The 144,179-nt window shown below is 39.0% G+C and overlaps 3 protein-coding genes across 8 annotated transcripts in view; 1 reads left to right on the top strand and 2 right to left on the bottom strand.

Moving 5' to 3' along the window:
* GLS (glutaminase) overlaps positions 1-58,819 on the top strand; it is a 65,596-nt gene extending 6,777 nt beyond the window's left edge. The window contains 17 exon segments of the mRNA XM_069860755.1: positions 1,002-1,098; positions 1,581-1,702; positions 7,339-7,468; positions 8,186-8,265; positions 10,085-10,248; positions 16,742-16,800; positions 24,189-24,221; positions 24,488-24,546; positions 25,658-25,724; positions 26,265-26,315; positions 28,753-28,929; positions 30,029-30,160; positions 31,846-31,938; positions 54,006-54,067; positions 54,942-55,018; positions 55,185-55,248; positions 55,562-58,819. Of these exon segments, the coding sequence (XP_069716856.1) occupies positions 1,002-1,098; positions 1,581-1,702; positions 7,339-7,468; positions 8,186-8,265; positions 10,085-10,248; positions 16,742-16,800; positions 24,189-24,221; positions 24,488-24,546; positions 25,658-25,724; positions 26,265-26,315; positions 28,753-28,929; positions 30,029-30,160; positions 31,846-31,938; positions 54,006-54,067; positions 54,942-55,018; positions 55,185-55,248; positions 55,562-55,718 (1,624 nt within the window). The 3' untranslated portion in view covers positions 55,719-58,819.
* A 1,740-nt stretch (positions 58,820-60,559) lies between these two features.
* Positions 60,560-86,605, bottom strand: STAT1 (signal transducer and activator of transcription 1). Of its 2 annotated transcripts, XM_069860749.1 has the most exons (24): positions 86,529-86,605; positions 84,598-84,726; positions 83,926-84,070; positions 82,597-82,695; positions 80,352-80,447; positions 79,570-79,648; positions 78,339-78,430; positions 77,579-77,730; positions 77,146-77,304; positions 75,704-75,796; positions 75,147-75,206; positions 74,275-74,304; positions 74,097-74,190; positions 73,167-73,208; positions 72,668-72,751; positions 72,028-72,126; positions 71,324-71,459; positions 69,396-69,451; positions 68,177-68,271; positions 65,652-65,791; positions 64,171-64,356; positions 63,473-63,548; positions 62,937-63,039; positions 60,560-62,370 (listed from the first exon to the last, which is right to left on the bottom strand). In XM_069860749.1, the coding sequence occupies exons 2-24, from the start codon at positions 84,723-84,725 to the stop codon at positions 62,347-62,349; spliced, it is 2,268 nt and encodes a 755-aa protein (XP_069716850.1). In that variant the 5' UTR covers position 84,726; positions 86,529-86,605; the 3' UTR covers positions 60,560-62,346. The 2 variants fall into 2 exon arrangements, with proteins under 2 accessions (XP_069716850.1, XP_069716851.1); XM_069860750.1 differs by lacking the exons at positions 75,704-75,796; positions 86,529-86,605 and having other exon boundaries at positions 84,598-84,751.
* Positions 86,606-89,219: 2,614 nt separating this feature from the next.
* STAT4 (signal transducer and activator of transcription 4) lies at positions 89,220-133,523 on the bottom strand. Of its 5 annotated transcripts, none has more exons than XM_069860726.1 (24): positions 133,502-133,523; positions 130,973-131,101; positions 129,330-129,474; positions 114,590-114,688; positions 113,715-113,807; positions 111,732-111,810; positions 110,218-110,303; positions 109,207-109,358; positions 107,852-108,010; positions 106,972-107,064; positions 106,071-106,130; positions 104,775-104,792; positions 104,602-104,695; positions 103,751-103,795; positions 100,590-100,673; positions 99,728-99,826; positions 98,397-98,532; positions 97,261-97,313; positions 96,388-96,482; positions 95,828-95,964; positions 95,237-95,428; positions 93,916-93,982; positions 92,962-93,070; positions 89,220-90,778 (listed from the first exon to the last, which is right to left on the bottom strand). In XM_069860726.1, the coding sequence occupies exons 2-24, from the start codon at positions 131,098-131,100 to the stop codon at positions 90,752-90,754; spliced, it is 2,250 nt and encodes a 749-aa protein (XP_069716827.1). In that variant the 5' UTR covers position 131,101; positions 133,502-133,523; the 3' UTR covers positions 89,220-90,751. The 5 variants fall into 5 exon arrangements, with proteins under 5 accessions (XP_069716827.1, XP_069716829.1, XP_069716831.1 ...); XM_069860728.1 differs by lacking the exon at positions 133,502-133,523 and adding an exon at positions 132,972-132,992; XM_069860730.1 differs by lacking the exon at positions 95,237-95,428.
* Between the last annotated feature and the right edge of the window lie 10,656 nt (positions 133,524-144,179).

Raw genomic sequence — 144,179 nt, 5'->3', positions numbered from 1 at the left:
GAAGCATGAAAAATTAAGGGCAGATCTTCACTCCTGCCTGCTGCAGAGTGCTTTGAAATATCAAGGATGGGTGAAACACTGAGGTTACACCTGTAGAGAACTTCCAGAAGCATTGAGAGAAGGTTGTCAGTATTACAGCTTTCTCTCTTGGAAGAACTCTTGATGCTTTATCTGATAGATTTCCTTCATGTTTCACTTAAAACAGAGGTGTAAGTTAAAAAAAATGCAGGCATGCAGGAAGCATATCTCAGAGTAAAATAGTTAACACATAGCATACTGGGAGAGGCAGTGTATCCAGACTGATAAATCTAATGACCATTAAAGATGTACTTAGACTGCACATTAGCTTACTCTGCAATCTATGCATGATGAGAGTCACTGCTTCTACTGCCTGAGCAGGTTGCTGTATTAGGCTGCAGATTACTTTTCTTGCTTTCACTGTGAGTGCTGTGGCTTACATAAGCTTTTAGAAGGAGAAGGGCTTTAGGACTGCTTCTAGCAGTTCCTAAAACGAGGACTGTTTTGAACAAAATAATACACATTCATCATCCCTACTTTCTCTTGCCTGTGGAACCACTGGGTCCATCTGCTCTTATAGCTTCCTGATGAGGCGTGTAGGTCTGAGTCTCATAAATGCTTTATCCTCTGTCAAGTAACACGTTTGTTCTCTAACATCAGGAAGAGGGAAGCATGGTGAATCTGCTCCAAAATAACTCTAAATATAATCTCAGCAATATATGTGCATCAGTAAAGACATGACCACGTTGCAGTTGTTTGCTGTGTAAAGTATATGCATGCTAATTTTAATATTACTGTTTTTTTTTCTACTCTAAGCAGAACTAAGCTTTGTGTTCACTGATAAAAATGTTCTTTAAAATTAATTATAGCAGTTAGGTTGGTAGTGAATATGTGTTCTCTTGTGACTAATGCAGAACTGTATAAATAAAAATATGTGCTGAACTAAACTAATATATGCATTTATTTTCTTTTTTTTTTTCCAGTAAAGTGAAACAAGGTCTTCTTCCCAGCTTAGAAGATCTACTTTTCTATACTATTGCAGAAGGACAAGAAAAAATACCTGTTCATAAGTTCATAACTGTAAGTTTACCATTCCAGAGTGCTATATGAAGGCTAACTACTACAAGCTTTACATCACATTCTAAATGCAAGAATACAGATCAAAGAGTTTCTGTTATATGTGGTCAGTTGCAGCAAGGAGTGTAACCATATTTTGAATACCATTTCTATAGTTAAGATGATAAGTGTACTAGTATTGTTATTCACTACTGTGCTGTGTAGAAGAGTATGCTTGAAAGCATCTGTGTCTGTGGCAGGGCTGGGTAGTATTTGCACTTGTCATTGGACCCCTGTGGATTTCAAATGACATTAATCCTTTGATGTCAGACGTAGCCAAAATGGCAAAAGGAAAGGCCAAAAGGGTCAATAAGGTGTCAAAACGTCTCTGTGTTGGTAACACAGTGGCAGGCATCTTTTATTGTGATACATAAGACTGAGCAGTAGAGAACTTGATTGTAATAGCATGTTTTTTCATTTTAGTAATTATTGTTTTATTGTAATAGGCACTCAAATCTACAGGATTACGTACATCTGATCCCCGATTGAAAGAGTGCATGGATATGTTAAGACTGACCCTTCAGACAACTTCAGATGGTGTTATGCTGGACAAAGACCTTTTTAAAAAGTAAACTTTCTGTCAATAACGTAACTGTATAATCCTGAATGAATGTTGTGTGTGTTACTGCTGTCTTAGGGGAGACATAAGTTATATAAATCTATATGTAATTAGAGAGAGAGTCGAGCACACTCCTACTGATGCTATTTTCATATGAGTTTATTCTCTGATTTTACGCAGCAGATGGACTGTGTAATCTCCGCAAGAGTTCAATGTATTGGTGTTTTGTGCATCTGTATCTGAACCCATACTGCAACTCTTGATCAGGTGCCAAATTAATTAATACAGCATGGAGTATTTAGTATGAGTACATAAAACTTCTCTTGCTGCATCATGAGTTCTGTTTCCAATCTGAAGTTCAGGACGCTGCTTCTGTGTTGGGAGATGCTCAGAGTGTGTAGTTAAATATGAAAGTGAGTATATGAAAAAATAAAATGAAATTAAATTTTAAGATATGGGGAGATGAGAGCAATTAGGACTGTAGACATTGCTTTGGTCTGTTTCGGAAAAGATTTGTATGCCATATTTTAGTGATGCTTTTTTTCAAGAAAAGTCTGTGGTCAGCTAGCTGAACAGTATAAGCATTGTTCAGGTTGTCTTCAGTTCATTCCAAACATGCTCCTTTGCTCCCCTACTTATAATTTTTTTGTGCCAAAATATTGGAATTCTAGAGACTCTTAAATCTTGAAATAAAATTTGTAGACTATTTTTGAGTCTATAATTTTTTTGCCATTTACAAGGTAAATGACATAATATCTAAAACTCGCTTCTTTCATGAAGAGTATATCTTTGTAAAAGTTAGTATATTTTTGTTGTTCTGTAGCATTTTTTGAATTTGTGAACTAACACTGTTTAGTGCTATTTCCCCTCATTTACAACTCAAAATTATAGATGTGTGTGTAAAAGAGTGTGTGTATTTACATATCTAATTATGTGTATATATTATATAAAAGTGATACGTAGCATACTATATGCTTATAATATTTTATATATTTGCAACATTTTTATATATATATGAAGCATATATATATTATGTGTTTTAATATATGTAAACATTTTTGAAAGTACATTGAGGAAAAATTAATGTCTGTGCATAACAAAATAATAAACCAGTCAACTCTTTAATCAAATGTGGGATACTTCTTGACGGTACCTCATGTACTAACTTTATTCCTGTGTTTCAGACCAGGTCTTCCCTGGTTATTTGTCAGCATAGTAAGAACTCTAAATTGTTACAGAATCAGAAACCTTCCTGGATGTATGGAAATACTTTTGCTATAATGCGTCGCATTTATACTAGAAGGCTTGTTTGTAACAGTAAACTGTGAATTAATTAATTAATTAATTAATTACATGGCTGAGGATTAAGCCTGTGTCCTATGCCCTGTCTCTAGGATTGGATCCTCTGTGCTAGGGGAGTGGCTGTTAGTATGATAATTTGTGAAAAGCTTGCATGGTTGCTTTCTGTGTAGGAAGTTTTGAACTTGAAGACCGTGTAGAGGATAGAGAGGTGAATCTTTTCACACAACAGGTTTTTCTTCATAGCAGTAGGTGTTAACTTTGGTTATGAACTAAACCTCCAAACTTCAGTTACCTGCTCCTCCTAGGCACACTGACTTTGCTGTGTAGAGCCTTGTGCAAGGTCCCTGTATTTTCTATCCTTCTCCAGGTGTTTAAGGTGTGAAATACAATAGTGTCAGGTGTGCTTACATTAGAACTTTGAAACTTCAGTTTCCTAAATGTAGCAGTCAGTGCTGTAATTCTCCTATTGAATTTGAATTCAAATCTCCTAGATCAAATAAAGCATCACGGATAAGTGATGTGGAGAAGGGAGGGCATAAGCTTGACTGAATCAATCAAGTCTAGCTGAAGTTACCTGGAAATATTTTAGCTCCTGCATCTGTACTGTCTGTCTTCATAACAGGATTTTCAACAGCTTTTTAGTGGCTCTAAATATTATACTCCAATTTGGCTGAAATTGCTTTATTTTGAAGATTTTTTGCTCTCCAGTGCTCTTGACTTTAATAAAAATCTGGAAAAAATTCTCCATGTAACAGGCAGAACAGATTTATTTTTTAATCTTTGATCTCCAGAGAGAGATTCTGTGGTGTTGTAGCTCATTTTTAGAAAAAAAAATCTTATAATCTTTGTAAGAAATCCTCCTACCCCTCTTGGTGCTTTCTTTAAATCACAGCTCGTTGCTAACACAGAAACAGAAGCTTTGCAGAAATTCCAGTTTCTTAACTAGCAATATTTTGGTATTGGGTGGGGGGGAAGGAAAGGCATGAGGCAATCAGAACTTACTTATTTTGAAAATTATGTAAATGTGATTGAGATGATAGATGCTGAGTAACAGTTACAAGTCTGAGGCTTAAGTCTGTGTTGGTTTTTTTTTGGAATAACTGACTTGGCATTACATAGGCAGTGTAGACCTTTGTCACACAGTGTTGTCTGTCCTGCTTCATTGTCCTAGAACTGTGGTCTTGTTAGCTAGATCTCCTTTGTTCTGTTAGTAGGAAGCAGCAATCTGGATGTGCTAAATTCTAACAATCTATTGCTGGATCTCAAACAAGGCTATTTACTTGCTCCTAAGCATCTATACTGCCCTCCCAATCTAGGTAGCAAATCTGGAGGAGAGCTTTCATTTTAGGTATGCTTAAACCAAGCATTGTTAAGTGTTTTCATCCCGTTTGAGTATTTAGAAAGCTTTTGACAGAAGATGTAGAGGATGTTGTAATATTAATACCTAATTTGTCAAAATGATGTCACTTTTTTTTCCTAAAATGTCTAAATATACTGAAAAATTTTACAGCCTTCCTAGTCTTCCTAAATAGAAATGGAATTTTGCATTCCTTGCTGTAATGCTTATGCTGTAGCTTTTGAGACAGGAAAACCAATGTCTGTTCAGGTGTGGGTAGCCAAACAGTTCTTCAGAACTGGTGGGAGTTCAGACTGTGATTTTAAAAAGTAGCTATTTCGGGTAGCAAAGCCATAATCAGCAGGCTGAGCCAGAGCTTGAAAATGAATGGATTAAGGTTACAAGTGTTATGATGAAGGGAACAAAGTGATCCTGACTTTATGCTAGAGATCAAAGATTCAATTCCCAAAAAAATGCTCAAACTTACTTTCAGGTTTTAGAAGTCACTGCAAGTTTTTTACTTGCAGCCTGATCTTCCTAACCCAAATGTATCTGGTAAATGTTATAGTTTGAAAGACATATTTTCAAAACTGGGGAAGAAACACTTGGACTGGGATTTGCGAAGACATAATTTTTTAGGTTGATATTATAAAGTTTGGAGAAATGTAAAATTATATTGTAGAAAGGTTTTTATTTATCAGTATATTAATTTATTTAAATTCCAACCTGTGATCTTTTCCTGCTTCTCCTGAGCCTCGGGCCACTCATCTCTGAAGGATTACCTGGAACACAAACCACTTAGAAATTCAGGTGGGGAGGAGATGTCAGATGCAAAACATTAGAGGCTGTCAAGGCTGTTGTCCTCTGTTAACTGAAAATATTACTGCCCTATTAATTGGAGCTTGTGAAGACCCCTGTTATTTTGTCCATGCAGTAAGTGTTCCGAATACTCATCTAAATTAATTGAACCCCTGTATTTAGTTTAGTCTGTGAATTCACTTGATTAGCCTTGGTTGAGGAGTACTGGGATAAATACTCAGGCACTGATGATGGCAGAAGTCTTGGGGACAGTAAATTCTTGCAGAAATAGTTACTATCCTTAAGCAGCATAGCTATTTCTGCCACGAATTCCAATCTTTAGCTTAAAATGATCGAATTATTGTAGTGAGCATCCTAGACTTGGTGTAAATCGCTAAGTGTTATCAATGTCCTTCCTGTGTCTGAAACATAATATGCTATCAGAGGACTGCATTTCAGTGAATACTGCCTTCTTGTTTTCCACACTTCATATCAAGTTGTTCTAATAGGCTTAGGTGAAATTTAAAATATTTTTATTCATTTTCTTCTTACAGAGTCCTTAATGCTGTCCAGGTGGTGTGGATAATGTAGGAGAGCATCTGAAGTTTAAACCTAGTGCATATTGTATTGTTATTCCTTCTGCATACATAGCTGGCATAACTGTTACTAATTGCTTTTGAAAAAGGGTTGTTGCACCTGGAGTAGGTGACTAGTTGGAGGCTGCTGGAAGGAAAAATAAACATGATTTTTTGCAAGATATGTAAAAAGGGAGTGGATAAACGTGACACGTTGCAATGAAACTGAATCAATTGCAATTTTAACACTGGCTAACAAAGAAGCATGTTACAGGCAGAGCAATTCTTAAGATGCCAGTCTGTACAATGGCAGCTCCTCTACTCTTTCTCGTTCACTCTTGGAGACTTGAGCTTTCCAGCATTTGAAGTGACTGTCAGTAGATTTTGGGATAAAGTCTGCTAAGTTCAAACTGAAGCTTTAAAGAAGGACAAGGGGATTCAAAGGGAAGATAATTCTGTCTATTTACTGATCTTCATATGTGTTCATTTTGAACTGAGAATTACTCATTATAGTAGGATCATTGGAATGTCTATTCCAAGTGAAAGTATTTCCCTCAAAATGAATTTTTTACTGTTCTGACTAAGTCTTCATTGGAAAGATACATCCTTTGTAGTAAGGGCATGGATGTCCTTAACTTTTCCATTTATCTGTGTTAACAGTGTGTTTCTGCTTTTGTCAATGCTGCCAGAAAGCATAGTGTGAAAGTGTCAACAGAATTGTTTCTGTGGTGTTAAAGCTCCCCTTGCCTCCCTTGCCTGGGATAGGGCTGTTAATGCCCTTTATCAGGTCATATTTCAACTGACTGATAATGGCTCTCAGTTCTCTCCCCTGCTCTTGCTTACCCCCTACCCACAGGCACACCACTTTCAGCAGCATGTCTCAGCCTGTGTTTCGATTATTCCCTTCTTCTGTTTCTCCTAGATAAGTCTTTTCCTTTTTACCTCATAGTTTTTTCTAATGTACCCAATGGGCTGATATTCAGAGGATGTGGGCGATTAGGTATTGTGGGTTAAAAGGCAGCAAAGATTCCCTTACTGGTATAGTTCAAAGCCAGAGACTTGCAGAACTGCTCACTGTTAACTTCTGCCTAGTTTAGAAGATGTTATCTAGTACTTCCATGGGGTTTTGTTTGTGGAACAAAAATTCCAGTTTGGTCTGTTCTTGTTCAGTTTGTGGTGAAACCAGTTGGAAGTGAGAGAAACCAACTCTGAACCTGAAAAGTCCGATCTAACTCAAAAATTAGCACTTCTTTGGACAAGGGCTGGGTTACATGCCTGCTATGTGTCTGGATCCTAAGAAATGGGTGGATTAGATCCCTTCTGTAAGTTTAAGTGATCCCAGAAGGCAAATTGATAGTACCTTGCAGTGCAGCCTTATAGTTGAAACTTAAAATATGGACTTTATTTAAAAATGCATGAAAGCAAATGCAATGAAACAATTCTAGATATTATTTTAAAAATTATTTATGACTGTAATGGAGTGGAAAATTGGAAAGTCTTTCTTATGAAGACATGTTCTTGTAGCGTATAACTGCAAGGGACTGACAGTCCCTATTTAAATAGCATGCAATAGCTGCCTAAATAGGCTTTTTGACAATACTTCTACACTAATAAATATTTTCAACTTTTTGCAGGTGTGTACAAAGTAATATCGTGTTGCTTACTCAAGCTTTCAGGAGGAAGTTTGTCATTCCAGATTTTATGTCATTTACTTCACATATTGATGAGCTCTATGAAAGTGCAAAAAAACAATCTGGAGGAAAGGTAAATTCAGCTTCAGCTGCTTGTCATACTTCCATAGGTTTCTTGATGTTCTTTGTAAAGTAGGCAGATTTTGGTGTTTTTGGCAAAATGTTAAATTGGTAACTTGATAAAAGAGTTCTGGAAGTTCAGTTCTGTCGGCAACTTGTAAAAAGTGTTAGAAATACATCTCCTTGTCTCTAACAGTCTTACAGCTTTGAGGTTAGAATGTGAGAATAGTGTTGTTCTTTATTTTACTTAAACTATGAAACTGCTGTATAATTTGTCAGACGGAGCTTGGTCTGTAGAATTATGTTGCTCTACAGAGCTGACTGGCTTATGTGACAGAAACAATTGTCAACACCACACCTGTGTTAATTAAAATTTATTCTAGTGCTTATTTTTAATAAATTAACAGACCTCCCCAAATTTGTTACAAGTTAAAATTTTTTATGTGGTTTGAAAATGCTAGAAATGCATAAAGTAGGACAGAGATTACTCTTAGACTGTGCTGAAGTTTACATTCTTGTTGAAAAAATATTTTATTTGATAATAATCTAGTGAATATAATAATTTATAAGGAAGCTTTAGATATGCTGGATGATGATTAGTAGAATATTTCGGTTGTACTTTATGTATCCTTTGCATTGGCAAAGATACATTTTAATTAATGTATCTTAACATATAGTTAAATACTATGGATGTTGTAATGTCTCTTGTTTTTTGTTTCCAATGTCATAGGTTGCTGACTATATTCCACAACTGGCCAAATTCAGCCCTGATTTGTGGGGTGTGTCACTTTGCACAGTGGATGGACAGAGGTACATTCTAACTTCCAGAGCGTAGTGTTTCAATTATGTAAATTATCTGATGTATACAGCACTTCATGATCACTCATGGTTTGATAAAGAAAACGCTTTTTTGATGTTATTCAAGAATTAAAACCCACTTGGTCATCTTTCTTGGCATTGTTTCAACTTCTATGGTTAAGCTTCATTATTTTGTTATTTTTTATAGAATATTATTTAAATAGTATTTGTAAATAATATATTTAAAACTAGATTATATTGTGCTTATGATCCAACCACAATAATGAAACTGTGGATGATTTCAGTTATTGCCAAGGACAAGATAGACACAATGTTTACCTAGTATTAATCTTTGGAAGTAGAAGAGCTTGGTCTAACATTACTCATGACTTGAGCTATATTATTTTTCTGTAGGTCATGATATACGTAAAAGTTCATTCCTTTTTTGCATTTTAATGTTATTACTGTTGCTTTAATAGATGATCACTATGTATCACTGAAAAATTTCAGATCTATATTCCTTAAAATGAAGATGAGGACATGGAAAGTTGACAGAACTTATCTTTCAGGTTTATTTAACTTTCTTTTGTAAGAGTGTCTTAGATATAGCTGGAGTGATTTTGTTTTTCGCTTAAGCAGTAACTAGTGTAGCAGAGACAGGTAGGAGCCCAAATGTAAAGGAGTATTTCACACTATCTAGCTGAGAAACAAAGTAAAATATTCTTTGTCCACCTTTGAGACTCGACAGTGCGAGGCACTCATCAGCTTGCACGTCTCTACTGTCCTGTAGTCTGATATGGTCACACTGCATATTGTGAGTACCAGAATTTTTAGTTGTTTGGTATGTGCTGGAAAAATGGGGCTTTCCTGAGAGAGCATCAGATGTACTTACAGTAACAATGGATTTGAGTTCACTTTATTATGATCTGTTATCATCTTTAGGTTTGTTTCTTACTAGCTGTATGCTCTATAATCTCTAGGGGAAAGGCTGTACAAGTTAGTTGATGTATTTTTCAAGTCCCTACTTAAATATCTGAGTTGTAATCGATTCATAGTAAACCAGCTTTAAAAGTAAAAATGTCGTCCTGCTTGACTATTTTAAATTAGCGTTTTGGTCTGTTTTGGATATTATAACATATACTAGTGAAGTGTTTTATTTTTTTTAATGTTTAGTGTTGTGTAACATTAATTTTTGTGATGCCAAAATTGTTTTGTGAGTATCTCTGAAATCTTCTCACATTTTCTGCAAAGAAGGAAGCAAATACACTTCTGATTTTGCTATCAGACAAATGGTAGCTTGGAGCTTTTTGCTGTAGATGGGACATATGCTGCTTGGATGAGTCGGTCTTCAATGCAGTCTGACTATTGCTGTAATAAAATATGTGTGCCATTATCAAAGGGAATGTAAATACAGCTATTTAATTATTGCCTTCGAATTCCAAACATGAATTGGATCTCATCTTTTTTCATATAGACGTAAATATGTATGGTGGCTATATTTGGGTCGTACCCTGTTGGTTATGTGGTTTGCAATTGAGAAGGGCAAGTGTGATACTAGAGCTCTGAGGTGACTTTTAGCTGTGGTACAAATCTATTTCTGAACTCGCTTTTGTTACATCTGCAGTAATCACCAGCAAGTTTCTTATTCTTAGCTTACGGAGGGAGTTGTTAAAACCTTTACATCTTTTTGTTCTGCTCTTTAAAATGAGGCATAATAATAATATGCTTTTGTTTTTTTGCATGCTTCCATTAATTGTCCTAGTATGCTGAAGCATTTAACAATGTTACTGGCGAGCAGGAAATTTCAAACCTTTATCTTTGTTTTTCCCAGGCATTCTGTTGGTGATACCAAAGTTCCGTTTTGTCTTCAATCCTGTGTAAAGCCTTTGAAATATGCTATTGCTGTTAATGATCTTGGCACAGAGTATGTGCACAGATACGTTGGTAAAGAGCCCAGTGGATTAAGATTCAACAAACTGTTCCTGAATGAAGATGGTAAGAGATATGTAATACTTAGTAAAGAGATAGATAATACACGATAGTATGAATACTTGATTATAGAAATTATAAAACAAGCTACACAGTTTTTTCAGTCTTTTAATTTTACTGTATCTTCTTAAATCTTATTATTAGACTATATTCCAAAGTGCTTTGCTATCAGCAGTGTAGGCTTATCCCTTGTCACTCAGTTTTCCCTAGTTTAGAGCGGTGGCAAAAGATGCTTTATTGTTCTGTTTGCTAGTATGGAGATGTAGGAAAACTAAAGAATTTTGATCATGCAGGTATTTGAAATTTGTATTTATTTAGTTGAGTTGGTAGGAAATGTTCTTTGATCATGCCTTCAGTAAAATAGCAGTCAAAGGATGAAAGGTGTTAAATTGATTTAAAGAAACGTGTATCGCTTCCCTCTCAGCACCTCTGGGAAGCAGGTGCAGGTGCCAAAGGCCAGCGCTGGCAAGTTTCCAGAGGGCAAAACAGAACACATCTTCCCAGGGTATATTCTAAACTGAATTTGGCTACTGATTCAAAACAATGTTTCTATTTTTTTTCCTGTGGCAGAAGTGCTTTAGCAAGAATTTCTTGTGCGGTACTTACCTAAAGGATTTCTTTTTCATGTTATATTAATTCTCAACTGTGAAAATGTTATTTTTAAAAACATTGTGGCAAAAATGTGGCAGGGATGACTCATGAAGCTTTAGAGGAAACACTAGATGTTATCTCTGGAACAGAATTGTTTCTTCTAGCAGATCTTTCTCACAAAGAGAACAGACAATGTTTCTGTTGCCATGGTACTGCAATTAATATTTAATTAACAGCATAAGGCTTGGATGATATTTTTGTCAAGAACACTGTTGAATTCAGACTTAAATGTCTATATTATTAGTATATGCATGATACATAATTATATTTGGTACATACCTTAAAATAATCTTTCCACAGTTACGAATAAAATAATCTTGACAATTTATTTCTTTTTTTTAATAAGTTGATAACTGGTAATGAAATAAAATCATGTCGCCAATGGGGAACTTTGTCTTTGCCAGGAGGGAATAATTTTGTCTGGCTTTGCTGTCTTGTTTTTGTTTTCCCAGTTTTTCCAATTGCAATGTCATACAGTGTAAAGAAGTCTGCCTATCATCCATAAGAAAGCTTTCATATAAAAAAAGTTTTGATGGTACTGAAAATTGTCCATTTTTTCCTTTGGATCGATATAGGTTTTCTAGGTTGTTTTTTTATTTTATTTTTTAATGAAATTACAGGAAGTGTAGTTTAATTACACTTAATTTTCTCCTTTTGATTACTACTTTTGAAATTGAACTGTGAGAGAAAGCAGATTGTTAGGCTGTAGTCTTATATTACTGTTAGACTTTAAGAATGTTTATAGGACTTATGCAATAAAAGATTTGACATTATTGAAAGTTTGACAAGTGTGCATGAACTTAATAAAGAGGACTAATTCACATAATCAAAATTCTGATTTTTAAATGTGTGCTGATATAACTGATATGAGAAAAATGTGTTAGAACTAACCTGAACAGCCTTTTAACTGTGCAGTCCTTCAACAAAAGGCTAAAACAGAAGATATAAGCCTAATAAATAGGAACGTTTCAGTCACAGGGGAAGGGAAGTTGAGTTTCTATGAGTGAAGAAGGAGGGAAGAAGGGATTATGCTTTACTTGTAGGTTTAAATTGATGTGTGGAGTATTTGGCAGTTTCAATATACTTTACTTCAAAGATGAGATTTGAAAATAAAAAAGTATGTGTATTATAGGTATTTAATGTGTTTGCTTTCTAGGTGTTCTGATGTAGTTGAATTTCATCTTTGTAATCAGGTTTTTACTAAGAGATGTGCATGTATTTTAAAAATGGTTAGATATGCATCTAAAACTATTTTTCTTCTTACCACGTTGAGTGTTCCTAAAACAGGGTGCTTTTTAATTTATTTGTTTACTATTATTTGAGATTCAAGTTGGTAAGAATGGAGAATATTACAAAACAATTTTACATCGTAACTAAAAATGACGACTTATTCTTAGTAACGTGATTTTGTTTTAGTTTGTGTTTTGAGTAAGATCTGTGCTATGCAGTGAAAATGCAGAAACTTCTGCAGCCTTGTAAATATTTAATTTTAAAACTTTTTTTATCAAAGGGAATACATGGCCCATCCAACAATTCAGATTTCTGCAGGACTAAAGCAATTCCTGTGTTAATTAAAAACAGATTATTCTAATTGATTGAAGTAGATCAGGAATGTTATGTTGTAAAGTGTGACTGAAATAAGCACCATCAGGAATAATTCTTGTGGTCACTGAGCACTTTGCAGGCTTTTTCATGCCCATTGAGTTCATGACGCAATCTGTCTGCTAATACAATATGTATGTACAGTTAGTCTTTCATACATACATGGGACCTCCTCTTGGTGATAAGTAAGTCCAGTGATATAATTATTTGTAGAACTTAGTCCAGTAATAAATGTTGCATTGTAACTGAATGAGTAACCAGGAAATGGTTTGTTATGCTGAAGGATTTTGTTAACTGAAGATGGAATTATTCTTTAAGTTTTTGTTTTGGATAGACACATTTTGATGTCACTTCAGAAAGAACTTGTCATGATGCACTGTTCTGTGTATTAAAACATCTGCACTGTGTATGTGTGGCAACCTCTGCTTTCTGTGCTTGAAGACTGCAAGCCAGTTTAAAGAAAATGGCCTAAAGCAAATGATGGATAAAAAAGGGCAGAAGAACTGGCAGAAGAAAAGCACTGTAATTTGAGCTCATTAGGGGGAAGGTCTAGTTCACATTTGGGATAATCACATAGCAGGTTGCTGGAGCAGTTATCCTAGTTGTCAAGCAGTTTTGAGGTACTAAAATAACTTTATTTTTTGCTATTCAATAGTGATGTCCAGTGGAAGGATTTTTAGGTAAATAGATAAATTGTTGGGGATTTATTTTTAACTTAGATATATCTTTTAAAAATATAGCAGTTCTCTGTGTAAAAGGCTGTTCTAGACAGATATCTCCTCCCCCCGGGAAAAACAGAGCACTGTGTTGGAGAATATATGTACTGTTGAGAGACAGGTAGGTTGTTTATGCAAGAAGCACATCATTGAGTCAGTGCTAGACTTAATCAGGGCACCCAGTTAAACTGAAAGGGTTATTATAGTTTGTGCTTTACATTAAGGATAAAACCATAGATATACTCCAAAGTATAATGCGATGATAACAGCAATAGCTGAGACTTGAAGAGAAGCTGTGTTAAAGGTTTTTTTCACTCTGAGAAGGTAATTGCCTTTATGATTTGATTACATATGTGGAGTGTGTGTATGTGTGTGTTTTCCAGTGGTGTGTGTCACTTAGCTTTTCAGTGTGCAAAAGATACTTCTTTCTGAAGATTAATAGATAATTGCGATTACCTCTTTGGCAAACTGTTACAATTATAGAATCAATCTTCATTCCTTGTTGTTGTACAGTGTGGAATCTCCTCACTGATGGCACCCACGGTGAGGTATATAAGTAGCTGCTGCTACTTCAGAGCCATATGTAAAACTTTCCTGAAATATTAAGGTAGCATTAGAACCCATACATGCCTAAGAGGTGAAAAAATAGCCACCTTTGGAAGTATTATTTATGGGAATGGAAGACTTCTCTTTTTTGACAACAGTAGGAATCTTTCAAAATGTAAGATTTTGTATAGGCATCCTGCTCTTTAAAAAAGGACAGTATATCTTAGCTGTGTGGTGAAGTTCTTCTTTGTAGGTTGGAATAGGTTAGTTCAGTTGAAAGGGACCTACAGCAACTGTCTAGTCCATCTGCCTGACCACTTTGGGCTGACCAAAAATTAAAGCATGTTAAGGGCATAGTCCAAATGTGTTTTAAACACTGACTGGCTTGGGGCATTGACCAACTCTCTAGGAAGCATGTTACTATTGTGACAGGATAGAAGGGTTATCTGTCAATTACAGATATCTATGTATGGAAAGTGTTTGATTAGCATTATCTGGTGCTATCCAGATAAAAGTGCAAATGGCTTTCCTGGGACCTGGATGCCTTGAAAGGGTTTGTCTTGCTTCAGAGCAGCACCAGTGGTTTAATGGAAAGTGTCCTATTCAGCTCTGTGATGTGCTGATGTTAGGCAGCAGTAAGAGAGACCCTTGAAGGGTTTTTTGTGCTGCTGAATTTGAAATAAATGATACATATCCTTTTTATTCAAATACACATGTGATGTAGGGTTTAAGAGGTTTTTTGTGCTTCATACTGATTGGCAGATTGAAACCAGAGAGATGTGCAGAAGAATCAAGAGCAAAGCATTTAGAAGAATACTTTTAGAATGGGTTGAGGTGTTTATGGACTGGAATGGACCTGATGTTGATGAGAGGAAGCTGGAAAAAACAAAGATGTGGCTAGCGGAAGGAATGGGTGACAATATGCTCTCATCATGCATGAGGCAGGTGTTGTGTTGGAATACGTATCTGGTGTTGGGATCAGCAGTTCAAAGAGAATATTGAAAAACTGGAAGGGGGTCCAGTGGAGGGCTCCCAAGGTGCTGTGGGGTCCAGGGCACAAAACTCCCAAGAAGCAGTTGAAAGGGGAGGTTAGAGGCTCCTCTGGGAACCATGTAAAACTCTTGAAGAGCAATTGCAAAGATGGAGATCTGTGTAACCCCTCTAGATAGCAGCAGGTGGTATAACAAGGACCAGCATCCCCACACGGTGGCTTGGGAGGTGCGAGTTGGGCTTTAGGGTAAACTCCTCTAGGAGGAACAGAATGCCTGGAGAGGTAAAGGATTTGACATATACAGAGGTTTTCAAGATGCAGCCAGATAAAGCACGGCTGGCCTGATGTAACCTTGGCGATAGCCTTGCTTTGGGTGGGAGGGTGGAGGAGATGACCTCCAGATGTCCCATCTGAGCAGCAGTCTGTGATGCTCTGAATACTCATTTGACTTGTAACTTGTAACTTGTGTTCAAGTTTTTGGTCCCTAAGGGAAGACTATAGTTTGGAGGCTATGTAAATGCTATGTTTTTGCTACTTAGAATCTGGTTTTAATTAGAAGTCAAATGTGTTTGACCAAAGTCACTGAGTTATGTACGTGAGTGAAACTGGAGGTTAGATATAGGTGAATCTTAAGAACAGTCAGATGAAATGAGAAGAATTCGCAGTCCTGTTGCAGAGAGGTAAGGAGAATGGTACTGACAGTTTTAAAGATAAAGACATTAAGTTTGTATATTAGGGGAGCTTCACTTTTTTGGGCAGAAGGTATTGGTCTTGCCTTTTCATTAACAGAAAATAACTTGATTTTTTTTAGAAGTCCCTTTTAATATTGACTTTCTGAAAAATACTGAAACAAACTTGAAATGGTTAATTTTTGGACATTATTTGATAGTCATAGGTGGCTAAGTGCTATTGACCATGACTAGTGTAATTTTTATGGGAAAATCTGTCTGTGTGTATACTATGAATATCAAACTAATCTCCAAAAAGCAATCGTTTCAAGTTCCTTTAGTGTGTGTGTGTGTATTATATATAAGAATAGTGAGCAGTTTTTGTGTTTTTTAAATTAATATATTTTAAAATTTGGAGGCAAAGTAGCAGCAAGTGAAATGAAGAATTCAAACCATTGCAATATTAATGTATGGAGAATTAGTTAAGATTTTCAGGCACCAGAACTTTCAACTTAGGAGACATGGCAATAATGTCAGGGAAAATAAAAAAGATAGCTGTAGGAGGTAGATGTTGATGAATGAAAACTTGTATTTGGGAAAAGCAGACAGCTGATAAGGAAAGTATTTTTGGAAAAAGAAGAAGAAAAAAAAGGCAATTCATTCACATGACTAGCCAGGAGTGACTAGGAATGTAAAAATACTGTTAATATGTAGATTACTGATTTAAAAGAAAAAAATAAATGTACCAGGTATATACAAGTCAAGTATAAAGTAAGGTATATTCTAGAGATGCTGAGTGAATTGTTATTCATATTTCAGGAGCTGCCAATAGAAACCTCCAATTCTTATAAAGAATCGGGGGGTTGTATTTACGTACAAAAGTAAGGAGATTCAAGAACTTGATTTTGTTATATTAAAGGACCTGTTTGAATGTCTTTAAAATCACTGAGACTTGGTGTCTTGGAGGAAAAATTGGGAAGTCCCATAGGGGTCATTCCACTTACAAGTGTTGCATTGATCAAATCTTGGAACACTGGAGAGGATTCAGAATTCTCAAGAAAAGAAATGATTCCAAACTGATTAATTTACTGGACTATTAGGTACCATTAGGCTGAGTGTGTTTTCAGCTGTAAAATACTTAGTTCAGAATTACAAAAAATTGTGTTTGATGTTGGATTACAATGTTTTTAATTTAGGATTACATTCCATAAACATAGCTTTAAGTCATACATCCTTATTTATCATTTTTCACTTAAACACATGACTGGTTTTGTTTGACTGCGCGTCTTGGGATGTATTTGTAATTGAAAACTCTTATTTTGCAGACAAGCCTCATAACCCTATGGTGAATGCTGGAGCAATTGTGGTCACGTCTTTAATCAAGGTAAAACGTTCATATTTAGTTTCTCTCAGAGTATTTTAATAGAATGTAGAGAAAGTATCTACAGCTGTACAAAAGCATCTACATATACAAGTTATGAACTGTTTTCATTCTATGTGCACAATATCTGATGACAGTTTACTCATGACCAGGTAAACAAATTCTGTTTCGGAAATAGAAACACTTCCAAGCAAGTGCAATACTAGGCTAGCAGTTTTTACAATATAACACTGCAAAAGACTCTTTTTCCTTAGTGTTTTTGCTTTGTTCCTTCTTTAACATTTGCTGTTCTCTTGAGAGAATTGCCTCATACTTTTAAAATGCTAACAGTATGTCCTCAAGAATACACAGCCCTCAGGAATGTATTTCTGAATGTCTAATGCTCCTATATAGTATTTCTAGCTGTGCAGAATACATGGAAGATACTGTAATTTGTACAGGAACAATGCAGCTACATTTGCATGTCAGTCTTGATAAGTGAATTTGTCCGTTATTAACATTCTGTATGAATAAATGACGTTTAACTCATATCTTGCATAGCTTCTGTTAGGATGTTAAATGTGCTTTCTTAAATAAGTGTGCTTGGAAACAGTTCCCTGTATTTTGCTGAGTAAACCATCACTGGGTAATGACTTAACATCTTTAGTCCATGACCTCACCACTTTTGTAAAGCTGTGTTTTGTTTTTTGATAGAATAGCTGTATGTATCTGTCGAGGTTGTAAGTGGGGTAAATTCCATATATTACTAATTTTTGTCAGATACTTTACTTGTATTTTTTGCCTTTTTTTTGATAGCCACTGGTACAAAAAACTTCTTTTGTTAAGGGTACCTGCATAGAATTGTGGAGAAGTCTACTTTCCCCTGGAGTTTTGAAGTAGAAAATTTAATGTTGTTACTTTAAATGTCTAAAAATCTTGTTTACTGCCTTTATCTTGGTTGTATTTGAAGTCTACTATCTACAGTGTTTCCTACCTCCTGTTTCCAAATTGTTGATCTTAAAATTATTTATATTATGATTTTCTATTATTTTATATTTAAAGAAGGTGTAAGAACTCCTGCTTAAAGACATTTATCTTTAATAGCTGTAGGTGAAAGAAAATGGCCTTAAGTATGACAGGTAAATTTATTCACATTTAATATTTTTTAAAGGTTTACTGAGCATTTAAATTCACTTGGATAATAGTGAATTTTAAAATCTTACTTAACACATTTGTCTGAAGTGTCAGAATGTTAGTCCTACCACAACATGCCCTGCTGGTCATAAGGAAAAATAGAAGCATATGCCTCTTGCAGAAGGCACATAGTTCTTGATAAATTGTGTACCTAAATGAGTAACATGTATTTGTTTACTGCATGTAATTGTGGTATTTGTTAGAAGATTGGGGGATTGGTTTTGCTGGGTGTTTTTTTATTTCTTTTTTTTTTCCTGTAATGTTCTTACGAAGAGTATTGTATTGCAGTGCTGGTTTTGCATGTGATAACTGCATGTCTAGTGGACGCATATCGTACTTCTCACACTCCATTACTTGTTTTCAGTGTGATTAAAATGTGGATTATTTTACGTACTGCTGCCACTAGGAAACCATTTATCATCTGAATAACTAACCAAACTAAACCCGTGTAGAAAAGCACAGTTATGAAGTTACTTCATCGTTCTTAATAGTTATATTTTACGTAAAAGAACATCTTTACAATCTGCAAATTAACAATATTCCTGCTAACTATACAATGATTTAAGTAATTCACATTTTTATTTGATCTAATTTAACACTTAAGTTTTTCTGGAAAAGATGGCTTCATTAACCCATATTTTGCCCTCAGTTCCTCTGCATTCATTGTCTATTTAAGGTGTTACTTGCATATCCTGAAGACTAGGTAGACGCCAAGAAAATAAAGGGGCTATTAAACCTGGTCGAATTTACTGTGTATGACAGGTTTATCTAGCGATAGCAGGTTGATAGCTATGGAGGGATTGTTGCTGTATTTCAGTGTTAAGAATGCTTTTACCTTCTTTTATTTTTTTACTTCCAAGGAATTGATATAAGAAGTCTTTCAAAACTTACATACATTGTACTTAATTGAACAGCTGTTAGTGTGCATGCTCCTGCACATAACTGCCTTTAGAATATGACATAAATTATGATTACTTGTGGATAAGAGACAATGCTTGGAGTGATCTTCTTGCCAGAACTTGTAATATGTTAATAGTTTTGGGGCAAAAAAAGGTTCCTAGCATCACATACCCCGTCCTGACTCCCTTAAAAATTTGGTATACGCATGTTGGAACTGAGCATAGACCTAAACCTTAATGTTATGGTTAGTTCTTGCTATTCATAATAATAAATAGTAAAGTATATGTCCATCTTAGGTAGTACTTTCGATTAGCTTACTTAGGCTTGACTGTATCATACTTTAACAGCTTAGTTGATTCTCCTGCTGTCGTGTGCTTGGAACTACTACATTTTGGTGCCTTAACTCATGGCTCTGTGCTAACTGTACTTGCATTGCACTCCACAGACTGTTCCAGCAGTTCAAAGCATGCACCTACAGTAAAAATGCTTTAGCAAAAGGACATCCTCTGGGCCAGTTTTAATGAAATAAAATTTTGGAAAAAAACCCCGAGGACCATTTCCTGTGTTTGTAATTGTACAGCCCTTTCCCTTAAGTACTAGTTATAGAAATCACACAGTTATAACAAATTTCAAGTAATTGTTATCAAAAGAAAATTGCAGTGACAATTGCTGGAAATTGTGAAAAGTGATAATAGACAAAATGGTAAATTACTCCGCATCTCCAGGGAAATAAAGGTGCTTGAAAGAAGAAGATTGAGCTCCTGTGTGGATTTAGTACAGATTCAGTGCTTTGTAGCCACACAGCTTTCTGTACGTCACAATGACTGGGATAAGTCTTCATTGATAGAATTTAATGCTTTAGTCTGTTGTTTTTTCTTAAAACTTGAATTCAGTTCTTGGTGCTCCGGGAATGTCAGTGGTTGCATAGCGATTGCCTCCTTCCATGTATCTATACTGCCAGAGAGGGAGTGCGTAGAGATGCACAGGGGGTGAAATACGTACAAGAAGGCAACTGGCTGTGGAAGGAATCACCAGAGGACAAGGGATTAATCTTAAGCCATTTTTATTGTATGCTTCAAGATTCCATCTGTAGATAAAAGCTTTCCTAGTGTAACAGCAAAGGTTTGGGCAAATGCAGTGTATATAAATCCTGTAAATGCTGACAACCACCTGCACAATCTGGTGCAGACAGTGACAATGGATTTTGAATGCTCGGTGAAGGAAGGTGTTCTATGGTAATGAATTTGTGTGGGAAGCATTGAGGGGGACGTAGCATTATTCATAGTACTTGAGAAAATTTTGATGTACAAGAAAGTGATGATCTTAGTGACCCTGGAAAAAGTTAATTCAAGGAAAGCTGGTTTGTTTTGTTTTTTTAGTACAAAACATAAGGAGATATATCTGATATATGCTGAGAAGTCATAAGATATATGAGGCAAAGAGGAGTGGAAAAACCTGTCCAGCTGTGCCAAGGGTCTGTTTGCTGTCAGAATACAGTTGTTAGGAAACCTGTACAGTTATGGTAATACTTCGGGAGGTGGAAGGGTGGGAGTGCATGGTTTATTTGGTTTATCTGGCGATATAGTTACAATAAATGGTACAGATTTAGCTTAATTGCTCTATTTGACCCACTCCATTTATCTTTCCTGGTAGACTGATGTGTAAATATACATATATAGCACTTTAAAACATGTGTTGGCATTGTGATCTTCTCTGCCAGATACTTTTCTTTATTTTGATGAAGTTTCCTCTCCTTCTGAGTTATTAATTTTCTTGTAATAACTTATTTTGAGTAGAACATGCATTCATATTATTTTGCTCTTGCTTTCTATTGTAATTCAAATGTGGTCACATATGCATATACTTCACACCTGAAGGACAGAAATATAACTCTTACATGTATTTGAAACAGTAATAGTATTGGTCCCAGTAGGTCACATACTGTCTGACAGTGTGCTCTTAAGTATTTCAGAGCTGAAAATGGCACGCTAAACATTCAAGGCACCAGCTCTCACAGAACAGGCCCAGACTGACAAATAAAATGACAAGTGTGTGTGAGAACGGAAAATAAAATAAAGACATTAATGTAAAGTGCACAAACATAAAAAGTGTTTTCTTGCGTTCTGACATAGTTTTCATCACAGTACAGGGGCAGGTGATAAATCTGGTTTACAAAAATAATTTCTAAGTAGACTTCTATTATTAGATTATGAACTTCTCACAATCCAGATGTTTTTATTAGCTTGACTTAGATTCAAAATTGGAGAACTATTTTAACAAGAGACACATGGTAAGAGCTTATTTGGTCTGATTGTATAAACACTGAATGTTGATCAATGAAAAGTGGCTAATATTAACTACTTTTCTAGTAAGTACTGCCTAATGTTGTTGCAAGGTCTGGTAAGTATCCATGGGTCTCTCCTTCCCTATGTACATGTAGGCATGCAACTGCTTATATTTTTCTAGTAGAGTTAGAAATAATAAAAGTACCTTAGTTGTTGTTTGTTTGTTTGTTTGTTTTTAAAAGGGAAGATCACTAAAACCAGACACAGTCAAAAAATTCAAATTTATGATTGACAGCCATAGTGTCCATTGTGATTTTAGTGTTTACAAAGTTGCATTGAGCTGTCTTCTGCAAGTTTGAATTTTCTGCCTGTCAAACTGCTTCAGTCTTAACATGTTCAATTTCATTTTGTATTCATTTGGAAATGTTTTTTCATATGTATATACACACAAGCATCGATACAGTAAGTGTGTATATGAACATATGTTCAAGTAAATGTACTAAGTGTTTGTGGAGTGAGTGCATGGAATGTTTCCTTTGATGTCCTAGACAGATAAATTGCATCTGGACTTAAATGTTTCTTAAGAAATATTCTTGCAGTGCCCCTAGCCTGGTAAGCTTAAACAATCAAGCTAAAAATAAGCAGCACTTGTCCAAGAATATAAGTTTTCTTGTCTCTCAGACTTGTGTAAATTATTATGGAAATGTTGCTCAGTATTCTTAATGTTAGGATTTTATATTTGAAATTGGATTTTAATTGTAGACTGTGTGTTGCCTCTGTTTCTTCAGCTTTTTAGGAGCAGCATACCTCTGTCAGCTGCTGAAAGAGGGAAACTAACGTTGGGGTTTTTAGTCAGTGTGTGTGTGGAAGCAAAGTTCTTGGGTTTAGTTGCATGTTACATTAAATCCATACTGAGGTCTTGGTCATATGATCACTTAGGCGAATATTTTAGATATGTGAGCAGTCTAATTCTTGTTTGACATAAAGTGCCTATACAAGTGTGTGGAACATCAAGGACTAAAACTGCATCATCTGAGTTAGTGTACAGAAGATTTTCTTCCCCAAATACAAGATTAGATTATTTTTTTTTATTACAACTTGGTGTGGAAAAAGTTTGAGCCTTCTGCCCACCATTTTATATGCTGTGAGTAAAGCCAGGTTCTTGTTGAAAGGTTAGGAACTTTTTTTCAGCTTGGAAAAAGTGAAGTATTATGTATTTATATTTTTGCAGAAAGCATGATCCCCTTCTCCCTCTTTCTTTTTTTTAACAAAAGAACTTGTTTCAATTTATTATACATGTCTAACCATACAATTATCAATGCAGCATCCCATAACTAATGCTGACCCACTTTCCCAGAAAAAGATGTTCATTGTGCATTTGAAAGGTTGAAAAGGTTTTTGTGGTTTAAATGTTGTTACATATTTTACAGCATTAGGATCTATGGAATATTTTGACAACTGCAACAGTTCAATGAAGTTGGTAATTTCTTCTTTTAATTATTTTTCATTGAACAGATTTGGAGTTAAATTTTTAAGACTTGTGTTCTGGTATATTATACAGGAACATTTTGATGAAATGTATCATGTGGTTTTTTTATCTTATTGCAAATTAGCCTCTAGGAGTAAGATTGTTAGCCTTTAAGCATAAGGTAACCACTGGTGCATAATTTTGATGAAACAGTGTGGTGTTCCTTTCAGCTAGTGATCGTACGTGTATAACTGCACATCCTCTTGTAGCAGAGCTGATGCATGGGCTTCAAAGATTATCTGCAACAGCCTAATCCACATGCAGATGGGGAAATGAGACTGGCTTTACGCATTTCATTAAGTAAACTACTGGTTGATATAAAGCTTCAGTTTTTTCCACTTCCTTCCTCATTCCTCTGCTAAAAACAGTGCAAGTAGTGTCTTGAATTGCTTGAGATACATTAAGCAGAGTTCTGTTATCTATATTGATAGTATTTTTAATACAAAAATTCTAAAAAGAACACGGATACATTAAATTACACCAGATATACAATAAACAACTGCAGATACATTGTTTCCACTTGTGTGTGTGGTGCCCTGGTTTCTTAAACTTCCTCAAAAAACTCTACTTGGCTACTTCAGAAAATGAAAAGCTGCCCCCAGCAAACCATGCTCTATTTTTTACCTCTCACCCTTCTGTCAACATTTTGCTATATGAATCTGTGAAAAGTTGCCTGTCAGAGACCTATAAAGAATTAATACATCTTTAACTGGCAGCTACTAAATTTGATAATGTTCTTAAACAGGGTTCAGGGGGAAGCCCCAAAATAACACCCCTCCCCGTCCCCAAAAAAGCCAATCCTAAGAATTAAGTTTTATTAGCATCCTTGTTAAGTTGAATTTAGATTTTTCCTTTCGTTGTTAGCACAATAATGTACCTTATGATGTGAAATTCTATTTTTCTAACTTTAATTTTTAATAGGTAGGGCATTAATCAGATATTAATCAAATCAGATATTATGCAGTTATTTTCATCATAAGGGGTAACAATTTATTTTATTTTCAATCTAAATTCCTAGTGTGGGCTCTAGCCATGGAAATACTTTAACTTCAGTAGCCTGAATTTTTCCTATGCTCAGCTCTCTTGGTAATTTGTAAGAATACATTTGGGTTACCAGTCTATATAACATTTCAGTGTTTTCATTATAATTATCCTTATTGTAATTACTTATGTATTTTTTGCTTTAACTGCTGCATTTACTTATGCTAAGCATGTCAAGTTGAGTAGAAAGCACTTAAAATAAAGCATACCGTTTTAGTTTAAGTTCATTTCCAACTTCAAGGTGTTTAGTAAGACTCTTATAGGATTATTTAAGTTAAATGATAATGAAAGATTTACTTATCTAACACTTTAATTTTTCATTAATATATGAAATGATTGTTGTACATTATTCTAAATTAGCCTCATAACTTAGTTATATGCATTAAAAATCCTAATACTGCTAAGTGAACTAAATTCCTTCCTATGTTAACAATTTTCGTAAATTATTTTTTCTTTTCTTGCAGCAAGGAGCAAATAATGCAGAAAAATTTGACTACGTAAGTTAATGTTACAACATTCCTTTTTAAACTAAATTTGTTTATAAAAGTCTCAAGATGGCTAGGGAATTGCAGATGAAATTTAACTAATTTCAAGTGTTTTGTCTTTTTATCTGTACTTGGCTGTCTAAACATTTAGTGATTTGGATTACATTTGTAGAATTGTGCTACAAGATTTAGGGTAAGGCTGGATTTGAAAGTTCATGAATTATAACTTTTTAATGTCTGAAAATGTTAGCATGCTTTTCTCCCCTCCACTCTAACAGGTGATGCAATTCATGAATAAAATGGCTGGTAATGAGTATGTTGGATTCAGTAATGCTACGTAAGTATTTTTTATGTATTTAATGAAGTTAGGTGGAAAGGGCCTCAACTGGTGGTTGGCATGTTGAGCTTATGGCAAAATTTAGTTATCTATCTTGAAACCGTCATTTCATCCCCAGCGTTAGGGGTTGTCTTTGGCTTGAAGTTTACAAGAACTGAAGCTGTGCATGTGGCTAAATCTCACTTAAAGGATCAAGTACCTCTTTGAAATGTCATTATTCTGCCTGCATGCTCTGTTGGTGCTATGGCAGAGAGCTGTAAGTGCAACAATTCCTTCCTGGCCTTCATATTAAAAATTAAACCCTGCATCTTAATGGCTCTGTATCAAATGTTAGAAAGCAATACTTTATGCAGGTAGGGCTCTATACTTTTTTTAGTTTGCCTACTTAAATTCTTTTCTAAAACAATTCCCCCAATTAACTCCATGTACAGCATTCCAAAAATCTTCAGAGCTTTCTAAGGCAGCACTGGGGAAATAATAAGGATTCCGCATAGCAGACTTCTTTCCAGGTTGCTAGTTGGCATGCACATGCAGAGAAGCTGGATGAGATGCGTGTTTTTCCTGAGCTTTGTTAGTGTAGAAGTGTTTATCCTGGAAGGAACCTGGTAGGAGAGAATTGCTTACCCTTGTATCTGTACAGATTCCTCCTTTAGGTTTCATCCTGAACCTAATCACCACAATAAACAGGGCAGCATCAGTCTGGTCACTGTTTGACCTGCAGCATGGTCCTCCAATTCTTCTCTGGCTTGGTCCGTGTTGCCACTGAATGATCCTTTCACTACAGCTTGCAGTGGGATGTTTTATTCCACTATGGCCTTTTTAGAAATGCTTCCGAGAGTAGGATCTTGTTCTCCTTTACGTATGCATACATAAGCTGACCTGGAGATTAGGCAACTGGTACTGTGTGTATTTGAGCGTCAAACCTAATTCACTCCAACTTCATGCACTGTGTTGAGCTTCTATGACAACTTCTGTCCCATTAGTAGAATGTTTGTGGTCTGAAGTAATATATTCTTTTCATGCAGCTTAATTGAATTGTGAAGTCCAGTGGTTTTTTTGAACATTTGATGAGTTGTTATGCTGTTTGTTTTTTTTTTAATTTTATTTTAAGGTTCCAGTCCGAAAGAGAGAGTGGCGATAGAAACTTTGCAATTGGCTATTACTTGAAAGAAAAAAAGGTGGATCTCTTCTTTTTATTGTATTTTGAAGGCTGTGTGGTGGGCTGTTTTTTATAGTCTGTGAAGATTTTGAATTTGTTATGTACATTGTGGCATAAATTATTCTAATATTGCATATGTTTTCATACTGTCACTCAAAATGCTTTCATTTAGGAGTGTGATACTTGGCGTCATTCTAATCAAACACTTGTAGTCTTTATTCTGTATAATAGGCATAATTTGTTTTATTTGTTGTAAAATGCATAATCACCTCCTTTACAGGTGACTTTATAAAACTAGATATATTTTGTAGTTTGATTTAAAGATATTGAAAGTGGTACTGGAAAAGATTTTAATACCTAAGTTATTGACCTGCACTGTTATTTTTAAATATGACATGGTTTAGAATTTCTACTTGTTAGATTTAAATAAATACTTCTTTTTAAATCTGCCTAATGCTTAATAAGCTGATAAAAATGTAACTTAATTTGTTTCTCCATAAAAGTGATATTTAAAAAATACAATAACATTACCTAAAGACTCTCTATTTTTCTTCCTCAGTGTTTTCCTGAAGGAACGGATATGGTTGCTATACTAGACTTCTATTTTCAGGTAACTGACTTTAAAATTGAGACTCTCATTATAGAATTAGAATTAGTATTATAAGCAGTAGAGTTGTTCTTACATATGAAGACTTTAATGACTTGTAGTTAAACTTGTCGGCTTCTGTTAATCTCTGTTTGGAAATGAGCAATGCACATTTGATGTCTCCAGATTTGCTTTTGTTTAGGTCATATACATAGGTTTCATTATTGCTAATGCAAACTAGGAATAGTGTTTACGACACTTGTAGTTAGAAGCTTAAAATGTCTTGTATTACTTCAGTAAGTTTGGCAGGCTATTTTTGCTTCTTTGGGTTGCAGCTCTGTGTTGTACTGTGAAGTACTTTAAACTGTGTAACTAAAATAGTATATGCATGCTCTATTGTAAGCTAAGGGGTAGTCTTATAAATGAAATAATATGAAATTCTCCTCCATTTTGTTTAATTCAGTGCTTATGAGTAAACCAAAAAATCTAGCCATAGATATTCTCCCCTCTCCCCTCATTTTGTTGTTTTTTTTTTTAATGCACTTTCAGCAAGTTGTTTGCAACTGTCACAAAATGGGAATTTGGCAAGTGTGAACTATTTCCTCAGTAAGGGTTTTCTAATGTTAAAGCATTCACAACTTGGTCAGCTCTGCAGCACGTAGTTCTCAAGAGGCAGTTTGCTTTGTGTTGCTGACTCGCTCTGTCTGGGATAGTTTAAAACAAAATTCCAGAGTTTAGTTCTCAAAATGAATATGCTTTTGATGTGTGAGACTTGTGCTTGCTTACGTAAATCATAAACAATATTTTTTTTAAATTGCAAATTTTATCTGAGTTTTTTTGTATTGGGATGCGCCTGCCTTAATTGTTCAATTGAATGGCTGTTTATGAAGTCAGGTACGTGTGATAAGTCTTAGCGGACCTCTTGTTGAGCTGGAGACTAGGTATAAGGCAATGGTCTGTTCTGAACTTCTGCTATTACAGAACAAAACTCATAATTGATTTGAATTTATTGTTAAAATAGTCTTTTAAAATGCTTCCTATCCCACTGCCTCAGGTCCTGATATGCTTCTGAGTGCAAAGCTATTCATGCCAGAATTAACATTTCTGATGTATTTTAATTTGGCCTCATTTTCATGCATTGGTCTCTAATTTCATGACTGCGTGTCATTCTTTTTTTTTTCCTTGCAAAAATCCCCTTTTCACTCCATACTCAGAAAAAGGGCAGCTCATACATGAGTGGCAATTCTGTTTTCTTCTCACTGTACACCGCTTACTTTCCAATACTCTACCCAGATTCTACTTAAAAGGCCAGTTAGTTCTTTTCTTTGGGTTTTCTGCAACACTTCTTCTTCCCTTGTGTAATTGGGAAGTTTCTGAACAGGAATAAACTTATTTTCCTATTGTCTCTGTAAAGTGAGGATGCGTTTTTCTCATTAGAGAATGGAGGTACAAAATGCAGGTGCTTAAACTGAGAACCTAGAAACACTTTTTTTTTTTTTTTAAAGTAGGTGTTATTGTGTAATACTTCATATGTTTAAAACACAGTTGCCATTTTAGATGCGTCTCTGACAATCTCTTGATTTGCAACTCCTGTTGATTGGACTAGGATGTATTGAGTTTGGCACCCGGAAAATAAGAATTCCAGGTAGTAACCACTCATGCAAACTTGGCTTAGGTAACTTCATGAAGTATCATGTAATGACTGTTTGGCAAAAGCAAGAATACAAGCACTAGTTTGTTTACTTTGCAGAGTAGCATTTCAGCTTCAGGTTGAAACCAGCTTATCTTTTGGTTTCTGCAGAAATGAGGCAGCATCAGGTGATGGCATCATATCACATTTCCTGATGTGTCACCAAAGTATGTATAGTTTGTACTGAAGCAGGGATCCTGGGAGGAACTATCGTGTGGTCGTATCATTAATGTATCAGAAAACGTATCTGAGAGAAAGGTGAAATAAGGCTGCATCAGCAGGAAGTGCTGGCATTAAGACTTGCATGTGCTAGAGTTTGCAGCTTTAAAATGTACTTTTAATAGATATGTGTGGTCTTCTAAGGCTTAAAAAAAAAAGCCACACAGAACAAACTCAAATTGGAAAAAAAGCAGTCATTCTGTGGCTTTGCCATTTAAGCAGATGCAAAATACTGAGATTGTTTACCAGGCCTCTTCCTCTCAAAGAAACATAATGGAGGGTGGGGGGAGGAAACAAGTGGAGACACTAACCCATGTAAAATACTATCCCGGAACTATTAAGAGGGCTTACAGACACTGTTGCTGGGATCTTTATAGTAGGAGGATTTGGACCATATTAATTGATGCTACTAGCGTTACCTGTAACAAATGTTATGCTACAGATTATTTTATGAAATACTATTTCTATAGAAAGATATTGTTGAGCCTGCTATAGTTGGCCTTATTGTGCTAGAAGTGTCAGTTCTTATAATCTCAATTTCTCTTTCATAAGCTTTGCTCAATAGAAGTAACGTGTGAGTCGGCAAGTGTGATGGCAGCAACTCTGGCTAATGGTGGCTTTTGCCCAATCACTGGTGAAAGAGTACTGAGTCCTGAAGCAGTCCGGAATACCTTGAGTTTAATGCATTCCTGTGGCATGTATGACTTCTCAGGGCAGTTTGCTTTCCATGTAAGTAGTTTTCAGATATTAATTATAACTGACTATGAAGATTAATCTGTGCTATTGGTTTCCATGTTTCAGGGCTGGTTTGCTTGCTTCTGGGGTAATGGAGGGGGCGTTACATGATTGTTTAGAAATTGAACAAGCTGTATTGGAAAATGTCGCACCATACCTTTTAGTAGTTATTATTTTTTGCCACTTCAGCTCACCTTTGGGAATCCTTTTAATGTTGTTACATAAATGTTGTCATTTAAGAGAGGTTGTTCATGAGAGAAGACAGGTGATTGATGCAGATGTAACTGGAGACAGCATAATTGAAGGAGTCCTGCTATATAGGAGTAAAGGATAGCAGAAAGCCGTTGCAGACAGTTACTTCTCCTTTGTTGACTTCAGCTGTTTCATGAATTGTTTGCGTGTGCTGTAAGAGTGCCTTTCCTATATAGGATATGTACTGTGCTTTTGTCTTCCAGCAGTAAGTTGGACTGCAAGATTTACTGCATGTTATTTGTATTTCCAGCAATTTGTTACAAGCATTTTTAGGTTTTCCTCATTGCATATATGTGAAATTTATTATAATGCTTTATATGACCTAAAAGTTACTGTTTACTGAGCTATGGGGTTATGACATGTGTTAGTTGCTATAGGAAAAAAGCAACTGGAAAAATACAGGTTGTAAATAAATAGGTTATTGTAAGGCTTCATGGAGAGAGTCTTCTGTTTTCTTGGAGGTTTGATGTTTGCCTTTTCCAGTCAAAGTTTTTTAATGTATATAGCTTTGTACTACTCCCTTGTTGAAAAAACTGTTCATCAAAGATACACTTGGGTACTACTGCTTAGTCATAATAATTGCTTTTTTACAGTAGATTGGAATTGTCTTTTTCACTCTAATACTGACTCTGTTACTGAGAGCAAATAACTTCCTGATGGCGGACCTTGGACTGCCGTGAACTCTGCTTCAGGTTATTGTCTATGTAAAAAGAGATAAGTAATAAAACTTTTCCAGATCTATGTTTTATAAATGTTGCATAATCTTCAGTAAAATGCTATGGCATTGTATTACAGTAGAGAAGAATTTGCAGAGGACCATAACTATGTAATTATTCTGTAGGTTGGTCTTCCTGCAAAATCTGGAGTTGCTGGTGGGATTCTTCTGGTTGTTCCTAATGTCATGGGCTTGATGTGCTGGTCACCTCCTTTGGACAAGATGGGCAACAGTGTTAAAGGAATTCACTTTTGTCATGTAAGCAGCATTGCCTTTGGTGTTTGTTTTTTTTTTGCCTTTGCAGCTGATGCTTAGTGAACTTCAGTTAGTATAGCTGAGATACGGTTGAATTAAGTAGTGATTCATTGCCCTTCCATACATAGCAAGATTTTTCTGATCCAAGGATGAAAGGCCAAGAAAGGATGTTTGCATTTTAGTAATTAGTAATACTAATTCAGTGAGCATTTAGAAAACACAATGCCAAAAACACTGGAGAAATTTCTCATGTTCTTTGAAAAGAACACTTCATGAAGTAACGAAGGAGCTGGTCTTCTCTATGCTGCATTAGAAGCTGTAGAGCTTTTGTTATAGACTTCTTTTCCTCTGCAGTCATAAAGCAAATAATTTTCAAAACATCGGAAATGCAACTCCTATTTCATTACAATAAAAGAAAAAGGTGCTTGTGAAATACTGCTTTTCTGATGTGTTTTTTTAGAACAGTTTTTTGTGACATGAAAAAGTTTTCATACATTAGACCCTGTTGTATGGCAAGCTCTTCCTAGCTTGAAGTCTTGCTTTTGAAAGGGCTGTAGACAGTCTGTCAATAGCAGCATTAGAGGCAGGAGAGATTTTGTAGAGTATTTCATAATGATTAGTAAAGTTGTTTTGAGAGAGGGGATGTTTTTGTAGAGGATAATGTTGAAAAAGAAATAGTGTCTTTCTTATTTTCTCCCTAAAACCTCCTTGTGATACTGATGAAGTAATTACAAATCGGGAAAAAAGTCTCATAAAAGAATAGTTGGCTCTCTAGAGACTTACAGGAAATGTAAGATATTTGTAATGCATTGGAAGTTGAAGGCATAACCAGTTTTTTTCTGATTGGGATTTTTGTTTTTGTTTTGGGGTTTGTTTTGTGTGTTTTAAAGTAGTGATAACAGTTAAGCTGCAGTGATAAAATTCTGGATGGACTTCAGTTACTGGGGTGAAAACTTGTGTGACTACATCTTCACTTAGTAACTGTAGCATGGGATTTACAGTATGCAAGGGTTTAGTTCATGTGGATGAGCAGCAGTTAAAAATTCTCATACTTCTATTTATCTAACATCTGTGCTGGTGCAAATTAAGAATACTAAGAAGTTATGATTTCCAGTTTAAAAGCTTTTAAAATATTTCATATGAAATAGCCTTGTATTTGGTAATTTAAATAGAAAATCATTGAGTAGGAAATAGGTGAAGGATTTACTGCATTTATTCTGTGTTATAGTACCCAGGAAGTGATAGAGGATTATGGCATACAAGTAACGCTAATGTAATCCTCACTTTTAAAATTACAACAGAGTAGCAAAGTTCTGTAATTATAAACTTTGTTACCCGTTTTCTTTTTCATCTTTTGATTGAATATTAAAGTTTTAGCCCCGGTTACTCTTCCTGTTCCTAAAGTGTTTAATAAAGCTGGAGTAGTAATGTATTAAAATAGATGTTTTGCAATTTGCCACCTGATTTATATTTCTTTAAAAAGGAGTATGAAGTTGTTTTTATAACTTGATCATATTACTGCATTATGTTCAAAGGGCATTTGTACTAATTTATTAAATAAGCTTCTCCTGTGACTGCTTTAAATTACCAGGGTATGATGTAAAGCATCAGTGGTAGTATCATTAGAATCTCATATGTGTTTGACTATCATATGTGAGTAATAATATATGTTCTCTGATTATTCACAGGATCTGGTTTCTTTGTGCAATTTCCATAACTACGATAATTTGAGACACTTTGCAAAAAAGCTTGATCCTCGCAGAGAAGGTGGTGATCAGCGGGTAAGTTAAAATGTGTGTTAGTGAGTATTGCTTGTAGAAATTAGAAGAAATATGGCATGTTCTTCTCTAAATGCAGAGCTGCTCAATGACATGTATTGCATCAAAGCTTTTGGATAAACTAGCTTATTTACATTATTGGTGGACGCTTACCTGGGTGGACCACACTGTGACAGGGTTTTGTGAAGTAGAGTTTCATATCAGATGTTTAACTCCGTTTCATGCAGTTCATCTCCCTTGCCAGAGTAAATATATGGTATCTGATAAAAGCAGCAGAGTTTTACTGTTCTGGTTGCTTTTAATAAAGACTTGACCAGCTGGCGGGCTTAGCCTTTCTATTCTGTGCTGCAGTGCAGAAGGTGTATGTTCAGCATTTTTTCGCAGTGATCTCTGTGAGACTGTGTGACTTGCTGAGAGTTGCACAGGCAGAGAATTCAGATTGTAGACAAGTGCCTGTTACTAAGGAAGTGGTATAAGCAATCTCTTGGAATTAATTGAGTCCACTCCAGCTACATGTTCAGAAGATAAAAACGTGAGGGTTCTTGAGATAAGGAAAGCCTCTTTGCTTTCATTACTGTTAATGTCTTAGCTAAGGCACAAAGATTTCAGTAGGGGAAGATACAGTAGAATGATTTTTAAAATGCTTCTATTTGCATGTGTACATCTAAGAAGTACCCAATTTGGAATTTGAATTTTTTATAACTGGAAAAGGGAAAATAACATTTTATATTGAGGTGAAAAACACGAGTCTGTTATCATTGACTGCAAGTATGGATTTTTTTCCTTCAAATACACTAATAAATAATGTATGTTGCTTGAACAACTAGCATTCCTTTGGACCAATGGACTATGAGAATCTCCAGCAAGAACTTGCTTTAAAAGAAACAATATGGAAAAAAGTGTCACCTGAATCAAACGAGGACATCTCCAGAACCGTAGTGTATAGAATGGAAGGTCGAGGAGAGCAAAACTAAACAAATGGGTTATAGTTTCATTAAATTCTTCATTTGAAAAACCCTCAAGCATCTCTAGATTTAACTTCAATTTGAATATTGTTTGCCTGGTGTTTTATTTATATATACATTTTTTGTAAATGCTGTATGCTATACCAAAAAGATTGTCAAAGTTCAAGGTTGGGGGGAAAGCACATGCAAACATCAAAAACCAAAACTGATAACTGACTTTTGTAGTTACTTTGAAACACATTTACTTAAAAAAAAAAGAAAGAAAGAAAAAAAAAGGTAAATATGAATGTCTTCAAAGATATACCACTTTGGTGTATATCTGTTTATTTTTGTTTATATCTGAGAATTTTAAGTAAATTAACTCTAGAGCTAAGCAAGAACTTAGTATGTGTCCTCTGATTAGGGTCAACATGTAAAGATAAAAGATTTTTAATTAAAATGTAAAGTAAAATAGTGTCAGAAAAATGCAGCAAATTCATGAATCTAATTTTTTTATTAAGTGGAGATAGGTTCTGAGTCATGTTATTATTTTATCCTTTTTTAGTATTATTGTATCCTCTTTTTTTAGCTTAAAAATTGTTTCAAACAGAAATTAATCCTTTTGAAATGCCATTCTAGTGAATCTTATTTTTTTTTTTAATCAGACCTTTAATGATGGTTAGTGCTATCATTTAAATAAAGAGAGCAAAAGTGGCTGGGGAGGACTGGGAGAAGGGGAGGAAGAATCTGCCTTGTTTGCAAGTTAACTAATGCAGCAAAACAAGTTCTGGCTGAACTATTCCCAATATCTTGCTCACTGCTCGTACTGCCAGCTGGTAGCTATGACTCAGGAGGCTGCCTTCTGAATACTGCTGTGCTCCACCCTAAAGAGGAATGTAAGCAATCTGGGTTTGAGAGTGGCAACCAGCTGAGCAGAGAGCAGGAAATATATTTGAGAGCAAAGCAGATAGGTAGATATTATTAAAACTGTTTAAAATTAACTTATTTTTCAAGTGCTAATACGTGTTCATGTTCAAACATACAATCAGAGGTTTCATTTACTTGCACATGAGCAACTCTTTTAAAAGTTATGGTGAATTGCTGCTTATAATAATAATTGAATGGTTGGACTCAATGATCTGGTGGGTCTCTTCCAACCTGGTTATTCTATGATTCTGTGGTTCTGTAAGAATGATAGTAAGTCTGTACCTCTGTCAGCCTGCTAAGAAGCAGGATTTGCGATCTTCTACAGGCAACCACATCTCTCATCTGCATAATTAAGTAATTTTGAGTATCTCGAGTAGCGTGTTGCTTGAAATAGTATACAGACTCAATAAGCAATGCTGGACAGAGGGCACAGGCTTGTTAAATTCTTGTACCTATTAGATTCTTGATAATGCTGAAAATCTTATAAAATTATTCTCTATAAAGTTTTCCCCTTTAGAAGTTTGCAAATAATTTGTTGTTCTCACTCCCAGTACACATCATGCCGAGGCCTGCCCTATAAAACTGCAGAAAACTTGTCCATATAACGATAAACGGTCTTAACAGCCAGAGTATCTTAAGAGACAATGACAGATAATTTGTTGGTATAATAACACCCTCACCCCTTCTCCCTGCCCTCTCCTAATATCCCTCTCCCTTTTTAGTTTATCAAAAACTCCAAAGTGCATTCATATGTGAGTTTTGCATAAGGGGAGAGTTGTTTTTTTCTTGCTTCTCTTGACCCTTTTTGATGCCTGTCAGTTCACGAAGATGTGTAAAGCAAAGGTGATGTTCTCTGGGAGAGCAAGCTGTTCTTAATTACTCTGTTTAGGTATTGTTAGTTTTACATATACATTTGGAATAAGCTCTGACTAAACCCTGAATAATCTTCATCTAGCAGTGTATTGTAAAAGGATGGGCTTCTTGTCTTTGAAGCCTAAGATTAAAAGGTTTAAGCAAAACAATACAGAACATCAATCTTCAGTGGGTTTGAAGTCCTGTTGGGGTGAAGAGGTAGATCTGTGGTGCAGATATCCTTAATAAATATCATCTATAAATTGCTGAATAATAGCAGTTTCATAAGGTTAGGTTTGTCAGTGCTTATCCTGAAAATAAAGTAAAATAAGCAAAGATGTAGTCTTTACTTATAAAAATGTCTCACCTGTTTGAGGATTATACAAGTATTCAGATCCTGCAAAACTGTGTGTCTGAAATACCCTCAGCTGCTGGGGGGAGACATAACATGTCTGTGCTGCTAATGAGAAGTATTTACAGTGATGATATGTTTCTCGTTAAATTACTGGTTTAATTAAAAAAAGAAAATGTGTGATGCAGGATTTGCTTGGTAATTCTACCGTTTTTTTCTGATTTGTAGTATGATTTGAAGCTAATTCTAAAAAACGGGTTGAAGATGGAAAATTGTTCCATCTGGGTTTCAACTTGAAAATAAAAATCTTGCCCATATTTGTGTTCATCAGTTAATACAAAACTGGGCGTAGAAGCAAGTCCTGCATGGGAAATAGAAAATTAAGGAGACTACAAGGTTTTTAATATGCATAATAACAATATTTAGGGTACAGCTTACACAATCTTTACTTTAGATCTATGTAATACAGTTCTGTAATAGATGTTTTTTGAAGCCTGTCTCAGAATTTAAGCCAGCCTCTAGTTAAGAGGGGTCAGGAGGAGACCCCTTTGGACCAATTATTATGTAACTTGCCTACGCTCACAGTTTTTTGTTCTGGCCTGCCATGCCTGCAGATGGCTCGTGTTCCTGGCAGGGTATGTAGACAGCTGGGTCCATAGTTAGGTCTGCCATGAGGACTTACCCATGCCCGTGTTGTGTTTGGTGAGCGGATCTGAATGACTGCGGTGCTAGAGGCTAGTTATTGAATGTTCTGAGTCTGCAACCGTTTTAGTGTTCACCTGTGCTACAGTAATAGCAATTCTTGATATTCAAGCATTTTAGCTCATTGTTTGTTTTTCTTTGTCAGCATCATTAACATTTCATTAGAAATGTAAATGCTTTTTAAAATTTTATTTTAGCATTTGTGTTGTACTTTTTGGCTCAGTTGTTAAGTTACCTGTCTTGTTTTCCATTTTTCATTTGCATTGTATGTTATTTATGTATCTTAATTTCTAGCATGCTTATTTTTGTATTGTTTAATAAATTTATTTTAAGCTGATTTTTATTGTATTTTTTTCTCTCGATGGAGAACAGATTTGTTCAAACACATTTTTGAGACTTAAGTGAGATAGTCAGCACTCCATTCTAAAAAAAGATAAAGTTCTGGAAAAGTAGATGGAATGAGCAGATTTAGTTAAACCGGTCATCAAAAACCTTCGTAAGGTTTCTTAAACATTTTGAACAATAATCTAATTTTTTTTTCTCTTAACTGTTATCTTAGAAAGTTGAAAGCAAAAATCAAAGCAGCAAAACTTTCTCAGTGTGACTTTTCTAATAAAAAAGTCAAGGTGCAGTAGTTTATTAATGTTGCTATGGATTCGTGTGGTTTAGAAGATACTAATGCAGTCACTTGGAAAATATGTGGTTAATTGTACCAGTGCCAGGGTAGTAACTGTAGATACTGAACATTACAAAATGAAAAATATAGCTTGTAATAAATCATGCATGGCAAGGAAGGTGTTCCAAACCCCACATCCTTGTACTGTCAACAGTGGGATCTGAACAATGGTTCGATGAATCTGGGTTCCTGGCAAAGCACTTGCCATTTGTCTTGGGCTTACTTTTTTTTTGTGTGTGAAAATTTATTCAAGATTCTAAATAGTATTTATAATGTGATGGTTCTGAGGTATGATTTTGTCCCTAGGGACATGAATATACTAAGAAGGGCTGTAATTATTAATGCAGCGTCTCTGTAGATAGGTTTATAAACTGTAGTTACTTGTACTGTGTTTTTAAAACAAGCTGTATAAAATGGCACGTATCAAAAGAGTTTAAGCATTATAAAGGAAAGGAAAGGTAGAAGAGTAAAAGATACAAAGAGAACTACAGTTGATTTATTGTAGAAATATTTTGGCTCTTACTTTGGTTTTCATTGTGCATTTTGTAGCAAAAGACCAGTGGGTCGCTAGATGAATAAAAAGGCAATGGAGTTGGAAGAGGGTGGGCAAGAGGGGGGATAGGGTATGTTGTTTGTTGTTCTTATTTCTCTTGGTCTTGATACATACATGTCATTGATGCACAGTGGTTAACTGAGCAAAGTAGTTAATTATGAGCTTAGTAATTTATATATTGTGTTTTAGTATCCTAAACTATTACTTGTCAGCTTTTACTATTTTGTTTTTTAAATTTTGTTTAAATATTTCTGTACTTTTCTGGTGGGAGTTCAGAAGCAGTTATTCTAGTGAAAGAAGAGACTTTTTTCATCGGAGTTCTTATTGGAATGACTAAATTCACCCAGTAATTTATCTTCAGTGCAGAGTCTCTTTACAGAATTTGAATGTCACAAATATCCATAGTAGTTGCAAGGATGGCAAAAGGCTTTAAATCAGGTAGCAGTCTAACTAAAACTTGCTTATTTTTTTCATCGTGCTAGTATCTTGTCTGTTCCACGCTTCTTGTCCTGTGTAGAGAACACATGAGTAAGTAGACACGCTTTTAAAGGATGGGTCATGCACAGCAGCGTATTCCTGGTTTGCTACAGTCTAAATTATTAAACAACCTACTTTGAATCAAGTGTGGTTTCTGACTTACCATTTGCTCCTTCTAGAGAATATTGTGTGCAAAATAGAAATTTCCTGTTTACTTTTGATTTTAATACAAGGAGAGGTTAATTTTATTATTGATTTCTCATACTGCTTTATGCATACTTTTGATATCAATTAAATAATTAGCATTTAAAAGCATTTGCGAGACTCAAGAGTGGCACAGCTCTGCACATGGTTCAGTCACTTTTGAAAATGCAGATGCTTCTGTGTGTAGCAGGCCTTAGGAAGTGGTTACGTCTGAAGCTGCCGTTTAACTAAAACAAGCCCTGCAGAAGAGTTTAGACTGGCAGAAGTGGAGTGGTAGCAGGTTGCTTTGTGTTTTTTTTTTTTATTTGCACCAGTTTAAGTAGTTAAAACAGATTTTAATGAAGTTGATGTGGGTGCATAAAGGTGTTCACTAGAGTTAACTGGACTGTCCTGTAAAAAGGGAAAGACATGCGTGTTCAAACGGTTACAATAAGAGAGATTTTGGCACCTCAGCACTAAGGCTGATGAGGAAATAGGGTTGAAGGAAGGACAAGGAGAAAAGGAAAGCATTTTAGGATGCTTTTCTCAAAAACTTTCCAGCCAGCTGTTCTTTCATGTATTCATTTATGCCACAGGCACGCAGGGGAGCAGATCTATTCTGAGGTAATGCTTCCTGTTTCAGTTGCTGCTCTGCTCAGATTTTTACCCAGTTGGCACATAGCCGTCGCCTTCTGTATTGTCATCCACATACTTTCCTGATACTAGTTATGCTTGCAGAGGGCAAAAGTATTCTGCATATCTTCTGGAAAATTTATCTGCTCTGCCTTTATCTGATCGGTTACAGCAGGTCTTCTCTAAGTACCACTGTTATTTTGTAAACGATGGGCAGTTAGTAGTGCTTGTCCTGTTAGAGATCAATGTATTCCATTGTTATTTGGTCAAACTTGGAATAAAGTCTGACTTTCCCCTCCCCCCAATATTTTCACTTCTGTTAGTCTGACATCATGATTTTTCAGCAAAATTGCTTCAATCTGATTGTTGAATATTCTGAAAATTTGAAATAATTGTTATAATAATACTATTGACAGATACCTGTTATTTTCTTTGGAAGCATCTTTCATAGCTAAGTGCTATTGTTAAGTAGGCTTTCCATTTCAGTTGTCAGACAGCTGGCATACACAATTCAAAGTATTTATGTGTTGTTACATTTGTATGAATTGCAGGAGATTGTAGTGACTGTAAGCAACCTAAGAATGAAACCATAAGGGCATAGAACTTGGAAGGGATGTCTGGAAATCATCTAGTCCAACCTCCTGCTCGAAGCAGGGTCTAACATCAGGTAGATCATGTTCCCCAGGGACTTTGCTGGTCAAGTGCTGAAGACCTTTAAGGAAGAGGTTTCTGTAACCTTACTGGGTAACCTGTCCCGGTGCTTTACCGATTCCGTTGTGAGAAATTTTTTCCTGATGTTTGGTGGAAATTTTCTGCAGCTTATGATCACTCTGTGTGATGAACTTTACCATCATGTGGAAATCTGTTGGCCTTTAGGGAGTCCTAGAAGTGGCATAGATAAAAACGGCCTTTGGTCAGCAATAACTAATATTTTCAGCTCCTGCTATGTTTTTCTACTGGATCCTAATTAATTTTTTATTATATCATAGAAAAGAAAATTACTTAAGGATTTGAAAACTCTATATTCCCTTAGTTTGCTATTAAAGTGTAACAGGCTAAATGCAAACGTGGAATTGTGTTATTTGCTGAGGGTCAGCATGTTACTGTTAGGACCCCTTGTGATTAGAGTGCTTATCATTAAAACAATTAACTGAGAACAAAAGAGGAGTGATAGGAAGAGATAATGTTGCCTGCTTCCTGTTGATGTTATTCATTAGCCCAGCTTTTTCCTTGAGGCAGACAACCTTATTGTTTGTTCAAGAACTAATCATTCAATACTGTTGGGGTTTTTTTGACTGGTAGACCTGGTTTGGGCTATGCGTGTAGCTTTGGCTTTCTGTTTGGTGAGTGCATTTCAGCCTTCTTTTAAAGGACTTGTCTTTAAAACTTCTCCAACCTGTAATTGTTTCAAGACAGCTAGTTAAAATGTAATCTTCCTCTGAGAATACACTGTTCTGATCAAAGGTGTTTGAAAAACCCACCTGTGCCATTGCAGAAGAGGATTAAGAGTTATGATTGAGGGCATGGGGAAGCAGGCTAAAATAGCTGAGTACATTTTGCCCCATGTGCCAAAGGCTGATGTGTAATATGACTGTTCCTAGTGGTCTGGAGATGGAACTGGAGGTGGAGGATCTGTTTAAGCTAATAAATACTTCTGATGCAAGAAAAACAGCTACTGAATAGTCTAGAAATTAGAAGAAGGTTCCTTGAAACAAGTTCCTAACAGTTTAGAAACAACCCTCTCAACAAGAACGGAGTGCAAATTTCTGACTAAACTTCTCTATTTTGCTTTCAGCCTGGAGGGTGTAGTTAGTCTCTTGCTTGTAAAATTTCATTAAATATCTTTTGTCAACATCTACTCTTAGGAATAATTCCAGCTCCCAGTCCTGCAGTTAAGAGTAAACTGCCCTCTGTAAATTGCAAAGTACCTACAGCCCAGAAAGCAGGAGCTTTATTCTATTTGGTTGTGTGAATATTGGTCATAGTGAATAGGTCCTTGTAAAGGCAGATGTTCTTTTGTCCTGTCCGCTTAATACAGCTACAGGCAGTAAAGCACCCATCAGCATTCTGCTTTATTTATGTGACTATCATTGATCCCAGTCCTTTGGTCCCAAATCTTGCAGTGTTAATAATGTCTGTGTCCACTACTTCAAAGGCTCTTGTTTTTTTTCCCCCTGCATCCAGAGTGAACTGGTCAGTGTTCGTTCTTCTTGTTAGGATTTCTCTATATATTCCTATGCTTTTTGCTGCAGAAGTGTTTCAAGGGGTTAGCCTATGAAAGGAACAGGACAGGAACTACCACTGAACAGGAACTGCCAGAGTCTTATTATGAGATGATGATGACCCTGAGATTCCTGTAATGGTTTTCTGCAAGAATTATTTTACTATTTTGGAACTCCCAGTTGTCATAGTTAATGGTCAAAATGTTATTTCGTTGCTGCTAAGAAATAGTGAAATAGTTTAACAGCAAAGTTAAAGCATTTGAGAGGGTCCTTCATTTTTTACCACTTAGCTTTGATGCTTTGGCACCAAGATTCAAGTATTATTATCAAAAATACTGATGGGATCTACATACCACCTAAAATTGAAAATTTGCCTGTCTTCGTCTTCTGACTTGAAGAGTGAAAGTGTTTATGCCTCTTTATGCCTTAAATGTTTCACTTGATATAGTAAACCTTTTGTTGAAATTATTTGTCTACACATTGTTCCTGTGTCCTACCATTCATGGCAAACCACCACACAGCAGTAACATGTTTTGTCATCAAGACAGGAGCCAGGTCAGATTTTTCTGTTACTCCCTCTTGTTAAATCATGATTCTCTGGAAATGCCTGGTTCACCATAGTTATTCTAATTTAGTTTTCCTTATTGGGACTTTAAAAAATTTGCTTGCAGACATGATGTAATAGTTTCTGAACGTCCATGAAAGTTGTTTTTAATTACCCTGTCAGTATGTGGAATCGGCTAGTCTTAAGTCTAGAGGAAGATAATTAAATTTTCTGCTTCCGTTTTGGGAGCTTTGTCAGTGATATGCTCAGCTCAGTTGTTTCCAAAACTAGAACATGTGTTGATTAATTAGTACCAGAAGAAGTCAGAAATAGGAGGTAGAACCAAGCATGACCATGCTCATTGTAATCTAGCTAAGGCAGTTTTGGTACTCATGTCTCTCTCCTCTTCCTAGTATTCTCGCCTTTTCAAATCAAAATAATCATCCCCAAAACAAAGGTCATGGGTACAAAGCAATGCATAAGACACCTGCAGGTAACTATTACTGAGTAGTGCTTGAGATAAGCTACTTTTCTACCACACTTTTGGCCAAGCACGTGTGTGCACAGAGGGGATGCTCTCTAGGCATTACATCATCATCAAAGCCCTGGCGAAGCTTCAGCATTAGTTACTACAGGTCTCCTGTTACTGTTAATAAACGAGGGTCACCTGTGAGTTGTTCAGGGGCATCTGTGTCAGAGTGATATTAGCTGCATTCAGCTTAGTACCTGGTTTTAATATTGCATACCATAGTTGTGTACAAGGGAATATTAAGGCCTTCTTGCAGAAATTATCCTCCACCTAGAGAATTCTCTGTTCCTGGGATCCTGTAATCTAATACTGATGGAGTCAATGCCTCTGACTCTTACGCTCTGACTTGCATGTTGGTTTTCCTGTCTACCCTTTGAACTAGTTCTTTAATGCTGGTTTTTATCTGCTAAAAGGGGAAAAACACCATCAGTCATGCAGTGCCCCTCCCACAACAGTTTCTGCTGTCATGCTGAGTACCTCTTGCCCCGACTGATACCACAGGACAGGAGAAACTGCCCCATCCATGCGCTCTGGGCATTTTTATGGCATTATGTTCTCTTTTCTAGACAAAACCTAGTTTGGATACCCTGGTTTCTGGGGAGAGGCTTGTATGCAGGGATTCTACTAAATTTTGGTTTATGTGACCCACACTCCACCTCTGGAGCTCAAATTCTGGATGCATTATTATTGAAGAATTGATTCTTCTGCCACCAGTGAGGGAGGCAGTGGTGGGAGTGTGGGATTTGAGAAACACAGCTGGCCAGAACAGCCTCAGCTCACCCTATGGGGCTTACGCATCTCGGGAGTGAAATAGATGGGCATGGTGTCACTGAAAGAATTGCAGTTACTGAAGGTAAGTAGACATTTCACTTGATCTAGTAAACATTTTATGTAATTACTTAACTCTTAATTTGTTTTATTTAAATAGTCTTATCTGTAATTTAAACAGAATCAGTTTGCTGATACTTTAGAATTAATCAGTAGCCAGAAGAACTGTAAATAATAAGATCTTGCAAATTCACAGTGTTTGTTGTCATGAAATAAGGTTTCTGCTTGTGTAGCTTTCCGTCTTCAAGGACAGTTCAACCAGTGCCATTATTACTGGCTTTCCAGCACTTGAGCAAAACCAAACGTAGTATTATATATACTATTACTTATGGATTCACAAAGTATGTTGGAAATATAGAGTATTTTAAATTTCATTTACAGGATGCTAAATCTCATTTATAATTTAAAAATTAGAAGAATGAAATTCAGTGATCTCTGGGCATGCAGAGGCCTAATTAGTTGTACAACTGAGCTCAATCCTATCTATGACCTTTTTTGTCCATATGTATTAAAGGTTTTTTGTTTTTAATGCTTCGAAGAACTTGCATCTCCAGCCTGGTAGTATTTAAGGTGAATTAGCCCTTTCACAGGTAGAGATATGTTTTGAGGAATACCAGTGAGACAGGCTTTCCAGGACTGTGTCCCCACTTGATGATCATTGTATAGCAAAGAGGTTGATATTGGAAGAGCTGTATTCTTGTTTGTTCCATCTTTCATAGCTCCAAATATGATCAGAAGAAAAGGTAACTCCGCTCTCAATTACTGCATCCTGTGTCCTTGTTGTGCTTTTAAAATTTTATGCAAAATAGTATGGTAACAGCAGGAGAAATGGACAAACAGTTAAGGTATTGTGCTAGGTTGTAGCAAGTATTGGTTTTAAGTGCTTTTAAATAGCTAAATTATTTTAAAGTATTCTGATGAAAAAAGGGCTTTGGGCTGAGGTGGGGAAAGAAAATCAGCTTCTTGTAAATGCAGTGTTGATACTCTCTAATTATTTGCAGTTTTGGGTAGGCATGCTCTAGAACTTTAGACTTACTGACCTGTCTCTAAGAGGTTTGAATACAAAGGAGATGTGAATGGTAGAATCAACTGGGAGAGAGAGAGGGAAACGCCATCCAGGAGGAAGGTTGCCCTTTTGCTTCTGTAACTTTAGCCTATACATTATCCAGTAAAGGAGACTGTGAATTGTTCTCAGAGTGAAGTAAGGGGCTTATGATTTTTTTTTCCTTGATGTGAAGAGAAATCTTCAATGTCTATATTTCCTGTAATTAAATGTTATATTCAGCTACACACACAGCTTCTGTGAGAGGTACTAAGATTGAGCTACCACTACAAGCTTGTTCATGTGTTAGCACTTCTGAGTCTTAATTGAACTTAGTCAAAACTCTTTGCTCTGTTTTCAGGCTTTTAGGAACATAGCATTTTTCTACCAATTTAAAAATGTAGGAATTCAGAAGAAGAAAATGACCAGCTTTGTTCTAAAAGATCAGGTTTGGATTTGAAACAATTTTTCAAGTTGAATTGCAGAAAAGACATTTACCAGCATGCTAGGATTTTCACCAGCCTGGTACATAAATTAAAAACAAACAAACAAACAATATCAGGACTGCATAATTTTTTCTGCTGGATTGATCTCTTTGTTAGCGAACAGTTAACACCTGTCTCGTAACTCCTCCCACCATCTTTCTGTCTGGGTCTGAAGTGCAGTTTGATGCTGAGGTGAGAGGCAGTAACCACAGTGTTGACCCTTGGGGGCTGTCCTTTCGATTCCCTCTCATGCAGGTGCTGGCTGCTGCCATCCTAATCTGTAGCTAGATCAGTCATTTAAAGGTCAAAAACCCCCTACATTACCTACCGAATTGTCTAGCATATTTCACCATTTTGTTATAAAGTAGGAATTAATTAATAAGCAATAATATTACAAAAAATAATTCATTCCCTGTGGTCTGTGTAATCAGCTCAACTATCCAGATGCAGCAAGCATCTTTATGTAGGTTACAGAGCACTGGAATGTGTCTTTGTTGGTGTCATAGATTAAATCATCCAAGAGACTCCAGGCTGAAAGCTGTTAGTACAGTTGCCATATGGTATGGCCAAGGGAAGATGGAGAAACTCCTTCGGGAACCTGGGTAAATAACTAGCTGCCTTGCTGGCTTGCCTGAGGTTTCTGCAGCTATAGCAGTGTGATTGGTTTAAAGTTGCTTTGGATACATATACGTGAAAATACAGCCTCTTGTGTGGCTGCAGTCTAGACATAACTCAGGGGAGAAGAAGCTTTCAGTATATACACAAATTGGCTTGGAACACAACTGCTAAAAACTGTAAGGCAGTTACTGAGGAATAAGTAAGTCTGTCTGAATAAGTAAGTAAGTCTGAAAACTTTCTACCAACAGCTATGTGAATACTTGCTGGGCAAGCAGCATATCCAGTTAATTCCACCTGAGAGACTGCAAAAACAAACTTGGTGGTAGCAGCCTTGACTTCAAAAATAAATCCACAGCTTGGAGCTGGGTATCATCCTCTGTCCTGAGCTGTAAAGAGGAGCTTGCACCATCTAGAGGAAATTAAATGATAGTTGGTGCATAAGAAAATGGACTGGAGGAAAGAAAGTGGCAAAATCCTGTTTCCTGTGTTAGCATCAAAATACAAAAGGGTAAATGTTTGCAGATTCTAGAGTTATTTTTGCACTTCATTCAAATGACACAAGGAAACAGGGATCAGTAGTGCTGAAAACAGTCTACAGAGGTGGGAGGAGAAGTCATGAAGGAATTAAAGTTTTATGGAGCAGCTAGCTTTGTTTATATTTTCAAATATTACTGTATGTCATTAATATGTGTAAGTGCATGCACTAATTTATTCACATATTCTCTATTTATAGTATAAGGGAACAAAGACTTTCCCAAGGAATTCTAACTTTATATGGCAAGCCTTGTGTTCATTTAATGTTGGGGCAAGAGGCACTGTTAGAGGCGATTTACATTGGGTTGCTGCAGAGGTAGAGGTGGTCTGTGATCATCCTTACTCAAGGAGAAAAACCTTGTTTTGCAGGCTTCAGAAAGTTAATAGAGAAATTCTTATCTAACTGTTAGCTTTCTGTGGAACAAAGTAATGTTGTGGCTTAATCCAGAGGCTGCTTAGAGTGTCTTCATGGGCTGTCTATCCCTAGAAATACACAGGGGCAGAACCTCACCAGGTGAGCTCTGAGACCACTTTGGAGCCATCCCTCACCTGAGTGGCAGCTAAACTAGTCTGGGATTTGGTGAGTAAACCACAGCACTTATGTTTGGGAGTTGTATCCTGGCAGGCTGCTTGCACTGGCGTGGGGACGCAGGTGAGTACGGAGGGTGGCATCTCGGCTCAGCTGTGCCTGGAGATGGGTGTTGGAGAGGTGCTACACTTGCACTTCTCCTGTACTGGCACTGTAGGTATCTACATACCAGTTTTAGTCCTTCAAATGCACCTGTGCTACAGAGATGTTTGCGCCAGACTGAAAACTGACACTTTTAAAAGTTATTGAACATCTTCAGTGGGAAGATAGTGTAATACTGAAATGATTTTGACAAAACTGTGTTGTTTTGTTTGGGTATTTGTTTAGGGCTCAATCTACGTTTTTACTTTTAAAAGCAAATATTTTACTTACACTGAGGTAGCAACTTTCACTTTATTTCTTGTGAAACAAAGCAGACGCTCGGTTGCAGAGATGGTGGCTTTTGATTGAGATTTCTTTCCCTGCAGAACACAGCACACCTCTATATCATAGAATCACAGAATCATAGAATAGTTTGGTTTGGAAGGGACCTCAAAGATCATCTAGTTCCAACCCCATGCTGTGGGCAGAGACATCCCACTAGATCAGGTTACCAAAGGCCCCATCCAGCCTGGCCTTGAACACCTCCAGGAATGAGGCAGCCACAACCTCCCTTGGCAACCTGTTCCGGTATCTCACTGCTCTCATGGTGAAGAAATTCTACCTAATGTCTAAGTCTAAATCTACCCCTCTTCAGTTTATACCTGTTCCCCCTTGTCCTGTCACCTCAAGCTTTTATGAATAGTCCCTCTCCAGCTTTCTTGTAGTCGCTTTCAGGTACTGGAAGGTCGCTATAAGATCTCCTTAGAGCCTTCTTTTCTCCAGGCTGAACAAGCCCAGCCCTCTTAGCCTGTCCTCATATGGGAGGTGCTCCAGCCCTCTGATCATCTTTGTAGCCTCCTCTGGACCCATTCCAACAGCTCCATATCCTTATGTAAATACAGAAATGGTCAGTTTTTAAAATAACTGATGCTGTCTAGTGTCTGAACAGCCACCTACTTTCCTCTCCAACACTCACCTCTGGATTATTTTTGTTCTCTTAGGGTCTGCTTGCATTCTAGGTTTAATTACAAAGTTGAAGCCTCAAAATTCATTTTGAGCAGGTTTTAGGGATTTTTTGTTTTGTTTTTCAATTTTATTTTGAAACTTTATGTGCAGGGAGAAAGCCATTTGTAGGTTCTTCTTCAGCACCGTTCAATTACAAGCTCAGTGTGTAAAATCTGGGGGACTAAATTGTTTAATTTGCGTTCTAGGTTTACTTATCCTGTTTTTCATAAGTCACTGCTGCTGTTTCAGAATTTATATCAGCGTCTTAAATTTCAGGACTTTTTTCCATTGACTAAAAAAGCATCTAAAAATCTGAATTTTTCCAGAGAGCAGGTAGAATGAGTGCTTTTTGCCACATACTTGGATGACCCTCAATAGGGAAGCTTTAGGAAAAGTAGAACAGTGTTACTGTGAACTTGAATTTGTGTTGATTTTGGAGCTTTTACTACTTTGTGCAGCCCCTCTGTGGCTCCTGTAAATTCTTTGCTCCTGCATTACTTGTCGGCACTTGGCCATTTGCAAAGGTCAGGAGAATGGGATGACTTTTATTAGTCGGTCTCTTCCCAGTACAAAATGTTAATCCACGCTAGTGAGAAAAGCACTCACCTAGACAGCTTAAAAACCTATTTTTTGAATTTAGGCGTTAATCCAGTGCTGAGCCGGATTAGTGAAGCTGGGTGCTGTGAACAATGGGTGCGAAAGCCCCGTGCAGGGCAGTGGCCGTGAGTGCGGGGCCATTGCTCTAGTGTCCCTGTGTCAGAGCGACTCAGCTGCCTAATGGGGGCTTTCATTGAGACCCTGTCAGAGATGTTATGGAGCTCTACACTGTCCTCTTTTTCCTGGTTATAACAATATGCTGCCAGGATCTGCAGTTAAGAATAACATCTGCCAGACCTTTTGGATAACTAGGGAAATAGTTCTGCGTCTTGGCTGTTGGCATAGGTGCCAAAGGAAGATAGCCAAGGTATTTTAACAGCAATATCGGGAGCTTTCAGTGGCGTGGGGAACTGTGCCTGAGAGACATGTCAGACAAGTTGCTCTAATTTTTCTGCTGCATTCTATGCTGGGGAAGATATGCAGAGCTTTATTTCCCTTTCAGTGTGGCTTTTCTGCAGCCAGGAGCATCCGTCAGGAGGCTGGGTGGCAGAGTGTCACACACCAGGAGCCTTGCTTTTATTTGGGACACCCAGTGCATCTGGACCCAGGCTCAGTATGTCAGTTGCTTGTCATTTGGGAAGTCCTGAGCTGCGGTTCACATCCTAATTTATCACTGTGCCCCTTGTGCAGTGCAGGGGAATGTTTAAAACCTGGTCCTTCAAGTAAGTTGTCCAGGATGACAGGGTTCCCAAAAGGAAATGTTGTGTCCCATATTAAGCACAAAATGCGAGATGCGAGAGAAGAGAGTGGTAGCTCTTTTTTCTCTGCTAGCTCTGCTATCTCTTCCCCACGCTGTGTTGTATTTGAAAGTCTCCTGTCAGCGGTCTGGGTCTGGTGCAGAGTAGAGTTCGGGTATGGCAGAGTTCTTGAGAAACGTTAGGCATTCAAACAACCTTTTTCCCCAGTATTGTGAGGGCTGACCTGTGATGTTGTCCTTAAATATCATGTAAAGAGCATTGGAAAGGTTAGTGTGGTTTGATTGTTTATCCTTGTTTCTGTTGCCTTTAGCAGCAGTATTTTGACTGTGTTCCTCAGCCACCTGGAGAAACAGTGAAGCTGGAAATAATATTGTTTTAGACTGTAAATTCTATAATGTTTTCCAAGAAACTGAGGGGAGGAGTGGGGAGCAGTTTCAGGAAGCAGGTCATAGTAGGAAATTAAAATCCAGATTCAGTGACCTTTTTAGCTAAGAGCTTCTCATGGAATTAATCTATCTCTGAGCTAAATTAATTTTTTTTCTAAAGGATTTGTTTTCTTTCCATGCACAGCTGTTTGGCTTTTCTCTCCTGACCCAAGTGAGTAATGGAGCAGAGGCTCACCCTGCTGTGCTGGAGTCACTGCAGCAAAAGCAGTGTGGGAGACATCCCTGTAGGGACAGGGACACGTGGGCAGGCATAGAGCATGGGGCTGGTACAGCCAGCTGCTTGGCTTTGGTTCCTCTTTGGGGTTTGGTTGTTTTACAATAACACTCAAGTGTAGGCAGAAAGCGTGGGACTGTAGCAGTTCACTTCCAGCTCTGGGCCTCGGTTTCCCATCTTAGTGCTGATAAAGATAGCAGCTTGCTCTCTGTGAAGTGTTTGGAAAGATCTTCTGTTGATAACATTAGAGTTAGGCAGTGATACACGTGCTGTACTTCCACATTAGGAAAACTCTAAACCAGTCTGTGTTAAAAGAGAAGTGATTCTCATCTCGGTCTTGTATGGGGATTTGCTATTAACCATCATGAGCCTACCTAAATAAGTCTTCTCGTGGGGGCTGGATTTGGGTGTGCAGCTCAACTAGAAAAGATTTTGTCACAAATACTCTGCCAAGGCTGTTCCCACATACAGGTCGAGCCTTCCAGATAAAGTAGATGTGTTCAAACTTCACTTGCAATAACAAATATTTCTTTAACAGGTTGTTTTAACAGTGAAGTTAAACTTGTTTTTTTTTTTGTTAGGTTTTTCAGGTTGGTGCACTGACAAACTGCAAAACAAAAGCAAAGCTATCCTGTCTTACCAAAGCACTCTGACAGTGTGTTAGAGAGAAACAAGGGACAGCCTGGCACAGGCTGCGTGCTGGGCACAAGCTCCTTGAAACACCAAGGCAGCCCTTGTGTTCTGCTGCACTTCCTCCAGTCATGGGCAGTTTCACATCTGAACGCTGGTGCTTGAAGGGGGTTTCTTAAAAACTTTTAGCAGGATCAAGCTTAGGAATTATTTAAAAAACAGCACCTTGGAAGTTTTAAACTAGGAGTCACTTGAATGCTCAGTTCTCCTTTGTAACTTTCAATGCTGTATCTCGATTTGGAGGTGTGGGTTGGGTTTTTTCCCCCCTTTTTTCCCTTTTGTCTCCCACCCTGTGGTTATCTGAAATGTCTGCCATGGTGGTGTGACTTCCTGCTGCTCTGAACTCGGAGTGTTTCCTTCCTTTAACTTGGCCTCAGTGTAGTTCTTCAGCAACAGTCTTGATTTTTCTTTCTTGCACTGCTCACGTTCTTACTCATAGCATCACAGGGCAATTAGTTGGAAAGGAACCTCTGGAGGTCATGGTCATTTGACCACCTCCAACGTAAAGCAGTACCATTGGCAGCAGTAGACTGAGTTAATTGTAGTTTCATCCAGCTGAGTCTAAGACCTACTGTACTAAGGTGAGAATGCAAGGTGTGGTCTGGGACTTCTGTTCTTTAGTGTTGGGTGACAGACATATTCCTAAGCAGCCGTTCCTTGCTGGTTTCACCACCTGGACAAGGATTACATTAAGCACTCAGGAAGGAGTGTTGTACCAAGAGGGTTTCATTGTAGATAAGTGAGTAGTGCTCAGTATTTCTGGCATGATGACAGGAGAGCTGTTAAACTCCTCTGGCATGGACTATGCAGGTTTTATCTCCCATTTGACAAAATGTGGAACAATTTTCACTCTAGGTTTGATACTGTATAGCTGTGTGGTAATGTTTGATCCAGCTCATGTGTGGCAAAGGGACTCCATTCCTTCTCGACAGAAAAAGGTAAATTCATAGCTGTCAGGCTAAAGGAAAACTTTCTATTCCCATTTCTGAAGGTCAGGGCGAAGTGTGTTCATCAGTGCAGTTAACAGAAGCACTGGTACTGAGCATGGCATAGAACAGGTAACCAAGCACTTGGTGAGAAACAAGAGTCTTGGAACATCAGTTAGTTGTCTTGTCCTTTGTGCCTGACTTAGTTTGAATGAATACAGCTCATCAGTTGTCTTGACTGGTTTTTTTCCTCCCCTGCAGTTAAAAACCACACAATCCCATGTTTGCTGTTCCCACTTGAGAGTTTCTTTTGCTATTGATTGTTGCACTGGGCTTATTCTTTCAGGCTAGTAGACTCTGAGTTTAGGGGTAGAGAACTTTTCCTTGCAGTTTTTGAAGCCTTGATTGTGTATGATTTTATGGCAGCCTAAGTGAGATTTTGTGCAGCAAAGTTATCCTCATATAATATCTTTTCTCAACGTGAATGATAACATCTTACATGATGGTTCAATATATATGCTACTTATATTAATATTCTCTTGAAAACTAAAGAATATTCCAGAACATGCTCATGGAAACTGTATATTCTTACTTTGAACCCAAAATGCATTTTGGATTTGCAGATTTTTAAGTTTTATTCTTGAATTCACTTTTTATGTCCATCTTTGTTGTTTATGGCTGCCATTTGATCTGTTTCATTTCATACCTTCTAAAATGGTTAATTTTTTGGCTTAGACTATTCTGATGGAGTAGGGTGCAAAGATTTTTCTCTTTTTGTCTGGACTTGGATTTCTTTTTATTTTCATCTGTCCTGAAGTTCAGTTTGTGATAATGTGAACTTGGATTTTACATTATTTATCTTGAGAAAGGAGTGGCTTTAACCTCTCCCAGATTGCAGAGAGATGGCCTGAGTTAGAAAGCCTCAGGAACCTCCAAATTAGATTTTGACACATCGTTAGAGAAAATGAAAATGGCTTCTTAGCACAATGCTTAGCTGAATCGGAAGGATTCTTGGCCCAGCTGCTATCAGAGAGCTTTTTCTTCTAAGGAAGGAATGTGTGGGGTTTTTATTTTATTATTTTAATATACATTTGCATTTCCCAGAAACCTAAAGAAGCCTGGCCAGAGTGATCTGAAATGCTTTTTTATTGAAGACAATGCCCTTTGCTCATGCTAGATCCTGGGAAAGGGGGAGTGCTTGGCACCTGCTGGACCTGAAGTGTCTGCTGGCAGGCTACCTGCAGGAGAGCAATGCTTAACCTCTCCCTCAGCGAGGAGAGCTCCTGAATCATCCTGATGAATAAATTCGCCTTGCATACCTGCTTCTAGGTACTCTGCAGCCCGGTGTCTATGAAAGATGCACATTCTTTTAGGAGGTTTTAATATTTTCCTGTGGCTGTGGTGTTTTCTACTGAAAGCCAGATGAGAGGTGCTCTTGGGTGATGGCTACACTTAGCAGGTCTTGGTGATGAGATTCTCTTAATCTGCGAAAGCTGCGAGTTCACCACAGCAACAATGGGATGCAGCATCCTTGCAGGGTGCTGGCGAGGGCCAGTTCCCCTGCCTTGTAGCTGCAGGGACTGGAGAGGCAGCCGACCCCACTGCGGGGTGCAGGGGCTGCCCCAGGGCTGCGGGGAAGGGGCTGTAGGAGTGGGTGGGTTCAGGCAGTGCTGGCTGTGCTGCATCTGCAGCAAAGCCCACAATGATGTGCCATAGAGTTCTCGGTTGCTGGGTTTATTGTTTTTTTTTTCAGAAGCTTTAAACAAGTCTTATAGGAGGAACAGAAAAACTTCACGCCTGTCCTGTCTAATGGTTGTGAGGAGGCTCTGGGAAATGGTCTTGGGTTTGCCAGTGTTAAAGGTGAGCTGGGTGTTTCAGGGGTCAGTGCTGTGAGAGCCCCAGGGAAAATGGCATTTCGCTTTGGAGCCAGTCAGGTTTAGAAGCGGCCCAGGGGACACGGAAGGATGGAGACATGCAGATGTGGCAAGTGGGTCTCACACGTGTGCAGGGCTCCCGCTGGTGCCAGCTGAAACATAGCCACAAGAGTCTGAGGATGCTGGAGTAAGGAGCGGGGCTCTGTTTCTCCCCTGGCTCTGTCTCCTTTTACTTCAGACTCTCTGCGTCAGTGCATACTTGAGGTGTATAAAATAACAAGCAATTCCACCACCTCAGTTTCTAAGATGCAGAGATGTTGGCTCATCTGTGGTTTTGCAGGAATCTGTGGGAGGATTGCCTGTGGGCAGTGATGCTTTTTTTTCCCTGTTTTTCCTACTCGATGCAGCATCAGTTTTCTCCTTTATCTCTGTTACTTGGCTGGTAGTGGCAACAGAACTTTGTAGACCCAACTCAAAAAGCAACACAGGATTTAGAAAGTTTACTGGAAACAGTGTCTAGAAGTGCCCATAGCTGTTCATGGAAGAAGCTGAAGTGGGATGCTTAAAGCCATCTGCCTTGTTGGTTTGGGTACTCATTAAAACTTCAGGGTTCTTATACCCTAGGATGTGTAAAAAATGTGCATGGGACAAAGTTGATAGCCTGTGTGGTTTGTTACTCATTAATACAGCCAAGAAAAGCGCTACTTGCCTGAGATATTACCTATGCTATTTGATCTAAAAAGATCCTGCTTTTGTCTGCCTTGAAACCTTGCTTTTCTTGTAAGTCATTAGTTATGTGCTTAAAATGATTATTTGAAGAATCATAGAATCATAGAATAACCAGGTTGGAAGAGACCCACCGGATCATCAAGTCCAACCATTCCTATCAAATCGTGTATGGTTGTGTAAGATCATGTATGGTTGTCTCAACGCTACTTCCAACAAGTCAGCATGAGCTAGAGAAAAGACTAAATACATCCTGGGCAAGCAATTACCAAGCTAAGTGCCATCTGCAGTACTAAAACACGTTGTTCTGAGAGCAGCGGAGCTGGCAAAGCTGCTTTCCTCCTGAGCTGCATCATGAGGCTGGAGCCTTCAGAGTCCAGCAAGGTGTGAGCTCTGATGGGAGCTTTTCCTCCCAGGCCACACGTTCAGTAGGTCTATTGCTCAGATTCCCCACTGTTTAGTAAGGGTTGCCCACACACTGCCACCTTCCTCCCACCTAGGGTAGGCGATAAATACAAGATCTCCCTGTCTCTATATTGAATGTATGCAAGGAAAATCTGTTATACAAAGCCAAAACAGCACCACGTCCTCTCTTGTGCTCATATGGATTTCTCCCAATTAGGAATATCCTCTGTGTAAAAAATAAAAACACTCCAGAATGAGTATCTTAAGAGGTGTTTATGACTTGTGAATTGTGTGAAGTCATGCTGTCTTTGTAATTCAATACTCAGTGTCATTGGGCAATCAAAGAAATACAGTTTGTCCATACAGCAAGGCTCTTTTCTAACCACAGTAGAATAGAAATGTACGTTTTGGGATTCCTTTGCTGTCCTTGTGACTTCGATCTTGGAAAAACGGATATAACTGTACTGGTGGCAAAGCAAGCTGGAATGAGTGCTTCCAGTATCTTACATTGTACTGCAAAATAGGGCCAAGGAAAGGAATAATATTAACAGGCTCATAAGCACTGGATTGACTGGCCACACTGGGCTTTTCTGGGTTTTCCATTTACTTCCTCTTGAGGGAAGAAGGTAAATAAACTGGCCTTCATCTGTCTCTGTAGGTGAAGTCTGTCATAAATCTGCTGTTTGCTGCCTACACGGGGGATGTGTCTGCGCTCCGGAGGTAAAAACTGGGGCAGGGTTGGGAATAGGAAAGCTCTTGTTTGGTAACTGCTGTTGTCATTCACGTATGAATGTGCTCTGTGTCCATGTTGGGGACATCTGAGCTACACTGGAGACTGAATGTGTTCACCCAAACAACAAAGAAACCTCAAAACTAACCATCAAAAAGGTACCCTTACACTATCCTGAAATCCCATTGTCTTACCTTTCTTTGAATTGTACTGAAATAAATTTCATTAATCTGTCATTTTATAGCAATGGCAGAAAATACAAGCTGTACCCTGGCCTGTTTTATAATTCAATTCTGAAACTGCCACAAAAAATCAGACGAGAAAATGTACACTATTGTTGGAGAGGTGGGGAAATCTGGCTTTGCTTTTGAAAGCTGAAGTAGAATCTAGCAACACTTAATAATAGTAAGAGACAAAATAAATATATTAATGTGGCTACAATATACCTGAATATAGTTAGTAGCTGGAAAAATGTGTATAGTGTTGCTCTGCTGTCCCGGAGCACTGTAGTGTGATGAAAGAACTCTCCCAATACTGTAACACTGGTCAGATTTTTGGAATTGGGAGTCCTTACTGGCATAAATGTACTTTGCCTTATGTGACTTAGCTTGTCTCTGTTAGATTTTTAATTCAGATAAGAAAATTGAGCCCCTACCTTATTTTTAGAGCCAAAGCAGTAAGGGCCCCTTTTGTTGTAACTGAAGGTACGGTGTGGTTTTGATACCGTTTATATCCTCTTGCAGCAGATGTCTCCTCGTTTTAGCACAGGGGCATTGTTCCATGCTAGTTTTGTAACTTGTTTTAATTATGTAAGGCTTCTCTGTAATTGTTTTTTGGGGCTATGGTTTTTGGGTTTTTTTTCAGATTTGCTCTTTCAGGGATGGATATGGAACAAAGAGACTATGACTCACGAACAGCCCTGCATGTAGCAGCTGCAGAAGGTAATGTCTCCTCCTGGGCAATTCGCTGTCTGTTAATGGCCTGTGGTCAATTTTCTTCACTCTCCATATATGTATACCTGCCTTTTAAAATTTTGTATCTATATATGTGTATGCACAGGTATATATAAACATGTACGCTTAACAATCCTTATGGGTTTTTTTATAGGACATGTGGACGTTGTTAAATTTCTACTGGAAGCATGCAAAGTGAATCCTTTCCCCAAAGACAGGTGAGTGGTTTCCTTGCCAGTTTGGAGGAGAGGTTGCTGATCAAATAAGTGCATTGAGACAATACACTAAAGCAGAAGGAACAGGATCCTTCTGGCTCTCTGCAGAGTAAGCAGGAATGAAAACTGGTGAATTATTATATTATAACAATTATTTAGAAGGTTATGTTCAGCTTAAGAATTATTTTCACAGTTGCTGAACTTGGTGTGGTCTGTGTGCTGAATTATTAGCCCAGTATGTAAAGAACTAGATTTTTGGTGCTTTTGACTCTGTACTTACATGCTGATCTTAGAAATACTGTGCTGCTTCTTGTAGGTGGAATAACACTCCGATGGATGAAGCTTTACATTTTGGACACCATGACGTATTTAAAATACTTCAAGAATATCAGGTCCAATACACGCCGTCAGAGGATTCCAACAATGGCAAGGAGAACCGAACGGTTCATAAAAATCTCGATGGCTTACTATAATCATCTTCAGCTAGATCCTAAGAATCGAATCACTTACCTATTTAATTGTGGCATACATAAGTAATGAAGAGCTTGTGTGTTTCTATCTGATAGTGGTAAATATTTTACAGAAGTCTCTGTTACTTCGGTGTTATGTTACAGGAGTTTCTATACGCACAGGACAAATCCAATCTCTCAAAAGAAACAAAACAAACTAAGAATCTCCCTCCATAATGTGAGCAATATTACCTCATGCTGCATATAATTCATGTATAAAAATATTTAGCTGTTGTTGGCTTTACTGTGCACTACTTAATTTATTTTTGTGTTCTATGTGAACTCTAGTGTATGGTCAAGAATTTTTCTGCTGAGTTTTTGATTCTATAGCCCTCTGTTTCCAGTATGGCCGAGATGAGCCAGAGCACTGTCAGGTATGAGCATCAGTGAGGTTTTTCATAAGCTGAGGGTGCTGATGTAGCTTTAGGCTGGGTGTGTTAAATACTGATCTGCACTTATCTTTGGGAAAATATTAAAAAAAAAAAAATTTCCACAGGACCTTGTTTACATGATATAAATATCAACAGAGTATATAGGTGACAGTTGTCATTGCTCTAGGTTTGTTAGCAGAGATAGTCTTGTCAGGGAATCTGTTTTAAGGTTTGTTTGACCAAATGGCGTAGGGGATTGAGACTTGTAACATCAAATGGTGTTTAGTGGGGTGTTTCGTTTTGTTTTGGAGGTGTTTCTTTCAGTTCCCTTTGTTTCGCCTCCCTCCTTTCTCTCCATATTCAGCTGCTAAAGTACTTCCCTGCCACTGGGGACTGCTCTATGCAGTCATGTTCCTTGCAGGTTTATTTGCACTACAGCAAAGCCTTGACAAGCTGCAACCCCTCCCCGCTTTGGGCTCACAGGTGGTGTTCTTGGTAGTTGTGCCAGGAACCGGTGAGGGGAATGGAAGTATGTGAAAGACAAGGTGCTAAACCAAATATTACATGTAAATCTGGCTTAATTTAGGCTTGGCTAAGGAACACAGATGGAGTGAAACAGCTTTAAGGAGCATAGAGCCAATCAAAGCATGAACAGAGCAGGAGTCAAGCCAAATTTTTGGTTATATTGTTTTCTTGCACTACCATCAACCAGGGAACAGGGTATTGCATCAGTGGGATTCCGCTGGTGTAGAATGGGAGTTCAGCAACCAGAGCACAAGTAGGTGATGCCTTTTGTGGTGAATGGTGGCATTTATTGTCTGGCCACTAAAGCCAGCTCGACACATGCCCCGTCACTGCGAATGTCGATACAGATACTTGTTGTTTGCAGAAGTACAATGTTATGACAGTTCCCTGTCCCATGTGCAATTGCTTCTGCCAATACTATGGCATAAAACCTCAAAAGGGAGCAGTCATTTAACATGAAGCATTTGCTATTCACAAAGCACCACAATTGTTGGACACAGGCAAGAATTTTAGCACAAGAATTTTAGGGAATAATTGCTTAGCACATAGAAAGGGAGATTGTGCTTGAGAGTTGTGTGTATGGCTATTTCTATCCTAGCACCTAGCGTATAGTCATTAGTAGATTTCAAAGTTCACACTTTCTGTTTAGGCACTAAAATAATTCAGAAATAACGCCCAAATTCTTTCTAGAATGGCCCAAGCACTTTAAAAAGATGATCTGAACCACATTATCCTCCTTTTGCAAATGAGTCCACTAAGGCACAGAGAGAAGTAACTTCTCCAAAGTGACCCAGCAGGTCAAGGTAGTTGAGAATAAATCCTCTCAAGTTCCTGTACAGTTTTGTTGGTATGCCATACTACCGCCCTGTAGGGAGGACAGAGCTCATGGAAAAGTGCTTGATACTCATCACAAGCAGTGACAGTCACAGTGATGAAATCTTGGAAGAACCTGAAAGTTTAAAGCCCTGAATCACATTGCGAAGCTGGCTGGCATGGTTATCAAACACTTTCTCTCTTCTTTTTAACCCCTTTCTTTTTTTCTGAAGATCAGCTGTTCTTCTTTTCACATCTTGTGTCACAGCCACCTTTGTTCTAATCAACAACTAAATGACATGGCCTCTGTCTCTTTATTGAAACATAGTGGTCACGCAGTAGCACAAGGCCTCTTCCCCTGCTGTGCACCCTGAACTAAATTCTAACGTGTTTTCTCTGGCAACAGATCTGTCAACTTTGTGTAGAGGAATGTTTTCAGATGGACTCTAGTTTAGTATTCTGTATCTCAGTGCTGATCTGACTTCTTCCATAAGTATTTTTTTCCTCTTAAAACATATCCCTTGGCTTCTCAGAAAAAATATCCAGTTTAGCTTTAATTGAAATTTGCATTGTTCGTTCTGGTATTTTCAAATGATAGGTATATTATACAATACACGTCTATACAAAAAACCAAAAGAAGGCATGTCTGTCATGGCTATCCCTAAAATTAATGCTTTCCTGAATCATACCAAGTGCTTTTAGCTGGTCTTAGCTTCAGTGCATTTTTGCTGGCTAGTTTTTCTCATTGTGAGAAGACGTATTATTTTGTAATGTCCGCTTCAGCGATGCAGCTATTTAGACATGGTGTTATTTATGAATATAAATATATGCAGTACATTGGTTTGGCTGTTTATCATTCATGACACTGACATGTAGGTTTCACCGTAAATAGCTTTTGGTTATCTTATCAAATGCTGATTTCCTTATGCTCCAAAGAGGATTCCTCCACTCCTTTGTTTTTATGTCATGTGTGTTTCTTCCGTATCACAACCTAAAATTGTTAAGCTAACTTAATGCTTTGTACTCAGAAATATTGTGATAGTCTTAGCATTAATTAGCCTATCTTTGTGAACAAAATGTATTGTACCAGATTTTTTTGCTTCAGAGCTGGGCTGTCTATCGGTGACTCTACTTATTGGCAATGTACTTCTGGTCATTGTAACCAAATGGGCTGATCTTGACTTTAGATTCTGTATTGTGGGGAACTGACAGCAATGAATGTATTTCTAGCAGTTTCCCATGAATGAATCTAAACTTGAGCTGTACTGGTTCTGAAAAGGAAAGTTATTTATTTTAAGAAATAAAATCCAGATAGTGTCACTTTTTACAGCATAATAAATGGAAATACCAAAACGGCTATGATGGTGGTGGTGCATTTTATGGGTTATCTCTGTGACTGCTGTCAAAATAAGCCTTTGGGCATGGGGAAAGGCTGTCCAGGAAAACCTACTGCAGTAATTTTTATCATGCAAAGCTTGCAGGAGATCACAATGAGTTTATCTATCTGGTCTAGCTTTGTGTTTTTCTTTTTCTCTTAAACCTGCACTTCTAGAGCTGAGTCCTTTCACTGGTACTGTTTTGTTAATGCTACAATTCTTGAATGGATTGGCCACATGCCCTCAACCACTCTTGCTTTCTCTAGCCTCCTGTTCACTCCTGCTACCCTTTATCTCACCAACAGTTTATTTTCTTTTATTATTCTTTTGCCTATATAGTTATTATAAAAGCCTGACAAGCGTGACATAAGGTTTCATGTCACTTAGCAGCTCCACAGAAAAATGATGTGGCAGTGGGCCAGCTTGATAGTTTGCCAAATTTAGCTATAGATAACTTATCTTACTAATCAAGTGAAACTAGAAATTCAAGTTGAGTTTATTGAAGTTTGCTCAGGGAAGGAAAAAAATTCAGTGATGTGTTACAAGAAGTCCTGCACTTGGGGCACAACAACCCTGTGCAGTGCTACAGACTAGGAGAAGTCTGTCTAGAAAGCTGCCTGGAGGAGAGGGACCTAGGGGTGTTGGTTGACAGCCGACTGAATATGAGCCAGCAGTGTGCCCAGGTGGCCAAGAAGGCCAAGGGCATCTTGGCTTGTATCAGAAACGGTGTGACCAGCAGGTCCGGGGAGGTTATTCTCCCTCTGTACTCGGCACTGGTGAGACCGCTCCTCGAATCCTGTGTTCAGTTCTGGGCCCCTCACCACAAGAAGGATGTTGAGGCTCTGGAGCGAGTCCAGAGAACAGCAACAAAGCTGGTGAGGGGGCTGGAGAGCAGGTCTTATGAGGAGCGGCTGAGAGAGCTGGGGTTGTTTAGCCTGGAGAAGAGGAGGCTGAGGGGAGACCTCATTGCTCTCTACAACTACCTGAAAGGAGGTTGTAGAGAGGAGGGTGCTGGCCTCTTCTCCCAAGTGACAGGGGACAGGACAAGAGGGAATGGCCTCAAGCTCCGCCAGGGGAGGTTTAGGCTGGACATTAGGAAAAAATTTTTCACAGAAAGGGTCATTGGGCACTGGAACAGGCTGCCCAGGGAGGTGGTTGAGTCACCTTCCCTGGAGGTGTTTAAGGCACGGGTGGATGAGGTGCTAAGGGGCATGGTTTAGTGTTTGATAGGAATGGTTGGACTCGGTGATCCGGTGGGTCTCTTCCAACCTTGTTATTCTATGATTCTATGATTCTAAGTAATAATAATAAAAAAATCATTCTAACAACAACCTCCTAAGAACTCTCTGAGGCAGACTGACCTGCAGCAGTGCAGCTAAAAGCATCTGTATTATTGCCTTGGACTTCAGAGCTGTAACAGTTCAGTTGTGCAAACAAGTTTAAAATGAGTTGTACAGTAAGCTACTGGCAGACCCATCATCATTATAAGAGAAGTAGCCAGAAAATAAAGAAAGAAGTGTCACTGACAGTTCCATTTATTTAAAATGGTAAAAGAATCTTCTATTGAGGAAAAAAATATTGCTTTTAGAACTATTTGGCACGTAAAGTCATGAATAAGGCCATTCCTTTAAAGCTCACAAGCAAATTTCACCCTGGTTGGTAAAGCTGAAACGTAAAAGCAGTGAAAACAAACTGCTGCATATGGATCACAAGTGCAAGGTGTAGCTCAAGAAACATGTATTTGATCTTTTTTATTACAATACAGATACACATTCAGCTATTTATAAGATAAAAGCATTAAGTCATGAGTTGCGATAGTCGGTAGCACTGTTAATCTTAGGAACCCAGGGTATCAAAAATAAGTCACTTTAGCAATGCTTTCCATTTAAATATGTGTTACATGCTATAGGTACTTTAAATTATCTTTCTCTCTGGCTTTTGCAGGGGGCACATTAGTCTTCCTGGCCACAACACACTAATTTAAACCAGTCTTATTTTTCTAAGCATGGGCTGATTGATTTGGCAGTTCTGAACAATAGAGAAGCAGCTCTGCTGTCCCTGTGAGTCATCCTGGCCACTGCTGCCCTCCCGGGCACTGGGAATGGGTAGCAGTGGGCTGAGAAGCTGCAGCAGCCCTTGTGTCACAGATGGGGTGAGGCTGGAGGAGACCTAGAGCTGGGCATCCTGTATCTGAACCTGTGAGATCCAGCAGCAGTGTCTGCAGTCCCTCTGCTCAGCTGCGTGCTAATGAGCTGCCTGGACTGATCTGTGCCCTTACTCCAAGAGACCGGCTGCTTAAGACAATCCTGTGCATTTTAGTGTGCATGCTGAGAAACAAATCTGTTCCTCCTCTGGTGAAAGCACAACTTCATCCTTCAGGTATAATACACTGGATATCGTGCAACCATTACTCAATATAAATTTAACTTCTTCACTTCCCATGCCTTATCCCTAACTGCAAAACCACTTAATTATCAAAGCCTGTAACATCTTCTAGATAATCAAATCAATAGTGAAATAAATGCCCTAGTTCATCGTGCATGAGAAAATTAAGTTCTAGTCCACCTGTTACTATGCAAATTGGGCATGTATTATTGTAAAAGATACGAGTAATCAGGTCCTTACCTTGGTAGGTTAAGCACAGTGAATAAAAACATACACCAACCCCATGTGTACTCTTTAAGAGTAAGTTCTCGCTTTGTCCAATGATGCCACTAGACAGCATGACTGCAGTCTAGTCTTGATTTGTATGCATTGAGTTGCAAGCTCAGCACGTGCCAATGGAGCTTTAAGGTCGTGTCCTAAGTGCTCTTTATGAGAAAGACTGTGCCATCCTACGCAAGAAAACTTTGCCTGAAGAAATAATCAAAAATGAAACGCAGATGACACTTTTTGGCTTACATTCTCTCAGTATGCTATACCCTTAGAAACTTAGAACAGATAAAACCAAGACAAACTTAATCACAAGGATTCAGTGTGGCCTATACCTGCAGAGTGTTTATCTTCTCCTTTCTGCGATGCAGATGAAAAGGTAAAGCTGTGAAAGTTCTTCAGAAGTAGTTACACAGAAGGTGCAAACATCTTGCACAGAACCTCTGCAAAAGAACTGCCTTTCCTTTGAAGCCTTCTATATACAGCAAACTGTTTTAAATGTTAAATTTAACTAATTCCCTTAAATGAAAAAATGCATGTTTCTACCATCATTCTTGTTGAGGCCCTCTCATTCCTTTCTTTCCTCCTTTCCTCCTCTGGTGTCTTGCTAACTGGAAATTCTTTAACAAAAAAACTAAACAAACCCACTGCATGTAAGGAGGCTACTCGTACTGCTGTTTATACTCCCACTAGTTAAAAATTGCTACTGGATCTTCAGGTTGAAACGTGATGTGCTGTGAAATGTCTAGGACCTTCCCAAAGAACTGACGTGAAGCATGGCACCAAGCCACTGACTGCAGAGCAGGATGCGTAAGCTAATCAGCTGTGTTAATGATGCAGCAAAAAGCTCAGCCTTTAAGTTGAATATGCTGAACACATCTGTAACAAGAAAGCACAAGCCAATTAATTCAAGTAAACCTCTAATACTCCAGTCTTTGCCAGCCACAGAGCACAACCAGGTCCTCCCCACATAGCACCAGAGTCATATCTTGGGATCAAACTACCATGAGAAAAACCTCCCATGCTTTAATTTGGATTTTTTTTCTGCAGTACACCCCAACAGGACGTCCCTGCTGTGTTATAAGCAGTACCTCGTGGGCATCAGCAGGGCAACACTTCCAAGCTGCATACCTGCTTCAGCTTCCCTCCCCACCCCAGACTCCACTGGAAGGACTACAGCATTACTCCTTCATCTCTTCCCATCTTGCCTCCCTTTGCAAGATGCAGACTGGAAGCTTTGCTCTCCTTTTCTTCACCCCTATCCCCACAAACAAGTGGAAAGGACAACTGTTAGCAATGTAATCAGAGATTCCAAGCTTTTCTATGCCTCTGACGGGAGGTGTTCTGAAGCGTTAGTTTGTGGTGTCTGGTGTTTGTCTGGAGGGGAAAAACACCAAAAAAAAGCAAGTTGCAGCTGAACCCCACAGCTGGTTTGTGCTACATACCACAGTATCAATCTCTGCTGGATCCACCATCCGAGACATCTCATCGAACTCTTCCGGAGACATGGGGAGCAGATTTTCTGGAGACTGGAGCCTGGAAGGATGGCTAGAAGGAGAAAAGCAGGGACAAACCTTCACTAAAGAAGTGAGGCACAGCTGGGATACCACATCTAGCTGTGAGTCCAGAAGGGCCACTAAAGAGGTCTCTTGTGAAGACCAGCCTGTGAGCAATACATCATGTTTTGTCAAACCAGCACAGCTTTAAATGAAAACTGATTAGAACGTGGATCACTGGGTAGTCCAACAAGTCATTAAAGAATTTGCTTTTCAAGAAATTATTTGCCAGTACAACTACCTGCAAGGTTCTGCAAGGTTTTTACCTAAAAATGGTGTTTCAAACACAGCATTGTGGTATGATTGGATCCCAAAAGAGAGGAAAGATTTGCCAGGGACACCTACACCTTAAGTATGGTGAAGAGGCATGAACTACAGCTAAAAAGTTATCAGTTCCTAGAAATCCAGCTTCTGTGGAAACTTACACTTCAGATACAGAGATTAATTCAGTCTTGATATATCCGTTTCCTTTGGGACCATCCAAATCCATAGGCTCTGGTGCTTCAAGGAGAAAAAAAAACAACTTGGTTTTTTTTTTAGCAAGTTTACTTCACATTGCCATCTTTATTGTACCAAAAGTAAAGCCTGTGACCCAGATAATGTGAAAGTCTCTCTCTCTTGCATTTTACAGCACTATGGTTAATTTATTCCATTTTTTGTCAGGTTTTCCTTTTTGCTTTTCCCATATAGAAAATGGAGAACAAAACCTGCCTTAAAGTTTGATGTAGCTGTCTCAAGACATCCTGCCAGGCCCACACAGCCTGTATCAGTCCTGTGTAATAACCGAATGAATCATGCTTCCAGTTGTTAGTGGGAACCTACATCTCCAAAATATTGCATAGGCTCACGTGAAAGCTGAATTAGAGGCCCAGCAACAATTCAATTTTTGATCTGACTAGATCTCATGTTCTGCCTCTTTAAAAACAGACCTTTTCCTGACCTACTAAAGCTTAGGTGCCTGTTTTCACCTTTCAATTGAGCAGCACTCAAGCATGGGTTAGGCTGACAAGGCATTCAGTCCAAGTGCTACCCTTCCTTTCCATGCCACAGGAATCATCCAGTGCCCAAGTATCTGAAGCACAAACATCACACTTGCATTGCGTGAACCATTTACAGCACTCACCCTCCTTAGGTCTGGAGTAGTATTTGCCAAAGGCATTGTCTTTAGGTATATTCGGGTACAGAAATCTCAGTGGATTTTCAGGAATGTTTTCAGCTGCCATCACTTTGTAGTTGCGAATGATATCCGGGAAAGTAACAGCAGAGAGTTCCTTCTTGGTGTATGGTTCTACCGAATGGAATTGGGGCTCTGCAGATAGGAGAAACAGTGACTCTTGAAGGTGGTTTCAAAGTTTTTCCTAAAACTGACCAGTAAAGCTGCAGCCACTCCCACAAATTCAGAGGCTATGTGAACAAAAGGCTTACCTGGATGACACCTACTGTGCTGCAGGTAAATATTTAATGACTGTGAAAGGGAAAGTACAACTGTTTTGTGGGGTAGGAAAGAACATGGGGGGATAACACACAGTAACAGCTTTTGCAGTATTTTGTATTCAGAATGACTGGGGTGACCTATCTGTGGAAATGAACAGTGATATTTCATTAACTAAAATTGTGCTACCTTTTCAACCTTCTTCCAAATGATGTCTTTCAAACTCTATTGCCTCTTAGGAAGTTTGATCACATTACACCATTTGGAGCTCTTATGAACCATAAAGAGGGACAGATAAAGCTACCCAAACGCTATCACCTTTCACTCAATTTTTGAATGTCTCAGCTATGAAGGCAGCAAAGGGAAAGGAGTAATTCAGATACATTCAGCACTTTTTCTTCCAGCTGTTGTGGGTCTTGGGCTTACCCAAGTGAAGTGGAAACAGCCGCAGCATCCTGCCAGGTGGGGCTGATTTAAGTAGTACGATAGGGGAAAGAGTCCTCTTTGGGTACCGGGGAGATTATAGTTTTTTACAGGTTTTATGTCTCTGGGCTTCCATAAAAGAGGGAAGAAGTAGGTTAGCTAACTGGAAAACTAAGCTCTTTATTAGCCTTTCTGGAATGGGAAGGAAGGAGAACTGCTGGGAAACTGAGGTACGTGAATGTGTGGTCTACCTGGGGAGAATATAAGAAGGAAGGAACAAATGTATTGGTCTAGGAGTTAAAGGAAGCTGATAAAGGAGTGGTGCACATGAGGTGAAATGGAAAAGAACAATGGCACAGAGGGCTGAATGTGGTTGTAGCAAACTTTTCCTGGGAAAGAAATCTCTTGACGGTGAAGGTTTTGGAGGGAGATACGCGTGTGTTGTGTACTAACGATGTCTTGCTAAGAGAGACCCTAAGGAAGCAGTTTGTTGTCTTCAACAAACTTCCAGGCCAGAAGCAGCGCCTGGGAATTGTAATTAATGTCAGCTGAAACCTTGTGTGGCTCATGAATTTCACAAAGGCAGGCATGTGCCTGCCATGGCTTGTGGCCCATTGCTTGTACGGGTGGGGACTGCTAGGGTGGTGTATTGTATTGATTTGCAGTGTGAAAGGGAAGAGCATAAAGACCTCTTGTTCTGATTTAAGCTCATATTTCAAAGACAACAATGTTCTCTGTTACTGACTTACCATTTTGACATCCTTCTACCCAAGTAAATGTGATAGCACCCTCTCTGCTGCTTTCACTGAATCTTAGTAAAAACGTTCCTGGACTCTGGTCCTTCAGTAAAGCACGTTCCTTCTCTTTACTGATGAAACCCATGATGCAGCTGTTACATTGAAAAGAAAAAGCAGAGTTTATGTCTCAACATAAAATCTAAGCAGGACTAACTAGTAAAACTAAAAAGCTAAAATACACGTAAAAGCCACACAGAAGGCTTTGTCCTGTGAACAGCTGGGAAGTTAGCAGTAGAACTGACTGTCTGGAGCTGCACTGTGGAAGCCATGAATAGCCACAGCTTCCATCAACATTCTTCCTTTTGCCTGGCGGCTTATACAATCGCTTTTCTGAGCTCAGACTAAAGCGACTGTCTTTGCTGTCAAAACTGGGCTGGGAAAGCAGAAATAAAGTTATATGTGTGCAAAATGTTCAGATCCTAACTAGGAGTTTTAACTTCAAAGCTACATTAATAAATGTTTCTTTCTCATCTTTGGCTGACAAAACAAAGTCTGCTGGCTACCAGTCTGCATCCATATAGGTGTGAGGTTTGTTTATTCTTTGTGCACATTTTCTAGATGAGCTGTTAAGCCTGTGTGACTTCAACCCCGCAAATAAGCTATGCTCAGCAAATGTGATTGTGTAGGCAAGGAAGCCAAGTTTGGTAATTTTAAGAAACAGACTGGTCTGCACAGGTACTGTGGAGGGAGTTGTACAAGCCACTGCTAGGGAACAACCCTGGTAAAACCCCAAATGTTTTTTTTTTAAAAGGTCAAAAGGTCAGAATATCTTTGCAGGGCTCCTTACTCCTCACAATGCTCCATTAATACTGAATCATAGAATAACCAGGTTGGAAGAGATCCACCAGATCATCGAGTCCAACCATTCCTATCAAACACTAAACCATGCCCCTTAGCACCTTGTCCACCCATGCCTTAAACACCTCCAGGGAAGGTGACTCAACCACCTCCCTGGTTCAAAAAGTACTACTACTCCTGTCCGTCTATGCATTGATCTAGGGAAAGTGCTTTTTACACAACTACAATCATGGTTTTCCTTAGAACTTTCAGGTGCTCTAAGCTGTTCTGCTTTATAGGTTTTGAGTTTGGTTTTTTTTTTAAATGGCTTGGTAAGACATATATTTGGTAGTAAAGGTACTGTGTACATTGACAGTCTTTAGTGTTCTCAACCCTCAAATATGAAGAAAGGCAAGTGTTTTTGAGGCTAATACCTATTCTTTTGAATACAAGGAGAGTCTCTATCCTAATGAATACTATAGATTTGTCTCTTTCCCACTCAAGTACCTTTGCAGTTTGCAGTTTTCCCATCAGTTTCTTTTTCTGCCTTTCTGGAAAACACAGAGCTGTGACTCCCCAGTAAAGCCAGCTAAGAAAGGAAAATCTGATAATACTAAATCTCTCATTTTGATTACATTCACCATTTAACTTGCACCTCTTTTTTTCTGTTAAACCCTAAACAGGGGATTGCTCTCATAACTGAGAGCAATGAGTAATTCTGTTCAAGACTATTAAAGCCCCACGCAAACCCACTCCTGTAGGTGCACAGCCATCCCATAGCAGAATATCAAATGGGAGAGAACTCCAACTGTGTTTTAGCAATGGTGGCAAAAGTTCCCACTTCACTGGGTCTCACTTAGCTAGGAAATATACAGGCTTTAGGTAGTGAAACAAATCTTTTGCAAAAAAGGCTTTTGACATAAGTCATTGGAGCTGGAGGATAATAATTTGAAGCCTGCTGCTGAAATAAGCAAGAAAGGGCAATCTCACTGTTCTAGATCCTGCAGACTTGTGGGATACTAGGATGCTCCACTGTGAATGTGCTATTGACAGGGTTTCATAATGCAGCTACATCTAAAAGGCAGGATTGCGACCTTGGCTGAACCTCTTTCTGGCAGCAATTATTTCCGGAATTGGCAATACTAGAATTAGAAGTTGACTAAACCAGTATTAAAGGGCAAATGGAACTAGTTTTCCATCTGACAGTCTTACTAATTAATAATACTCTCTTAAAATTGGTAAAGATCACTTTCTGGACTCATATTCTAGACACAGAAGTCTAGAATTTGGCTGCTGCCACCTGGAGGAGGCTCACCAATAATGTTTGCTTGTGGGGAAATTTTTTTGTCTTTTTTTATGATGGATGATCACTTGATGACTTATCATTTGCACTTCAGTCAAACATAAAAGAAGCTCTGTTCTACAGTGTGGAAAGAACATACTTATAGCGGGGGAGCAGCAGCAAATTAAACTCAAACAACTAAAATTCAAAGCCCTGCTCTGTGACTTAAATGGGACAGCTTGGTCATCTGAAGTTTCTGCTTAAAAGCAGGTGCCTCAGAGGCTTCATCACTACTAGAATTTGTCTTATGCTTTGTGATTGCAAATTCTGCTTTATTGGATCCAAAGTATCTGCACAACCAACTTCACATCCCAACAATGCAGATGCTACCCTAAATGAGACTTCACTCAGGTCTTACCCATCATTCCAGAGACACAGGAGGTGTTTCTTAATAAGCTCCAGGATTCCCTCAATCCACAGCCAAAAGGGGAAATTTTTATCATTTATGTTTTCCTGAAATTCAGAACATGGAAAGGCAAGGGAGGGGGGCAGAAAAGGGAGAAAGAAACATAAGTTTTATCGAGCAGAGAGAAAGTAAGTTCTGCACCTTGCCAGCATGTACTACTTGCATTTTCTCGCCTCTGTATTCTTTCTTACCATCCCCGTATTATCTTATGATTTCCTTTTTTCTTTCTGTTTCTCTAGTCCAGAAGGACAGAAACTACCAGGAACGAAGCATTTACTGAATCTTAAGGCAAGAGGCAGTGTGAAAGAAGTGCCTGCCTGAGCCTACATTACTCACAAATGTGATCCATGACCTCTCATGCAGTGTCTCTAAGAAGAGAGAAACAATCCTTGTTGGAGCTCTTGGACATCCAAACTGTCCCACGGAGGCTTCAACCAGGCTACTTAGCAGAACAGCTCATAGCTACTTTCTGTTCAGGCTCTGATTTCAATTCTTTGTGAGATCTGTATTAAATAAACTCAAGTGCTTGAAGGTAACCAGAGCTTTGATCTTTCATTGGACTCTGTTCCTGTATGCTATCATCTCCTACATCAGTTTAGCCAAAAAAAGCACCAAAGAACATGTGAAGAGTTCTCCTGTCTTGTTGCAGCCAGAGTTATGAAATCTCATGTTGTGGCCTTCTACCGTTGTGCTGACCCTCCTGGCTGCCCTGTGCTAATGCACACTCTAATCCTGTCGCCCCTGGTCTGGGAAGCATCCTTCCTTATGACAGAGAATTGCTCGTCTTGCTGGGGTTTTTTGACACTTCCTGTAGTAGTTAAAATGGAGAACTATGCTATTAATAGCAATTGCATTAATAATGAATATGCTGTGTTTAAAAGCTGCATTTTTTTCTATACAATTCACATGGCTCCAAAGCAATCTCAAAATCATCTACTCCTTGCTATTACAAGCCCTTTTTCCTCCTGCTGCTGCTACTTGAACCACCAGCAATACCTCCCACAACTATGTATGCTCTAGAATAATATCCTTCTACTGAAAATGAAAGCACTCTAGAGGAGTAAAAAAAACCCAACCAACCACAAAACAGCAAACCCACCAATGCCCCTGCATTAAACCGCCTCAAGACAAAGCTCCCCGTTCCATCTGAATTTTGAAGTTGCTTTCATACCTTGCAGAATCTTGTCCAAGGAATCAGGCCATCATGAGAGCCTCCACTTGTTGGCCCTGAACAGAATAAATTGACTTCAGTAATGCTCCATAAGTCACTCGCTAAGGTTGAAAGAGAAGTACTTACAGCCCTAAGTTCTGACTTTTTATTTAGAACTCTGAGCTGTTGGATTAAGAAAGAAGAATAAAGCTAGAGTATTTTCATAGCTAGTGGAGGGAAGGCTTGCAGTGTTTCCCTTTGGAGAAGTTCACTGCATGAGAATGACCAAATGTATTTAAACAGACGTTGTGCAATGGGGACGAAGTAATTTCTGACATTTTCTCTGCTGTGCTACGCCTAACACTTGCCAGTTTTAAAACCCTTCGAGGAAGGAGACTGAAATCTTGCACATCTCTTCTCCAGCAAAACAACTGAAATCCATGAGCTTTTCTGGAGGAGCTCAGCAGGCCCAACACCTTTCTGAGATTAAGCACCTTCCTGTCACTGTTCTGGTGATTTGTAGGCTTTTGCCCCAGAAACTTTGGACTCCTATGTCTGTCCCGACCAAAGACTTACCTCATTCCTGTTGAAATAATTTCCCCACTGCTTCATTTTTATGGCAACAGTGCTTCATAATCACATCAAAACCACAAAGAAAATCCTATGCTGTATAGTAGCTAGAGCTTCGCAGGCCCTGAGAGTATTTGGAGCTAAATTCTTTCTCTTATCAATCATGCTATGGATTTCAATAAAGTCAGGAATCTGCTGGTTTTCCCTCCCACCTCTCTAGAAATAAATTGCTTTAGAGAACTTGTTTGCAATACTTGAAACCAAGATTCTGTCTGCTTCATCATCACAAAAACAGCAGGTGAGTTGTATCCTGGCATCCTGTTAGATTCTGCATCCCCTTGTACTAAGGGATCCTGAATATAAAGTCTTCAGCTACCTGGATTTTTTTATCAGTAGTGAAATACTTCTACCTCTAGAGATAAGATTTAAATAGCATGCCTACTGTTACTTAGAGCTTGACTAAGAATCTTTGATGGTCCAAAATGCAAACTGACCACAAAAATATGTCAGTAGTCACTTTGTCTTTGCAATGGCTAATTAGGCTAATGAAAACAGAATTCTAAAGAGTAACATATTAAACCGGTAAGCGTTTTGTCATATCTTGTGTCTTTGGGAAATTAGAGGAAGGGAATTAGAGACTGGAATGCTGTACTTGCCACCAAGACCCACTAATGTCAAATCCCTTCAAATAAAAACGCTTCCTGAAACTAAAGGTTAGTAGAATATACCGAATCAATAGCATTTTTATCTAATAATCTATTAGACAAACTCAGTAGCTGTGTTAAGTGCCCTGCCTATCAGGCAGACTGAAAAGGAGTTTGACAAGTCAAAATTCACAACTGGCTAGGCTTTTATTAAGGACTCCTGTCTATGACACATTCAATTTTATATCCTTTAATAGCTTTAAAGTATTTACACTTTGATACTGCAACTGTGTTTACACAAATAGAGTAAACCTCCCCTATACTTGGGGGTATGCATGAAGTTAACATTAATGGAGATGGGTTTAAAAACAAAGCCCAAAACAATACCATAAAAAAACCAAGAAATAGCCACCTCGAAGACTGACTAAACACATGCATTATTTCAGTAGCTCTTAAAAGGCAGAAGCCATACCAGTCTGCACTGCCCTCACACACAGAATTCCTAAGTTAGAACCGCAGATTTTTTTCAAGACCTTCATTAGCAAGCTCCACCATACTGAAAACTGGAAAACATTCTATTGCTATAAAGTGTAACCCCATGAGGCAAAAACATGTGAGAGGAAATGAAAACTTATAATAGTGTGCAGAAGAGATGTAGAATTAGCTTTAATTCAAACAGGCCACCTCTTTGTTCAGTAGAACCAAAAGGTTTAAAGTTATGGAAGCAGACCATACCCAGTAGCTTCTCTCCCAGCATGCTCAGTTGATCTGCATTAAGTCCTCTCTTCGTTACAGAAGAAAATTGCCAACTGAGAACTTCAGAAAGTTTAGACCACTTTGCATAAGGTGGGTTCAGAAAGAAGGACAAGTTCTAGAATGGAAGGGGAAAATAAAATCTACAGTTAATAAACATTAATTTTGGAATACCATCCAAATTTACAAAAGTGTATTGCCAAAACAAAACGTAGATTTAAGAATGGATTGAGACAACTCTAGAATAGCAGGCTGCTATTCTGACAGGCTCTCCTTACCAGGAAAAACAACCTCTGGGACATTGCTTTGGACATGTCTTCTCCCAGCGGGCAGGATTCCTAGATTACTCAAGTGCACTATATTTGAATTCTTGAATGTTTATTCGGCTTCACACTGTGTACCTTATATAATCAATACAACGTATAATATCCTTATGTGGGTTTCAAACATTGTTTGGCTTAGGATAGGTAAGTAGGTTACTATGCCTCTCTCAGTATCTCTTTCTATCTCTCTGTTGAGTCATCTGCATGGAAAAAAATGCAGCAGCCACTCTCATACAGACAATGCTTGAAAATTACACAGTATTTCAGATACAGTTTCAGGAATTGTGCAGGCTCCTCTTCTTGCATGTAAGGAGGTAGAAGTGTGTGTTAGGGGGTTGTTTTGTTTGCTTATCTTTCAAATACCTTGGAATCCGTAGACAGCATGTTAAACCATAAGATAGAAGCCCAGCCACTTGGAAGCTGGCTCACATTTGAGATCACAACAATGGGAAGGGATGTGGTCTGAAAAGGACAGAAAAGGACATGTCAGTCTACTCTGTACCCCTGCTGCAGTCCCCCTCCAGATTAACCACAAAAACATTTCCACTCCTATTTCCACGCTTGCACGGTCTTAATTCTTTCACTTGAATTTTGTATGTTGTACAGAAAGTGTCAGTAATGACAAAATACTAGAAAGACTATGGGGATTTTTGTGTGATAAAGACTTCAATCTCGTGTCAGTTATGATAGCACTGACAGTAATAGCATTTTTAGCACCACAGCTTCTGAAATAAACAAAAGGTGATACCTAGAGAGCTTAAAAGAAAGGGTTGATTGTCAGACACTTTGCAAAGTACATCTACTTTTATTTACCCTGAGATCTGGCAGCATTCTCACTGCATGTGTATATACAGAGATACTGCGAAGTGTCATTTATGCATTTTGAAACAACTGAAAGTGTTTTGATATCCAAGTACATTTTATAAAAATAAAAAAAAATTAGATTGTCAGCATGAGCAACACAGAGAAATTCAAGTCCATCTCTCTTTCATCTAAGACATACCTCTAGGTCTATTACCAAGCCAGGCTGGCACAGCTGTGTCTCAAAACTCAGAGAGTGAAGTTCTTCTGTTACAATAAGAGGACCCTTTAAAGAAAAGAAAACAAACCATCCTTTCAGGGACTGAAAATTCTTGGGAGGAAAGTAAGAGATTTATCATGGGAGTGGAAAAAACTTTTTCTGCCCGAAGTTACTTGCTCTGGACCTCAGAAACAATTTACAGGTCAAGTCAAGTGACAATGCAAACTGCCAATTAGAATAAGTACTTAAGGCACCCACCCTAAAGCCACAGAAAAAACTGTCCTTGCCAGAAAGTCCCATTAAAGGTAGGTGCCAGTGAAAGTGGGTCCAGGGAGACACCATTGTGACAATAGTTCTCATTTGTAGACACCTCCTACGTGGATCCTTTCCCAGAAATACTAATCTGTCCTCCTGTGTGGCACTGAGTAGAGCATTATCTTAAATGCCTGAATACTTCTGTAGTGTTATGCAAAAGTTTTACCTCATTTGTTCTGCTTCCTGCATTTTTCTGTTCTTTCAGTTGCTGCAAATGAAGAAACAGCCCAGTCATTCATCTACCTTAACCACAAATGAAAGTGATAAGGGATGCAAACAAAAAGGTTTGCATGCTGTAGTTGCTCAACTGTATGCAAACTTGCTGCAGTAGTGACTGATCCTATTTTGTTCTAAGCTGTGGAAGCCAAAGGATTAGACTGTAGGTAACCACCACTGTAGGTAACCATTCAGCTGTGAAAACAGATATTGTACACTTTTGATGTAATGCCTTTACATAAACGTCCTTATAAGAACAGAAGCAGCATGAAATCAGGAACGATAAGATTAAATACTGGTTTATCAAATTACTCCTCTGAACCCAAGCATAAACTCCACACAGTCTCCGAAGTCACAGCAAAGTAAGGAAGAGAGACTTGCATTTCTCCTTTCCTATTTTAACAATGGAACCAATCTGACTTATCTCACTATCTGCAGATAGCGTTGGATAGTCTGCTGAAGGCACTGAATTTCTTGTAGCTGCCCTCTCCTCAAAAACTTTCCCTTTCTAGTCTCAAAGCTCCTTAAAACTACCCCAAGCTTTGCTACCTATAGGCCTTCCTTCAAAATGCCTTTTTTTTGGCCTTTCAAAGCTTCTTTTTCTTGCTCCTCCAAAGTAATCACTTCAACATAAACCATATGGCAGCAAATAGTCACTTGCCTTTCTGGCCATATTTCAGTGACAAAAGCTGTAGCATTTCAACTGAAAAAGGCTGAAGATTCCAGAAAGGGAAGAACAAAGTAAAAAGAGAGGTGTTCACTGTTCCTCTTATACAAAAGTAAACAATGACTGCAATAACAAAAGCAATTTGTCTCTTTCCTACCACACCCTATACCCACAAAATTAACAGGATGTGTCAATAGAAGAAAAAACCCCTACCAAGTGCCTGAATTCTGCTGCTAGACTTCCGTTAGTAGATTCTTCCATGTTCATTACTTTTGTGCTTGTTCCCAAAATATTAAATTTCCTGAACCTTCACAAAGAGAGAAAATAAATAATTGTCTCAAATTCACTAGAAGAACTCAATACTAATATACTATGTTGTAATGCCACTTACCCCTTGACTGAGTTCTTCTCATTTACATCTCTGTCAAAAAAAAAAAAAGAGACAAAAATGACAAAATTAATATCTTTTAAAGATTCTGTCAGACACCTAAAATGTGGGTGTTTGTTTCAGTAGCTGACTGAGAATTGGTAAAATGCTTCTGTGAAATCTTCTGTGCAAAGGAGGAGGCAATTGGTTCAAGCAGTCAAACAAAATATTGCACTACACCGTGTATTTTTTACCAAGACTTAAACTGTGCTATGGCAGCTTTATAATTGAAGCAAGTCCTTTCTTTCACTATAGATACTTTAACTCTTGCTGAGATATTTATTTTGTACTGTCATACTGAATCTGCCATCAAAGCATACAACTTTTTCAGAAAATCGCTGCATCACTTGAACCAGTTTTCCAGCCACTTCAGATTTTACTGAGTTGCATTACATCTGGTGTGCTTCTCAAAGCCTCAGCTTGCACACATCTGCATAAGAGTATTTTCCTTTCTCCCACTTCACCCAAGTTTCTGGACTCCAGAGTTGGTTCAAGCAAACAAAATTTCCCTTACAGATTTGAATGTGAAGACAAAAAGCACAGATCATTTTCATGACCTTAAAGGCACTGTCACCATCTTGGAGAGCCTGTTACATTTCTTTCCCTACCTTTAAAGCAAGTGCTGTGGCCTTCTGTCCTTTGTGACACGTCTCTAATGGCAGAGAGAGATTTAGAGCAAGAGCATGGGTAAGAAATAGGCAGGATGTACATGCTGCAGTGGAGAACCATCCTTCTCTTGACCAACTCAGTACTTAAAATATGAGTATCTTCTGGATTTTTGAACATGGGGACTGTTTACCATTAATGTATGCAGAGATAAGAAAAATGCGACATACTTATCAAATAAAACTTTCACTTTCAAGTTGTAGTTCAATTCCTGCAATTTCACCAGCAATCTGGAAAGAAAGAGTGTTTTTTATATGATTGCAGTTGCAAAAGACAGGATCTCTTCTATTACACTGCTTATCGCAAGTATATTTAATCTGCCCAACTCAGGGCCACATACAGACTCCAAGCTTCCTCCATAGAAGACGTTGTATTTGTAGTGACAAGATAAATAAGCAAAGTCTGTAGACCTGATCCTAGGCCCTGATTTAGAGGAAACTAGATGGGTAAATGAGTTATTCTTCCACATGACAGAGCAGTCTGCATGTGTTTGTTCTGCTCTTTTGTTGTGTTTTCTTCATTTTGTTGTGTTTTCTTCACTGGTAAAGGGTAAAAGCTAAACTCAAGTGAACCTTTCCTAGAAGACATCCCCCTGCCAGATAGCACTTCCCTTCTCCTGATCTTAGCACTTATGCTACTGTGTAAGATGGGCAAACCTCTCAGTTGCAGAAAGCCAATGACATGAAAGACTTACCACAAAACAAGATGGTGGAAGGGGAAAACATACCTCAGCTTTACAGTAAACTGTACTCCTGTCTTCAAAACTAACGGCCTCTGAGGATGCGTTGGCATGCAAGGCTGCCTCTCTACCACAAAGGAGCTATGGAAAGAACAGATTAAAGGCACTTTGATTTATCAATGTTGTCTTTAGGGAATAAGAAATTACATCAAAAGTGAACTTTAAAAAGGATGGTGATTTACCAGTAATACTATAGACTTTATTTATTCTGTTTCAATCTACATACGGGTCTGTGTATGGGCTTCTTTTAGTTATTATCAGCACTAGAAATATTGCAAATATAAAGTGATTTTAAGAGCTGGCTTTTCCTAAATACATTGAATCCCTGAGGCGGGAGAGTGCTAAGTCAAACTTCCCTGAAAAGAAACAGTATGTAAACACTGTGATGTAACTAGCATAATTCAAGAGAGGAGCATTGTTTTGTTTGCTGCTTCCCAGTGCTTGCTAAATTCTTATGGTTACAGTGCTGTGAGACAGTGCTATGTAACAAGTGCCTAAAAGCTAGATATGGCAGCTGGAGATCTGATGAGGGCTAGCTAACCCTGCAAAGCGAGCTCCTGAGGGTAGCCTGCTTTGATGCACTCCAAACTGTTGTTGTCTCCGGTACCTTTTCGTAGCACTGTGCAGTGTATACACACAAAATTCTTAAGTATTTCTACTGTTATGAAGTTCTAGAAAACATGGAGACTTTCCCTTATACTATACCCACAGGCAAGATAACTAAACAGCAGCTGGATTTCTACAGCTCTTCCTCACCGCCTTCACTTAACTGAAAAGCAGTAGCTGTATTTTTCAGTTAAATATTAGTAGTGTAAGCATCTAAACGGGACTGGGGAAACTTGGGTTCTAGCCCTCCGTAACAGGGTGCTACCTACTGTATCTGAGCAAGTTTCAAGTCTTTCAGCATGAATTCTTGTCTACTCTATGTTTACAGAAATGGGACTCTGATCTTAAGTGGGGCAATTAGCAGCTACAGTAAAACTTATACAGCAATGGTATATAGCGATATGGCTGGTCTCCCTGTGCTGCAGACAGAGACGATACATCCAGAGACAAAGGGTTATAGAATATAGTGTGTGTTTATATCAGGCATAGCTTGGTGCAGATGGTTTTTTGCCTCCATTTAATTCAACTTTGCAGGGCTAAAGCTTAAAACAAAACCAGGAGTTTGATTTTGTAACCAATGCATATTGCAGCACAGCTCCTGCTAACTTAAATGACAACTGACAACAAACTCTTGCCATGGCTTAAGCCTGCAGAAACCATAAATGGAGTAAATCTCATGAATAGTCATTTAGCTTAATGTTGTATCAAACATAGGAAAACCTCAGAAACTATTTAGCATGCAGGAAATATTAAGTGAACAGGAGGAAAGGTGCCTTCTGTCCATTTAGTCATGCAAACACAAAAAGACCCTTCTTGTTTGATACCTCTGGATGAGCTGCTTGAAAAGACTGTGTGTTCGGTCCTGCAGAACTTGTTTATTTTTTGTGATGGGATCAGCATCATAAGTAAACTTCTGTTCCAGTTCCTCAAGCTTCTTGAGCTGCTGACGAACTTGCTGTATACTTTCAGCAACAATGGTGAACCTACAATTACATAGTTTTATTACTTTTAGCTCGTTTTTTATTGTAATACTACTAAGACACTAGCCAGGTGACTGTCCCCAAGGACTACGTAGTGCATAAAGAACACCTCTTGCTAACTGGAAATGTGGTAAGGAAACAAAATCAATGAAATGTAGTTATGCTGTGACAGAACGAAATGTGTGATATAAATAATCAGTGTCTTTCACAGACCTGGTGTTACAAAGGAACACACTTCCAAGTTCTTGGCTAATGCAGTCCTTGACTGGAGACTTACCAATTCTGCAGCTGGTCAAGACAGGCATTGGGTGGGCCACCAATACATGCAGTCTGTTGCCTGTGTTTCCACTCCACCAGCTCCTCATTAATAAGAACACTCTGCGTGTGCTCTGTGGTGTTCAGCAGCTGTATTATCTTGTTCACCACTTCCTACAGAGAATATTAGATTACTCTTTATTAAAAATACTTTTTACAGGAAAACTAAGTACTGTTTTAGCTATTGCTATCTGTCTTACAAATTTTTGCAAGGATCTCAAAGTAATAGTTTGTCAACAGAGGACACTTCCTAAAACACCTTCTTCTTTTTAGCTGGAGAATGTTTTAGATTAAGAGGAGAAAAAAATGCATATTCAGTATTGCTGAATTCTAAAGAACCAGTGTTTCAGACTCTCATGTCCCAAGAGCATATCTGGGATCACCCCAGTGCTTGCTGCAGCTTTGAGCACAGCAACAAGAGTGCGCATGTTTAATACAGCTGCAAATTGTTTAATCAGTTTTTCCTCAAGAACATGACTATTGAGACAATGCTTATCTCTCTCACCATTCTTTTATCTTCATCTGACAGAGTTTGATAATGGTTGCTAGAATAGAATTGCTTACAGAGATTCTAGATTTTCAGTCAGGGTGGAAAGAATCTTAGTTTAACTGACAGTAGTAGAAAAGTTTTTTCTTTTAAATTTGTCATGTTAACCCACCGAAAATGAACACGTGTTCAAAATGAAGTGCTGCTGCCTTCTGAAAGAAAACTAGAGCAATACCTTTCTCTTGATGTCAAGTAATAAAAACATCTTCTGGAGATTCATATGTTCTTTCTTATATTCCTCCTGCGACACACCATTGGACTCAAGCTCTGTAAAGTAAGTTGAAGTAAGTCCAAATTGTGAAGGTGAGGCTAAAGGTGTGCAACAGGCCATCCCCTTGTGAGAAAAGGGAAGTACGGGAGGGGAAACACAGGGTTTAAAAGAGAACCTGCCTGGCTTATGTCAGGTTAAGTATATCTTTAAGGCTTACAGGATAAAATATCTACTGCCTCCTAGACCCATTTTGCGATTCCTCCTCTCCCCGTTCTGAAAGGGCAGGCTCTACACTCAAATGCAAGGAAAAGCCACTATCCCAGTGAAGTAATTGAGACATGAGTTTGCTTGCTTTTTAGAGCAAGAACCTGATTTAAAATGATTCCATTGCGTAAAGATACACACAGAGCAACTTGTTCTCCTGGTGACTTTGGATGTGAATCACTCATGTTACTTAACCTCATAACAGAAGTTAACTGCTGTTTCAAGGCAGGATGTTTACAGCCTCTTGTGGGTAGCCAAGAATAGCCTGCATAGTTGCCCTAACTACTACCTCTGCTGCCTTCTGGCCTTAAGTTAGAGGTTCATACCTGCTCATAGAAGCACTACCTGTCCCCAGGTACAAAGAGCAAAGTTGTGGCTCAGTGCTCCCCTTAGTATCTTTTGAACGTGTTCCTCTTCTGAGGGACAGTCAACTGCCAATTTGTCTTGGAAACAGAAGCCTTTTATAAAACAAAGCAGTCAGAAAGCAAGACAGATCTATATAATGAAATCAGTATGTGTGCTTCCCTCAGTGCACAAGGGCCTACCGAACTTGAAGCAGGGAAGGCATCTGTGAAATTCAAGATGGCAAAGAGAAGTGTAAAAATAAGTATTTATACTTACAGTTGAATAGTCACAGAGTTATGGTTGAATAGTCACAGAGTTTATAGGTTTTCCTAGTAGCAAAGGGATGTATAGGACAAAGGAATGCTCTGTTTAAAAAAAGGCTCTCTTACTCTAAGAACAGATATATGCAGAGAATGCATTTTCAGGAATTTAGGTTTCAGCATGAAGCAGAATTAATAAAGGAGGGACATTAATCAGTAAGTTTGACTACATATACATAGGTTTAGTTTCCTGACGTAAGACAGCAGAGTTTACTCTTACAAACTATAATATATGCAATAGGGTATGTCCTTGATAAATGACTTACCTCTATTCTGCAAGGTTTTATACTTAAAGTCGTATTCATCTTGCATATCCTCTAATGTCTTGATGTCTTGTTCCACGTCCTATAAAGCACAAATGAAAGTGGCCACAATAACTCAATAATTTCATGTAATGCAAGACTTCTGATCAAGAACTACCAAGTCCAGTTTTACAGTAATGCCTTTTCCTTGCGCTTCCTAACAGGAAATATCACCTTCTCTTTATCCTCCCTTCCTCTTCTCAGCTAACTAAAATCTGTTAATTATAAAATATGGAAAAGCCATCATTGTCTAGCCACATATGTTCACAGAATTCAGAGGAACCCAGGCTACAGTGGAAAAACCTGGAACAGCATACAACACTTTTAAATTTTCATATTCTTAGGTATAGCTTGGAGCAAAGCTTTCTGTCATCTCAGTATTTGTTAAAACAAACAAACAAAAACCTATATGCTAACTGAAAATCTATCTTCTAGTTAACAACAAAATGGTCGGTATATGGCTTCTTAAGAGTTCTTCCTCAGCTAGTACTTCAGATAAGTAAAATGCTTTTGCTGTCAAAGCTCACAAGAAATTTAACTTGCTAAACCAGTCAAATCCCAATCTGTATTATGGTGCTATTGACAAGTAATTATGTTCTATTTTCAAAGAGGCACTGGTGATAGAGTTGAAAACCAAACCATTACTTTATTTTTACTTGTCATTTCATAATGAAATTATTCTATGTACTGAAAGCTTTTTAACATGTATGAGTCAAGAAACACCAATTTAGTCATACTATACTTACTATAACACTGTTTTTTACAGCCTTAACTTTCACATCAAGCTCCTTCTGTTTGTCCAGCATCCCAATCACAGTGTTCTGTACGCTGCCCACTTCCATCTGAGCGAGGCAAGCAAAATGACAAGAGAATCAAACCAGAGTGACCCATGAGAGCGGGTCCTTTTTTCATTAATGTAAGACAGTGGCTCCTGTTGGCAAACAGCTTGATGGATCGTGGCTTCATGTGGTAAACCATATTAAGTTTTTACAATATAAAATTCAGTTCAAGTGTTTTGCAGAAAAAAAAGGGAAGATTAAAAATGCCTATCATGTGGTGATGCTGCATTTTTTCATCACAGCAATATAAAGCTATAAACATATTCTGATTTTGCTTTGCACAAATCCATTTGTTTGTTTATCTCCATGTATCTTCTAAATATATTTCAAGAAATCAGCAACCCTGAATATTGGATGATATCCACATTAAACGTCATATTCATCCATAAAGGATACGGGGAGAAACAGGCAATGACCAAGAACAAGATAGGTCTGTGTACAGGCAAATGGGGTAACCTGGTATGCAATTTCTTTCCTACAGGGCATTCAAGCACACTTCAGATCTCCATATAGCTTGAAAGCTGATCCCTGTATCATTCAGGAAGCTTATCGCATGAAGTTACATGAGGTGAGGTGCAGTAATTTGAAAGATGAGTTTTCATTCCACACTTTAGCAGTACCACCGTATTAGAAACTTGCTGCTCCTCTAATATGGGATAGTCAAGCATGCGTTGTTGCTCTGAATAATGCTTCAACTTAAGCTAAGGTCATCTGAAGTAATTATTTTGGCAAACTGGCAAAGGTCATCCATCACAGATTTAACTCAGATGTTGAGGCTCTGGAGTGAGTCCAGAGAAGAGCAACAAAGCTGGTGAAGGGGCTGGAGAACAGGCCTTATGAGAAACAGCTGACAGAGCTGGGGTTGTTTAGCCTGAAGAAGAGGAGGCTGAGGGGAGACCTCATTGCTCTCTACAACTACCTCAAAGGAGCTTGTGGAGAGGAGGGAGCTGGCCTCTTCTCCCAAGTGACAGGGGACAGGACAAGAGGGAATGGCCTCAAGCTCTGCCAGGGGAGGTTTAGGCTGGACATTAGGAAAAAATTTTTCACAGAAAGGGTCATTGGGCACTGGAACAGGCTGCCCAGGGAGGTGGTTGAGTCACCTTCCCTGGAGGTGTTTAAGGGATAGGTGGACAAGGTGCTGAGGGGCATGGTTTAGGGATTGATAGGAATGGTTGGACTTGATGATCCGGTGGGTCTCTTCCAACCTGGTTATTCTACGATTCTATGATTAAGGCAATTCAATAATACTCTAATACTTGGGATTCTCCTTTGGTTTTGGGCTTAGAACTGTGCTTGCTCTGCATTTTATCTCCTCAGCTTTGAGAAATGAGAACACTCAGCTGAAAGCAGAGGTAGGGTGTAGTGTTGCACCTGGTGCCAACAGTAAGTACAGGACTGTTTGTTTTCCTTTCTAACAATCCAAATATATCGTATACTGGAAAGGCAGTTGTGTGTGCTTTACAACATGTGCCAGAAAAGAGACTGAACCACTGCAGCTACAAGGTATTAGGAATTGTCTTTGACAGTCACATTTTTAGAGGAGCTGGTTCTGGTCACACTTGCATTAGGCCCTTTGCTGAAAGCCTATGCCTAAGGGTTCTTCCCACTCTCTGCAATACACATTCAAAAGCTTGCTGTAAAGGGAAGTATTTGGGTATCAAAACTTAATATGGGTCAGGCATAATTTTATTACTACACAAGTGGATTACATCTAACTATACAGTTTGCACCCCTATGCATCACTTTCCCAGAGACACAGTCCAGAGGAACACCGAGGCTCAGCTGCTCAATAAATTCAGGAATAAAATGCAGAAGAAAAATGCTAAAATCTCATTGAAGGAATAAGACAAGCACTAATTATTAAATTGTAACAAAATCTGATGAGCACATCAAGCTATACTACAGAAGTATCAAAAAAGGCATAACTTTCACATCACTCAAGAAATAAAAATTACTTCCTGGCCATTTCCCCTTTAAATGCCTCCTACAGCAAAAAGAAGCCAACTTGTTTTAAAAACTTATCTTCAAAAAACATGTTGTTGGGCAGAGAGAGGACAGTTTGTTTACTCTTTCAGTCTTCTTCCACTCCTTCTGTCCCAAATGATAGGAAAGGGCAGGTACAACTCCAGAAAACGTCCCAAGACTAAGTTACCTGATTTGACAACTGGGCACTGTTCAGTATTTTCCTTTCTTCTTTCAGACAGTTGTAGATGATCATTGCCATGTGTATCGGGTCTTCTTGGAAATTATCCTAGCATTAGAGACAGTCTGTTGTTAAAGCTCATACTCGTAATTCCTTGTCCTTCAGGAAACTGATTGGCAAAAAGATTAGCGAGTGACTGCATGTAAGCCTCGGGGCAGACACTGGTTATGGCATACCCCAAGACAACAGAGAGCATGACAGCTGCAACCATCTCTGAGAATGAGTTTCTATTTTTGATAACTAGTGTACAGAGAGATGGGACTCTGCACAAAACAGGAAAGGGTCAGAGACATTATTGGGAGAAGTGAGATGCTATCCTACAGTCCTAGGGAGAGCTCATCATCTCCTTAGAACCACCCTCCCACACGTCTGAAGTATAGCTGCTGGTTTTGAAGGGTGCTTGTCCTAGTTCAACATGTACAGCTCCTGCACAGTGATGTAAAGGAGATATATTAGCTGCCATTTATGAACACACAGTCACTGCTGGATACAAATTCAAGCTTATCGTTGTACATTCATACGAAGTTGAAACATGCCCTGGATTAAGTACTACCCTGCTCTACCCTGGATGGTGCTGCCCTGGGGGCTTCTGAGCTGTACCAGCCCTCCTGACTGTTCTTTCATTGCTGATCATTAGTTACTGCTATGTATGTACAACTTGGTCAAGTTCTCCTCAGAAAACACTCCCCTAGTCATCAGCCTGCAGCGAGGAGAAGGTAGGTGTGTGGGAAATAAGCTGTGGAGAACACAGTTCTGTGGGAGGCGAGGAGGACTGACCAATGAAAGCAATTAAGTCCACTGAAAATACGTTCTGTGCCGTCACTCACTACCAATTGCTTTGGCCCCTTTTCTTTGTCAGTAAAATCCACTGCACAGAAGTGCTATCTAATGACAAGTTGTTTCTATTAACTGCAATTCTGCAGTTACATGGCACAGATTTCTTCCTGTGTTTCTTCTGCATGGACACTGGTGCTTGTTAGGACACTGAGGAAACTGGCTGGGGAAGGGGTGGGGGTAAGTGACACTGCATTGGAGTAAGTGCTCAAAATATCTACAGTACATACCTTACAAACTATGACTTTCTATTTTCTAGAGTTCCCAGAAACTGTAACTGTACTGGTAACGAAACTGTAACTTTCAAACTGAAGCCAATCAAAACAAAAATGCAGCCATGCTTGAATTCTGCCTTTTACATTCGGGTTCTCACACTTTTAGAGGCATCCAATTGTGATACCAGAGCAATTCAAGCGAATGTATAGGCATATATCCCAGGCATACCTGAAGGTTACGTTTGCTTTTCCGTATGTTGTGTTGCAGCAAAAAGTTGTTTTCTATCAAGAATCTACTAAACTGATCATCCAGCTGTGACAGCAGGTCATGGAATAACACCGTAGCAAAAGATACGTTGTTGGCTGCATGTTCCCTAGAATAAGTTAAGGTGTGTTTATGTTAAATGTGCTTTCAACACAGCATTCAATAAATGTGTGCAGGAGTACTTTATTTTTAATTACCAACTCCAATTGTAGTATATGCAAGCAGTACTTTCAAACATAATCCACTTTCATTCTCTCAGCTTTGACTTTACTTGTTCCTCTCTGTATTATTCTTGACACATTCTGTTCAACTTCATTTACCCATTCCATGCACGCCAAGAAGCTAGAAGTGAACCCCACGCATGTGCACACTACACCACTCTGAAAGATTTCTATGGAGTATCTTCTTTTTCAAAAAGTTCAAAGCCTGCAAACAGCAAGAGACTGAGCTGCCAAGGTAGTAACTGTTCAGTCTTAAAACAGCTGCTTTTGTTACAGACCAACTGAAGGAAATATGAAATAGCATGCTTTTTACTGTAAGACTCAGGCCCTTCAAAGTCCTGAAGAGGGGCAGGAACACAGACTACAGCACCCGCACAGCTCCCAAAGCATCTGAAAGGCCAATTTCTATACTTACCAATCCTGGTTTTCCAGCCACTGTGCAAGGTACTGCCTGATTTCCATAGGGAAGCTGTCATCATATAGCTGATGAACTTGTTCCAAAAACTTGGAATCAAGTTGCTGTAGCTGAAACCACTGAGTCATCCTGAGGGGGGAAATTCAATGTAAATATTTAAACAGTATTTTGATTGAACTTGTGAAAAGTGACTCAAAGTTTTCATGAACAATGGCAAAATTGGAGGAGTAGGAAGGAAAAGTTTCCAGCAAACAAAAATGGTTTTTTTTCAGCTGTAACAGTTTTAGAAAGCTAATCATTAACACTGAACACTGCTTCTTCTGTGCTTGTTTTAATTGAAAAGATAATTGTTTAAAATTGCAAATTAAGACAGCACACTATTTCATGAAAATAACCCAAAGCTAAATCAGCCTTTCTATGAAAAGCTGCATATTTTTTCTTCCTTTAAACCCCTTTTAACAGCACTTAGGGTACTGGTAGTGCTACTGCTCTCTTGCCTAGTAGGGATATGGGAATGAGGACCTGTGTGCTATATACGTGTACTCTGCATGGTCGAGACCTTGCATGTGGAGCTTCATCTTTTGTTGCTCATGATGTATTCCCCATCAGCAAGAGCTGGAAAAAGTGTGAGTGAAAAAACAAAAAAAAAAATCTCCTAGGGGCTCATTTTCAGAATCTATTTGTGTTCTCACTTACCTGCTTTGAAGATGGACTAGATGTTGAGTCACTTTCAATGGAGAAATATCAGAGAGTTATTTCTTGCACTATATGCTTTAGTTCCCCTGATCAAATTTTTGGACTAAACTAAGTAATGTCAGAGAGCTTGTATGACTGTGAGATGCCGTGCTGCACAATAACACTTCCATAGAGGCACTCTGTCATGTTCTGACGCATGATCTCCATCTGTGGGCCCATTACTGTCTCCTCACTGGGTTGCAGATTAACATTTTGCAGTGGAAACGGAATGTAAAGACATGTCAAAGTCCAAGCTGAGAACACCCGTACTCGCAGCTTTTACAAAAGCATGAATAGAACCTATCCAAGGAACAGGGCAGCTCTGGGGCTAAGTACAATCCGTTAGCCAAACCCATTAGTGTCTGCATGCCAGTTCCCTTAGCTGCTGAGTAGCACATGCGATGTGTGAGAAGTAAGCAGGGGTTCAAAATGCTGTTCTGTATAAAGCGGGGACTTTAAGGATTTTGCTGTGCATGGGACTTGGATACAGGTAACACAGCATTTGAGCGAACTGTAGTGGCATCAAAAGCAAAGAGTTAAACCTGACACGGGTGAGGAAAGCTCAAAGTACTTTCTCGATGCTTGAAGTTCGTCTTATTTCATAGTCATAGAAAGGTTTGGCCTGGAAGGGACCTTAAAGATCACCAGTTCCCGCCACTGTGCCTTGGGCAGGGTCGCCTCCCACAGACCAGGCTGCTCACGGCCCCATCCAACCTGGCCTTGGACACCTCCAGGGATGGGGCAGCCACAGCTGCCCTGGGCAGCCTGTGCCAGTGCCTCACCACCCTCAGCGTGAAGAAATTCTTCCTTGTGTCTAGTCTAAATCTGCGCTTCTCCAGTTTATACCCACTGCCCTTCGTCCTGTCACCACAAGCCTTCGCAAACAGACCCTTCCCAGTTTTCTTGCAGCCCCTTCGGGTACAAGAAGGTCGCTATCAGGTCTCCTCGGAGCCTTCTCTCTCTCTGAGCCTGTCAATCAGCCAGAGCAGCACCGGGGCGGGGGGCTCGCTGCGCTGAAAGCCCGTTTTGCTGTGGGCAAGGTGACCGCAGCCCGAGCCTGCCTCGGGAGGGCGGGTGGCCGATCGCAGCTGGGTGCCTCTAACCCTCCAGGGCTTCTTCCACAGCTTGCGCAGCCGCGACAACGCCGCGCGCCGCGCCCCTGGCGGGAGGCCCCGAACCCCCCCGCCCGCACTTACTCTGGGGTCGCCGCCGCGATCCGGCCCCGCCGCCGCCCGTGCCCGCCGCGCGCTGCCCGCCACCCCCCGCGCGAGGACGGGGCCGATCGCAGCCCGCCCCGCCCCGCCAGCCAATGGGCGCGCGGCCTCGACGCGATGCCCCGCCCACGGGGAGCGGGCTGTTCGGGGAGCCGCGCTCCCCCCCTCTCGCGCCCCACGCCCCCGCCGCCCGGCGAGAAGCTGAGGTCGCTGCCGCCGTCTCCCCTCGCCACTCGGGCAGGGCTGCGGGAGCCTTTCCCAGCGGGTTGCCCGCGGGATGCGGAGCGGCCGCCCGGGAACGGGGAGCGGGGGGGAGCGCCGCTGTGGGAACAGCCGCACCACGTGACTTCGGGGAAAGGCGGTGGGGAACCAGAAAGGGGCGGGGTGGGAGGCGAAAGCGAAAGCGGCGGGTTCGGGCCGGGACGCGGGCGTTGGGCCCCCCGGCGTCAGGCCGAGAGCGGCCGGGAATAAACTGCCTCGGACTCGCTTTGAAGTTTCAGAAAGTGCGCATCCTTTATCAGCCTGGGGAACAGCAGGGAGCGATCCCCATCCGTGTGTGCAGACAGACGGGAGCTGGGGCAGGATGGATTTCTCGCTTACAGGCATATGGATGACCTTTCCCTGAAATCTTATGCATATTCTATTGCTTTCCAAGGACTAATTATAATGTTACAATGAAACTTAACAGTCAAAACTCTTGCTAATTTGGAGCTGCTCCAGCTCTGTCTGACCTGGACTTTGAGATAGGAAGAAAACTCCAAACAGAGGTGATGACAGAAGAAGAAACATCTGTTCAGCATGGATCAGTCTGAACACAAGATGTTATTGCCTTCAAAGAATGAACAACGTCTGGAAAAACACTGAAAGAAAACATGCTGTCAGAGGGACATTCTGTCTAACTTTCTAAAATGACAATTGCTTACATGAAACAAAACTCTGCTTTAGCTTAAATCAAAATATTCTGCTTTTTGTAATAGTAACTGCTTATATCATGACTTTGCATTTAAGATAGGGAGATACTGCAAGCAGAGGTAATCATAGAAGGCACCTCTGTTCAGCACAGGTCATACTGAACACAAGATGTAACAGTGTCTGGAAAAATACTACTTGAAAAAAGCATGCTTAAAAATCCATACTATGAGAGAGACACTCTGTCTAACTTTCAAAAAATACTGTTACTTGGATGAACTTTACTTTAGCTTAAATCAAAATATTCCACTTTTTGTAACAGTAACTACTTTTTGTATCAGCAGAGGTTGGGGAAAGACCTGCCAGCACAGTACAGTGCTGTGCAGTCTCTGGCCAGTGTCAGCTTGTGAGCTGTAGCCCAGAGCTCCACTGAAGGTGCAGGAACTTTAGGGATGCTTATAAACCAGAGGCAGCCAGGCGTTTGAACCATTCCTGGCATTGTGTCTGTTGAGATTTTTTTTCCCACTGAATGTTTCGATAAAGCGGTTTCCTTTTCTTTCATCTCATGTTTCATTCCACAGGTTTATTTGCTAGGACAGTTACGACTGCTTGGACATGTGCAGTCTTGTTTGTTCTTCTCGCATGCAAAGTGTCAACAAGGACCGAAAGAATTGAAGTTCAGGTTTTGGGGCAGGTCTCCTGCTACAGGCCTCTACTTGGATCCTTTTCCCTATCCTTTGTGTCCCACTGCCTCTTCAGATGGAGGAGACAAGCTTCAGTCCGTGGAAGAAACAAATACAGGGAAGGTCTGTTTGGTAAATAATGTGTCACAAAATGCTAGTGAGTAGCAGACATGAACATGGCTATACATAAAAGCTATAGTAGAAAGTAACTAACAGTTTCTGCATTTGTTTAACTAAAATAATTTCAGCAATGCCTCAAGACAAAGAGCACAGAACAATTACACATTTCAACCCCCCCACCTTCCTCCTTATTTTTGACTTCAATGATGCAAACACAGCGAAAGCACAAGCACAGTGAGTAAAAGTACTTAAAAGTAGATATTTAATTTCTTCAGGCCGTATCTGACACATCCTTTCCAGCATGTTTTTCTCTCCTCACACCACTTTTACTAGACAACGTTATTCTTGCTGATAGTGGCAGAAAGACAAAATTCTCGATTTTTATGGAAGGAGACTTGGGCTGTATACATTTATCTTATAGGCAATTACTCCAATGTTCCTTTAAAGCAGAAAACTGATTTGAAGTCATATGCCTTTCAGTTAAATGTTACATGTACCCCTTGCAAAATCTGTTTTAAAACAGTAGTAGAAACTATAATCGCAAAACATGATCCATAATCCTATTCAGTAGCATGAAGTATACTTTGTTCAATTAAAGAATTGAGAGTCTTGAAAAGTTTCATTGCATGGGTAGCAGAGAGAAAGAAGGTTGATTCATGTACTGTGTCTGAAAAATTTTACAGTACTTCTCCTGAGGTTTAGATGGTCAAAAGTATAGGGTACCCCTCTTTTTGTTTGTATTAAGATTGTGAGAATGGGTTAGAATGAAAAGGGATGCAGTAGTTGATACAAGGTGAAGTTAGGTTTGCCGCTTTAGAAGTTACTGTGTTACTGCTCATAGTTCAGACTTGAGAGCAACAAAGAGATGGCAAGACTCTATTTTTGTTGTAGCTTGAAAAAAAATCCACAGAAGTCCAGGAATTCAGTTTTAAGACAAAATCTGATTTTATTCATACTGATCACATAAATTACAGATGTTAGCAAACTATATACAGAATTGCTTTTGTTCCTCTGGGAAACTATTTATATTATGCTTTCTGACAGAAAATTACTTACGATCCACAACTTGCTTTGAATGACATGAATCACAGAGACATGTTCATTCATGTAAAATCTACTCCCAGGTATCACAGAAGTATCTTGTTACTCTCTTTCCATTCACTTGCTTTCCACATGGATGAGAGTGAGTAAGAAAGGAAAAATGAAAGTAAAGTTCAGGTCTTAGTGATCCAGGAAGGTTGTTTTCATCCCAGACGTCTAATTTGTACCGACTCAAGAAAAGTGTGAGGTACAAATGGCCAAGTGTTCATTTCAGAACTTTGCATACTGCAACCAAATATTCTGCAGACAAGAATTAAATTTTCCACGAGCCTGCATAAACGAAATGCAGAGGCCTTGGAAGTACCTGTTTGCTATACTATTGACAGACTTTTAGGGATAATGTTGGAGGATAAAAAGCCAACAAAAGCAAACAACCCAAACCCAGCAGTAAACAGCACCTGAAAGAAAGAAAAAAAGTTTAAAAGGCTATTTACCAGTTACAGGAAAAGTCATTCTGCTTAGTAAATGAGTCTCTGAGAGGCATATAATATTCTGTCATGTAGCACAAATGGCCCAGTGCTCAGCAAATGCTGCAGCTCTTCAGCAACTGTTTTTAAAAAGGCTTCCCAGTCTGTTTACCAGATAGTATCCAAGCTCAGTCAGATCAGGATTTTTAATTTGTAGATTTTCTGCTAGCACTTGCTGTAGTATCTGAGTGCTTCATGCACAAATGGATTTACTTCTGCAACTATTTTGTGAGAGGGTAAGTTTTACTTACCCTCTCTTCCAGTGGCAAAATGCAGACAAGGTTTTTGACACTACAAGTATGTCTGTTTCCTTTCAGAAACTCCCTTCTCTTCCCAGCATTGCCTGCCTCACTTCCATAACTTCTGCTGTGGTGGCAGATAAAGATCTATGCTGAAGGTAGTTAATCTCTGGAAAACAAGCAAACCCTGGACACCTATGGCGGATTCGAACAGATGGATGAGAATCTTTGCTTTAAAACATAAGCTAAACCAATTGCATACAAGATAATGATTGAACAGAAATGTTTAAACATAATAAATCCTAATTTCCCCAAACACAAAATATCTTTAGTTATCTTTATATGCTATTCTCAGAAGCAAAATATTTACTTATACTCTTGTATTTACAGCAATTCTACGGATGATAATTCTGCAAGTAAAATTTATCCCTGCTGGAACCCTCTGAAGTCAAACAACCTCCAAGCCAGAAAGGATTTGGCCTTTTATCATTGAGGACAGTGATTTTGAATTGCAGAAGGTTATTTGTAATCCCTAGGGAGAAGATTCCTGTTTCATATGGTATTGATAACAGGAAGAGACCCAAGGATAACATCAGAATGGTTTCCAGGAAATGCTGATTTACAAAGATGATGAAAAAAAACCATCCAGTGTTCACATGATTATGAACTTTTCCAGTATGTGAACTTCAGTCAGTTGAGTAAGGAGAACTCAGCTAGAAGGAAAAAAGTAAAAGATTAGTCTCATGGCAGTTACTGCTGTTCATTCAGAAATAACTGCAGATGAAGCCTCCTCTTGCTCAAGGTAACTGCAGTGTCATTTTGACAATGTAATGCAAACTGGTAAGGATCTGAGGGTCCTTTTTCTAGTTCTGTATAAAATATAGGAATGCTCTTTAGAAAACACTGGGTGGGAAATAGTTGCATATAGAAAATAGATGAAAATAGAAAAATTAGAAAATAGAAAAAAAATTAGAAAAAAATAGAAAATAGAAAAATTATATGTATTGGTATATGAACACCTATGGTTCTTGCAGGCTATAGATACATGTAACCAGGTTCTTCCTGGCGTCTTTGGTTTTGCAATGGATAGGGAAATCTGGAGGAGGGAAACAGAAGGGAATTTAGCAAGGCTGCAGAAAGTGTATCTTGCTAAGACTGAGTTACTTAATTATAGCAATTTTTTTCCTGCTGTAGTTTTCATTTTTCTTCTCTGCATCTCACACAGTGCTTTTTATTGGTATCTCATGGAGGAAAAGCATTAAGAGTGCAGATTGTCCGCTTGCTGTACTTAGCCAGTTCTTCTGCAGAGTAGATTATACTGTGTGAATCTGAGATGATAAAGAAAAATCCTCTCTGTTTTCCTCATTCCCATTTGCCAAGAATGGGAAAAAGAAAGAAGGAATTCTTTAGAAATCTTCCAAACCTGTTTTCTCCCCTAATTTTTAGCACAACTTGAAAACATTTCTAGCAAGAACCTCCAGAAATCCACCTGCCATCTAGCAGCACTGAACCACTTCTCAAGTACCCTTCAAAACTGCAGAATAATTGTATTTGACCCTCCCAATTCATTACCAAGCACATTTTTTTGGTACAGTTACAAACCGAAGAAATTGCAATGGTCACAGCCAGTTTGGAAGCTCTGGACAGAGCTGGTATGAAAATTACTGTGCATGCTAGAAGTAACTCAAAAATGGTTTGGAGCATTATAATACACAAAAGCAAAGCCATCTATTCTTCTCATTGCTGAAACTCTGGGAATTGCATATGTAGCTCACAAACGCAGCTTAGAGGGTCAGAACTGTTTTCATAGGTATAAACCAAACAACAAATTAGTGGTGATGTATCTCTGATTGGGTGAGGTAGGTTTTAATGCAGAATTTTCATTCAGGCTTGGTATTTTAATTTTAGGTGAAGAACTAGTTTTTCATAAGTGCTATCAGAGAAAAAGAAGAAGCAAAAAAGATACTTTGCTCTTGAAAAGATCTTCAGCTTAGGGTATATTAAAGAAATCCTCTGTTTGTATACAAAGTTTCACTGTGCTTCCAGTCATTGACAGTCAGGATTCTGGTTTAGTTTTGTTCTGTTTGTGGGTGAGGAGGGGTGTTTACAGAGAAGTATTTGATGGAGAGCTGACAGGCATTTCAACATAGCAATTTTAAGATCATAAGTAATTGAACATACAGAAAACTAAGAACTAATATTAAAAAGGAAACATTCTTTTAAAACTGTTAAAACCAAACGACTGCTGTGTTTCCTGATAGAAGTCTTCTGGACAAATCCCCAGAGGTATATGTAAGTGCTCTAAGTACTCAAAGCCTTAATCATTCAAAACACAATTTCAAGTCATTAAAAGAGGAAAGTATATTTCATAGGACATTAGTACAGTATTTTCCCAATCTTTCTGTATAATTAGTGAACATTAGTTTTACTTGCTAAAAATGTTTTAGTTGAATTTAATTTCTCCCTTTGTTACCCCATGTAGAAACTTGCAGCACTAAAAAGTTGTGCAAGTTTGCTCAATTGGACAGTGTTATGTTCCTTGTGCCGCAACCCTGAGAGAGCCAAGTTCTTTCTACTATCTACAGAATTAGTGTAATTGTTATGTATTTGTCAGGCTTCATGTGTGCAAGGACTCAGATCTTTCAGTTATGACATTCATGGCTCACTGGCCAGCATGTCAGACAATTTCACATAAAATAGTGCTTCGGAGTATGCTTGCAGCATCTTGTCCCATTTAGAATAGGAAACATCTGCACCATTGTTTCAGAATGTTATACACCAAGAATGAGCTCTTATGTTTTCCTAATCATACAAGCCACCTTTTTATAACTAGCATCTGTACTAGATGTCCTATTTGCTTAGTATTAACTTATTAATTGAAAAGTTTATAACATACGGCAGTTTCGATCACTGTGGGACTCAGGTGTTCTCTCAGCACAGCATAAACACTTGGAGACATTGGAAGAAGATCCGATGGAGAATGTGGATCTGTAGAATCATTTAAGCTTAAAAAATAAAAAAACAAAAAATAAAAACCAGAAAGATAATCTTGAAAGCAACCTAAATCCCTCCTACCTGATGCATAGCAGAGGAGTATGGTGAATATTTATTAAGATACCTCATTGCTCTCTACAACTACCTGAAAGGACGTTGTAGAGAGGAGGGTGCTGGCCTCTTCTCCCAAGTGACAGGGGACAGGACAAGAGGGAATGGGCTCAAGCTCCGCCAGGGGAGGTTTAGGCTAGACGTTAGGAAAAAATTCTTTACAGAAAGGGTCATTGGGCACTGGAACAGGCTGCCCAGGGAGGTGGTTGAGTCACCTTCCCTGGAGGTGTTTAAGGCACGGGTGGACGAGGTGCTGAGGGATATGGTTTAGTGTTTGGTAGGAACGGTTGGACTCGGTGATCCGGTGGGTCTCTTCCAACCTGGTTATTCTGTGATTCTGTGATTCTGTGATAGATAAGCTTGTACTCAGGCTTGCTGCTACCTCTTTAAGCATGTGCCAACAGCCTGGTGATTCTATGATTCTATAATTCTATATATTTAAAACTGTAGGAGATAGGACCAAGGGAAGGGAGGATAAACCTGACTGTAATATCAGGAGGCAGTGAAAGATATTGGAGTATTATAAAGTTGGCATTCAACTTTTACAAACATTTTGCCACATGAAATGGCAAATGGGAAGTGAAGTTCTTTACTTCCCTTTCTTGTCTTTAGCAGTCCTTGGACACAATGTGTTGATCTCTCAAACTATTTAAATGGGAGAAGGGAGACAGGGAAAACTTTGAAACAGTATGTAAATTTAATAAAAATAACATTTGAAGTGTAATACATCTCTAAGGATACTTACATTTTGGAGACTGGGATAAATACGGAAGGAACATAACCTTTGCCTCCTCCATCTGAGGGCTTTGAGACTAAAAGTAAATATTAGAGAAATTAAATATTGCCTAGTAATTTTATTATTTATTTGAAGTTGATTATCTGCTTTAAGTGCTGCAGACCTGCTTATGTTTAAATAAGCAGCCATAAAAATGAGGAGAATTCCTGAGATGAGTCTTTTGAGTTCAGTCTTAGTCATGTAATTGACTGTCCTCCCTTGATATGAATATCTCAGAACAGTAACCAATGAAAGAGATCTCATTAAGGGTTCAAAAGCAAATATAATGTAACTCTACAAGCTCGTTACATCCGAGCCTTTAGATTCTGCAAATGCTTGTGTGGAGCTCTGTCTCTACAGATACAGCTTCGGGAATCTTTTGCATGAAATTAAGCAAATAGATAAATTTTTAGAGGATTGGAGCGTTAGGCAAAGTTCACTGAATTAAAATAAGGAGGAAAAACATTTCTGGGCTCCAAATACTTTTGAGTAGTGTAGGAATTTAAAAGATGGGTGGATGGGGTGACGAGGGGCATGGTTTAATGGTTGATAGGAATGGTTGGACTCGATGATCCTGGGTGTCTTTTCCAACCTAGTGATTCTGTTATTCTGTGAATTCGAAAGTCCAGAAGGGAGTTTATTATCTCTAAAGATAATCAAAGTTTAAGGGCTTTTTTTTTTGAGAGAGAGGGAGTGAACTTGATTGAAAAATGGCATGACTTGTAGTTTGGACAAGAAAGAGCAGAGGCCTGAATGTATTTGGAGACATTCTCATCTAGCCTCTTTGTATTTTCCAGTGCAGTTGCCAAGGGTTATATTGCTGGAATAAAGCAGGTGTTCTAAGCTGTCTGGAAAATACAATATTTTCTTGAAATTAAAGAGACAGTGTACTACTACAGTGTAACACAACTATGAAACCTATGCGCAGAATGACTTTTCAGTTTCAGCTCCTTCAAACATTTGAGCACTGAATTTTGTAATGCATCAGTCAGGAAAAAAAATATCTTTTTTTTGACTCTCTCTACCATAAGATCTATTTCTTAGCTTCTTTTGAATATTGTTGTTATCGCCTCTAATATAACCTCTAATATCAAGGATATATGTACAAAATGAAGCTGTCTAAATGACAGACATATTAAAACAGTTCTCTTGAAGATGCCAGTTAAAGGAAGCATTTGAATCTGTTCCTTCCTCCTCCTACCCCCTTCCTCAAATTGCCTCTTGACTTTGGAGCTGCTTTGCAGAAAGGGTACACACAGAAATGGGGTACACACAGAAATGGGGTACACACCTTCATTTGGCTGACAGCTGTAGTGTCTGCCAAAGGCCTTATCTTTGGGAATGTCTGGATACAGATACTTCAGAGGGTTTTCAGGCACGTTGTCTGCCATAATAACCTTGTAGTCACGCAGTATGTCAGCAAAAGGCAGTGCAGATAAGCGACCTTTGTTATAGGGTTCCACTGAATGAAATGTTACTTCTCCTGTAAAAATATAAAGGCACCGTAACTGCTGAGAACCAGTAGATCAGCATCTACAGTTGGAATGCTTTTTTGTTGTTTCTTTGCAGTTTACACTGGCACAGGTTTTACCTGTGGTACCAGTGTTGTTACAGTATCTTTCTGCACACATGGAAACAAATTTAAAGCCTGCACTAAGCAGATGCACCTCCTAATGAACTTATACAGTTAATATAAAGAACTGAGACATAGGCTTTCACAGTTTGGTTTGTGTTTCAGTAAATATGATAGTAAATATATAAATAATTTATAATATGTAAATACGTATCTTGCCCAAAACCATGCTAAGATATCATGGCTCCTGCATTACAGATGAATTGAAGAATTTTAGGTATATGTTATTTTTTAAAAGTTTATACTCACCATTTTCTAACTGATCCACCCAAGTGAAGGTAATTCCACCCAGATTGCTTTCACTAAACCTTAATAAAAATGTTCCTGGTGTCTTGTCTTTGAGCAAAATTCGTTCCTTCTCTTTGCTCACAAATCCCATCACATACCTGAAGTGTAACAGGAAATCATGGGTTTGCTTTTGGAAAAAAATAGAGACTTCAATCTGTGCAATGCATCTGGCTAAACTTTATATAGCTGTTCAAAGTCTGGTTACTAAAGCCTTATAAGGTCTTGAGACTATGACACGGGAGTTACATGTAGAGAACGGCACTAAGCACAAAGTACCATGGCATGATAACATTTCTCATAGCACTTGACTGTACACTGACAGAGCTGATGATAAACAGATCTAAACCTGCATTTCTAAGAGATTCAGTGGTGTTCCCCATTGGCAAAAATTTCAGAGGTATAAATGGGAAGAGGGAGACAGAAGTACTAAACTTCTAACAAAATCTCTTCTGCGTAGCTAAAACTGAGATTAGTAAAGAAAAAAAGACAAAGCAGAGAGACATCAAAGTACAGTTGCTCACCCATCAATCCAAAGAGGAAGAATGTGTTTTTTAATTAAGTCCAGGATTGCTTCAAGCCAAACCCAAAAGGTAAAAGACTTTCCAGGCAAATGTTCCTAATGATTAAAAAAAAGACACAAAACACCAACAAAACCAACACACAGAAGAAGAGAATTGTGAGAGTGTTGTTACTCAAAATCCACAACATGATTATCTTAGTTGCTTAAGAATAATCTAATTTGTTCAAGTGAGAATAACAAATCTGAACTGTTGTTTTGAGTGATGATTCTCTCTCAGCCTGCCATGGGAAGGATTGATTGTTAAGACATGCACTGGAAGCACCTCATTTTTCAAGGAAAAAAGTAGTCATATTTGTTATTGCTTCCTGGATATGAAATTACTTTTTGAGAGTATTGGTGATGAGAATGTTGAACTTCTTTCCAAGGTTCTAAACATGTTTAAATAACGTAAGTAGTATGAATCAAATTAGATAACCTGTCTTTCTCAATAACTTTTCCATTCCTCATCAAAGTTACTGGATATATCGACTGACTTAAAATAATTTAGATCACAGCTGCAAAAATTTACTGTATGCTTTATGAAAAATGTATGCTTTGATAGCACAATCTGTTGATCACTTACAGGAATATATAAAGTGCAATGAGAGTTTCTGATCTCTGTAGCAATATAACTAAGTACATTTCTTAGCCCAGGCTTTAAATCTCTGGAAATATAATTTTTCTATTTAAATTTTTACAATTAATGTGATTTTGCTGGCATACAAGTCCCGTATATTGCAAGTGGTAAACTTATCTAGTACCACTGAAGAAACAGTTAGGCATATGCACAAGCCTAAAGAGAAAGAAGAGTCGAGTTTTACTTTCAGGACCATACCTTGCAGAACTTTGCCCAGGATAGTTGATAATCACTGTAATTGACTTGTTGTCCTGAGAGGGGAAAAAAAAGCAATTCTGAAGCTTTAAAATAGATACAGGTTGATAACTGTAATTGGTGGGAGGACAATAGTACATTCAGACTTGGAGTGGGATTGATAGGGTCGTGCTAAGGGGCTGTAAATAATTTTTTCAGTATACTATTGAAGCAGCAGATAATTGCAGTTTTGGTAATATTTACCTAAATAAATTTGTTTCTGCAATACTGTGTGGTCACTTTCAGTTTTTAGCCCGTGTTACTTCTCTTGGCCTTCCCTCACACTTGAGCTTCCATTTTATAAGACAATTTATTTTTTCTTTCAATGACTCTTGCTGATTAGAATGGTGCTTCTCAGCTCCACTATCTCCACTAAGCAAGAACTCTCCAAGAAACCATCAGAAAAATAGTGACTGCTATCCACAGAAACCAGTCTTCCCTTCCCGGCTTTGAAAGCAATAATAGTAAAGGTTCCTCTGTCTTTCACAAATGCCTTTGTTCTCGTCCAACAGTAGAGGTATCGTTTCACCCTCAGCTTGGAGTTTCAGCTCACAATACATTTTATAACTTTTTCTTCACCATAAACAGATAAGAATTTCTTTTCTTCTGCAAGCTTTCCCTACGGCCTCTCCCTTCTGGGATGCAGTGAGATATAAGTGTTCAATAGTTCATCTCATTGATGTTACAGGGCTTCTTTGCTGTGCTGTCGCTAGGGAAGGATGGGTCACAGAATTAAATATACCCACAAGAATGGGTACTTAAAGTGAAACAAAACCCATAAACCCCATAAGCAAGCAAGTAGACTTCCTTTTGATTTCAGATGCATGAGATAATTTCTTGCTACGAAAACAAAGTAACATCACAGCTTAGTGTGACTCTGATGCCCTCTTTCTTCAGTTTAGTATCCTGGAAGTTTAGAAGTTAAATCACTCTGTGGTAAGGATAAGCTGATGTGTGCTTTTCTTTCAAGGTAAAAAATGTCATTGTGGCATTTTTGAAGTCAGCTCTGGAAGTGGAGGTCATGCTTAAGGTCATTACTTGTGACTATCAAATACATAAGCCCAAAAGCAAATAAAACCTGTATATTTCTACAATCTTACCTGTAAGTTTCTCTGCCAGCATGTTGAGCTGCTCAGAATTGAGTCCGCGTCCGACATATGATGAAAATTGCCAGCTCAGTACTTCTAAGAGCTGACTTAAAGTGGCAGCAGGGGGATTGTTGAAGAAAGACAAATTCTGTAAGAGAATTAGTTAGCAACAGTTAGCAACCATGAAATATTCTACAGGCTGTAAAAGAAGGCTGCAATTACCCAAACAGAATCCAGCAGTGTTAGAAGAGAGGGATATGCAGGGAACACACTGGTGTTAATAATTGCCCCCCCCCGACCTGCAGCCACCCAGCAAGGTCCACTTGGGTGCCTGGGCAGAGCTGCAAGGGGAGGGAAGAGAGAGGACTCATAGAGAGAATGAGAATCTGTGTGCACATTGGATGATAAAATACCTTGCTAAGCGTCTCATAGTATCATAAGTTAAGACAGTCAAAATATGCCTAAAGTCTATCTAGTACATGTAGATACTCTCCCTGTAATGTTTGGTGCATGGAAATCCCAAACCATTATGTACTCGTATAACAATATATTGTTGAATTATTTGGCTTATCTTAGTTTCTAATTTTTTACTTTGATTTCTGGACTGTGCATGTAATGAACATACTGATGACTGTGCAGAAGAATCTTTGGAGTATTACAAAGTGATAACGAAGTCCAGGCTGCTGGTCAGCTGGCCTGCTGTGCACACTCCATGGTAAACTATCTTACCCTTTCTCTCCTCCAAACATCTATGCGACTGCAACTAATCCCTGGCTGAAAGCCTGAGAGTTATCGGCAGCACCATTCTACAGTCTGCAAACACAGTAACAGTGACTGAACGTAAAATATGCGCTGATCTGGCAGGAGCCTGAGAAAGAAAGGTTCTGCTTTTGCTCATAGTTAGAGCCAGTAGAAGGTGCTACTTGACAGTTATGATCTTCTCCATAGGAAGCACTAGATCCTATAAAATGCATGAGGGAAAGCAGCACTTAAGTTCAGTATAGACCCACCTATAGACCTACTTTGACAGTTTTGACTAGTACCAGTAATAAAACTGCATCCAAAAAGACAAATTCAAACTAAAATAGCTGTGGAGAAGGGCTATCATGTTTCCTTAGTTTAACTACTACAAAAAAGGAAGACTAAGTGTGAATATGAGATCTGGGCAGGGAATAAAAGGTAAAGCAAACAACATTAAAGTATGGTGTTGATGACAGTGTACATGAGAAAAACAAGGCCAGTTAAAGAGGGAAACATGCCCTTCTCATAATGAATATATTTGGTAACCAAATAATAGAAATGTGAAAATGCAAGAAGTCAGTACTTGCAGACTGAAGACCTACCTGAGGATCATTGGTTGATAGATTGTACCAAATAATAGAAGCCCATGCGTTGGGTAGTTGGCTGACATTGGAGATCATCACCACAGGCAAAGAGCTGGTCTGGTGGACAGAATGAATGTAGTATGTAAACGCTGCTAAGGAAAGTGTTAGTGGTGTGTTATGCTTTGTTTTCTTTTAGCTCCCTCTTCTTCCCTCTTTCATTCTTCCACTCCTCAAAACACTTATCTTCAGCCTTCGAAGCAGGACCAGCTGTTGGCAACTGGTGTCTAGCTTGCATTTTAAGAGAGAATGGTGCCTCAGAGGGTGTTAAGGACTCAGGCTAGCTGGACTGAGACAGAAAGCCTAGCTGTAGCTGCACGACAATGGAAATGGCAGCCTGCAGTTAGAAGAGTGATTCACAGTGGTTCTTACCACTAGAAGAGGTTCTAAATGTCCATTTTAAGCACATGAGGATGTCTTTAACTTAAGGCTTGCATATACTTTCTCTAATATGTGAATTTATAATGCCTAAGAGGGATGTGCTTGCCACTGAATATGGATTTTGTAAATGGATTTTGCCACTGACTTCAATGGATCCAACAGTCTTTGCTTAGTAAGAGGTATTACCTTTGCATAGTGTAACAGAATTACTGTGAGGGCCAGTATTTGAACTTCTGAAGAGAAGGGCTAAAAATGGTACTGTAAACCTATGTGTACTTCTTTCTGTCCAGAAGTTCTGGAAATGTTGTCTGCTTACAGTTACTGCTGAAGACAAAATCTAGGGTAGATGGACCTCTGGTCTGGCCCCACATGGTTGTTCTCATGTCATCTGCTGGAAAATACTTTTTATTCTCGCCCCCGAAAATCTGGCTGCAATACTTACTTCCAAATTGATAGTCAGTCCATACAGGCAGACTTGTGTTTCAAAGCTGATAGAGTGCAGTTCCTCGGTCACCATGTGAGGGCCCTGGGGAAGTGAGCAAGTTAGAAAACTGTGAACACGCAGGTGAAGCAAAAAACCTGTTTGTGAAATGCTGACATTAAATTAGGTCAGAACTGGTATGTTTTCCTGATGAATTTAAAAAAGGCCTTGACACTCTTAAAGCAACACTTTTAAATTTTAGCTTTTCTTCCAATGTGTTTAAAATGTTGCTTTTAAACAGTGTCCATAAGCAATAATTTAATGGATTATTCTTTGTCTCAGATAAAGACTGTCTCCAACTTTTCCTAAAGTTTCTTTACACACTCACAGTTCCAATTTAAATAGAGGTGTTAAAAATCAAGAAGAAGCAAATTAGAAAAAAAAAACAAAAAGCCACAGCTTTAATGACAAGTACGCCCTCATCTTCAGTTTGTTGTAAGCCCAGTTAGACAGTACTAGTTGAAGGTGCAGAAACCAAAATCATTAATCCAAAGTAAATCTCATGTTAAAAAATCCTGGATCTTCTTGGACAGAAAAAAAATAAATGAAATTTGCTCATGGTGATTGACTAAAGTTTGTACTACAAGTGTTTTGATTTGTTACAAACCAGCATAGTCTGGTAAAGAATCTCTCCCACTTGGGAATCATCTTTTGAAATATGTTTCCATCCCCAAAATTCAAAGTATAAAAATCTATTTGTCGCTTTCTGGTTTTGTCTGGTTTTTTTTCTTCCATCACATATTTGTTTTGTCATACTTTTTACAAAAGAAAAAAAATCCCAAATCAAAATATTTCCATTTACTGAAATACTCTCTTTCAGTCAATGTAAAATAAAACTATTCCTTGGGGAAGTGCCTCATACAGGACGCTGCAACAAAAGATACTATATAAATGAGAGGTTGACACCACAGGAGATCCTCAGGCATTTGAATAGTAAACTTGCCTTGCAAAGGGAAAACCCTGTTTGGAAGTGAAGGCTTTTATGTGAAATATTCAACTATCAAATGAGCTAGTATATTTTAATACAGCTAGAATTGATCTAGCTCAACCTGTATTGCTCACACAAAGTTGAAAATGGTTGATGAAACTCCTCTTACCTCTCCTCTCTGTCACGAGTCTGAAAAAACTTTGTTTTTTATTATGGATAAATCATTCAGGCAAAAAGGCCTATCTTCATGTAAGGACAAATATCAAATATAGAGAGCTTTGACTTTTGGTTTTTTAAGAGGCAAGTCATACCTAACAACTATACTCTTGGCTTACTAAACATCCTATAAACAAACCAAGTTTTTATAGTCATTGTTAATCAAAAAAAAAACCTTGTTCATGCTAATAATTATTTCACAGACTGTGATTTCACCAAGGAAATCTCTGGTTGAGGAAATCGGTTAGCAGTGAGCCATATCACAGCTCAGCTGTCCTAATTCTCCACAGCCCTCTATTTTATATAGCTATAAAGGCATAATGTGTGAAAGTGGGAGTAAAATGTTACCAAAAATTAAAGCACCAACAATTTTACACCTACAGTTTTGCATTTTCTTGTCTCCATGCAAATGATGTTGTAAGTAGCAAAGTAACTGGGAGGTGAGGCTGGAGTTTCAGTATTGCTAATCAGGTTGCAAGTTATTCCGTTCAGAAACACCATGTGAAGCACGCACAAGTATCTTCTGCTTTAGGTTTTTGGTTAAAATTCTCCATGCTGATTCCACCTTCACTTTGTATTAAAACACTTCTTGTAAAAACTTCTATACATGTATAACTACACCTATTTGGACTGTGATAGAGGTGATTTTTAAAATTATTTTATATTTATTTTGAAACTTGCTAATACAACTTTATCCTCAGCACTTCTGCCATGCAAAAAAGGTTACTCTGATGTTGAGATACCTTTAAACTGTTAGAGGCAATTTCACTTCCTAGGCAAGCAGAGGCATTCATAGAAGCATCTTACGATTTCAGCTACCTTGGGAGCCACTAATTGTTCTGGTAGCATTGTCACAGGCTGTGTCATTTGCTGCAAGCTTCTGCCTCTTGCTTCAGTCAGAGATTTATCTGCTAAATAGCAATGCTAAATTTATGGTGATGATCCATGGCCAGCCTAGAATTTGTGTGTGCTCGCAATTTTCCCCTCTTTGCCTCCCACCTTTAGTTGCGGGATGAGGCAATCCTGCCTTCTCCCCTGCTGCCAGTGATGCAGAGGGTGGACAGATGGAGGCAGCAGCCCGTGATTCTGATTTTGTCCGTGAGACCAAGAGCACTTCAGGGAATCACAGTTAGTAGGAAGCCAGAGCAGACAAACTGGGTGTAGAACAGAGCAGTGTGGATGGTGAGTTGCTGGGCAGGGGAACAAACACAGGGTGGTGGCTTGGATGTGAGGGTTGCTGGAGGGTAACACAGGAATGGAGGGAGTGCTCTGTAGGATGGAGGAGGTGGATGTAGGGGCACAGAGTTCTACGTACGGATTAGCACCGATGTTAATGCTACTAATTTCTGTTCTCCGCAAAGCAAGAATGTGTAAGCTCTTCTCTAGGAAGCAGGCATTTGCAGTACCTGTTCACCCTATGTGGCAGGTGGTATGTGCTTGTTTCCGAAATCTACGTGCTGCCACATACCTGCTGGTTTGTTAGAGGTAAGTCCTCATAGTACAGTGTCACCACAGGAGGGGCACCTACCACTGCATTTAGATGAATATTGGTAAACTAAGCACACTTTTTTTTATACTCTTACTTCAGCTGTTAACTTGGCCAACAGAAAATATATTTAAAGAACCATTCCTACAGGAAAAATTGTTACAGCAAAAATTTAAAAAGCTTATTTTTATCAAAATGTGAATGACCAAATAGATGGCCATTCAAGAGGAATGCATACATTCAGATTATTACTTCCTGCCTTCTATCATAACTTTTTGAATATACAAATTTAAGGCATGTAATTAAAATTTCTACAAGTAGTTCTGAAAATTTCTCATTATACTATCATATGATAACTGGGCCCTGTACTTGTTATAAGGATAATATCTATTTAAAAATCTAGCAACATATGATTACTCTTTGTAATAAAATCCAATCTGAAATAATTGTGAGAAAGTAATCAAAAGTAACTTGTAAAATAAATGCCCAAACCTCATTTCCTTTGCTTCCAGCACTTGATTTCATTTCTTTGGGTTGCTGTATAAAGCAAAACAATATTTATGTGCTAAGGAAACCATAGACAGAAGTACACATACAGAACATAATTTGTAATTATGACGTTTTTAGTGCAACAAGGTTTTATTTACAATATACAAATAGGCTGCAATGAAGGCTCTGACATTATGCCTTGGAAAGTCTATTCTGTGAATAGTCTTTTGGTATTTTTAAATATTTTTTTAAGAAACTATATTAATGCAACAAATCATTAATTAGAGTTCTTGCAAAATGTATAAGACAAAAAAGAACTAAAGACCATCAATCTCCACCTCAGTTTGCAAAACTACACTGATGCACTGCATCTCTGGTTAAGCTAAAAAAATCCTATAGTTGAGGGAGTCTGGTCAGAAAGCATGAGTCACTGGGATACTAGAGAAGTTACAGAAGCAGTACTATAGTCTCTCAGAAGACAATTATCATAGGCATTAATTTCAGCTGATCTAAAGCATTCAATTTTATGTTTAACCTAGACAATGGTGGTGTGTCTTGGTTTTTTGCTTTGTTTATGTGTTTTTTAAAGAAGACAGTTTCTGAGAAGCTGTATAATTCAGTATGAATAGTCTTTTATTTTTCTGGTGTTCATTAGGATTTGCTTCATCATATATAGTCTTATTTTATGGAATGGATAAACTATGGAACAGTATAAAGAGGTTCTTAGAGTAAAGTTTGTGTATAAGGAAAATGAGTGTAGACTTGGTAGTAATGCACTTCTCATTGTGTAATTTTTAGAGAATCTTTTATTTCTTTACCAGAGGAGCATGACAGGACAAAGCAGTCAAACTTACCAAATGTCGGAATTCTACCGACAGGCTTCCGTTTGCAGATTCATCCATGTTCATTGCTTTCACATGCGTTCCACACAGAACGAATCTACGATTACTATGGAGGATATCACACTTACGTACTCAAATATTATGGTATTGGATAATTTAAGAAATCTAATATTTTGTTTCCTTACCTTAGAGTTGAAACATTCCTAAAACAGAAGAGGGGTAGGGGGAGGGAACAGGTTGTGAATCAGTAAAATTGTAAGCCATAACTTGTACTGAGAAATATATCTTATGACAGCAGACTTTGCCTTGTCAAAGTTAACTTGTCTTGCCAATATAACTGCAGTTTTTGAACTGAAATTTGTGCTGTCCAATTAGACTTTTTGCCCAGCCAGATGCAAGCAGTATATTTTTATCTAGTTGTTTTCCTGCTACTGGAATGATATGCAGGTATTGAAAGCTGCAGTACTATCTAATTGCCTGCCTGAATTCTGAGACAGTACAAGCCTGTGGACATAGCTCATAGTATACTGGTGGAACGTGTACACAGCAGTGAATTGGACAGTACGCAGCTTTTGAGAGAAACAGTCGTGGCTTCTCTCCTGCTCCTTCCTCAATGAGTGTTTTCCTTCCTTCTTTTGGGCCAGTCAAGGTGGTTTTTAGGGACCTGTGGAAGCACAACAGCCAGAGGAAGGGAGGTAGCTGGTACCTGGGGATGGTGGGTGGTGAGGACTCTGATCTTCTTTGCTTACTTTGAAATCATACCTTGACATCAAGTCTTCTGCCCTATGTTTCATCACACCAGGGTGTTCTGATCTATCTGTAACCAAGCTTGCTCTACAGTACTGGGTGTTCCTCAAGATAACTTACTTTGCTGAGAGAAGATGCATCTACTCAAACAGAAATACTCCAGGCAGCATTAACACTGTTTTCATAAAAACAATCTAGAGAGAGGTTCTGAAAGGAGGAGTTTATGTAGCAGTCATAGTTTTGGGCCAGGGTAAAACTCTGTGACCTGCCATATTTACTAATTGCAGCACTAGCTTTTTAAGCAAGAGCTCGTGTACTACTTGGAGCAGCTGCACTGAAGGTACTGGACCTATTAGCACAAGCAGAGATAAGTGGTATTTCAAAGCTAACAATTCTATAAATACCATTTAAAGTTTTTATGTGATGCTACTGTTTCAGACTAATGACTTTTATCTGATTCCTGACACAAATCTTACATGGAAATCTTGCTTCCAATTTGAAAGTATCAGTTAGACATAGCAGCTTTTTCTTAAAAAGACATAGAAACCTTCAACATTAAAAAAAGAAAAGCATTACTCTGAAGTTTTAACTTGGAATTTATTTTTTTTTTTTAGTTGGTTGGTTTGATTGTTCTCCATTTTAGAGCAACTTCTAAAGCAGACAGGGTAGCAATTGAGAAACCTGTGTTATGTCTGTAGGGAGAGAGAAGATATCTTCACTTTAAAGTTTCTTACTTGTCAATAGTTGCTCTCACTCTGATCTGGTAATTCAGCTCTGGCAATTTAATTAGCAACCTTCAAAACAGAAAATGTAAAAGTCAATATTAACAGAATAAATTTCTTACCGGAAAATATTAGACACCAGTAGCTCTACACTAAAGTATTTGAAATGGTTATAATCTGAAAACAGATTAGGCATCTAGGATTATATCACAATTTACAGGTCTGTATACTCAGAAAATGGAGCTGAGCTGTTCCAGTGGAGGTGTTCCACCCTCCTGCAAGTATGTGAAAAATTAGCATGTGTTTGAGGGAATGGATGGAGAGATAACAAAGAAGTAATTAAGACATGGATCTGTATAATCTGTGACTGCACTGTAGGTTTACGTGTACTTTCTTTCATGCACACTTTCCACACACACAACCTTCTCTGCATTCTTTTTGCTGTGAGGTGGAAATGAGAGGTGAGTTCCTCTCCAGTCTACATCCTTTTCACGAAGCCAGGCAAGGAGTTTGTGGGAGACAAAGAACTTATCATTGATTCACCAGAACCGTCCCCCCAAATACAGACTTTTCTCTTTCCTACCCACAAAAGTGGCTCTGAGTATTCTTATGTTGGCTTGTATGATGTGGATCATTATTTAATTGGTTTGCAAAGTCATTAAATGAAGAATTCCAAGCATACAGAATCATGAAGGTACTGACTGTTGGCCACAGTCTTCCTCACATTGATTTATGCTTTATTGCCACTTATACAAGGGACAGATTCTGTGGCCTTTCTATCCCCATTCCAAAAAACCCTCCCTAGAGTCAAAACGATCTCTAACAGAAGTTGGTCTGCTTTGCTTTCTGGATTCTCCTAGGATAAAATGCAGTATACAAATGAAGGACTTTATGTCAGTTTTCCTTTCCTTACCTTAATTTAACAGTGAACTGTATTAACGTTTTAAGAACCATTGGCCTCTGGGGATGTGTGGGCATGCAGGGCTGCCTTTCAACCACAAATGAACTGTGTGAAAAGAAGTGAAACAAACAGATTGTTAGGAACATGCATAAAAAACCAACTGTATTGGGGGGGAAGTGCTAGTATCTTAGAAACTTATTTCTCTACAGATGCTGAAGTAGGCATATTGCAACACTTGGTTCTCAAAATGATCTAGTTGAATTGTTCCCATAAGCAACAGATATTTGGAATACATTAAAAATCAATACAATACAAATTCCATAGTCCTAAAATACCAGGCTGATAGAGGGAAGACCAAGACTCTAGCCAGAACCATAAAAGAGAGCACAAAAATTCACTAAAAATAACAACTGACCATGTTTTGCTTTCAGATTGTCACTTGTGGTGTATCTCTAGTATAGCCGGTAGAGAAGGCAAAAGCAATTAGGATACTATTTTATATCTTACGAGAAGGATGACCGAGGTGGGGTGAAAGAATGTTTTTGTGGGAAGAGAGAAGAGAAGGAACAAATAAGCACCTTTACTTAAAAAACCAAAATGATATAAAACCCACCACAACTTTTCTCAGCAGTATGTACTTGACTCCTATTGAAATAAACAGATTTTGTGTATTCATCTAGGGTCAGAGCTTAATCATAATCCCTTAACTGCTACACGCTTTCAGCTTCTAGGAGTTTTGATGACACCTGTACATACTTTTTATATTGGAAACTTGGTCTTTAAGATCCTTGGATACTCATTTCTTTTTCTTCTTAATGATATGGTCTCATTGTTGCCAATAAATTTGTATCAGTTAAGGAAAAGTTATGTACGTTGGCAGTTGCTTACGCACTTCCGGAAAAGATTGTAGACCAGAAAGCTGACTTTTTCCAGCAGCTGAGGCCTTTGCACTGGGATAGGGTCACCGTCGTAAGTCAGTCGGGTCAACAGTTCGTCCAGTTTTTCTAGTTGCCTTCTAACTTGAAAGAGACTCTCTGCCAGCAGCGTAAAACTACAGCAAGACAAAATACGTTTGCAATCTTTCGTGTAAACCATTTCTTAGAACATAAAATTGCTACTGAAGTTACTGTTTAGGGAAATCAGAATCGGTATCAAATGTTGCTTTCTAACTTTATGTAAACTCGCATCCATTCATCTTTTGTTTATGGGAATATATAAATATATCAGGCAAATTACCTACCTTATTTTCAAAAAACAGATATTTACACAACATGCCTCATCAACTGCAATGCAACACTGTCTGTCATAATTTGGGAGAAACAGATACATGTCCTGATGTTTTACCTGCAGGGCACTTGTGCCATGTTAAATTATTTCCTACAATTCAGTAGTTTTGCAAAATGTACACTTTAAAAGGATAATAATTATAGGAAATGAGCAAGTTACCCAGACTAAGGCAGTGTAAAAACAATAAGGAAAATAAAATCCAAACATGCTTGCTAACAATTTAATAGGTACGTGTATATAAAATCACTTCTTTTTAAGCTATTCTTAACATCTCCATTAGAAAAAAAAAAAAAATGCTTAGTGGAAAAAACCCGAAAAACACAAAAAAGGCAAAAAACCCTTCTTTCTTCAAACAAAATGCTCTTGGTTGTTTTCCTTCCTTTTTCCTTCTTACTTTTACTTTACCTTTTCCACAGAAGTTTGATGGGAAAGAAAAGACCAGGACATTGACATTCTCTGGCTGCATTATCTTCCTAAACTTGATACTATTTTCTTTTTGTTTGCAATCACCTTTAGAGTTGCCAGCACAAAGACTACTGCCATTCAATTCCTGTGTAGTTTTAAGTCTGGAGGAGTGACATACCTAGTGAGTCAAAGCATAAAGTGTCTACCCAGCTCCTGCCTAGACAAAACTCCCACTGTCCTCCACGACAAACTCAGTCAACACAGTTTTTACTCATGCAAAACTCCCAAGTGGGTACGTATCATGCATCTGGAACAAATGTCAAACCAAAAAATGAGTAACTGCTGCGGCTCAGGCTCAGCAGTTCATTGTAATGTTGTTAATCCTGAACAGCAGATGTTGTCCACGAACACAAATAGTATTTTTAGTTATTTACTTGCTTAACTGCCAATGAATTTGCCGCTGCTGCAAGGTAACTGATCTAAAGGAAAGATCATTTCATGTGCAGCAGACTTCCTGTGGTTTTCAGTAGAAACACGAGCTCGAGGCAAGTTTACCAGTTCTGGAGCTGATCAAGCCCACCGTGGAGAGGGCCGCCAATGCAGGCAATCTGCTGCCGTCTCTTCCAGTCTAGCAGCTCTTCAGTCAGCATATTGCTCATGAGAATATCGATTTCATGAATCACACGCCCTATTTTACTGAGTACTTCCTGTAAAATAGTAAAGGTGTCACGAACCCACCACAAGGAACAGCCACAAAATTCAGCGATTATCATAAAAGTGCTGATTACATTTCTTTCAGTATCTTTGAAAATAACCATATTTAACCCCTACAGCTTTAGTCTCTGTAATTCATATGTGACTGGATTCACGACCCATTGTACTTGAAATTTATCCTGAATCTCTATGAACTCTTCCTCAGTATAACTTCTTTTTTTGAGAGGGTGAGAAGGAGGATAGTTGCGTTCTTTGTGGGCACAACACCTCCAAGGAGTTGACATCTACAAGTACTGTCAACATCAAAAAGTCCTTCTTTTGTTTTGTATCATAACGAGTGCACTGGGGGTTTTGCTTTCTTGTTTTTATCCATAAAAGGCACGTGAACTCAAACAAATTGCCTAAATGTATTCTTTTCTGTGCCAGTAAAGAAGTGGTCATATCACCAAATTTGTAAATTTGTCATACTTGCAAGTCTCAGTAACTGAACAGAGTAAGGTACCATTGATGGGTTGTTGGGCTTTTCTTGGGTTTTTTTCTTTTATTTATTTTTTTATTTTTGTCTTTTTTATTTTTAATGTTTTTTAATTAGTTTTTATTATTAGTTTTGTTTTTAGTTTCATTTTGGGGTTTTTTTTTGTGTTTTTGTTTCTTTGAGGGAAGGGTTTACTAGATTACATTTACTTACTAGATTACAATACTTTCTGCTTATTGTAAAAGGTATATATTGCCGACTAAATAATCTGTTCAGCAGAGTACATAAGAGGTCCTGTGAAGTAATGCCTTCACCTCCCTTCTGAGGTAAAAAGAGCCATATCCTTGATTGAATTCCTGACAAAACACGTCACTCACCTTTCTCTTGTAGTCTAATGTATTGAGCATTGCCTGCAACGCCAACATTTCCTGTTTAATGAGGGCACTGTTTTTGTCACTCTGCTCTGCAGGGGGATGAAAAAGTCAGTATAAATAGGGTGGGCATGCACGTGCATGCCTATAAGGGGAGGAGGGAAAAATTCCACCACCAGACTGCAGCATGCACTAGTGAATAAATAAACTGCAGACATTACCACTATGTAATACTGTGTTTCATTTGAATGGACTAACGTTAGAACAAGGTTAAGATATGGTTTTATGACTCCACTCATCAGATGCATGTATGAAACAGAAGAAGACAAAAAATATATAGATGATCCTTAGAAGTCTATAAATTTTATTAGTCATGTACATACTTCTGTATTACGTACACTACTGAAATATGCTCATGGCATTAGCAGTTAGACTAAAGCTCTTTGGACTTGATGGGAATTACATGTCTGGATGAGAGACCAGAGGTTAGGTATTTGAAACAGAGACAGAGTATTCATTGCTGTGGGGATTTCTGCAGCAAAGGAGTACTGATCACTGGGTATTTCCCTCTCTCCATAACTTTTTTGCTTCTCTGATCATGCAAGAGTTTCAAGTTTCCCCAAGCTTGCTACATGCTCTTTCATACTCAGCTCTTCCCCTTGTCCTCCCCTTCCCCACCTTTTGCTCTTCTTGCATCTTTCATGCTACCTTCAAAAAAGAAATTGGTGCCAACTGTGTCTCTGTGAAGCTCTGGACTAACATCTTCTCATTACATCTGCCATGATGTTTCAGTAGAGGCAGACAAGGAACAGATTTTCATCTCAGCCACAGCCATCTCTCACATTCATTATAAGGTACTGCAAGCTGGCTGTGCTAGTGTAGAGCATTTGTTCACACAGGGAAATTTTAAGCCCTGAAAGTCATTTATATGTAAGCACGTTTTATTCAGCAAGTGGTGCAGGCTTGCTTGTTCAAAGGAAGATAATATGAAGACATCTGAGCAGACACAAGTGGACCTCAGTTTCTTTTCTGAAAGAGATCATGCAAAGATTGTTGCTGTGTGCAGATCTCAACTATCACAGGCTGGTCAAACATGCATTCAGAGTCCTTACCAGCTGTTTATCACCACTGTGATCAAAAAAGAACAGAAAGCCAAGTTAGAGGCTAAAAAATCAGTTTTGAACAACTCCACTGTGGGAAACAAGAGCCTCTTCCCCATCGTGCCAAGGAAAGGCCATGTCAAAGGTAAGGAAATTGAAATAGGTTATTTAAATTCATAAAACTACTGCTTTCCATGTCATTATGCAGCTTCACTACAGAAAATAAATATACTTGCTTGATGAGATCCTGTTTAGCCTCTTAATCTCGAAAGAGTCATTATGCTTTATGTAAACTAAAAATCCATTTTTTAATGTTTTGCATGTATTATCTGGGTAATGCACAAACTCCCCGATACTGCGGTCTAGCTGAAGAATTAGCCATTTCCTAGTGAATCTAAGAATTATTATAAAAACGCTTACCTAAACTTTGTATTGTTTTATACCTGAAGTCAAATTCCTCCTGCAAGTCTTCCAAGTATTTGACATCTTGGTCAGTCATCTTTCCCAGTGAAAAGACAAAGTAAGATTATTTGGGTGTTCACAGTGACATAAAAAGGAATTTATTTTGTAATGGAAAAGTGCATAATGTAGTATTTTTCTTTCCTATAATTTGAAAATCCCTAAGCAGTTCTGAGAACTCTGGTTTAGTAACTTATAAACTTTAAAAAAGACAATTGAATTATAAATGCGCATTCATAACTACAGATTTATTGTACTCGTTCAGAGAGCCAACTATTATCCTCTCTCCCACAGTCAAATAGCAGTTGATAGAGCTTAACCACTTCTTGTGGTTCAATTTGCTAGTTCAATGAAGTAGTAGAAAGAATGAAAGCCTGAGCTAAACTGAAATTATTATGCCAATAAAGCAACACACCTCCTGGAACTTTAAAGCAGGGTAAATGGATAATTTTGCATTGCCTTCAATGGAAATTGGAATAGGCTGTGCAAAGCCAAGAGAGGTGGAGCCAAAGACAGAAGCAAAGCTCAGAGACTTCATTTAGAGGAATTACTTAAGAATTTGGGTAAAAAATGAAACATTTTTACTGCTTTGGCTTTTAGCAAGGGTTTGTTTTCATATGTACTGCAAAAAGTTTAGAAGATGTTTTCTAGTAAACAAACAATGATAATTCAGAAAAAGGCACATCAAAAGAAGGAAAATAAAACTGTAGGAGATCATCTGTTTTACTTTCTGTGCTGTTTATAGGAAGCTTTGATTCTGCCAACAACTCATAAATAATCCTTTTTAGTTCCCTGAGATATGCATATTAAGTGCCTGTGAAAATACAAACCTCATTTGCTGAATTAGGACATGCAGAATTATCCATTTTGGTTTCCTCTTTGTTTTGGAGACTAAACTTTTAAATTATATGTGTAAGGTATGAAATTACATACACAAGGAGCTGGCTGATTTCTGTGTTCAACCTAACTACCTACAAAAACATTCTTGTATCTAGAAATTGTTCTCATTTTCACTGATGTTTCAGGGATGGCTGCACATCCCCAACACGGGCAGAAGGAGCAGCATGGTAGGCTGTTTTCTCTGCTTTTGCTCTGCAACTCTTATCGTTTAACTTTATACATAGAGATTTAGTATCACACTCTTCTAAAGCTAGTTTTATCCTTTTAAGAGTTTTCTCTTTCTAACTCTTCTTTCCCATATAGGGAGACAGTAATGAGAGAAGGCTGCTAGCACCTTTATCCACTATACCAAGAGAGTTGCACTTAAGCAGAATATAGAGAGCATTGAGACTGCTGCAAAGCTGAAAGTGGGGCTAGGATAACACAAACGGAGCGGGTAATCTGAATCTTCATCCTCCTTTGAACTGAATTGAACTGACCTGAACTAACTGGGCTTTCAAGGCCTCTATGGGATATAGCTACAGGTTTGGCTTGGGCCAGCTCTGCTCTGCCATGGTATGGGAAACTCCTGGACAACTGTTACCATCAGCTCCCAGTGTTCTTCGCCCGTCATGTCAGCAAAACGTGTGATTATGTCATGTAGCCCTCAGCTTTACAAGGATCTTGGTATGTGACTCAGAGGTCACAGAGGCTAAACTGCTGACGCATCTAAAAGAGCAGATGCAGAAATACATTTACTGAATCTCACATCTTTTTTTTTGACGCAGATGGTATGTTCTTACCACACCAAGCGGCTTGCCTGCCACTTACATAGAGATGATTGTGATAGCTAGAAAATAGGGAGCTCTCACATTGAACCTAGAGCAGCTGTAAATATCTGAGGATCCAGGTATGTCTTGAATCTGGGCTGAGGTCCTCAGAATAATAGAAAATGGTTGGTGCAGCTGGTTAGCAGAAGTATTTGTGCTACCCAGGTTAAAGATATTTCAGGTATGTCTGTATGAAAATCATAGCTGTGTAAGAAGCAAACAGGACAAAAAATACCTGAGCACTGTTCTTGATGGCTGACACTTTGTGTTCCACATTTCGCTGCCGTTCTGAAACCACAGAGCTCTGCAGAGACTTTTCCAGTGGTCCCTGGAACACAATCAACAGAAAACAGGTGGATGAGTAATAATAACAACGAGTGATAGTACCTATACTGCAAGTTCCAGCATAGAGAGGGAATGTCTTCATGTTCCAGCATAGAGGGAATGTCTTCGACCAGATGGAACTGGTGTAACAGGCAAATATATTTAGTTCTACAGATTCAAAAAATGTGCTGCTTTAACTTTGAAATCCTAAAGGTGAAAGGTTGTGGAAACACTAAACTTTCAGTAAATTAAAGAAACTGAAACATAGATTATTAGATTTCTAAAAAAGCCCTATGTCGTGATACTCATATAAGAATATGTACTACATCCACAGGGGATTAAAAAGAACATGTTTGACTTCAAAATTCTCTGTTTTAACCATGTAACAATTTCCCCAAACTAAGATTTATATTTTAAAGCTTCTTTCTTCAAACAACATAAAAACTATCAAAGCCTTTGCAATGTATCAGATAGAATATCTTTTGCGTTGCATAATTAATATGAATTAATGCATTGCATAATTTAAAATACATACATCTGTTTTGCAAAGAATAATCTCTTTGAAGCCTTTCCTACAGATTAAAGTCTTTGAAGATTAGCTGCAATACAGAGGTCACTTATAGTAATATTTGCAGCAGCAGAGCCACTAATGAAGTTCAAATACGAGTTTAAAGGGCAACATTTGGCAATGCCTATGTGCACAAGTGGAATGAGAGGACAAGATTTGGTCCTAAAAGCATGTGAGCAGATTAACGTGGAGCAGATTAATGAAATGTAATTCATTACCTGTACAGGCATGCTAGCTGCAGCCAATATTCTTCTTTCTTCTCTTAAACAGTTTGAGATGATTACTGCTATATGCATGGGACTACCATGATATTTGCCCTGGAAGCATAAGCAAATACAGTTTTTAAAAATTCAGAATACATGGTGTCCCTCTGGAAATCACAAACAATGTGTTTCAGTGTTTATGACTTAAAGCTTGGGGAGGATGGAAAAGATTCTCTTACTGCCCTCAACCTTTCTTAGCGCTGGATCAGCTGTGCAGTGCAGCATCAGTTAGTGCCATTGTCATAAAATATTCTTACCAACGTTCTACAGAAATCATAAATCACAGAATCACAGAATAACCAGGTTGGAAGAGACCCACCGGATCATCGAGTCCAACCATTCCTATCAAACACTAAACCATATCCCTCAGCACCTCATCCACCCGTGCCTTAAACACCTCCAGGGAAGGTGACTCAACCACCTCCCTGGGCAGCCTGTTCCAGTGCCCAATGACCCTTTCTGTAAAGAATTTTTTCCTAACGTCTAGCCTAAACCTCCCCTGGCGGAGCTTGAGCCCATTCCCTCTTGTCCTGTCCCCTGTCACTTGGAAGAAGAGGCCAGCACCCTCCTCTCTACAACCTCCTTTCAGGTAGTTGTAGAGAGCAATGAGGTCTCCCCTCAGCCTCCTCTTCTCCAGGCTAAACAACGCCAGCTCTCTCAGTCGCTCCTCATAAGGCCTGTTCTCCAGCCCCTTCACCAGCTTTGTTGCTCTTCTCTGGACTCACTCCAGAGCCTCAACATCCTTCTTATGGTGAGGGGCCCAGAACTGAACACAGGATTCGAGGAGCGGTCTCACCAGTGCCGAGTACAGAGGGAGGATAACCTCCCCGGACCTGCTGGTCACGCCGTTTCTGATACAAGCCAAGATGCCATTGGCCTTCTTGGCCACCTGGGCACACTGCTGGCTCATATTCAGTCGGCTGTCAACCAACACACCCAGGTCCCTCTCCTCCAGGCAGCTTTCTAGACAGACTTCTCCTAGTCTGTAGCACTGCATAGGGTTGTTGCGCCCCAAGTGCAGGACCCGGCATTTGGCCTTGTTAAACCTCATGCCATTGGTCTCAGACCAGCAGTCCAGCCTGTTCAGATCCCTTTGCAGAGCCTCCCTACCCTCCAGCAGATCGACACTTCCACCCAGCTTAGTGTCGTCCACAAACTTGCTAAGGGTGCACTCGATGCCTTCATCCAGGTCATTGATGAAGACATTGAACAGGGCTGGACCCAGCACTGAGCCCTGGGGAACCCCACTTGTCACTGGCCTCCAACTGGATTTCACACCATTTCCCACCACTCTCTGGGTCCGGCCATCCCAAACGGTTTTCCACCCAGAAGAGTGTGCGCCTGTCCAGGCCAGAGGCTGACAGTTTCTCAAGCAGAATGCTGTGAGAAACTGTGTCAAAGGCTTTGCTGAAGTCCAGGAAGACCACATCCACAGCCTTTCCCTCATCCAGCAGCCAAAAAAGACACAACTCCGAGATGTACATCATTCAAAGATCAGATTGTTCCACTGCTAACACAGCTGTTTTGAAAGGGCTTTCCTGTCAGTCTATTCTGTGCACGATTTTATCATGTCTTCCATTTTCAATAGGATGCTGCTGTTAGCATGTAGCTCTTCTGCCAACAAAGAAATGTAAGCATATGAATACAGTAATGATGCAAGCAAAAAAGCCTTCTCAGCAAAAAGCAGAAGACTTAAATTTTAATGTCTATGAACAATTTTCCTCCTTCAACAAATAATGTGCCTAAGATGAAGGAAGAAGCAACTCTTGCCCCAAGCCAGAGTAAAAAAAGTCTCTATTTTTACATCACCATAAGTAAGGTGCAGAATTGCTGATGCGTAACTGAGGACTAGGCACAATTTGAACAAATATTGGTTTGTGCTGTATTTATCAGATTGGAATGATTGAGTACTCTCAAGCAGTATCTTTCATGGTGAATTATTTGTTCAGTGTTTCTCAATATCTTTCATGTCTTTTATTCAGTATTCATGTCTCATTCATTCAGATGCTCTTTATTCAGCGCTCATACAGTTTTCAGCGATTCTTTAGGATGAATCCAGTACATTTCTTCTCCCATACGTTTTCCACTTTCGGATTTGCTCTATTTTCCCCTCTTTCTGATTAGTTTTTATTCTCACCATATTTTGCTGCCATTCAGAACTTCATTTATTCTTGCGTTCTCTGAATGTGGCACAATAAGTTTGTATACTTAAACCAATGCTGTATATTCCTTTGAAATTGCTGTATTAGGAACAAGGTTGTGAACAGATCGGAAAGAAATGTGAATATATTCCAACTGTTACTATGACAGTGAACATACATATCTAACACTTTTTACTAGACAGTCAAAACTGAATCATTTCCTAGGTGCTTTTGCATTTAGAAAGATTATTTAGATTATTTAGAAAGATTATTTAGATTATTATTATTATTATTATTTAGATTATTTAGAAAGATTATTTAGCCTGGCTCATCTGTCTGCACCTTGATTAAAGAGGAAAGATTATTTACAGAATGTTTTTAATTCAATTGCAAGGTAAAGAAATACTGTATTTTAAAATGGTAATTTTAATAATACAGACTTCATTTAAGTGGCTCGGTAATAAATACCATGCTGCTGCTCATGCTGTGGTCCCAGGGGACTAAGGGGAAAGAGACGGGACTCTTAAAACTAAATAACTGATGTACAAAGTGTTCCCTTCTAGAGAACCTTTGACTGCCATGACATGTTGGCGATGAAACTAAGCTTTCTAATGTTTCTAGGGTTTCTGAAGTCTTCTCAGGATAAATAAAGCACATGTGCAACCAGTGCACACACAAAGCAGTCCCAGCACTGTGCTTCCTCTGATCTCTTTAAAAGCAATTAAGGGTGGCACTTTATTCCAGTGATCATCTGTACTAGTTACCCTGAGGAACAGAAGTTATGAACTAGACTGTGATTTTAGCAGTTTTTCTAGAAAAAAACAAAAAAAGAAGCAGTGAGTAGTAGAACCCAGGGCACACCAAGTCTCAGATGGAGTGCTAAGCACTCCCTCCCTGCCTGCTTCTTGCTGGGCAGTGAGGGGGAATTTAACACTAAGGGTACTCCGCTGATTTCCATTCCAAACAATAGTGCCAAAGATCTGCCCTACTTGCTTCTCCAGGCCAGCTTCTTGACTATAAGGGTAGTCACCATGCTCTCCCTGTACTTTTCCTTCAGCACAATTGAACTTCAGGTCCAGGAATATATCTGTAGTCCTCTTTATTTGGCATATTCCCAAGCTATCCCTGCATAGCATCAGGATGTAACTGCGGGAAGGGGCTATGGGAATGCGGAGAAAGGCTATAATCTTGCTGTAAAAGGTGAAGAGTGAAGTGGAGCTTCATGAAGAAGTAAGGTAATGGTAGGGCTCAGCAGCAACAGCTGGAGCAATTTAATTGCTGGACAGATGGTTGTGCTCCTGGCTGTGCCATGCCAGCCCCTGTCTCATGCCAGTCTGACTCCTTAGTGAGCCAGCCTGACTCCTTACTGAGCCAATCGAGGTTGTCAGCTGGGATGGAAACCACTCACACTTTTGCACTGAATGGGCTTCTCCTCAGTGGACTGAAACTGCTCATCAAAGGACGAGTTTGCTGTTAAGGACCAGTGCATGTGAAATCAGAAGAGGCCGGCGAGGAGAGGGGAGAACAGGGCTGGCTTGTTTCAGGGGCAGTTAGTTGTGTTGCTAAGCCTGGCTCATCTGTCTGCACCTTGATTAAAGAGGAAAAAAGTCTAGTTTATAATAAGGCTTATAATAAGTTTATAATAAGGCTGTGGTGAGAAATCAGTGACTGGTGTAAATACACTGATGTGCATTTATGTAGGAGAGTCATGTAAAAAAAAAAAATCTTCTGACAGTGGGATGTTCTAAAATGTCCCCCCAAAACCGCCAGGTATTAGGGACTTTCCTAACATTACTGGATATTATTCATATGCAAACACTTAAAAATTCTCTCTCTCTTTTTCTTTGTTTCATTAAGAGAAAACCATCTGAAACAGGAGATGAAGTGGAAATTCACTCTTTTCCCCCTTTCTTCTCTAACCCATAAAGCTCTAGTAATAAGCTGTGCCTGTGGAGATTCCCGTACTGGTGTCTGTTAGACTCTACCTGATGTGGTTTGAGCAGACACCAAGCAGGTCATCAGAGAACTCCCACTGCTCTCCTGGAACAGCAGCCTCTCAGACAAAGGCTGGCTTAGTAGTGGATCTAAAGTATGAATGCCATGATCAAAGGCTAGGAACTGCCTTGCCTTTCTGATAGACAGATGCTCTGAATGCTGACCAGCTGTCATGGAGCTAAGCTGTGTGCCACAGCCTGAGCAGGCATCCTCTTCTATCAGCCTTGAGCTCTCTCTCCTAGAAAGGCTATATTTGTCACTATATGTTATATTGATAGACTCTTTTGCACTTATCTACCAGATGGATTGCAACTCAGCAATAATAAATTGATAAATAAGAAATAAGTTGTGATGTTAGATATCTAAATAATTGTAACTTATTAAATCACAATAATTACTAAAGGTCACAATAACTAATGCATTTGACTTCATCAAAATAATGATGTTCAGTTTTCTCTACCCGTGTTTTATACTTCTTAGAGGTAATTACACTTCAGAATGAGCTACTCTGTTCCTGTATTATCAATCTACTGCAAATTCTTGATGTTCTGCACTTCTACTTTGTCTTCAATTGAGAGCAGAATTTGCTCAAGATGACTTTGGCTTCTGAATAACTACTTGAGAATTATTTCCTGTCATTGAAAGAGTAGTACAAGCTGGAAAATAAAGAAAATTTAACTGAAAAAATGCTTGAGATGGGGAGAATCCCAGCTTAGTGTGACATGAGCTTTGGCAGCTGGGAAGGGAGGATGGGTTTTGTAGTTAGGCAAAAATGTGTTACTAAGTTTAGATATTTATGGACAAAAGCTATTAGGTTGAAAAAGACCCTAGGGATCATCAACTCCAACTGTACCTGTCCACTGCTGTGTACTTGTCCCCATGCACCTCATCTACCCACTTTTTAAACACCTCCAGGGATGGTGACTCAATCACCTCCCTGGGCAGCCTGTTCCAATACTTGATAACCCTTTCTGTGAAGAAATTTTTCTCAATTTCCACTCTAAACTTCCCCTGATGCAGCCACTCCCTCTTGTCCTATCACCTATCACTTGGGAGAAGAGACCAACACCCACTTTTCTGCAACCTCCTTTTAGGTAGCTGTAGAGAGCAGTAAGGTCTCCCCTCAACCTCCTCTTCTCCAGGCTAAACAACCCCAGTTCCCTCAGTCACTGCTTATAAGACTTGTTCTCCAGCCCCTTCACCAGTTTTGTTGCCCTTCTCTGGACTTGCTCCAGAGCCTCAACATCCTTCCTGCGGTGAGGGGCCCAGAACTGAACACAGTATTCGAGGCGTGGCCTCACCAGTGCAGAGTACTTTCATCTGAAGTTTCAAATGGAAACATTAGTCTAATCTGTTAATCTTCCTGTAATACTTTCAGTGTTAGAATTTTCTCCTCTCTTTGTTTTGATGAGGTCTTCCATGTCATCATTTTCAACAAACAACAAATCATCTCATTTGGACTACCAGCATGATGCTAAAATTAAGTAAACAGAGGAAATAAAACTTTCATTCTAAACAGGTGAAAATTTTCTCTGAATGCCAATGGTGTTTCCTCAGGAAAAAAACCTTCCTATCGCCACCCAGCATGCACTGTGTCTACTCCAGAGACATCAGTTGTGATAGCCTTTTACCAGATCATGAAGAAAAACAAAGAGGCATTTCTGCAAATACAATTTACACATTATAGTGTGCAGAGTTTATGTGCTTTAACCAAATTTTAAATCAGCTGCAACTATTTGGGGTATCTTAAGATGCATGGAAAAGTGGCTGGGGAAATGCCAGATTTAATTCTGTAAGTTGCAAGATCCTGGAGAAACCTCAAAATGCAAATCATGGCACTTTAAAACACATTGCTTTTAAAAAGAACACGAAATAGCTGTCTTTTAGTATTGGAAATATACAGCTTTTTCTGAGACAAATGAAGACACCTAGACCACAGACTCATTTTCTTACTCTTCTTTTCTTCCCTTTTTTTAGTTTTCTTAAATCCATCTTCTTTTCCTGTGGGTGGCTCCATCACAGAAGTGGATCACTCCCAAACACGGTAATGTTGGCCAGTTTTGTTTTCACATATCAAAGGTCTCTCTGCACTGTACACATCTATAAATGAATACTGTTTCTGCATGACTTGAGTATTCTAAGTCTGTTTTCAGTGACTAAGGTAGAAGACTAGGTATTAATGACTGTTCATCTTTACTTGTAATGTAGAAGAATGTGCTGTACAACCTTTAAAACTCCATCGAGGGTCACCTGTTTTTCTACTTTTTTCTCCTTATTTTCAAGGTGACCTGAAAAGGACTCAAGCAGGTTTTAGTGCTTCTTAATTCTGAAAAAGTGCTTCAGAATTTTGTTGGTTTTTACCTGCTTTTCTCTCTTCTTCTTTTTTTTTTCCTTTTTTTTCTGGTTTTTTTTTTGTTTGTTTAAAACTATCAAAAATATCAGCTGTATTTTTTTGGGGGGGTTGCTAGAGAAAAGCTTCTAGAGCCTTTAAATTTTATACAGTGAGGGCTTTACTGGAGGCATGGAACCATTAACTCATACAACTATTAAGGTATTTGTTGAAGTTGAATGAATATCTGAAGAAGCTGATGGAAGGGAGGCGGGACACAGAGAGACAGGAAACAGGATTACAAAGTCAAGCAAAAATACATCTCCCTGTTGCTTGCCTGTGATGTGCTTGTTTTACTAAGTCTGATACTCAGCATCTTTTTAGGTAAGCAGGTACCTCATCTTTCATGTAACTAAAAAACAAGGAGAAAAAAACCTTTCTCTATAGTTTTATTTTTGAAAGAAAAAACTTTCGGTATATTTATGTATTTCAAAGAAATGTAGGGACGGAAAGGCATAACCATACACACTTATTTCCCGTTTTCACTTTCAAATATGACAAACAACATTTTGCCTTAATTTGTTTTTTACCTTTGTTCATGCATTGAGGCAGAAAGTCTAATGAAGACAGTATTAGAATGCAAAGAAAGAGTCGGCCCTTGTGGCATCCTGACATGGGTTTGGCAGTTCTTTTTAAAGTCTGTATTTAAACAGGTCATATTCTTACTAAAAAACCTTTCTCTAATAGAAAGATGGCTCTGTTTCATCTAGGTCTTTAAAAGGAAGTACCCGTGACACTATCTATTTAGACTGCACTTGTTAGACTTTTATTTTTAGATTTCCCTTTCCCCCTCTCAAAATATATGAGAGAACTTAAAGACAACCTCATCGCTTTAGACAACGCTTATGATGTGTTGGAACTCCTAACACATAAGTCTGCAATGTCTTGTTCTGCTTTTCTGGTGTCATTTAATGCATAGCTTCCAAAGGACTGTACATTTTTTTCAGGGCATGTGCAACCAAATTGCAACAGCCAAAGCCCTAAAAGCACAGTGAATAAGCTGTGAAAACAGAGATTTTTTTTCCATCCCCTAGTTTGCCCCCAAATTCCACTGCTGAGTGGCTCCCGGTAGACAATAAAATTAGTCAAGGAGTGGTGTACAGAAACAGCAGATTTCCAAGTAGTGCTGCTACAGGTGGTGAATAACGTAGCAGTGCTTCCAATTTAAATGAGATTTCTTTCAGGATAAACAAAAAGGGTAAAACATCTTCTGGACACAAAGACTTGGGCATTATTTACTAATCTCTGAGGCAGACGTTTGACTGCAGCTGGTCCCTTAATGCTTCAGAATGAACAAAGCCAGTGGGAGGTTGTTTAGTTTCTTTGCTTGTTTTTTACTTCTGTTTGTAAGCTACACTCTTTCATTCAAACCTGAATGTTTCATAAAACAAAACTGAAATGTTTCTAAGTTGTTAGTTACATTCTTCAAATAATGGAATTAAAAAATATTTTATTGCTAATTAATAACCTTTTTTAGTCCTGGGTCAAGCATTTTTAAAAATCTTTACTAGCTGATGTACAATCACCAGCCAGTGATTGCTAACAGCAGACAGTGAGCTGCTTTGGAGTACAGACTTCTGTGTGGAGTTCTCCTTTATAAGCCAAGTTTTTTTGTAAACAGCCTTAATGGTTGAACTGGAAAACTCACTGCGGGCAAGATGCTAATATGAAAAACCAATTTGAATTGTATTGTATAGCAGGACACGTTGGTTTGAAAAATGTTTCCTACTATAATTTGTTGCTTTGTTGATCTGGCAGGTTATATGAGTACAAAATACATGTAAATAACATTTTAAAATGCATCTTCTGTGTTCTATTAGAAACTTTCTCCATTTTGTTCCACTCTTACACTGTTGTAAGTTTTAAGAGGAAACTGCAACTTCAACATCAATGGCTGTGTTTCCATTCTTCACAACTGTTTCTCAGTACACTTTTTAAATACCAACTGGAATGTCCTATTTCAGATCTAATGCTATTTTCTCCATTTTCTCTAATGTACTGAAATAAATAATCTTAGTGCATGTATCTTTCTGGAGCAGTGACTTGCCTAAACAGTCACTTGAACTGAAATAAAAACTTTTATATGTTCATTTTAGTTCTATCTAGAGAAGCACAACGATGCTCAGTTCTCGTTACAGACGGAAACAGGCTGTGCAGTATAACCGCAAACCTGAAACAGAATCAGGAATGCACTTCTGTGTCACTGTTTTAAGTAGCATTGTGTAAAGTAAGATGCTATTTGTTTGCACTACTTGGAAACAAGGTAATTTTTATATGGAAGTATCATAATGGTAATGCACCTCACTTAGGCTGACAGAAGATACTTTCAGATGCTATTCCAGATCTTTCCACAAGGAAGTAGGGCTATGTAGGAGGAAAAAGTATAAATGAGGTATTATTTCCCAGCTTCACAGTATAGTCATAGTGGTTCCAAAAGCTCATTTTGATATAATTGGTTGGCGTGAATTTGGCAAAACTGGTGATTTTGCCTAACCTGTCCTTTGTAAGCACACTTCAAGATGTTAATAGTGTGCACAAAGACCTCCTTGTTCAGGCAGAATCCCCAGTGCCTGCCCTCCACTCATCCTAGGCTGTAACAGGGTGGGGCAGTGGATGAAGTTCACCAATAGTCAATATCATGAATATACATCATTTACAGCAAAATGTTCCCTAGAGCACACAGAGCGCTCATTAACTTGGGCTTCACTGGTAAATTAGCAGAGTAGCCCTTCTTCCTATTCCTGAAATCTGTTATTCCTCTTTTATAAAGCAAGATTTATGTAATCAATTGTTCCCGTCAATACTATAAACAGTGATGTGACCTAGATGCCCGGGAAGGGATTACTTTCAAAAGTTATCTTGAGTCTAGAGCATAAGAGACATTCATTTATGAGTAAGATGATTCCAGGCATTTCTGCTTTTTCCCTAATGTAGTTGTAATGCACCCAGTGCGCAACACAGCCAGCAGCTTTTCACTCCCTGAGAGCTCCCTTGAGCCCACACGTGAGCCAAGCAGCATCCCATGGAGCTACACCTCATCTCTGTCTGCTGAGTGGTCGATATTGCCATCTTGGAGTTGAAGGGGGAAGAACATCCCTGAGGTGGACATCACTGGATTACTCAGAGACCCACAGACGTTAACCTGCCAGTGCTATTCCTAAACAGAACAGTGGGATGCTGGGGTATGGTAGCCACCTCTGATTCCCAGGCTACTCTAATCCCCCCCTGCCCTGGCTCATCTCATGCACTGCAGCCCAACTGCTCTTCCCAAGACAAATATTTTGGCACATGAGTCAGGAACATGAACAGCGCCTGACTTACATGAATGTCTCTGTATTTCACCAATCACTTTTGTGTACTAAATATTCTCACCTATAGCACAGGAGCTTACATCAGGGACGAGTACACTATCATTTAAAGACATCCCTTCTGAATACTAAGATATAGGCTAAGGCTCATAGGCTAAGGTCATGGAGATGGCTGCATCTGCAGTTTGGTTCCTAGAAGCGCTAGGCAGCTCTTCTGAGCTTCCAAGCTGCCCTTTATGTTTTGTTGTCATGGCAACAGCACAAGCCATCTCCTTGTGACTAATATGCTTTGCTTTTCTCCCCCTAGATTTTAAGCAGGTGAAAGAACCACAGACATAATTTCCCCCTTTTCTCCCCGCACTGCCTCCAAATATTTTGTCTCCTTATCCCTTTCCAGAACTGCTGCTTGGGGAGTGAGAGTTCTGTAGAAAGATGGACAGAGAATTTAACCTTAGCAAGTAATTGTGCTGTACCGTCTCCCAACGAGGAGCACGGCAACAAAAGGCTGCTCTGTTATGAAAATCCAATTTACTGACTAGAGAAGTAATAATAATGTAAGAGGCAAATATGAAGGATTTTAAATTAAAACGTTGATCCTGATTTTAATATAATATGTGCATTTATACCTGATTAATGTCAAGAAGAGATGTTTCCGTGAAAGCAAGAAAAGGATAGAAAAGCAAATTACTGAGAGCTAGCAGTAACCTCAGCTGTTTAGCTAAGTTGCAAGTGCTTTTCCAAGTGCTTATAACTTCATCAAATTGCACGTTTCCTGGTCAACATTTCTTTTTGCCTCAAGATAGTTCTGGAAATGTCAGGAGTCTGAGCAGAGATGTCTTGTTCCGTATGTATTTCTTGAATGGTGAGAGATTAGGGATGGTCTGTGTGACCTAAAAGTAAGGATACCAGGCAGACCTGTCTTCCTGCAAAGACCTCTTCTCTTTGCCCTTTGCCGTGCCTAAGATTGCCCAAAGCTTTGTATTGCAAGTATAAGGCAGGCAAGTTCTCACTACTTCCACTAATCCCATTACTGTTTTCATGGAGTAACTAAGATGTTTACGCAAAGATGTTTCAGATGACACTCAGAATAGAATATTTTCTCCATTTTATAACAAAAATTAATCCCAGGGAGATCTTTCAGATAGGGTGTGCTTGGCTGTGGTCCTGGTAATCTGTGGACATAATTCTCTCTAGATTCAGTAACAGCACCTTGATCCTAACAAATCCTTTGCCGCCTAGCAAACCACTGCACAAATGTGCATCGCTTCTTCTTCTAAGCTTGCTCTTCATTTATGGTGTAGTTGTATTTCCAGTTGAATATCAGTCCATCATTTCGCCTTTTGTCAAGAACTAGAGGTTGTTCTTGAATAATTTTTCTGTATTCTCTGATTTTAATTATAGTTGCTGTTGTCATAGTATTTAGGAACTTACAGGTCAACATATGACTCATCATACTTGGTGATAAATGCTGGTTTCCAGAATTATCTAGTTTGACAAGTATTGTCAATACAAAATAATATTATAACACAATTTGGCTCAACATAATGAACAAACACTGCACTCGAGTCATGTGTTGAGGATGAACAGCTTTGCGTGTGTGTGCATGCTGTACATGTGTCTGTACATCTGTGTGTGTGGTATAGGGGGGAAGGAAGAGGAGTGAACTGTGAAATTTCAAAGAAGTGCTTGCGCTAGAGAGCAAAACAGAGATAAAGGTGAGCTATCCTTCAGAGAAAATCAAACCAACACTGCTCGCAGAGTCACCAGAAATGAAAAGATGTTTGCAAATGCAGCTTTCTCTCCTACTTAGAATCCCAGTCTTTCCTCTGTCAGTGTTGCTGACAAATCTTGTTAGTTTTACAGCGTACCCTTCCAACCTCCCTTTCTCTAGGTGGTATGCTGGGGCAAAAGGGACCATGACACTGTACTGTGTACATCAGTCATCTTCTTCTGGTGTTGTCTCATGAAACTCTTAATTACAGGTATCTGCACATGTGGATGGTGGGGAGTCAAATGCCCACTTCCAAACTTCTCATACATTCATCAATAAAATACAGTCAGAGATGCATTAAAAAAATCAGACCTATGATTACATAATTTGCATATTCAAATTTAAGGACATTATAGCTGATCTTGTCTATACTATGTATCATGCATAGTTTGTAGCCCATTAATAACGCTTGACTGTTAAAAATAAGGATAAGTTGTCAGCTGGTTACAACTACTATAGCATTTTTTTTCCTGATGTACTTACCTACCAATAAAGACATAATTTTAACAGGTGAAGCTCAGGAGCCTGCCTGTGCATCTCTATAGAATATGCAGTCCATACTTTGGCTGAAAATGCATTTATCACCTATGTTCTAAAAATTAGAAGTTGTAACATTATATTTTACACAAGAATCCAAAATACCTGTGTCACAGGTTTCTTAAGACATGGTTTATTTGTCTTATCCATGATAATAACAACAACCACCCCACTGCAAGAGTCTAATTATATTGCAGCCCATAGAAATTACTTTGGAAATCAGAATAGACTAGATAGTGCTAAAGGTCATAAGAAATTTAATAGTGAAAGCTCTAATAGTAAAAGTGCTGTTTAGTGCCTGATGGTCGCATATGTATTTTGAAACTGAATGAGTAGCTTTTTATCTAAATACAGACTAACTGCTGTCTTGATGTAATGGAGATAGGCCAGCATTAGTGGTGATGGAGAGAATTGTTGTAGTTTTTTTGGTCTGCTGGAAGTATTCTACTGCAAAGCTTAAGACTGAGATCCTTATCTATAAGAGGTGTAATTCCAGCATCACATATGTCCTTTCAAAAGGTTCATAATGCTTTAGACTCTAAACCTACAGACATTTGCAAGCCAAGGGAGCAGAGAGACCTTGCTGCTTGAGAAAGTGTGAAAAGTCAGAACTTCACAATACTGGAGGGTGGTAGGGAAAACTAGTTGGTGCATGTCACAACTTGTTTCTTTTCAGAGGCAGCAATTAAGTGAAATGATGGGTAAGGCTACCGTATATGAAACTTTATTGCTGCTTTCTCTAGAAAAGGAAAAGGCCAGCCCTGGCACTGGTGCTGCCGCTGCTGTAACTGGCAGATGGTGATGGTAACCTGGCTGTACAGTTGTAATGGGGACGCCTGAGCGTTTTGTCTTGTTCTGGAATCATGATTCAGATCTTGGCTACTTGAGAAACCACTTAATCAGAAATCACTCGTAACTCCACTTCTCTTATTTTTCTGGAATAAGCCTCCTTTACTCTGTGCTCTTCAGCAAGTGCATTGTAAGTTAATTTCCAAACATGCCAGGACTTAAAGGAAATTGTTTTCATTTTGGCCATTTTCACACTCGCTGTTATGTAAACTTGTGTCTGTGTGCCCAAGGCCTTGTACACCAAATTTCACAGAGCATAAAGCATTCAAGTTTCTGTAAAAGATTTACAACAAACTACATGGTGTGAAGAGAAGAAGGAACAGTGAGAGACTTTAATTTTGTAGAGCCTGTATGTAAATGTATACCAGTCCTTCTGCATGAGCATATTGTGATAGTGTAACCATAAATCATAGAACCATAGAATCACCAGTTCAGAAAGGACCCACTAGATCATCCAACCATATGCACCATCCTTTAAGCCAGGAATACCCCAATGCAACTGCTTGTTTCTGTGCCCTGAAATACTCTTTCCATGCATATGCTACTATGCAAAAATATCTTTACTAAGATGATAAAGCTCCGTCTCAGCCCTATTGTGGTAAAATGTGCCAAGACCATGGCAGAAATAACAGAATTAAACTTTTTGCAGCTAACCCCAACAGCCGTTAAGTAAATTTGCTGTTTGAGCAGTACTGAAATTATGGGTAGTGCCACTACACAAACCAGAAAAGAAACAAAAAGCAACTTTAGTTTAAGTTACATGGGACTGCTTGCATAACACAGGAAGAAAAAGTGATGTAAATGGAAATATTGTCACATTTTTAACAGGGCACCTTTAGGGATAAAGAATAGAAAGACATACAGCCACAAAGAGAACAAAATTGGCAAGGCTATGCTAAGATTTTTCCAGACCAGTGTATATATATATATATATCTCTCAGATAAAGAAAATGTTTTGCAAGTAATATAATTGTCATTCAAGTACTTATGGAAAACACCATCAAAGAAGAGAAAAAAACCTAAACTTTCATTAAACTCAGATGCATATCTGCTTTATGCAGAAGACAGATAGATGTCAGGAAGCAGGTGACTAATGAAGAGGAACTCTGAGAATCCTTGCCTTAGATAAACAATTATTAAAGAAACATTACGCCACTCAAAATAATTGTAATTTTTCAGAAGCCTAACGGAAAATCCTTTAAGCCATTCATGATAAATAATCCCAGCTAAGTATAAAATAGCAAATATGCTAATGATTTACCAGGGTTCATTTCTCAGGGTGCTGCTTTAAGCCCTAAATATGCTTTTTTATTCCTAAGATAGGAATCTAACAATATTTGATGGTAAATATTTAACAGTTAATCATAATTAAATATCTGTATGTGCCTGAAAGGTGGTAACTACATTTGTAATGAACATGAACACCCCTTGGTACTATACAGCCTTATTTTTAAGAGCTGAGTGAGGCACAGATACGCCTAGAGCTAAGAAGTCACAGCACCGTTGTATCTGAGCCGAGTGTATTAAATTACAAGTTATTGTTCCACAAAATAACAGACAGTGGATCTATTATGCTGAATTATCTTGTTGATGGCTTGGTCTTCCCATAGCTACTTGGAGTCTATAGCTATCAGTACAGCTCTGAGGTTGGGCATTACCTTTAGAAAGCAGTAAGAGTATGCAATTTGTCATCTGAACAACCTACCTGCAGCAGCTTTCTGATTCTTTTCAGGTTGTGTATCAAGAGAAGATTCTTCTCCTGTGAAACCCGGTCCAGCTGTTCATCCACTTGTATTAGCAAATTCTGTAAAAGGATCGTTGCCATTGCTTCATTGTTAGATGCAGCCTCCCTAAAGAATCAATGAATGGGAACCATGCCATTTTAAAATGCCATAAGAAGTGTCAGTCTATCAGTACAGAAAATTATAATCCATTCAGAAGCCTAGGCAGCAAAAAAAAGTCTTTAAATATATGGTGATTTTCCAATAGTTGGAGGTTTGTGAACAACTGATTTTATGATCCTTTTATTTATATTCATGTAGATATGCAGCTATAATGACAGGATGAGGATGTTCCTGGCACAGGTTATGGAACCAGCCAGAGGGGTTTTCTAGTCTCCAGTTCAGTGAATATTTAAATATTTTTAGCCTACTTCTCAGAGGAAATGGGGCTTATGTATACAATTCCTCTCACTCCGTCAGTCACACAGATAAAATTTCTGAATTTGCTGCTCAGTTTTGGATAAAACTGACACTGGTCTTCAAGTCCAAGAGATAGTATGTTCCTACAAATTTCACAGAAAACTGGCAGATTTGTGGAGGAGAGGGATCCAAATTAGTCCCTTCACTGAGGAAAACAGCAGTAATGACTTGCTCCAGGAAGCAACAGACAGATGGCCAGTCAGCAGATATCTATCTTCACACCAGGCACCAGGCGAAGGCCAAACTATTTAGGGATACAGGAAGACTCTGAAGCTACTGATGAAGGGTGTGTAACAGACAAAGGACACAAAACCACAAAAAACATGATTTACTGGTTCTGCTGCTTATGGAACAGCTTGGTACATGAAGGGCAATAAAATTAGCAAGCAAAATAGAAGATAGACTTTGGACTGCATGTCATTCTTTTCCTTTGACATTCTCTCTCCTTGCCCTCCAATAGCAAATACCTGTTTGAGATACATCTGGTAAATCTTGCAAAATGAAGATTTATTGTTTCCCGTGTTCCTGTAGCCCCATTAACACTGGGCTGTAAACTATAATGACTGATTATATCTCTAGGCAGGTTTTTTTCATTAGTCTTGTGTATTTAGCTTGAAAAATTAAGATGCCTCTTTCTGATACAACTAATACAAACTCTTTCAGCATTTAGTTCTGAATTTTCTTAAGATAACTATCCAGTGCATTCAGTTCAAATTTTTCCATAAATTCACCTTCTGTTTCACAGTTTCTGCAACTAGGTGCCTTGCTCCCTAAAATTATATAACCATCTTTAAGGGCAATTTTGGAAAAATTAATAAATTCATGCTGCAAGAGATTAATATACAACTTTTCCTTTGAAAACTAATTTGTATTAATTTTTTATGAAAAACTGGTAATACCACTGATTTTCTAGACAATTTTTATTGGATTTTTCTTAGGTTCATTAAGTTAAAATGAAGCCTCACTTTCAAGCACTACTTAAATTCAAAGTTTGAAAGTTCAACAGGCTAAATCCACGACTGGCGGAATGCTATTCTTGGAGTGCAGGTGCCTGCACAGTTCACAAATGAACACTCTGAAATCTGCCAGATAATGAAAGACTCATTCATGACTGAAATCAAAATAGAGAGCATAAATTTAATCTTACCAGTCTTGGCTTTCTATCCACTGTGCAAGTAGATGCCGGATTTCCATGGGGAAGTTATCATCATAGAACTGGTCTACCTGCTCCAAAAACTTTATTTCCAGTTGTTGAACTTGACTCCACTGGGACATACTGAAAATATAAAAGATTAAACATTTTTGCCATTAAAAGTTGCATATGAATTAATAATCCAAAGTGAATAAATTGCTTATTTTCATTGTAATTCCTAAAATACACTTAATGTTCCTGTTTATTTGGTCTTTCAAAACAGATGGTACTTGACTAAAGTTAGTGAGTTAAATAGAAGAGAGAGAAAAGTGAGCAAGATCACTGAAAGAAGTTCTAGCTCCTACATTTGAATGGGCACCTCTGCTAATTTCTTTCCTTAATGCAAATGTTTTGGGGTACTGTATGGTGCTTATAAAGCAGGGAGATTTACATAGCATCTCTCATCAAGAGGAACTGCTTAGGATTGCACTTGTCAAATCCAGGTAAACCTCTTCTTGTGAAAGAGTAGTAGAAAGTAAAAAATTCGCTCATTCAGTGAATTCATACCACTCAAATTGTTCCTAAAGCCATAATGGTTGTATGTCACCGTGCTATTCCTAGAGGACCACATCTTCTGTTTGGCGAATACTGTTTATTTTACAAACGAAATTTTTTATCTAGTTCATCTTTTCAATTAGAAAATTGCTATAGAATTCTGAAATTTGATGTTAAAGAAAGAAAAAAAAGGGAAGTGTAAAATCATATGAAAACTGTAAGACAAGCAAAAATAGCATCACCCAATGATAGGCTCTGAAGTTCTTACTGAAAAAAACTATCCCAAGTGAGTTTGGGCTGTTTACTGAGATACTGGAGTTAGAAGGTTGGTTGTTCCACATTTTAGGTGGGCTGAATTAGTCCCTGCTTTTCTCCATGGACTAAAGAGATTATTGTGGGTAAGCAGGCTCTCTACATAGATACCTTGGCCTGAGTGACTCTCCACTTAGGAGAACATTACCTTTCTGGTACCTGCATTCAAGGGTTGCACCACATTGTCATTAATCCCACTGGCAAACCCACCATTTTTATTGTGATTTTTTTTCAGCAAAAGAAAGACTAAAGATAAAGCACTGCCTGAGGGCAGGCTACCCCAGGCTGTAATTCTAGATACAGCATGCAGATAAAATGTCAGCGATAGGGGTGAGAATAGACCATCATGGATAAGTAGAGAAAAGGGATGTCCTAGCACCCGAGCCTGGGATCTTGGATCTGAGCGTACTCTGCCTACACCATGATCCTATCCCAGGGGTCATCTTCCCTTTTGTCACGATGTTTGTTCATGCTAACACACTAAACAAAATCCACTCATAAACTACAAGTTGCACTGCAGCAGGTCAACACATTAGCTCTGTTTGAACATTTTTGATAGAAATTTTCCCTGACAAAAAGATGAAATTTTATCAATATTGACTTTTTTTAATAGCAAGTTGACCTTTTATAAACAGCTTTTCTGTTTCGCATTGTGAATCATAGTTTCAGAATGTCAACAGTCTGAAGTAGAGAGTGCATCATATTTTTAATGCTGTGGTCTTTCATTTTAAATTTTCTTAAGCCAGAGGGGAAAAAATAAGAAGATGAAGTATCACAAGGTATAACAGAGCCCTGACTCATGCAAAAGTAAGAGTGAAGATTTTAGTTTCTCCTTAACAAAGGCTAGGTGGGATGATTCTGTGTGTGGTACAAAGGACATGGTGTAATGTCAGTGGATATGCACCCAGTGACATTTCCTTCTTCTCTACCATTTCCATTTAGGAAAGAAAAAATTTTGCCTGAGCATTTGCTTTGTTTCTTTAAAACTGCTGGGGAGGAGTAATCGCAGGAGTGTTTTCTCTGTCTTTGTAACTATCAGTATAGCAACAGAGAAACACAGACCTTCCTCTTGCCATGCACACAAGGAACATAATGCACTAGTAACTCATGCATGAAAAAATAATTAAGATTTGTAAGCCCCACTCACTCTCAGTGGGACTTCTTATTGCAATTTCTGGAATTCCAGTAATTACGACGTCCTAAAAAGATTAGTGGGAAAATGTAATATTATTATCTAAAGAAAAAAAACAACAAAAAAAACCCCAAAATGCAAGCTGTCCTGGCTGCAACCCCTGCAGGCCTTCTACGCAGCGTGCAGGGATGCTCACACACATAAAAAGCTCATGAGATGCGTGGCTGTGGTGTGTAAATAGGATTTTTGTGACAGTATAGGGCATCCCAACATACGTTTTCCCTGTGCACAAAAGGAGTCGAACAACAAGTTGAAAAGTTCAGGCAGCTGTGGTTTGTTCTGGCTCACCCCTAATGGCAGCAGAGGCAGGTAACATGCAACAGCGAGCACTAAGATGCAGTCACTTGATATCGATCACCCAATATTTTTGCCATAAAGTAGTACATCTTTGGAAAGAAGATGTCTGTAATAGCAGCAGCTGCAATGCTTCTGAAACTTAAACAACTGGTAAACGCTAAGTTGTGACTGTTTCAAATCCACCTTACCTCAGCACAGAGCCTGAGTGGCAGGATTGCGTGTAGCTCTGGTGTGATGCGAAGCAGCTGCAATCTGCCCTAAAGAAAGTCCTTTTGAGTGACTTCTATTTATTGGTCATATTTTGTCTTACCAGAATCCCCAGTCACAAGCAAGGCTGTTCTGCCCCAAACTGTGCAAACCCAAAGCGAGAGGCACGCTCACGCAACCTGCCAGCGAGCTGACTGAGTGGTACTGCACTCTGTGCCACCACTTGGTACCAACTTGATAGAGTGATATTGATCACTCGATATCAACTCGATAGAGTGATATCAACCACTCAATACTAACTCAATAGAGTGATATCGATCACTCAATACCAACTTGGTAGAGCGATATCAATCACTCGGTATCAATTCTATGAAGCAATATCGATCACTCCATACCGACTTGATAGAGCACTATCAATCGCTCGTTATCAACTCAGTACAGCGATATCAATCACTCCATACCAACTTGATAGAGTGCTATCAATCACTCGGTATCAATTCGATAAAGCAATATTGATCACTCGGTACCAACTCGGTAGGGCGCTATCGATCACTCGGTCCCACCTCGGCAGCAGCCGCCTCGCGCCCCCGCGCCCCCCCGCCCCCCGGCCCCACTCGCCTGCCCCGCGGTCCCGGCGCTGCCCGCGGCTCCGCCCGCCCCGCGCTTTAAGCGCCGCCGCCCCCGGCCCCGGCGCGGCCGCTTTCCTGTGCGTCAGGCGCGGGGGCGGGTTCGGTGCTGCCGCGGGCGCTGGAAAACGTCCCCTGCACGTAAACAGCGGCCCCTAAGCAACGCGGGGCTCGGGGCAGGTGCGTTCCGAGTGCTGCGGGCCCTCGGGCGGGTGTCGGAGAAACAAAAGCGTTGACGGTTCGCCAAGAACGGTTTGGAGGAGGAACGAGGTCTTTCGGGAGACTTAAAAAAACATCAAAGTCTTTCCAGTTGGTACCGTGGCGCCCGAGGCTGGGCAGGGGCGCGGGGCTCGCCGTGCTGAGCGCCGCGGGGCCCGCGGGGCACTCGTCATCCCCTTCTGCTGTGACAAAGGCGAACCTAGAGGCAAAGGGCTCTCTGTGGAGGAGTTTGGCGGTAGAAAATGGAAACGCCGTGTGCTGTTGCACCGCACGGCTTTCCTCGTTTTGGGTGTACCTGGCATGCAGGAGCTTCTCTCCAAGAGAACAGGCCTGGTCCCTGCCCTAAGGAGTTCCAGAGCCAATATTGTACCCGTAAATACTATTCTTGAAGCACGGGTTATAGCAACAGAGATGTGCTCTGAGTATTTTTGCCATGAAGTAGTACATTAATGGAAAGAGGAATTATGTAATAGCAGCTGTGATGCTGCTGAAACCAAAACAACTGGTAAATGCTAAGTTATGACTCTTTCAAATCCATCTTGCCTCAGCACAGAGCTCAAGTGGCAAGATTGTGTGTAGCTCTGGTGTGTTGCGAAGCAGCTGCAATCTGCCCTAAAGAAGATCGTTTTGAATGACTATTGTTTTATCGGTCATATTTTGTCTTACCAGAAACCCTAGTCAAGATTAAGGCTTTTCTCCCCAGACTGTGCAAACATAAAGTAAGAGGAAGATCATGGAACCCAGTAGCGAGCTGAACAAGTGATATTGCACTCTGTGCGCGAAGAGGAACACAAAACCTTGTTCAAGTGAAAAAGCCAGGTGCTGGAGACGCAGTTAAAAGGGAAGTATGTGTCCCTACTGATGTGTAATTACACTTTCCAGACAAAGCAGAGAGAGAAATGAAACTGATGTGAGAAGTTTTGATACACAGGTGACTTTCAGAAGATTATATAGACATGTCAGCAGCTGACCCACATCTGAATATTAGCTGGGTAGACAATGTATTCACTGTTACACGTGCTTGAAATGAGATTTGGCCTTATTTTTAGTACCATTTAGCAATCTTTCAAGTGCATTTGTACATAAAGAGCCAGAATCAGAAGTCTGCAAAACACCGATTTGCAAAATTGAGTTGTCCAATGCATATTTCAGTTGACTCTCTATTTATTTCGTTTATGTCATATCATTGCATATTTGTTCATTACATTTTTCAAGTGAGATGAGATTGTTATGTTAGAGGATTTTCTTCAACCTTTTATCGTTTTGCTAAATAACTGGAGTAAAAAAGTATGTTAGTTTTACAACCCAGGAATGGAAGCTAGGTACATGAGGCCAGAAGAATTCTTCTGTTACTCTTTATGATCGAACTGCATACTGTCATCTTGTATACATGATAAATAATCTTAGGGATTAACCAGAGTTTTGTCAAGCTTTGTTCTCTACCGTTCAGGTAATCTTTGTAGTTTTCTAAGGTAGCTGATTTTCACATGGTTTACTGTGCAGCAGTAAGCTTGTGTGGCTACCACGTTGGAACCTTGAATTAGTAATTTGAGGACCACCCAGGAAATAACGTTGATTAGTATATTGATTTTATGCTGTCAGTAGGGGGAACTATTGCACTGTGCTTTTTTCTTTAGCTTTTTAAATAAATATCGGTAACTATTTTTCGTTTTAGATTAAGTACTCATTCTCTGTGCATCCTTATATAACTGCTATCTGTATAAGAAGACAGATGTTTCATACACTCCCAATAAAATAAGACAGGTAACAGGTTTCCAATCCCATTTTTGCTTGCTGTTTCACAGCTTATCTTAGAAAAGAGGCTATATGGTGGAGTTGATGCTATTAAGATGATACAATGCTTCCTGTTATCTGATGCAAATATCTGTTCAGGCTTGCTTCAAGATGTCATGAGAAAAAAGTTCATTTAGGTGTCATTCCCAAAACCTAAGGTGGTCAGAGGTCATTCTTCATCTGAGTTTGAGAGATCAGTTTCTGGGAAGGTGGCTCCTATTCCCCTCTTCCTTTGTCCCTCTCCCTACCTTCTGGCAGGTACAGTAGTGAAGATAAGTTGACTGCTGGGATAGAGAGCAGTGGTGTAGGATGCTGGGTATGAGCCATGGCTGTGGAGGCAGGAGAACAAGGGGGTGATCCTCACAGTGAGGGGTACAGGAAAATGAGTGCAGTCACTTGTGGCATTACAGTGAGGTGAGAGTACCCTTGGGGCTTACAGAAGCTTGTCAGAGGTGGTGGAAGGGACATGTGGGTTTTTTTTTGGAGGAGAGGAATAAATATGCTTGTGGTCCCAGGGCCTACTGAATGTTATATATGATGGAAACTGCTGTGGAGCATGACTGAGATGAGAAGAAAGAGGAAGTCTAGGTCAGTTTGAGAAAGCCCGTGGATAAGATCTTGGAGGAGGTGGCAGTGATTACTGCTCAACTAACACATGAGGAGGGTGTGAAGGAGGCAGCTGTGTGGGCTGAAAGGAGCAGCTCAGGGGCAAGGAGTTTTTGTTCACAATCAGTGGAGGAGTTCTGCAAGGCACACTGGCAAGGCAGGACAGACTGAAATGTTACTTGCTGGAAGTGGAGGGCAAGCAAGTAAAGAGCCTAGGGCAGCCCTTGGAGGGGAAGGAGTTTCTTCAGCTGCACTGAGTCATGGTAGTATGGTGAGGGTGAAGGCTGCAGCTGCGAAAGAGTACAGATAGGCACAAGCCAGGAAAGGTTCAAGTCACTCTTGAGTTCCGCAGGTAAAGGTTAATCTTCACTGTGTAACTTTTCATTCCACTTCACCAATGTTTCAGCACCAGTCAAGGCAGGAGACTAAAAAGCAAGTGTCTAAATTGCGCGGGCTTTTTAAAAGGAAGAAAATGTCTCAAGTAATGGAGAAGGAATTCAGGAGATGGTTATCTCATCAAAAGTTCACGGAGTTATTTCTAGGAACACTGAGGCAATTTATTACTTTGATCACTCTGGCCAACCTGTAATCATGATTGTCATCTCTTATGTTTGGCCTCTAGTCATTCTACTCTCTGACTAACCTGTAATTAGGGTATGTGTCATCTATCTTTTGTATAAAGGAGATATTTAACGTGGACATGCTATACATGCATTATGTCTTAGATCTGAACTGTTCAGAGCTTTTCTTCTTACATTCAGAACATGGACTTCTGGTCTCAGTGAGACTAGTAAACACTAATCACGAGAAACTGTCTTGCTGGCAGTGTAGTTCCTCCTAGTCAGCACAGGATGCAGCAGCAGTTATGCAGTCACAGCCCTTACTATCCTCTGTTTGGGGAAAAAGACAGGAACAGCAATGTTATCCTGAAGTTATGTTTTGTAACAAGCTGTTTATGAGTACTGGAAAGAACTCTTAGGTCTGTGTTTCTGTGTAGCTAAAAGAATTATTGTTATGCTTAGAAAAGATAAGGGGGGATTGTGTGTTTTGTAGTTCTCAATTGCTGAAAAACTTACTGTTTTCCTCTTATAGTAATGAATGAACCATACGCACAGATGTACAATCCCGTATGGAATAAAAGATACATATCTCACCCAAATTCAAGATTATATCAGTTAGAAAAAGGAATTAACTGTGTAGAGAATAGTGAGAAATCAGTAATTACAGAAAATGAAGTCTGACACTGAGTTGGGTTCAGGTCTCTGCTTTTGTGGCAGTATGGTATCTTGATATAACCGTCTCTAGTTCACTTCTTTGGCAGGTGCAGGTAGAAGGACCACTCAACAATGCAGGAGCAGGTCAGAATGAGTGCCTCGTGTCACAGAATCACCAGGCTGGAAAAGACCTCCAGGATCACTGAGTCCAACCATTCCTGTCAACCACTAAACCATGTCCCTAAGCACCTCATCCACCCATCTTTTAAATACCACCGGGGAAGGTGACTCAACCTCCTCCCTGGGCAGCCTGTTCCAGTGCCCAATGACCCTTTCTGTGGAAATTTTTTTTTCTGATGTCCAGCCTGAACCTCCCCTGGCTGAGTTTAAGGCCATTCCCCCTTGTCCTGTCCCCTGTCTCTTGGGAGAAGAGGCCAGCTCCCTCCTCTCTACAACCTCCTTTCAGGTAGTTGTAGAGAGCAATAAGGTCTCCCGTCAGCCTTCTCTTCTCTAAGCTAAACAAACCCAGCTCTCTCAGCCGCTCCTCGTAAGGCCTGTTCTCCAGCCCCTTCCCCAGCTTCGTTGCTTTTCTCTGGACACGCTCCAGAGCCTCAACATCCTTCTTGTGGTGAGGGGCCCAGAACTGAACACAGTAATCACGGATCGGTCTCAGCAGTGCTGAGTACAGAGGGAGAATAACCTCCCCGGACCTGCTGGTCAGGCCATTTCTGATACAAGCCAAGGTGCCGTTGGCCTTCTTGGCCACCTGAGCACACTGCTGGCTCGTGTTCAGACCTGAACATAGGGAACTGTAGATAGAGAACTTCCATCCAGAGGCTTTTTGCTACAGCTTGTGCCTGTATCCAGACTTCTTTGGCCCTTGTAGAGGGTCCATGCCTTTTCCTGCTGCTAGGGAGTGGATCTTTCATAGTGGTTCATAGCATGCTCAAAGCAAAACATTCTTCCGTCAAGTTGGGTCATCAGGCATTCTCTTCTTTTATTGTTATCTTTGAACAATAGGTATGTTACTTTGATGCATATATTATTTATTGTTTTACCTTTTGATGTCATGTTTGCAATTTTGCACTGTGTGGCTTAATGTGTATCCTGGGGAAACTCAGAGCTATTGACTCTCGAGAAGAAAGAATTGGATATTCAGGTAAGTTTTCTCTGTGAAGGATGTACACCTCTAAGGAGAAAGAAATCTGTGCATCTCTCTCATAGAAGTTAAGGCCAATGCCACTTGGGGTCCTACAGTCATCATGCAAACTCACACACTGACAAAATTAAAGTAGGGAGAAACTATCTGAAAGGACTCAATCTGCCTGGATGCCAATTTGTCATTCTTTATGGAAAGGGCATGTGTGGAGTAGAAGTATGGAAAGAAGCAAGGGCAAAGAAAATAGTTTAGAAGAGCAAGGAGAAGGAGAGGAATTCTGAGGGCCTTGTATTAATTATCTTTTAGTGTAAATAAAATGCCCTTTTGATAATGAAACATTACGTATGTGGAATATCACTGCAAATCTGCTTTGCCTTGTGTATCCCTCTGCTGGTAACTACTTCTTCCGCTGTTTTCATCACTTGATATATATAATTGCCTTAACCTTTCCACTTCCTAAATGATATCACGCAAATTTAAGTTTTGCTTTTCCTGAATTACTTCAAAGTCAGATTTCCTTTTTTGTTTGTAGATATGTAGATGGTTAGGAATGCTAGTAGTGCTATTTTAATAAGCTTTTCCACTCAGTGAAGTCTGTGGCTGCTCAGAATGCTTTTTTTCTCATTTTAAGCAACAGCTTCCCTTTCACAGAATCACAGAATCACCAGGTTGGAAGAGACCCAACGGATCATCGAGTCCAACCATTCCCATCAATCATTAATCCATGTCCCTCAGCACCTCGTCCACCCATGCCTTAAACCCCTCCAGGGAAGGTGACTCAACCCCCTCCCTGGGCAGCCTCTGCCAGGGTCTGAGAACCCTTTCCATGAAGATATTTTTCCTAATGTCCAATCTAAACTTACCCTGATGCAGCTTGAGGCCATTCCCTCTCGTCCTGTCCCCTGTCGCTTGGGAGAAGAGCCCAGCTCCCTCCTCTCCACAACCTCCTTTCAGGGAGTTGGAGAGAGCAATGAGGTCTCCCCTCAGCCTCCTCCAGGCTAAACACCCCCAGGGCCCTCAGAATTCAATTGGTAATGATCATTTTTTGTTTGCACAGAAGCTGAGGACTTTGTGATTAGTGATTTCCAAAGCAGACTGTGAGAAAGGAATACAAAGATAGTGTAATCTGGGGAATGCTGTGGTTTTGTTTACATGTTCCTGTGAGGTACAGCCTGGAGGGCAAAATGAAGACTTGGTGGTTCAACTTGATTAGGATGTAAGTCAATGTTGACTGGACAAGAGAAAAGAGAATTTTTTCATAGTAAGCTCACTTGGGAATTGTGCTGCCAAGAGTTACTTAAGTTCTTACTGTCTTCCTTACCTGGGATCAAGATGACTATGCATAATGGTAATTTCTGAGCATATTTAGGAACATTTTCATTTTGCAGTCTCTTAAGCCCTTAGAGGAGTCCTTGAGTTTTGGTAAGCTAATTGCAAAAATAAGTGATGCCAAACAATGACTTCCAAATGAAATGATCAATAATTTTAGAATTAGTAATGGATCATGCTCCGAGAAGATAACTTGGTTAATTAATTTAATAAAGTCTTTTCACAAAGGGAGCAATTAAACCAAAGGCTGCTTATCTCTGCTTGATAATACTTGAAATATTTTATATTAAATTATGGGGTTTAACTCTGATGGTACCAAAAGTACCACTTGATTTATGTTACTTTCCGAAATTCCTTATCTTTTTGTATTATTTGTATAACAAAGCACACATCTTCAGAAATAGTGGCACATTTTTCCTTGGCTAGGCAATTAATTGGCGACAAATCTGAAGTAATTGTACAGATGACTGTAATTGTATCATTGTATATCACAAGGAGGATGGCAATCCCCTGCCCATTATAGACTCATTGTCTTCCTTCTAGAATGTGCAAAAGTGGTATTTGTTTGGATCCTTCTACTCCTCTGAAGCCTCCTATAACAAATCCTAGTCAGATGGGATTTTTATTGGGGTCTCAGCCCCTCAGCATGCTGTAGGTAAGAACCCTTTGTGAGGGAAAGATTAGCTGTAACTTGGTGCGTTTCTCAGTGCAATTCCCATGGTAGTGGGTCAGGAGGAGCAGTAAGGATAGTGATCCTGTATTCATTTGAAAATGATTATTTTCTTCTGATATTTTAAGTGGCTTTTTATAGTCTGCTTCAAAATTTTCAGTATGATTCAACTTTTAGTATGCTTGGTTCATACCATAAATAAAGAAGAGCTTGTTTCCACTGGGAGGTAATTGAAGTGTCTGCAGATGTAGGTCGACATGAAGAACTAAGTCTGTATGTGAAGATTTAGCATTCAAAGTTGTTCTAATGGTGTAAACAGAATTCACATGGCTCTCTTGTCTTCACAAGGAGAAAAAAATGATTTCTAGATCTGTCTAACATGAAGTGAAATGCCAGTAGGGAAGAAAGTAGCGAAAAAAAGAACCTAGGTAAAACCAAAGCTCAATTCTTTTGTCATTCTGTGGTCATTTGAGCTCACATCTTGTGCTGTCCCCAAAGCTGCTCTGGTCATGAGGCTTCTGTTGGGTGGGAATGGGTGCTCTTTTGCTTCTGGAGAAACAGGTTTGAGATTCAAGGAGAGAGCACAGTGATTCACTGCAGCCTGGTTGTCCAGGCATTTCAGCATCAGAGTCCAAGGACTTTGCACTTTGCATGAAATGGTTATGACACCTAGTGTACGTGCAGTGGGAATTGAAGCCCAACCTTCTTCCCGGTTAAGAGGTGAGGGCTTTTGTGGTTGTTTGTAATGATCCTTTAATTTGGTCTGGAGGAAGTGGCACAGCTTCAGCTGTGGAAGAAAGTACTCTCTCTCACCTTCCTTCTGTAATACTGTGAAACAGCCTGCAGTTTCAGGATTGCAGGAGTCTGCTGGGAAAGGAAAAGAGAGAGTGTGTCTGGGTTCCCTCAGTCTGGTAAGGAAATTAAACCAGGTCTTTGAGCCCTGGTGAATGCCTTAAATACTGACTTACTGATTGATTTGCAAAACAGTGTATGGATTTGAAGGGGAGAGTGATGTTGGCAGCAGGAATTCCTCCCTGAGACTGGTTTGTGTTGTGCATTGTTTGAGCTTGTGCTCTGAGTTAGGGAGCATTAAGACTCTTGTGAAATTGGAGTCCTGAATCAGAACAGGGTTAGGGCTGAAGCAGGCATAAAGCTGTTAAACAGACCTGGGTATACGCAGCACAACTTTGATGGCATAAAAATTCTAGATGTGTGAAACATTGGGCAGCAATTCTGAGGATTGCATTCCTCAGCTCAGCACCTAAATGCCACCCCAATTTCATTTTAAGTGCATTTAGGATGTTTTCTTTAATTAAAAATGAGGCTAAGGTTTGCTTTAATACGTTACCTTGTATTAACAAACTGCTCTGTTGCTGATGTTTTGTGCATGTGGCCCAGCTGGGTGGATGGGGCATGGGAAAGAACTAAAGAAAATTGGGTATTTCTGCATCTGTCCTTGTCAGGCCTTCATGTTCTGGGGGAGCATCCCAGAAAATAGTTCTCTGTTAGAGTCACAGTGGTGAAAAGGAATTAATCAGGTACTTTTTCTCTTCTATCCTAGGTGTCTAATAATGTGTTGCCAAACTATGAAAATGGTAGGCACTATGAAGACGCTGTTTTAATGTATGAACAAGAAATAATTTACATTCTGAAGTTCTTTGACTTACTTATCATTTCTAATATTTAATGTTACATTTCTCAATACTCTGAACACAGAACAGAGTTTCTTTTTCTACAGTTTGTATGATTAATGCTAAAACCAATATAAGTGGAAATCTCTGATCTTAATTTTCCTTTTCTCTCCTTTAGTTCAGAGTTCCCAGCACCTACCTGGTGAGAATTCACGGCTCTTACATTTCCAGACAGGGAACCCTGATGGTGAGGCCATCAAGACCAGAGCTTTTCAAGGTTTTGTTATTCATATGGCCTCCTAAACTTATTGGAAAAAAAAATAATCTCTGAATTGCCTGACTTCTTTGAGGGAAAAAATGAATCACAAACATATTGTGAAGTGCTGCTGCCCTAGTTATCTTTTGCAATCAAAAAAAGTGAGGCAAAGCTTTTGAATGATTATCATTTTTCCAGTGCTTATTCTGTTTAGTTTTTTTCCATACCTAGGAATGTATGCTTATCTTTCAAAAAAAGTCTTATTTTGTATATAGGTGTTTTCCAAACTACCGTATGAAGGTTTCTGACCTACTTGTGACCCAGAGAGTGAGAACTGCTGCTCCAATAGGTACAGCAGGGCAGATAACCTACACCGCTAACATTATCTTTTGTCAGTACAGAAACCACAGAGTTCTCTGAACTCATGAGAACTAAGCAAGAGATTCTCAGTTAAACTGATGCTAATATCTCTTGTGGTATTCTTTTAAACTTTGTTTTACAAGCTATATGTTGTTGTTTTTTAAAGCACTTTTACTGTGAAGGAAATAACATAACACTGTATTTGAAAGCACAGAGCTGCCACACACTGAGTTGTGCCAAAAGATGTGGTATTATTCAAGGTTGTAGTATTTTGTAATAGTACGGGGCCTGGTTTGTCACTTCTTACCTTGAAGCCCTAGAAAGAGAACAGACAGTTGAGGGGTTTTGCCCAACCTGCTTGGGAGACGAGATGGAGACAGCTGTGAGGGGCTGTGCCCCAGGAGGGACCTGCACAAACACTTCAGGGAGGGAGGGAGGTGCAGCTGGAGTCTGTATGCTGTATAGTTTGAAGATAGCATCTTGTAAAGTGCCATTCCCTTGTACACAAACTTCTTTTTTTGCTTGAGATTGTTGGGGCCTGGAGTGCACATCTGGAAGGAGAGGAGTACCCTGTCTGAGGAAGTGAGTGGTCTCCTCCCCTTGGTTGCTCTCATGTCATCAGCAAGACTACAAGCCATGCATCTGAAAGTATAAAAATAAATTTCTTAGTATTAAAAGAATATTTAGAAATAGGAAGTAGCTATGTATGCAAACTGAAACGGCCATACTCAGTTGATGAGAAGAGCAATCTCAAAGCATGTTGTTAAATTTTGCATACTCCTGCAGCTTGATTCA

The sequence above is a fragment of the Phaenicophaeus curvirostris genome, chromosome 7 (genome assembly GCF_032191515.1).
Source record: "Phaenicophaeus curvirostris isolate KB17595 chromosome 7, BPBGC_Pcur_1.0, whole genome shotgun sequence".
Classification (NCBI taxonomy): domain Eukaryota; kingdom Metazoa; phylum Chordata; class Aves; order Cuculiformes; family Cuculidae; genus Phaenicophaeus; species Phaenicophaeus curvirostris.
Note: the sequence above shows the minus strand (reverse complement) of the source record. Positions and strands in the feature narration are given on the sequence as shown.

Excerpts from the sequence above, each read along its gene's own strand:
- STAT1 (XM_069860749.1), bottom strand. The coding sequence starts at position 84,725 with ATGACTCAGTGGTTTCAGCTACAGCAACTTGATTCCAAGTTTTTGGAA. Across the intron at positions 77,731-78,338 it reads TACTTGACATCAAGAGAAAG|GAAGTGGTGAACAAGATAAT; the intron begins GTATTGCTCTAG and ends TATTCTCTGTAG. Across the intron at positions 72,127-72,667 it reads GCTTGGTAATAGACCTAGAG|ACCACATCCCTTCCCATTGT; the intron begins GTATGTCTTAGA and ends TGTCCTTTTCAG.
- STAT4 (XM_069860726.1), bottom strand. The coding sequence starts at position 131,100 with ATGTCCCAGTGGAGTCAAGTTCAACAACTGGAAATAAAGTTTTTGGAG. Across the intron at positions 114,689-129,329 it reads GAATCAGAAAGCTGCTGCAG|GGCAAATATCATGGTAGTCC; the intron begins GTAGGTTGTTCA and ends TTATGCTTCCAG. Across the intron at positions 100,674-103,750 it reads CTGGAAGCAAAGGAAATGAG|GGCCCTCACATGGTGACCGA; the intron begins GTTTGGGCATTT and ends TCACTTCCCCAG.